At 57.2% G+C, this 140,989-nt stretch overlaps 1 protein-coding gene across 2 annotated transcripts; it reads right to left on the minus strand.

Annotated features, from left to right (window-relative positions):
- Positions 1-6,525: 6,525 nt before the first annotated feature.
- On the minus strand, positions 6,526-76,109 carry Prdm11 (PR/SET domain 11). Of its 2 annotated transcripts, XM_026399149.2 has the most exons (8): positions 76,076-76,109; positions 45,430-45,554; positions 45,045-45,148; positions 44,229-44,491; positions 26,797-26,864; positions 14,107-14,294; positions 9,752-10,378; positions 6,526-8,690 (listed from the first exon to the last, which is right to left on the minus strand). In XM_026399149.2, exons 2-8 carry the CDS (start codon positions 45,546-45,548, stop codon positions 6,526-6,528), a joined length of 3,534 nt encoding a protein of 1,177 aa, XP_026254934.2. In that variant the 5' UTR covers positions 45,549-45,554; positions 76,076-76,109. The 2 variants fall into 2 exon arrangements, with proteins under 2 accessions (XP_026254934.2, XP_077653588.1); XM_077797462.1 differs by lacking the exons at positions 6,526-8,690; positions 9,752-10,378; positions 14,107-14,294 and adding exons at positions 18,519-20,432; positions 22,848-23,269.
- Positions 76,110-140,989: the final 64,880 nt, after the last annotated feature.

A 140,989-nucleotide genomic window follows, 5' to 3' on the forward strand; every position in this document is an offset into this window, starting at 1 on the left:
CCAAAAGGTGCCCAAGAGGCCTCATCTGGCTCCTCCCAACCTGGAGCCGGCAGGTTCCCCACCGACATCTGAGCCCTTGGGATGGGGACCATGTGGAGCCACACAAAGACTGGGGTGGAGGCAGGGAGACAGGGAGGCGACCTTCGCAGGTAAATTTAAATGCTTTTATTAACAATCATCTTACATACAAGGATAATATGACAAAAGGGACGTCTCTGCGCACATCGTATGATAAACCAACATAGCTCTATTCGTATCCAGTGTTCTAGGTCCCGCACACAGGTACTATAAAGCGTAGTCTGCAAAATAATAACATCGAGAGGTTTTTTTTTTTTTAAGAAAGAAAGTATTAACATATTAATATGTATGTGATCATAGACTCCTAGGCCCCCCACTTTACTTTTCCTTTGTGATTGAAATGAAATCCGTTCAGCAGCGTGGGGTGGAGAGAGGGAGAGAGACGGGGCTGAAAAAGACGGAATCAGACTGCTGGTTCTTCCCCAGAAACCAAGTGAAGACCCAGGGGCGCCCGAGGGCAGCCTGGCCTGGGTCTCCTTGTCACCAGTGTTGTAACCGGCTGTCCTCCTCTGTGCCGAGGCTGGTCCCCTGGATGCCCCGGGGCGCTCTCTCTCTCTGAGGTACAGTGCATTGTGGGATTGCTACTGGGGATGCCCATCCCCTGGCCCTGGGCGACCCCCTGGAGAGGGAGGACGGCTGGGGCCAGGCCTGGACTCTCTGAGGCCAGGCACTGGAGTGTTCTGAGACCCAGTTGGCAGCAAGTGTGGCTCAGGGAGGGGGCACTGGCAGAACAGCCCCGGTCCCTGACTGTGGTCCAGGGGCCTGGTGGAGACTGAGGTATGCTGGTAGGATGGTGAGGGAGCGGGCAGGCGGGAAGGAAGTGCCTTTGTGGAGCTGAAAGGCAGAGGCAGGTCTGGTGAGCAGCAGGCAGCTGCCCTGGGTCCCCAAGGGTCCCCAGACTCTCTACCTCGAAGGGAGAGAAACTGGAAGCAAAGGAGTTCTGACTCCTGTCGGGGCTGCCCAGCCCTCCGTCGGCTGCCAGGCGCACCAGGGCCCTTCTGGCTCCCAGATGCCCACCAACTCAAGGTGGGCGCTGGGGACCGGCTGAGAGCAGCACCCTGCCCAAAGAAAGTGCATAGGCTGGGGTCCCCACTCAGCCTCTGCCTTGAGTCACAGAATCAGAACAGTGTATGTGAAGGAAACCTGTCACCATGGGCGGGGGAGGGCGCACCATGTGCAGGAGGAGGGGAACAGCATTGTCCTGAGTACAGCCGGCAGCTGCAGCCGCAGAGGGGACGGGCCAAAGCCCTGCTTCTGAACTAGAGTTGCCATTGCATTTATGAGTGGGTGGATGTGTTTCTCGCGCTGTTCCCTGTTAGCAGATGCCCCCTGCTCTGGCCAAAAAGCCCCTGGGTAGAGGGTGGTGCTACGTGGAGACGCTCGCGCCGCCCACTTCACCTCCCGGTTCCTGGCAGACCCACGAGGCACACGGCTGTTCTTCAGAGGCGTGGCCTCTAGGGGGCAGCAGTGGCGACTATGGGGAGGGGCTATCTCCATCCCTGGGCACCTGTCCTATGGCCACACGCGTTGCCCATTCCCCCTTGAGGGAGGGTAGGGGAAGTTTGTGCAGTGGTCCCTCCAACAGGGTCAGCGACCACACCCTATGCCAAGCATAGGCTTGGGGTGGGGGGAGGTAGGGGCACTTCAGCTGGAGCTCGGGGGTGTCTCCTTCCAACCTCAGACCAAGCCTGTAGAAAAGGAGAGAAAGTGCACCGAGAAGGCGGGGACCCAGCTACCCTCCTCTCCCACCCTCGGGGTCGGAGGCCCCACGGCCAGCAAACTCTGCCCAATGAGCTTACCGGCCACCCTCCTCCAAGGACCTGCCCCTCCCTTGGCACAACACAGCCACAGGCTTCCCTCTGCTCTTCCAGCTCCATAGACTCTATTTTTATATCTATTTAAAACATAGAAATGTATAAATATATAGGATATTATTTATAGATATATAGACGTGATTTAATCTTCTCTGTGTGGAGACCCCGTATATGTCCCTATATACAATGTACAGGTTGTCGCATCAGTATTGTGCACGCACACCCCCGCTTCCACGCAGGCCTCCCGAGGGGACTGGATTGCATAGGTATTCCAGGGCGATGCCACCGAGTGGATGGAGGAGTGTGAGCTGGAAGAGGAGGGCCGTACCATTTTTCTCCCCAAAGGGCACTTTTTCTGGCTAACAGGCAAAGACGACCTCCAAGGCTCCTTGAAGCCACAGCTCCATCCACTCAACTGAGGCGCCCGGACCAACAGCGGGAAAGGAAGGACCTCCCTCCCAGCAGAAAACGGCTTCCCACATCTCTTGACAAACCCTCTGGAACCCAGCAGGGGGTCTGGACTCAACTGCCCCAGGCAGCCTCCTTTCTTGCCTCCAGAGGCCCGCCTGCTGCCTCCCCTGGCCAGGCGTGCTTCCTGAAGGGACCCCAGGGTGTGCCTGAGTGCCAGTGTGGTAGAGCCTTCTGCCAAAGTGGGATGCACGGGCCAAGAAGCACAGGCCACGCACGTGGAAATGAACCCATGAGACCCCAAGCCAAAAGCAGCTCTAGATACAGAGTTCCCGTGCCCAGAGCAGGAGGAGGGAAGTGGAAGAGGGCAGGGGTCTCCAGAAGAGACCCACTGGGCTGCCTCTGGAGCCCCACAGGTGCCAGCCCAAGGCCAGGCTGGGCAAATCTGTGTCCATTTCTGTCTCTCCACGACAGGTTCAGCCTTCCACATGCCCCCCCCCCCAAATAAATGGAATTACAAAGTCCTTTCTCCAAATGAAAGGGGCTCACCCAAGCAAGGCAAGAGGAGGGCCTCAGCAGACAACTGGACTCAGAAACAAGGAGCGGGGCAGAGGGCAGAGACCCCCGGGCCCACCCACCACAGACTCAAGGACCCAGCCCTGAACTTGGCCATTCGGGGTTCCGGAGCTTGGTCCTGTTCTCATTCCCAGGGAGGCTGGAGAAATAAGGATGTGCCCAGCATCACAAGATGTCACAGGCAGTCATTAAAAAAAAAAAAAGAAAAAGAACAAGGAAAAAGACTGCTGTTTCCGGTGGCCTCCCTGTTCCAACAGGCAGGCAGAACTGCCCGGGGTGTCTGACCAGGTGGGAGTTGCAGACGGGGGGTGGGGGGGGGCTCCCCTTTCACAGACATTAGATGGCATTGGGTGTCTCTGAGGAAAAGCAGATTGTTTTAATCATGAGGGCCTGTGGCTCCGGGCTGTGCAGCGCAACTACTTGGCACAACTGGTCACCAACCTGGGCCTCAGTCTTGACCTCACTGCCCACCCACTTCATGAGCCAAAGAAACCTCCAACCAGCCACCCAGTGAGGATAAGCCTCAGCTCTAGACACATTCTCCTTCTCCGTCTGTGGAGGTCCCTCCTAAGCCAGGGCTGAGTTCAGGGCTCTGTCTCATCTGCAGTGACCACACCTGGGAGGCGGGCCACCTGTCCACAGTTTTTATACCTGTTCAAGGTACTGGGCTAGTAAAGCATGTGGTTCCCTGGGTCAGACCTGGAGTGCCCCCTCACCCGGAGCCCATCTCCGGAGGGGAGGAGTGGGACAAGCCCAGGACAGAAGCACGTATCATCCCAAGCAGGGTTCACAGGACGAAACCCTGAACCTCCCAGGAAAAGACCTGGTGCGAATCGCAGTGGCACGTCCCATGTGGCTCCCTGGTTACCCCCATCCCGAGGCGCAGTGGCCTACAGAGAGCCCGCCACAGCCCGGGGCCTAGCTGGGTTGGTGGAAGCTGTGAGCACCTGAGTTTGAGAGGCCCTTGACAGACTGACCGCCACCTACGGGTTCAGCTGCTCAGAGCCTCAAGCCATTGCAAGGGTGTGACCTCCTCCTGCCAGATCCTGCTAGTGGCAGTGAGTTCTTCCAAGCCCTGGGCCAGGTCCCTCAGGGTAGGCACTGACATGGGCTTGAGGGATCCTTCCCCCTAGCTGAAGACTCAGCTCTTTCTGGCTAGGGGCCTTGGGGGAATAGTCACAGCCCTGACTCGGTGCTCAGGAGTGGTCTGACCCTCCTGGCAGAGGGTCCCCGTGCAGTGGGTCAAGGGAATCAGGGGTAAGGCAACTGTTGGCAGAGGAAAGAGCCCCCCCACTGTTTCTGCCCGGCACCTGAGGCCACCTTGCCAACCAGCCCTGGTCTCTGCAATGTGCAGTGACGCTCCCCAGACAGGAGTCTGTGTGTAAGAGGGGACAGGAAGTCCCTGAGCAGGAGCTGGGGAACAAGGGACCTTGTGCTTTGCAACAGAATCCCACTGGACCTTGATGGTGACCCCGGTTAGGCCCAGATGGGAGGAGCCGTGGAGGGAGATTGCGGGCAGGCGAGTGGAACCAGGCTGGGAATTTCAAGCATCTGAGAGGGGTTGGGGGCCTCTCCTGCTCTCCCCTTGCTCAGAGAGGGTGGAGGTGTGCGGCTGGGTGGGGGCCGGGTGAAGGTCACCAGGCAGGTGCATTGATTGTTGAAGAAGGCAGCATATGAGGCCCGGCAGTGGGACAGTGGGAGGAACCCAGTTCTGTTTTCTGTTTTCTGTTTTGTTTTGTTTCAACATGCTACATCACCATTGAAAACAAACAAGAACATTTCAAAAATAATATATAATATAATATAATAATATATATATTTATAATGAAAAGCTATCGACTAGCAGCAATGATTCTAAAGTTATCTTAGCACCAAGACCATGGGGGTGAGAGGAAGGATCTGTGAGGGGCAGGACCGGCGGGGCCAGGAAGGGGCGGTGACGTTCAGTGTTGATGACCTTTCCACTCTGGTTCTCACGGTGGCACCAGGTCGCAGACACAGATAAACCAAGAGTAAGGGAGCCACCACAGCTGCACAGTGTCTGAGCCACGAAGGCCAAGGCCTGATCTCAACACCCTCCACTAATGGGGAGGGACAGCCGAGCGGGGACGCGGGGTCCAGATCCCTGTCCCTCCCCCAATACGACCTGCGTCCACCTTAGGATCTCTGCATATAAAATACGCACAAATCACGTGTGGAAACGTGAAGAGAAGCTTTAACAGCTCACGCACATATCTGAAGACTCCCCTGCGAGGTATACTGTAGTTAAATGACCGGAGGAGCTCAGATCAGACTCCTCGCTTACACCACTGCTTGCCCCAGGGAGTGGGCAAGTGGCCATTTCTAAAGCTTATATTGTGGTTGTGGTGTGTGTGTGTGTGTGTGTGTGTGTATGTGTGTGTCCAAGTTGACGCCTTGAGAATCTGGTCCCGCTTCCTGTTTGCTCCTTTTCTTTGGGACATCTCTACCCTGTTCAAAAAAAGGAAGCTCACAGGCCTAGAAGCACTGCCCAGTCTCCCAGGACCTTCCTGCTGGGCTGCGGAGCGCGGCGCCAGCCCGGACCACCTCCCTGGGGACGCTCTTGGAGTGACACGTAACCCAGGGCACAACTTGCATTGACAGCTCCTGCTCCGTAGCTACCTTGCAGGTGCTTGATTATTAAAGGAAAACAAAAATACCCCCCCAACAGTATATGATTATAAAGACAGAGTATAAATAATCCATGTCAATCCAATAGATACTTTTCATTTTACTTGTTTTTAGCCAAAAATCACCGCCCCGTTGGGGGTCTGGATTTGCTGGCTTTTCGTCTCCCAGCGGCCCTGGGTCTGAGTGGGATTCTGCCATCTTATCCTCCACCGTGGATAACAGGGATGCCCAAAGCCGCCCTCCCCCTTCCCCTGGATTGCAGGCTCGGCTCTAAGGCCCTTCCGCCTTCCAGAGAACGGGTTCTGTCTTTCAATCCAGGGGCCTGGAAGGAGCGAACAGACAACCAGGGACGGGAGGTGACGGGTGGGGGCGGGGTGGGTTCACAGTACGACCGACACCTGTGTTTGTGGGACAGCGAAGGGAATGAGTAAAACAAATCCGTCAGACTGACGTCAGGTGGGGGAGGGGGACACCTCAACCCACCAGGTGGGAGTCGGGGACCCGGTTCAGCGGGACCAGAATGTCAACGAAGAAGCCAAGAGCCACCCCCCCAAACCCCACCATTAAACCCAACAGAAAAAATGGCGAGAACATAAACCCCCAGCCCAACCCACCTCCCTCACCCCCCAGTGGAGACAGGAACAGAGCGAGCTACCTAGAGGCCGTGACAGAGACCCGTCATTTAGCTCATGCTGTCGGTGACTGTCGGGTGGGGACACGCGGGCCCAGCACATGCTTCTGTGAGTGGAAACGGGTCGCCACGTAGGTTCAAGCTGCCAAGTGTCGCAGACAGGCGTCGGTTTCCGACGTCGTTCCTTTCTGAAAGCTCCTAGTAGCTTCCGGTGGACGTGTCACCTTGGTTTTTAAAAATTTTCAGTGTGGGTTTTATATATATATATAATATAATATAATATAATATAGATTTATATAATATATCAAAGCTTATGAGTATAGATTAAAAAAATATTCAACAGCTTCGTGGACTCTGCAGCCGGGCTCCCTACATGTCCGGGTAGAACTCGGACCCGTGGTCCACGGCCTGCAGCGCCGGCTTCTGCTCCAGGGCCGACATCCTGCTGAGGACCTCGGCCGACAGTGCGTAGCTGTTGCCCGACTTCTCCTCGAACCAGCTGTCCAGGGCTCGCTTGGCATCGAAGTTGGCGATGGGCGGTCCGTTGACCGCGACCGTCAGCAGGTCGCTCAGCTGCTCCAGGGTCAGGCGGGAGCGGTGGTTCTTGCGGACCCTCTGGAGGGCGCTGCGGCCCTTCTCGCAGCAGGCGGTGGACGTGGGGAGGACCTTCAGGACCTGGATGATCTTGTTCAGGAGCGGGAACCTCTGCTTGTACTTGCAGACGTGGCTGATGAGGTCTTTGAAGCCGTTTTTGGTATAGTAATCGGCCTTGAGCTCCCGCCACTCCGTCAGCAGGCTGCCCCGCGGGTCCAGCCCCTCCTGGCCGAGGTCCCGGGAGAAGGTGGGGATGGCCTCCAGGTGGTCGAGTATCTGCACCATGTCCTCCTTGCCGTAGCTCACGAGCTCCTCACTGCTCCTGGGCCAGGCGGCCAGGTCGAACACCTGGCAGGCCTTCACGAAGATCCGGCTGCGGGAGTCGAACCTCTGGGCCAGGATGACCTGGGTCTTCTGGCAGATCTTCTCCCTGATGGACTGGAACTTGGCCTCGGCCACCCTGAGGTTCTTCACGGCGATCCCGTTGAAGCTCTCCCGGAAGTTCTCCTCGAACTCCTGGAGGTACTCCCCCGGGGAGTCGGCCAGCCGGCTGATCTCCTGGATGGCCTCCTCGATCTTGTCGTCCACCTGGGACACCAGCAGGTACTCGCCCTGGAAGACGTAGGCCAGGCGCGAGAGGACGGCGATCACGTCCAGCAGGAAGTAGATGAGCTTGACCGACTGATAGTCCATGAGGAACTGCAGCAGGGCCAGGGCGATGGCCGAGGCGTCCGCCCGCTGCGTCTGGCTGCTGACGTCCTTGAGGTGGGCCACCACCTCCAGGTAGTCCTTGATGAGGGCGTTGAGGACGTTCTGCTCCCCGATGACCCAGCGCACGGCCCGGATGTCCCCCAGGAACTCGGTCTCCTCGCAGAGGGTGGCGGCCGTGGAGCGCAGCTCGCACAGGAGCCGGGGCGAGTAGCGGTAGAAGCTCAGCAGCTGCTTCAGGTTGTTCTCCAGCTCCTCCAGGCAGGGCAGCTCCTTCCCGCTGATGGCGTCCAGGATCTCCAGGTGGGGCCGGTGCACCATGAAGGGCAGGCACAGCAGCCAGGGCAGCGTCTTGCGGATGGTCATGAACATGCTGGCCCGCAGGCTGGCCGTGATGTTGGCCCCGTCCACTCCTAAGCCGACCGTGGGCTTCTCGTCCTGCAGCCGGATGCCCAGGGTGGTGAAGGCCCGGTCCAGCGCCTGGAGGTAGCTCTCTGTGCTGGAGAAGCCCAGCTCCTGCAGGGACAGGAACTCCGTGGCCGGGGGCCCGTCGCTGCTGGTGTACTGGACGTACACGGCCACCGTGTCGGCCAGCAGGTCGTCGCTCTGCCCGTCCAAGATGATGCTGAGGCACGGGGACTGGCGGATGCGCTCCACCAGGTCCTCCCGCAGCGCCCGGGCGATGTGGTGGACGAGCACCTGGCAGTCGCCCTCGTTCATGTACTGGTCCACCACCTTGAGCTCACACTTCCTCAGCAGCTCGGCCAGCGGCCGGAAGTCCAGGTAGGGCCTGCCCTCGAGGGCCAGGTGGTAGGCGGTGTTGAAGAGCAAGGTCATGTTGCGGCACATCTCCTCCGTCTTCTCGGGGTGCATGCGGAGCTTATAGAGCTGCAGGCACTTCTTGTGCAGGTTGCTCTGGCTGTGCAGCTTGATGGTGTGGATCTTGAACTGCTTGGAGCCAATGATGAAGGCCGAGGTGCGGGAGGACTGCACCGTGTACTGGCGGCACACATGGCACCACATCTCGTTGAGGGTCGGCGAGTACCGCAGGAACCAGAACTTCTTCAGCCACTCCTGCTTGAAGCGCCGGATCCGGCGTCCGGTGGCGGAGGACATCTTGGACGGCTCGTCGGTCGTGGTCATCATATCGTTGGAGACGGATTCATCGGCCGAGTCGACCTCCTGGTCATCGTCCTCCATGATGGCGGGGCCCGAGACCATGCTCTCGGAGGCTGGAAAACAAATTCGAAAGAAGCACTTACACCCGGTGGCAAGAACGGGTTTCCGCGACAGCAACACGAAACAGCGTCTAAAGGCGAGACCCCACAGCTGCCTGAGAGGGATGGAACCCCAGCCTGGAGTTCACTTCCAAGCACTCTGTTCTCCACAGGTGACTCTCCCTCTTTGGGGATGGTCCAGGTGGCCTTTGGCCACCACCCACCGTGTTCCAGGCTGCCCGCCCTCCGCCCACCCGGGGGTGCTCCGAGACTGCAACGTTCCCCATCAACAGAGAAGACAAACTGGAGGAGCAAACTGTTGGGGCACCCCAAACAGCCCCAGGTCACCCGTGGAGGACAGGGACTTGTGTGCCCTCCACTCATGAGGTCAGAGGAGGCCTGCTGCCCCGGAATGAAGGCCGCGTGGCTCTGGCCCCCTGTGATTTCGGGGTCAGAACGCGCTTGAGCTCAGATGTGAGCTTGAGGACCTGCACCACCTCGTTGTTGGGAACTCGGGGCGTGGCTGAGGGATGAGGCGCCCGTGGGCAGGCCACCCCCGCTGCAGAGGGGCACCGATGACCCGGCCCGGTTCTCAACTAGCTCCACGAGATCGGAGCACCAGCACAGAAGGGGCAAAGCCATGCAGCTGGTCACCCTGGACCCCCGAAGTCCCATCCTCTGAAAACTCCAGGTGGGGAACTGGGACCATGAGGGGAAGAGCAGACCCTGGCAGAGGACAAGGCCACGTTCCAGATAGAGATGGGGGGGGTGGGCTCCCTAGAGGGACTCCCTGCTGGGCCATGGAGGAGAGAAGCTGGGCTTTGGGTGGCACCCTGGTGGGGCCATCAGAGAAAGGCAAAGGTCAAGAACACAGCACACGCCCCTCCTGCAGCGGATGTCTTTTATTGACACAGAGCAGCACGTGAAGCGTCCCACCAGAGCCGCGGCCGGCCTGCCATGGGCACCTGAGGACAGGGCGCCTGGGGTCCCCAGAGGACAGCTCCGACAGAGGCCCACGGCCCCGTCCACAGCCCGTTGCTCCTCCCTCGGCAACAGTGGCGTCCACACCCGCTTACCTGTGGGGTCCGAGAACTCTGGGAGCTCCAGCACCTGGGGTGGTAACACGGGGGGCTCTGGGAGCTTCCCAGACTTGAGCATGTCCAGCTCGGCCTGAAGCTCCCGCACCTTCTTCTTGAGGCGGATACAGTTGGGGCAGAAGGAGGTGGTGGGCAGCTCGTGGGCATCGGATGCCAGGGAGGCCTCGGCGGGGCTGTCTGCCTTGAACGACGAAGGCTCCTCTTCCTCATCCTCCAGGGGGCCTGGCTCCTTGGCCACCCCCGGGGGGGTCTTCCAGTCCCCATCCCCCTGGGTCCGGCTGACGCCCTGCATGCTGTGGGTCATGGCTGTGGCACACCGGCCATAGGCATCGTCCTGGTACTTGGGGACTTTCCTGATGACCAGCGAGGTGCTCAGTGCCAGCTGGTGGGCCTCCACCTTGGCCGATTCCAGGGACGCCTCCAGCACGTCCTTAAAAATGAGGTCGATCTTCTTCTTCTTGGCCTGGGGGTGCCCGTCCCCCTCATCCAAGCCACGCTTGTAGGGACTTTTGCCCTGTCTCAACACGGGGAGCTGAATAGCGCCCCTCAGGTCTTCTGGGGTGTCCAGAGCCTGCTCACACTTCTCCCTCTGCAACCTCTTCTCTCCTAGGAAGGAAAACCAGGGTGTCAGGAAGCGGGGACAGCCCCCCAGCCGAGAAACCAACAGAAACCAAGCAGACCTTCTGCAGGGTCACCTGGCTCGCCCTCTGAAGGCGCCTCCCGGGGCAGGCGCGACAAAAATGAGTCGGTGAACAGTGGGGACTTGTCCTGGGACCCACAGAGCGTAAGAACTCTTTTGAAAAAGCAGTTTCTGAGAAGCCTCAGGTGTGTGGACTCTGACTTACAAGCTGAGGGAGGTCTACGGGGAGGTGACTGCGTCTTCTTTCACAGGGACCTGCCGTCCTGGGGGGAGGAAGTCCCACCCGATCAAAGTGGGTGGGTGGGAGCACAGTCCAGAGCCGAGTGAGTACTCAGCCCCCAACCCCAGGCGCTTCCCCTCCAGCCCTCGCCATGAGAGGACGCTGCTTTGACTTGGTAAAAGGTTCCCAGGCGACGCAGAGCCCTGCTCCTGCCTTCTCCGCGGCTGTCCTGGAGATGGCCCACTTAGGGGACAGTCCACCCCTCACTTCTGTCTCTTGTAACCCTCCGAGCAGTCACAAGACTGGGAACATGTGAGCAAGCGTGACCTGTGGGTCTCACTGATGACGCAGGCTGGAGCGGGGAGGACAGGACACCCACAGTTACTAAAGGCTCCAAGATGGCGGCCTCCGAAAAGATAAAGGACAAGGTCGTCACCATGACTGAAAGCCATCTCAAAACACAGCTGTTTCCTTACCTGACACCAGAGGTCTATTTCTATCCTGCGAATCACTTTACTTCTCTCTTAATTACGTTGGGATACCTGAACCCTTTGATGGGTTTCCCAAGAGTAGGTTGTTGTAGCCTCGTCCTTTACTGCAGCCAGCTGCAGAGCCTACGGACAGAGGGCTGATGACTCCTGAGGGGGAGATGCTCAGGAACAGAGGAGCCTCTTCAGTCCCCAGAATATTCCCACAGCTGTCTGTGGAGCTTAGAAATCTTAAAGGCTTCTTAAGGCAGGGGCCGGGGCAGGGCCCTGGCTGACGTGACGAGGAAATGACTGAAGAGGCACTGGAACCCGGCTTCTCGTGGCGGGGTTGGCGAGAGGCCGGCCGAGGGATCTCCATTCGATGTTCCATGCTGGGGCCGGTGATATGCCCTGCCCCAGGTCCAACGCCAGGTTTCCCACAGTGACCACACAAAAAGGAGGGACCTATCTGGATGCCCTTGTCATTGTCACATGAATGTTTGGGGAACAGCCTGTCTCCAAGGCTCCCGGGACGGGATGGCTCCCCTCAGCCTGCATTTCTCTATCAGCTGGGCTACAGAGCAGAGGAGAAATGGAGAGCACTCACTAAAGCAAGACCCAACACACCTGTCCTGTGGATCAGAAGAAGCACTGGCCCCTTTGGAATAGCCACACGTCCAGGGCTGCCCTTCCCCCTCACCAGGGACCAGACAGCCAACAGCGGGGGCAGTGGGGAGGTCCAGGCTGCAAGCCACCAGGGACTCCTCGGGCCCTGGTGGGAGGACCAAGCCTGTGCGATATGCTAGGGCCAGCGGGAGGCTGCTCTGGACTTCAGGCTTCATGGAAAATAATGTGAGCTTGATTCCAAGATCTCAAGGAAATAGGGGCGGGGGGAACCAACCCAGACCTCAAAGTAGATCAATAACTCAAAATCAATCAAAGAAGAACTTTTCTGAATATGAGCATGAGATCCATCCCGTCCTTCAGTGATAACCACAGGGAACAACCGAGACTCTCTTCAGGTAAGCTGCGGGTTCCAACAGTGTCCCTGCCCGAGCAGGACTCGTGACTCCTGCTCTGGCCTGCCTGGCATATCACCCTCAGTGACAGAGCAAGCTCCCTGCTCAGAAGGGATGTCCTTCAAGAGCAGGACTGGCAGGGCCAACCTAAGCCAGCACTAAAGGGCCAGGATCAGCCAAAGCAAAAGCTACCAAGAGACGTCTAAATGCCACCAAGCTCCGTGACTGGACCCGAGGGCTGGTTCGGGGCCGAGAACACCCACAGCTGTGGTCCTGTCCCACGTGGCTGTCAGCGTCCTCCCCGCTCCCCACCCCTCAGCCTGGCTGGCCGGACGCTGCTCGCTCCTGGAGCTCCACGCGGCTCTGGACGTCCCCCTTCAAGTCTGTCTGCCACGCTTCCTTCAAGCCACCACTCCTGAGTGGACCCTGGTGTCCCAGCTCTCTGAAGATGGATGTTGCAGCTTGAGGTGCTCTGGAGAGGTCACTGGGGGTGGAAGAGGACATCACACGCCCAGAAGAAGGTCCTGGCCAGGGGATGAGACCTGCATCCTCAGCAGGACTTCCCTTGCTCTCCTCTTCTCCGGGTGGCGGGACTCTTTTGGAAACATCTTGATGTCGTCATTCACTTCTTTCGTCCACGCAGCGAAGAGTGACTGAGGACCCACTGAGCTTCAGACACTTTTATAGGAGGCATCTCCGAGGTCAGGTGGATGCCCCCGTAATCTCAGCCTGGGAGCATGCCTTCCCCGTGAGATCAGCAGGGCTTTCCCCCCGGTTCCAAAGAGGACAAGAATGTTCCAAGAGGTAAGAGTGACTACTGATCCCCTCTCACTGCCCATTGGTCACCAGGTACCTTTTACCAAGCCAGGCAGCAGCGGTGCCCTCGGTTTCCAGGATTTGCATTGTTCTGACTTGTCTCTAAAGACAGCTGAACCTCAGGGAGTCACCCACCCCTTCCCATCTGCTCCAACCATCTTCCCGATTGACAGACTTCACATACGCGGCTGGTCAGAAACACGACAGGGTGGGGCTCGGGCACGACCTGGGCTCCTGGCACCAGATGGACTCTGGGCATTTGGATATATGGCTTTGAGGTAAGAAGGTCCCCTGGAGAGAAGGACCAGACTCGCTAGTTACCCTGGCCAGGCTGAGGGTGGAGTGAGAAGGTGCAGGGCAGCGTGGGCCGTGTTTTCAACCACATCCAAATGACTTGTTTACAGGGAGCCCGGACGACCAAGCCGCCCGCCTCCCAGGCCCGCGTCCCCTGCCCAGCCCTCCTGGACTCCCTCCGAAGCAGCTGTCCTTTTACATCCGTTCCCCAGGTCGGCTGATCGTGAGGCCAGCAGGAAGCGGGGACGAGACTGATTTTGTCTGAGAAGCCACCAGGTGGGAACTCAGCACCTGGAGTCACAGTGGTGGGACAGGAACCCAGGCTGCCCTCCCCAGCACCTGACCCAGGGTGAGTCACCGTTGGTGATGGGATAATCGTCCACGTGGGGCTGTCACTGTTAAAGGTCTGCCCTGGGGACTTCACCCTGCTCTACACACGGTCCTCACTGGCTCCCCGAGTTCCCACCCCATGCTGGGGGGAGCTGCCCGATCGTGAGAGTTCCCTGGGAGCATGTGGAGACCCAAGCCGCCCTCGGTGGGCGTTCAGCAGATGTCGTCTGTCCTTGTGACTGCTGAGGTGTCGGCAGTGTGACATCTTTTCATCACTTTGAGCTGGAGACCGGGTCAGGGGATTAAGCCTCGTCCCTTGGCCGTGGGGTCCTCTCTTCCCAGTGCTCTGGGATTTCTGAGACCATCTTGCAGGGGAGGGGACACCCTAGGCGGTCACTGCGTGGCCTGGAGCGCGGCGCGGATCTGGGCCATCTGAGGTCCTGAATGGCCCCGTCTTCCCGGGCTGGGGCTTGAATCTGCGCCTCCTGGGTGTCCTCTGGAAGCCCCGGGGACCCACAGAGGCCAGGGCGTGGCCTCCGCACACTCACCTCTGGCCAGGTTGCGGTGGATGGTCTCCTGGGACATGCTGTGCAGGCGCCTCATGTAGTCCTGGCTGTACCAGACCCGCAGCCGCTCCCCGGGCCGGATGTCCCTGCAGGCGCGGAAGTAGATGCACTCGCCGTGCTGGAAGGCCAGCAGGTTCCTCTCCCTCTCCTCCCGGGAGATGACCACGTACCTGGGGGCGAGGGGAACAGGTGAGAACCGCGGCCGCCGGGGGAGGGCAGGGCAGGGCTGGGCGCAGGCGCGAGGGTTACGAGTCACAAGTTCACGGGCACCGGCGAGGCGGGTGAGGCAGCTGCCCTTCTGGGGAAGGGTCCTGTCCTGCAGGTGCCATTCCTGGGACTTCAAACACATCCCTGGGCCTCTAGGAATCTGTTCCCAGGGACTGTCAACAGCCCTGCTCTGCCTGTGTGTTATGGTGAATGTCAGATGTGGCAGCAGATTAAAGGTGCCTGGAACACATAGGCTCCTCCGCTCCTCACTATTTTTTTCCCCAGGACAGGGATGTCACCCAGTGCAGGGATGTCACCCAGGGCCTGGTGCCTGCGAGGCTGTCATTCTGTCACTGAGCTGCACCCCAGCTCCTTTACTGCAGGGTCCCTGACCCTCACAGGCCACTGATGGGAAGGGTGGGCTCTTGGGGCTGTTTTCAGTATCTCACAAAACCTCGCAGAAAGAACCCACAGGGCAAGGGTGCCCAGGACCGCATTCCATAAATGTTAAAGATCCCAAGTCTTTACAGAGGGTCCCGTGGGGACAGAGGAGGTAGGGGACAATGAAAGGTTGGCAAACACTGCTTAATCTAGTTAAATGACTCGAGGTACAGAGAGTGAGGCTCCGAGAGGCTAAGTAACTTGTCCAAGGACACACAGCCAATCAACGGGAGGTGCAGCTCGGGGAGGCCTGTGCTTTCCCACCATCACTAGGGCTTCCATGTGGGCAGGTAAAGCACCAACGCGGCTTTAAAATCAAATAATAAAACAATAACACGCACATTGATACAGGTAGCAAGGAAGGCATCTCCCAGAGTGGTCACCCGCACAGCCCCCCCCCCCCCCCCCGCTCTGGGAAACAAACTGGCAACACAGACCCAAGGCAATAAGATGCACGGCGGGCGCGCCAACCTCCCAACCCACGACGCACGTGGCTCGCTCTTTACAAAAGTGCAAAAGCCCAAATATCTGAATTTCAAAAACCAGAGTAAATGAGGGTCCATTCCACGGTGGCAGGTTACTCGTCCCCAGAAAAAAAAATGTTTGCAAAGAATCTTTTGTCACATGGCAAAACCGTGCTGACACAACGCAGAGCAAGAATAACAGGAGGAGGCAGGGCTATTTACGTTATGGTTCCAATCATGCTTTGAAAACCGGCCCCTGTAAACGGCTTGCAGGACGCAGAGCCGTGTCCTAACAGTAGGATCCATGGTGATTGGATTTTGTTTGTGATTTTCAGTTCTTTACAGGTTTCCTCAATAATGAGCCTGTTGTTTTTACTATTTATATCTCCCACGTAGAAAGAAAAAATATAGACAGATGCTCATTCCAACAGTGGTGGTAGGCACAGGGGCCAGCAGCACTGAGAGTCTACACTAGAGTGCCCCAGGGACAGGGCCAGCATGTTCACGTCCAACCTGACCTCACCTAAGTCTGCCTTGGAGGCAGGCACGGCCGCCTTAGAAGGGGTCCACTGGGACCCAGGGCACCGTCCACTCTGGCAACGGAACGTAGCACACAACTCAGAGGAACTAAGAACGAGACAGAGGGAAGAGAAGGAAGAGAACCCCGGCTTTGGCAGCTTTCCCCTTCAAAGCAAGTCACAAGCTCCACCCTGGAGCAAGAACTTCATCTTGTCCAGGATCTGGGCCTCAGAGCTGTGAAAACCACGTGGTTATCTCCACGCACCCAACCTTGATGGTGTGAGCCAAGAACTTAGAGCCAAGAGGATCTGGGGCCCCGAGATGTCATCCCTGGTCACAGCTCCCCGTCCGAATTCTCCAACGGCAGAGCTCTCCTTCTCTCCATACGTGCCCACATTTTTTTCCTGAACATATAAAATAATTTCCAGTCCCCAATTTAGTTAGACTCTGCAATTTGACATCCCCAAATCATCAACCCAGTCGTCTGCACAGAACGCAACCGCAGTAGCTCCAAACGTTTCCGTCCCGGCTGCGTGTGGAAGGCGACCCTCCATTCATTCTTGTTCTCAAAAGTCCCTGGGGTCACAGAACACAGGGGGAGGAGACCACCGCCCCTTGTCCCCTCCTGTTGGAGTCTAAACAACTTCAAGCTCGAAAGGATGGACTCATTTCCCCATCACTCGACTTTCCAAGGAAAAGACAACCGAGGAACAGGTAACAGGGATCAGGGATCCGTTGATTCCACAGAGCAACTTCTGGAATCGGTCATAAGGTTTAGGAAGATGCGCGTCCATCTCCCCTTCCATCCCCTGGTGCTTTTCTACCCAAGAACCAATGCTTCGACAGAGCACCCCAGGCCTCTGAGTAGATGGCAAGGCATTTTCAAAGACAGACCCCAGCGTGTTCTGCCTCTTGGGTTTGGTTTTCAACTTGGCATTTGAAATAAGACATAGATGGCAGCTCTCGGTGAGTCACCACAACAAAGTCCCCTGCCAAGATCGCGTTGGTATAATTTTCGAGGTAAAGCGAATCCTCTCATCACGTCTGCCTTTTTAAGCATTCTGGGCTAACACCTAGTGGCCTGGTCCAGTCTCAGAGTCCTGCTGCCCCATCACCAGGGTGCAGGTAAGCAAGAGCTCTCCCGGCAGAGCACGCGGCTTCCAGGGAGTGAAAGGTCTGCGACCCGAGCTGCCAGGTCACCCCCTTGTTGGAGAGGAGGCCTGAGAAGCAGGCGAGAGCCGCCCAGTCAGGGCTGTTGGGCAGGGCAGGGCTTACTGGCCAGCAGTCCAGATCCTACCGGAAGACTCGGCACCTCTGGAGCCGTCTAGGGGCAGGCGGGGGTTCTGGGTGGAATCCTTCATGGGGTTGATGGGTCATTACGTTCCTGCTGGCATTGGGTCCTGGACAGATGAGCACAGAGGCAATCCCCAGCCCTGGCCCACCATGTCTGAGCAGGGCGCCATGTTTTCTAGCTGGGTCAGGAAATGACTGTCGGTTCCAACTTGAGAAAAGTAACCCACCAGGCACCCCCTTCTTCAGAGGGGACCTGCGAAGGCCAGGCTCCGCCCTGCTGCTCCCTCCAGGGGGCAGGCAGACCTGGCCAGGCCTGGGAGTGGGCTGGACTCTGTCTCCTTACATTAGGCCTCGGGCTGGGAGGGACCTTAGGTCCTGCGCCCGCCCTCCAGGTGGTCACCTGGCCTTGGACGGCACCCCTCCCAGCCCACCTCTGGAGGCCACCTTCATGGTTTCCTGTGGGAAGCTGGAGCAGGCCCCAGCTCACGTCCAGCACACACTGTCCACTTGCTCTTCCTGTTCTCACACGCTGGCCTCCCAGGCCGCAGGACGTCAAGAAACGGGTGTGGCCATCTTTTCCATCCCAAACTGTCAAGAGTCCCCCCCCGCCGCCCCACCGTCCCTTTACTCCGACCTCCATTTCAGGTTCACTGCTTCCAACTTGTCCCCTCCTGACCCAGGGCCAGGGAGGAGCCAGCCAGTCACACTGACCGTGGGGGTGAAGGGGGACCCCAGCCCCCTTCCACAGCGTCTCTGCCCCTCCTGGAAGCGGGGAGCCTCGATGTCCACGGCACCCTGCTGAGGAGGGTCGGATTCCACAGCCAGAGGTAGTTAGGGTCATCCAGAAAGGGATTCCGGGTCAAGACCTGGGGACTCCTGCCTGGGGGAAGCTGTGGAGGGGCAGCAAGCCAGGGCAAGGCCCAGGACACTGCCGAGGACACTCCCGGGAGAGCCAGAGGAAGCCACCTGAGCCACTTTGAGAAGCCCTGGATCTGGATGTGCAGGGCCTCACCTGCAACAGACTCACAACAGGACAGCAGGGACATGTCCCCCCGAGGTTCAGGTCTCAGGGTCCTTAAAGTACCCTGACGCTCTGGACTCTCCTGCAGAAAGGAGGGGATCCTCCCTGGGAACCCTAACTGTCAGGAGACACAGGACCAGATCGTTTAGCACCATCGCACTTCAAGGTGCATCCCGGTGAGACATGACCAAAGGTATCCTAGGTGGGTGCTCTGCCTCCCTGACCTGGCTTCTGTCCCTGTCCCTGAAGGCCTCGCATGGGGCTGGGCACCGTCCTGCGTGTGTGGAACCAGGGCGAGCAAGGGCCTCTGGAGCCCTCTCACCAGCAGGCTCTCCCCTGTCCCCTAAGCCCTGCTCTGGGACCTGGAAGTCTCCACGGGAAGCGAAGAAAGAGAACACACAAAGAAAGACCCTGGACCCGGGTGTGTTCAGAGTGTGACATCGATTTCTTTTTATTGCAATCTTGGGGTCCAGCATGGGAGGGCAAGGCAACTCCAGGCAATGACCCAGCCCCTGCACTGTCCCTGTGTGGGAGGAGCTGGGTCTGGGTTCACAAGCAGTGCTCCAGGAGGGCCTGGGCAGGCGCTGGTACAGCAAGCCTCCCAGCCCCCGCGGTGGCTCTGGGGGACAGGGCGAGAGGTGGCGGGTGGGCAGAAAGAGCCGCTGGGAAAGGAGCTCTCCCTCCCAGGCCAGGGAGCAGCGGGAAAGAGACAGAGCTGGGGAGCACCTGTCCCCAGCCACCTGCCCCTTCCCTCCCTAACATGAGAGCCCGGGTGTCCCACCCCAACGGGAAGCACGAAGCCAGAGCTGCGTGGCTGGTGCGAATGCAGCCCGAGCAAGCAGAGGCGAGGCATGCTGGCACGCGGGACGGGCTCAGTCCTGCTGGAACTGGAGGCCGGGCTGCCTTCTGGCTCCCGAGACCTGGGCCTGCCTCTCCCTGGCCCCTGTCGGAGAGCATTAGGGCCAGGGTGTGTGACAGACGTGCCTGACACTGCCACCGCTCTCCCGACCCACCAGAGGAGACAGGCGCAGAGGCCAGGCAAGGAGCAAGCCCCCTGCTCCCCCGACTCCAGATGTGGCCTCTGGACAGGGGAGCTGGACAAATGCACAGTCCCGGCCTCCCACCAACAAGCTGTGTCACTTGTCATCTACGAATGCACATGACAAAGAGAATGATGTCCGACTTAGCTGCCTCTCAGGCTGTCCTGAGCACGCCCTGAGATCACGTATATCTGCAGGTGCAGGAAGAGCACCAAGTGCTCCAAGAACGTAAGATAGTCTCCCTGACATCACCCGGTCTCCACCCGACTCCACAGAAGGCAAGCACAGCAGCTGAGCACGCGCACTGCACGAGAGCAAGCCAGGGCCAAGGCAGGGCGCCCCGGGGCTCAGAGCCCTTGTGAGGTCAGGACAGACTCCCCCACCTGTCCTCTGGCCACGCCCACTAGGAAAGCAGCAGGATCAGGGACCCGGAGGTCAGGAGGTTGAGGCAGAGCCCTGAGGCTGGAAGCAGGGGTTCCCTTGGGATGCCCCCCTACACTCACGCCCGCTCCCCGCCAGGCCGCTGCCACCAGATACCGACCAGGAGGAGGCGCCTCGGGGCCAAGCAAGCAGAAAGCGGGGGCTTTTCTTGGACGTTGAGCCTCTGGCAAAGAGGAGGGAGGGCCGGACACCGGCTCCCAGGGCATGGGGAGCGGCCTGCACTCGGCGACAGGGGACAGCGCCCCGGAGTCCTACAGGGGTCCTGGGTCTCCAGGCCAGACGCCTCCCTCCAGCTCCTCCTCCACCGGCTGCCCGGCTAGAGGCTGTGCTTTCTCTTCCGAGACCTGGTCGTCCGAGTGGGGGCTGCTGCTGGGGGAGCTCGTGGGGGATCCAGCGGGGGCGCCTGGGCCGGGAGCGCAGAGCCCGTGGGGGCCGCCCCTTCTGGCCCTTGCCGTGATGCCTGGACCCCGTCCCGGATCTCCGCCAGCGTCTGGCACATCTGACCGACGCGGCCGCTCAGCTCGGCCATGGCCCGGCCGATGACGTGCATGCTGTTAGCCATGTCCTGGTGCGCGGCCACCAGCTCCTGGCAGAGCTGCCGGAACACCTCGGTCTGCTGGGCGTGGACGTGGAGGAGCTGCCAGTCGAGGCCCGGGGTGGGCGAGCCTGGGTGTGGCCGCGGGGTCCTGCAGGTGGCCTGTGCCTGGGGCAGGGTGCGGGGCAGGGCCTCCGGCTTGGGGCCCAGAGTCTCGGACTGGTCTGAGGAGGAGGAGGAGCGCAGCAGGGTGGGCCTGGCCAGGGGGGCCTCTTCCTCCGGAGACCGCTGCAGAGGCAGCCGGAGAGGCTGGCGCGAGGGCCCAGGCAACTCCTCATCTTCATCGTCTTGGGGACAGAAGCAGAGAAGGACAAATGGTTACCACAGGGAGAAAGGGGCGGCGCTGGGTGTGGACTCACCGTGAAAACCCCCAGGCACCCCACCCGGCACTCCCCAGCCTAAACACCCACCCGCGGGAAGGGCCTGGTTCCCAAGCCGCTGAGCCAAGGCCAGGCACCCAGGGAAGGATGCCACTGCTGCCCGTGACAATAGCCGCATTCCAGGGAAAGAGTCCAGTCCTGGTGACAGCAGTCAGCCCAGTGGCTGGGGACCTCGGCCCTGTCACTTCACCTCTCTGAGATTCGCTGGCTGCAAAGTATTGCTGATGACCTCTCTGCCCACCTCCTAGCCCCTGGGCCACCCGCTGGCTCCTTGAAGATGCAGGCGCTGCGTAGAGCTGAGCGTGACCTGCCAAGGGCACCATTGTGCTCCGAGGGGAGAGCCAGCCTCCTTGGGGCCACCTGGTGGCCTTGCTGAAATCTGCAGCCTTGATCAGGGCAGGGCGCCCGGGCCCAGAGGGAGGTAGGGGTGGTAGGGGTGGGCAGAGCAAGCCGCCGCCCTGACACCCCTTCCCCCAGGGTGGCAGCCAGGTCAGGCCCACGGCGGCCCCACCCAAGATGCCTGATCATGCAGGGACCCTCAGACAGACGGCTCCCCACGGCCAGACACAGGGAGGGGACCAGCCCCTGTACATGCAGGTCTCCGCTTTCAGGTGACAAGGGCTGACTCCATGACAGAATGAAAACATGACAGGCCGACCCTACTGTCCCCCAAACCCTCCCTGCCTGTGCCCAGGGGGCTCCATCCAGAACCAGCCCTGGAAACAGCAGGAAGGACGGGTGGTCCGGCTGGTCCTGAGGTTGGTCCTGCTCCCAGAGGTCCCAGGGTCTCACTGGAGCCACCACAGTAAGAGCCCAGTGCCTCGCAGTCCCATTAGGGGGGACAGCAGTCACCCCTGGAACCCTAGATGGGGCCAGAGGGCGTGAGGCCACTGCGGCTGTTTCCTCCCTGGGGGGCCTCAGGCCACGGAGCCCCTGGCCACGGAGGACCTGCTGGTCATGGCAGGGGTGGGGGTCCTGCCCGACCAGGTTACTCTAGGCCTCCGGAGGGGTGAGCAGGGCAGGATTTGGGACTGGGATTTACTGAATGTTGGGCCCCCATTTTGTCATAATTGGGTGGGATCACGTAGGACTGGGGAAGCCTGGTTCAGGGCTCTGGCAGACCCAGGTTCCAGTCCTGGGTGATGACACCTCGGGCCATCTCCATTTCCCTGTCCGGGTGACAGGGAGGTGAGACCGTCTCCACAGGCCTCTCCAGTCCCGAGAATCTGACTCTGTGAACGGCCACCTGTCAGGAGCCCCAGCCAAACAGGAAATGAGCAGATCCCCGTGACCAGGGGCCTGGGGAGGGAGGCGGGACTCTTGGGGACCCACCTTCCCACTGGCCTCTGGGGCCGCCTGTTCCCGGCCTCCGAGGGACTGAGTGGGGGCAGGGCGGACGGTGCAGAGGCAGGGGGACGGGTGTGCACGGAGGGGCCCCAACTAGAAAGAGCCCCAGGGTCCTGGCCTTGGGGTCCACCAGACGCAGGAAGCAGAGGGGAAAGGCAGGGGGCAGAGGGAGAAGGGGGCGGGGTGGGCGCAGAGGACTGTGCCTGGGGTGGGTGCAGGAGCGAGGGCGGGAGGGGACCCTGGGCAGCAGGACACAGAGCCAGAGAGAAGTGGACGAAGGCCGCTGGGCACAGGAGACAGGAGGGGACAGAAACAGTGCAGCTGGCCCAGGCGACAGGAGCTGCCCCTCCAGGCCTGGGCCTGCCTGCGGCCGCCCAAGCCCCCACCCCGCCCCTCGCCTGCGACGCTGGGGCCCCCCTGGCTCCTCCGTGTCCGGGACGGACGTGCCAGGAGCCTTCCTGATGTGGCCTCGTACATGCTGTTCCCGCCCGGCTCTCCGCCCCCGCCCTCACCCAGCCGGGGCTTCTTAACTCTTACGTGCCCCTCGCTGCTCAGTCCCACTTCACTTCCTTAGGGGGCCTTCCAGCCCTATGGAGCCAAGTGCCACCGCTCCTCACCCCCAGAAGGGCCCATTCATCATTTCAGGGACAGACACACAATCCAAGGCAGGGCTGGGGGGAGGGGTAAGAGCCCAACCTCAGGGACCTGGAGCCGGGCAGCCCCTGTGCCTGCAGGCCTTGAGGTCCCCCTGTGCTCAGGGTCTACTGGACACGACAGCCTTCGTCCCTTCCTTCCAGTCACTCCTGCACTGGTTTAACTCAAGCTGCTGAGTCCCCCATGTCCAGGAGCTGCCCGGGGGCAGGGCTCGTCCTCCCGGCTGCCAGCACCGTCCAGGCACAGAGGCGGATGCCCAGAGGGAGAGGAGGCGGGCGGAAGTGGACATGGGAAGAGTGGGCAGAGGGGACAGATACTCACAGCTGGTCGAGGGGCTGTCGGTGCCGTCCAGTTCCGCCCTGGGGAAGCCGTGCCCGGAGCGGGCGGTGCGCAGCGCCGACTCGATGGCCCTCTCGTGGGCAGTGAGCATGAAGGCAGGGGCCCGGCCCCCAGCCCCAGGGCCCGACAGGGACTGCTGCATGAAGGCCAGCTTGTCCTTGGTCCTCCGTTTCATGTCATCCCATCTGTGCTTAAGGTCCTTGACGGAGCGGGGGACCTGGCTGACGGAGGTGATTTTCCGAGCTATGCCTTCCCAAATCTTGTCCCTGTCGGCATGGGACAGCCGCATGGTCTCCCTCCCAAAGAGAACTGCTTCGTGGTGGGTCACCTCCGTGACCAGAATGTCCAGCTCCTCCTTGGAGAACTTGGGTTTCCTCTTACGCTCGGCCAGGGGCGCCACGGTCCTTGGGTTGAATATCCCACAAAGCACAATAGGGTAAATGACCGTCAAGGCAGGTGGGCCTCCTCCTTCCTAATGCCGGCCCCAGCTGGGGAGCCAGGAGGACCTGGGACCACCCGGCCCCACGCCCTCCTCCTACTGAGAAGTCCCTTCTACTCCTCCTCGGAGGGGGCGGTAGGAGGCAAAGGCGCAGGTCAGGCGGTGGGAGCCCTGGGCAGGTCCGCGGAGCAGGCCCGACCTTGCCTTTGGCTAGCAGCGAGTGCCGGGCGGTGCAAGTTCATGTACCCTTTCCCGCCTCCCTGTCCCCATCCAGAAGGGCAGTACCAACACACCAACTCCTCAGGCTGGCTCTAAGGGGGGAGGGTATAGTGATATAAACGCATAAAATCCTATAAAAGGAATAAAGAGTCCTCAGTGGGGTCGGGGCTGCACCACTGACCCTGCAAAGTCAAGTTTAAACGGGGCCCTGCAGGGGCGTGAGTGGCTTGGAGGCCACTGTCCACATGGGCTGCCGTGGCCGGGCCTCAGCTGGTGCTGCCCATCAAAGGGAGTCATCACAGAAAGCTGATTCCATCCCGTGTGGCTCACCACCCCTCCGCCATCTGCCCCCTCCCGTCCCCACTTCTGTGTGTGCAGGGACAGAGCCACCTCCCACAGCTGCACCGCCAGCTGTGTCTCCTGGGTGGCTGCTGTGGCTTTCTGGTTGGATTTGAGGAGCTCATGAGCATCCACTGGGAGAAGAACTGCACTCTGATGGACACCAGGGGTGACCTCAGCCTCCGTCTGCACAGGGCAGCCAGGGGCACCAGGAGGGGCTCCGCGGTGCTCTGCCGTTGGCCTAGCACCTGCTCTGCTCTTGAAACGCAGCTTCTCCATGTGGCTCTGCCCCCCGCTTTACCTGCTGCTACAAGGTTGGAAAGGTCCACCCGAGAGGACCCAGGGCACAGAGGGAAACCTGGGGCCCGAGTCACTCCTCCGCCTGCAGCATCAGCTGAGGCCGAGGGCAGCAGCCTCACCCCCACCCTGCAGCACACCAGGGCCTGCAAGCTGCGGAGGGGCAGGCTGTGGTCCCCAGGTCAGGACAATGGCAGGGCACAGGCTCGCACTGCGCAGACCTGAGACGAGAGGCGGAGTCTCCTTGTGGCCACAGGCCTCTGTACAACTAGGAGGACCATCCCAGGCCACTTCCCAGGGCTGGCGGGAAGCTGTGACGTGGCTTCTTGGTCACACCACTACAGGCCTCTGGGGCTCCGGATATTCTTTGTTGGGGGAGGGGCTGCAAACGTAGAGTGTTACCGCCACCTTTGCCACCTTCGGCTTCTACCAGATGCAACCAGTGGCACCCACCCAGGACGCTGCGCCTGCCAGAATGACTCAGGCACTGCCCAGCGCTCCCAGAGGGGCACGCAGCCCTTGCTGAGGACTCTGCACACAGCCCCTGGCACGGGGCCATGGGGTCAGTGCTCCCAACCTGGACACCGGTTCCCTTCCTGTCCCACCACTCACTTCGTAGACGCCCTGCGTTCCCTCAGTCCCATGCCCCAGGCCACGAGAGAGCAGTCCAGAGCACCCGCCGACGGAGGAGCTGCCCAACGAGGCTGACGCACAACCAACCCCAACTTGCCCTTGAGCTGAGGGCCCTCCAGGGGGACCGCCAGGCACCGTCTTGGTCAGCACAGGGCACAACCCATGCAGAGCCCACCCGGCCAGGGCCCACACGGCCCAGCGAACTGGCTCAGCCTGGCTCCTTGTGTCCAGAGCCAGAGCTCCAGTCCCTCTGCTAGTGACCAGTTCTGGGCCCCGGTTTGGCCATTGTGGCGTGAAGACCGATGCAGAGCCGTGCTGCCCACCCGCGCCCTCAGAGTCACTGTGGAGAGCCTCACCGAGGCCCGGCCAGCGTGGCCGACAAGCTCCGAGCGCCAGGAATCCCCAGGCCCAGCTGGGGGTGCAGGGGAGGCAGCAGGGCTCGGCTCCGGAGGCCGGAGCTCCTGGAACCCAGACAGCGGAGGCAGCCTCCTGCCTGGGACACCTGGGCCGAGCCACGCCCTCGCTTCCCTATTGCCTGGGGTCACTCCAGTGACCGGGCAAAGAGCCCTTGGAGGCAGGCCCTGCTGTCCATGGACAGCCTGTTAGAATGGCTCATGCCACTTGCTCACAGAGTCCCCAAAGTCCTGGCCACTTTGGAGGCCCCTGTCAGAGGCCCCCTTCTCCCACCTGGGCCCTAGCAGCACGGTGAGAGTCCATGCGATGACCAGGCGTGGCACCAGGTGTGGGCCCTGGGAGGGCCATGGGACAGGCCAGGCTGGGCCACCCCAGGTGCCCAGCGCAGGGACCGAGGGGAAGCGGGTGTTCCGCACGCGGCGGGTGAAGCCCGTGGGTGTCCTGACCTGGACCCAGGGTGGGGGAAGGCGGCAGTTAGGGCTGCAGACCTCCTTCTCGGGCCATTTCGGGGCATTGGCTGACCAGGTCTGGGGAGGAGGGGGAGGAGAGAGCTTGTCCCCACACACAGCCCTCCAGGGCTGCTTGTCTACAGCGACCCTGCTTCTGCACCTGGTGATGGCAGTAGGAGCAGCTTCCCCCAGGAGAGGGTGAGCCCTGGGTGCTCGGGGGGAGGACAGTGGCTCTGCTGCCTGGGAGTCTCTGACGGGAGGACAGGGTCAGTCAGGCCGTCTGGAGGACACCAGGCCCCAGCGTGACTCCCCAGCCCCAGCAGTCACCTGCTTGTTGACTGCCTCAGTTTAAATACAGCACCCCCCATGTTGGTCCCTAATGCACCGTCCTCCTCCACCCACCCACCAGCCTCCAGCACCCCTGGGTCACCAGGCCACACAGACACAAGAGGGCGTCACATCCAGGTGTAGTGGGTCCCGGGGCCCAGCCACAGAGGGCCCCTGGTTCGCCCTACCCAGACCCACATTCCTGTTCACTGTCCTGGGATCCCAGAGAGAAGCCCCCACGGAAGCGAGAGGCCAGCCTGCTCCCCTGCCCACCACCACAGCAAGGCCACCAAGGCCAGCAATGAGCCCAGGTCCCACACTTGGCTGGGATGGCCTGGGCAGTCTCCTGCTCTCCCTGGCCAGCCCTTAGGACCTTTCTGAGTCACACACTGGCACAGGGTGAAAGCACTCAAGCCCAGCAGCAAGCATGGTGGACATCAGGCCCAGCCCCTGCCAGGGCCCTCCTCGGCCAGGAACACCATGGGAACAACCACTGGGCACCCCTGCAGCAGCAGCCTGCCCTGAGAGACAGCGTCACAGTCCCAAGGGGGACATTCTCGCCCCCTCCCCAGGAATGCTCCCAGGAACCTGGGGCCCTGGGAGTCCCTGCAGCCTGCTGGCCTGGCCACAGTCCACCTCGGGGCCCCCTCATGGAAGCCGGGGACCAGGAAGGTCACGGAGGCTGGACGTCTCCCATGCTCTGCACACACAGTCCTGGAGGCCTTGGCCTCTAGAGACCCCCTGGTCCCAACACGCCACCCCCACTTCCTCTCCGGAGGCCAGCCGGCCTCCCGAACACAGCGAGAGGACTCACCTCATCCAGTTGGCCTTGGTCTCGTCCGACCCATCTATGGACTTGTAGCGGCTGTTCTTGTCCACAATCTGCAAGACAGAGGGACAGTCTAGAAGGGCTTCTCGAGTCCCTGGGCTCCTTCCCAGCCCAGGGCCCGGGGTCACCTCCCTCTGTCTGCCATCCCCCCACAATGTCCCCAAAGCCACAGGACTGAAACCAAGCTAGAGTCCAGGATTCCTGCCACCTACCTACCCTCTGCCCATCCCATCCCCCTAGAGGATGGAGGACACACACACACACACACACACATACATGCACACTCACAAGTACACACACATGTTCACACACACATAAACACACACACTCACACACATACATGCACACAAAGAAGTACACACTCGTGCACTCAAAAGTACACACACCCACACACTCACACACATACATGCACACTCACAAGTACACACACGTTCACACACACACAGACACACATACTCACACACATACATGCACACAAAGAAGTACACACTCATGCACTCACAAGTACACACACATGTACACACACATACATGCACACTCACAAGTACACACACACAAAAACACACACACATACATGCACACTCACAAGTACACACACATGTGCGCGCCCACACACTCACACACATACATGCACACTCACAAGTACACACACATGTTCACACACACATAAACACACATACTCACACACACATACATGCACACAAAGAAGTACACACTCGTGCACTCACAAATACACACACATGTACACACACATACATGCACACTCATAAGTACACACACATGTGCACGCCCCCCCACACATACATGCACACTCACAAGTACACACACATGTTCACACACACATAAACACACACACACACATACATGCACAGAAAGAAGTACACACTCATGCACTCACAAGTACACACACATGTACAAACACATACATGCACACTCACAAGTACACACACACAAACACACACACACATGCATACTCACAAGTACACACTCGTGCACTCACAAGTACACACACATGTACACACATACATGCACACTCAGAAGTACACATACATGTTCACACACACATGGCCACACACACACACACACACATACACACACACACACACTTTCAAGGTGCTGTGGATTCTGGGAAGAGACAGATGAGCCGTCCCTGTTCTCTGTCTTGATGGATACCATGAAGCACTTCCCGTAGCCTCGTGTTACAACACAACAGCTGGGTCTGGCCCGTCTCTCTCCCCAGCTTCTGTGGGAGATGGAAGCCACCGTCGCACGACGGAGCGTCTGTAATCTGAGGGGCTCCTGCTCCCCAACCTCCAAAGACTCAGGAGCCTGGAGGTCAGAGCGGGACCCCTTGTCTTCAGAAACTTCACCATGGATCCTGAGCATCAGAGTCGGGGTGTGGAGTTCTAGGCTGATTGGGCTTTATCTTCTCATCCAGGAAGATGAACAGAAGACTGCCCTGTGGTCACCTGCAACCTTCTGTTCCCTGCTGTGGTCCTCTGTGGATGATCTGTCCATGGTAAATGTAAAGACTCTCCCTTTATTTGTGATTTTACGCCATTTTGCTCTGTGGGTTATTTTACAAAATCTTCAACTTGAGGAGCACTTTCAAACAAAGACTGGATATCTCTTGATTTCGGAAAATTCTCAGCCATTAAACTTTTGAGAACTCAACTTCTCAGTCATTTTCCCAGGCCCTTCTGGTAGAATTTCTACCAAACACACATGGGAGCAGCTCGTTCTGTGCTCCGTGCCTTTTAACTTCCTTTTCGTATTATTTTTCCTCTTTTTCTTTCAGGGAAAATCCCTGAGAACTCTCTTCCCATCCACTGATTCTCTCTTTGGCCGTGTCCAGTCCCAGGTTCCTCCGGTCTCCTAGGTCCCCCTCCTCCCCGGGCTTCTCTTTTTAATGGGGGCCTTTCAGTCCATGGATATTTCCCATTCGCAGGTTTTGTCATGGTTCTTGTTCAAATCCATCTTTCTCTTTCATCCTGCCTGTTTGGGTTTCCTAAGGACCTGCTCCTTCCTCTTCCTCTCCCCACAGCCTGACTGAGCTGCAACCTGAGGGTGTGGCACAGGAGCCACAGCCAGGCTGTCCCCAGGGCCTCGAGAAGCGGGGCTCACCGCAGGCCCCAACCAAGCCCGAAGCCGTTCCCTGCCCCCTGCGGATTCTCCCCAGAGCCAAGGGACTCGTGGTCATCGTAAACCAGCTCATGGTTTTATTCACATGTGTCACAGCCTTCGAAGCCCGGATCCCTGCCCAGCCGTCTGAATGACCTGGGGATCCCTCTGCCCTTCACTGCGGCCAACTTTTCTGGGGTGAACTTTAACAGGGGTCACTCCCACACCTAGAACCTCTTTTCCATACTCTTAAAAAACATCCATCAAAACATTTCCGTCATTCAGAAATGGTCAAGAATCATGCAACCGGTGTCCATCGGTGAGGGCCAACCAGAGTCACAACAACTGTATCACCTCAGATCTTTCTCTCCTTGGGATCCACGACAATCCCGAGACGCAGCTGAAGACGTTCTCTGCCTCCCTCCAAATCACCCTTCTTCCCTCCCGGCTCCAAGGGTGGCCACCAGTCCTGAAGCTGGTGGGAGCCTTCCCATCTCTAGTTCACAAGGATGTTTCTAAGAATAATGGATAGCACTGTTTTGCGTGTTTGGGGATTTTACAGAAATGGCACCAAAGTGGACACACCCTTGGATAAACTTTCTCCCACCAAGCCATCCAAAGCTTGGATAAAAAGATACCAAGTCCCTTTTTATCTCTTGGGTCTCAAATTGTGTCACCTCCACAGAATAAGCCTTTCCTGATCTGACCCTGATGTAGGTTTTCCCTGCACACCACCCCCCACCCCAGCTCTAGTTGCATGGCATCTCGCTCCTTTTTTTAAAGCCCTAATGACAGCACTTTCACGGATGGTAAAGTTTATCTATCTGTTGATTTGGTAAAGGACCGTCTCCTTCACCAGACCCAAGCCAAAGAGACAAAGCTCATGGTTCTCCCACTCACATGGTGACCCAGCTGGAATGGAGGGGAATGAATAAATGAAGAGCCTTTTAAATAAAAAGCAAGTCAAAGAAAAAAATTATATACTATTAACATTTTAGTAAGAAAGAAAAGAGCCAGGCGCAGTGGCACACACCTGTCAACCCATCGGCCCGGGAGGCTGAGGCAGGAGGATCATGACTTCAAAGCCAGCCTCAGCAATTTACAAGGCACTAAGCAACTCAGTGGGACCCCATCTCTAAATGAAGTACAAAATAGGACTGGGGATGGGGCTCAGTGGTCCAGTGCCCCTGAGTTCAATCTCTGGTACCAAAAAAAAAAAACAAAAATAAAAAAAGAAAGAAAAGAAAAGAAGAGAGGCCTGTGAGGTCAGTCGCACGGACCAGTAAGGGTGGACACTGGGAATTCTGTGAGCCACTTGTGACACGCAGCCATTATTAAAGGCTGAGTGATATAAAGTTACAGTTCAATAAGTTACAAAGTCTTTAAAGGTGATATTCAGATCTCAGCACTTGCCTGTTGTGTTGTACATTTCCCTCTTTTCCCTATCACTAGTGCTTCTTTCTGGGGTGCTCCAGTCTTGGTCCCCAGCTTGGTACTGTTGGTGGAACTCTTAAGAGGCGGCACCTTGTGGGACCTCTTCAGTCCCCTGGGGTGCACCCGGAGGGGGAATGTGGGACCCTGGTCTCTTCCTCTCTTTGCCTCTGGCCACCAAGAGGGCAGCAGCTTGCTCCACCACGGGCTCCACGTCCTGAGGTGCTTCCTCACCACAAGACCAATGACCACAGACCCAAACCTCCAAAACCTCCAAACTCCTCTGGCAGAACAAGCCCTTCCTTCCTACAGCGCTAGCTCGCCAGTGTCCTCTCCCTTCCTTTAAAGCTCTAACTCCAGTGAGCATTTCAAATGATGATGGTGTTTATCATCTATCAGTTGATTTGGAAACAGACTGTTTCCCTCACCAGATAAGTTGATGATCTCAGGTGGTTTGTTACAGTCACAGAAAGCTGACTGACACATATGCTCCTCAGAAGGGCACGAATACCGTCTCTGTACCTGGGGAATACGGTCTGCTAGTTCTGCTGCACATTCCTTCCTGACTCCATGTTCAGCAAGTTCATGTTGCGTAGCTGGAAATTCACCACACTGGGAGCATGCACACCACGAAAATAGACACCTGTGTCCCCACCATCACCAGCAGGTTGTCAGACATTTACCAGCACACCATAATGCACACATATACGCGTGCACGACACACACACACACACGCATCTGTTTGCAGTGCAGAGGATCAAACCCAGGGCCTCACGCATGCTCTCAGCAAGTGCTCTACCACTGAGCCGCACCCCAGCCCAGATCCCTGTGTTTGCACGAGCACCAACAGGAGGAGGGGGGCAGGAGGGTGTTGCTCTGTTTGCCTGTGACACTGAACTGCCTTGTGATATAAAAATCTCAGACAGAGGGGCAAGACGTGGAGCCTGGCTCCCCTCCTCCACAATCTCCCCAGACACATGCTAGTCTGCAGGACCCTCCTGAGGGTCCCACGGAACCCTGTCCTTGGCCCTCACGTTGACCACCCTACGTTGTCATTTCCGGGTCACCTCTCTCGTCTGGGGGAAGAGAAGCATCTCTATTTGTCACAGCCTGCAGGGGGAGCAGCTGGCGTAGCAAGAGCCTGGAGCCTGAGGCAGCAGCTAGAACCTCAGCCTCAGCACTCAGGAGCCCAGGGGCCTTGTCCAGAGGCTTCCCGGGCCCTGGGTCTCCTCACCTGCATCGTGGGGTAAAGGCCATCCCTGCAGCATTACCGTCACCACTGACGGGGAAGGCACCCTCGAGTCCCCATGCCAGTACTGATGCAGGGATGGCACTGGACACTGTTGATTCTGGGTGGGGGAGGCCTGGGAGTCTGTGACCACTGAGGTGGAACCTGCCTCCGCAGCTCTGCCCGGGGAGAGGCTGAGGGACACGGCGGCTGCCTCGGGCCTGTCCCTGGTTTGGGTTGAGGCTTCCCGAAGCTGTTTCTTGGCTCATCTTTGTCACCAATCAGGGGTTCCTCTAACACCAGGTCCTGTCACTCCACAGAGACCTCTGGGACAGCAGCTTCAGGCTCTGGGGATAAATGGTCTCCAGGAAGACAGTGTCCCTGCCTCCACAGTCCATAGTCCAGTGGGACACCAAGGAGAGGCCACCGAGGCACTGCATGGCCACGAATCTCGAGGAGGGAGGATGTGGGTTGAGAACCCCGGGGGAGCCCTGGCCTGAGGGTCAGCCAGGACCCTCCTGAGGGGCACGGAGTTGCCATGAGACCCTGGAGAAGGGGGTGATGGGGTGCCGAGTAGAGGGCCACATGGACGCTCAGGGACAAGTCCAGGCCCCACTGAGTCAGGAGTGGGCTGTGGGTCTCCAGCCCAGGGACAAAGCCAGGACCAGCAAGGGCCTGGCTCCCAGGACCCTTCTGCCTAAAGGACCTCAGGATGCCACCTAAAGCTAAGATGGGTGACTCCAGGTGCCCAGATGAGCAGAAAGGCAAGGACTGTGGCCTCCTGGGCCAAAACGGGTCCACGAGGGTCCGAAAGCCACTTCTCACCACAGCGACAGCTATCAACCACGACCACGATGAAGGTCCCTGCAGCAGCCCCTCCCGAGCCCCCTCTGTGTCCAGTGCTCCACACTTCGCCTCACCTGACTCAAGTGGCCACAGGCTGTCCTCATGCTGCAGATCAGGAGGCCGTCAGGGAACCTGCCCCAGGTCACAGAGGAAAGACACAGGGACGCTGGGACCGAAAACCAGGTTCCCAATGACCCGGGGCCACAGCGCTGATGCACTGTGTGGGGTGCTGGGCGTGCGGGGTGCTGGGCGAGGCCCCCACGGATCTCCTAACACCAGGGCTCTGGAGCCCCGTCTGAACTTCCAGCGTGGCCTCTGGTTTGGGTGACCTTGGGAGCAGGGGTTGACACACTGCCGTGGAGGAGAGCCTGCTCTGCGGACGGTGTCTCCTCGGTCAGGGGGTCGCCGTCCGGCTCCCCCGAGTGGTGCCTGGACCAGATGGTGCAGCGGTGGATTTTCAGAACCCGATTCCTGCAACTTTCCAGGAGCCGCGGAGTCCACAGAGCGAATCCACAAAGCATTCTGCGCTCGGCCCCGCACCTCCTCACAGAGCAAGGCGGTCACAAAAGTGATTTGTGAAGCCACTCGCAACTGGCAACGTGCTCTGGCGGACCTCAGAGCTTCTCCCAGGATCCCCAGGAGGCGGGCGGCCTCCCCTCTCTTCTCCAGCCACTCCCCAGCTGGGCAGACCCAAGACGGGGAGAGGAAGAGCTGCCCTGGACTTGAACTTGAGCTCTGGCTTCTTCTATGCCCAGAAACACGGAGGGAAGAACAAACAGGCTGGACAGAGAGACTCTCCAGACCCTAGGCGTCTGCGCCGGGCGCAGCATTTTGTGAATATCAGCGTTTTGTGCGTATGTGACTTTTTGAGTCACCTAAGAAACTAAGGTCCTGTGAACCAGAATCTAACCGGCCACCCTAATGGAATGATAAGGAGATCATCGCTTCTTTGTATTGATCTAAATGAACTTTTATCAGATTTCTTTTTTTAAAAACCACTGTATTGAGGTGTGACGGAAACACTCAACGCTGCTAATGTCCACACTGAGGGGTTGGAGAGACGTCTACACCCTGGAGCCCTCAGCGGCGTGTCCCTCACCTCCAGGAGCTGCCTTCCTGCTTTTTAAATGCATTGATTATTGCTGTTGTCATGGTGATCACGAGATCTCCGCTCCCGGGGAGGGCTCAGGTGTACCTCACAGGATGGCTCACTGTAGGCTCCAAGCACAGCTCTGGGACTTACTTTCATTCTGGAACTTTCTACCCTTTGACGGACACCTCACTTCCCCCTTCCCCATCCCCGGCACCACCGTCCGACTCTTCATTCTGTGAGTTTGACTATTTGGGATTCTTCCTGTAAGGGTGTGCCTGTTTGGGCAAGTGTCCCCCAGAGGCCGTGTGTGACTGGCTTGGTCCACAGCCCCTGGCCCTGTTGGAGGCGGTGAACCTTTAGGGCTGGGACCTGGAGGGAGGTCCTTAAGTCACTGGCGGTGTGCCCTCGAAGGAGACTCTGGGACACTGGCTCCTTCTTCACTCTCTTGCTTCTGGCCACCAGGTACGGTTTGCTCCACCAGATGCCCCTGGGCAGTACTGTCCACCACGCCCACCAGGGGCCTCAACCCAGGGTTCTTCCTGATCCTGGACTGGAACTCACAAATCTGTAAGCCAAAATAACCTTTCCCCCTTATAAGTTCATCGTCTCAGGCTTTTTGTTACAGGGAGGGAGAGCTGACTAATAGAAGTGGCCTCAGGGAGTGTCCGGCCTGCGCATGGTGCACTTCACTCAGCATGATGTTCTCCAGGTCTGCCCAGGTTTCATAAATGGCTGGACTGCCTTCTTTTCTAATGCTTAAAAAAGGCCCTGGAGTCCTGGTAAATGCAGCCAGTTTGCACACATCCCAAATTCCATGCGTGGGTTTCCCCTGTTCACGCCTCACCCCGCCCAGCCTTCCCTGAAGCCTAGGGGAAGGTTCCTAGAGATGATCCTGGCCCGACCTGCTCATCACGGCCAGGAGCCGATGCACAGTACCCCAGCACCTCCCAGAGGCGTGTCCCCTAAGACCACGCTCCCTGTTTTATGGACAAAACCCAGGGCTCAGAGAGAACAGGAGACAACCCAAAGACACTTCCAGCCGATGGGGAGCCGGGAGCAGAGCCCAGGGACCTGTGAGTCCAGAGCCTGTGGCCGACTCAGGGGACCTCCCCTTCACAAGTCTCTGGGCTCTGCCTGTAAAAAGTGCCCAGCTCTGGGAACTGGCCTCAGGACCAGCCAGCCCCAACCACCTGCACGCGGCCCCAGTGTTCTTGGCAAGGAATGTCTCCCGGTGAAGGTCAAGGGCATCCTTAGGTCCTGAAGGGGAACCACAGGGAGCAGCCAGCATGGAGACTGGCCTGAGGCCCGCCTCCTCCTTGCTATGCCTAGCAGCAGGGGTCTGGACAGGGTGGGAAAAACAAACTTCAGATTTCATTCTGGAATTTTCTACCCTTTGACCAAGTAGGAATGGAAGAGGGCAGCCACTGTTGTTCAGTACACAACTTGAACATCTACCAGGTGCAGCTCTTCCTCAATAAACAGTGCGATTCCTAAAATGCCTAACCATGGAGCTGCCATGTGGCCCAGCACATCCCCGCTGCAACAAAGGAAGACCTCAATGCACAGGCGTGGTCATGGCTGCCACTGGTAGGAGCAGCCCCCGTCCACAGTGGATGACAGATGAACAAATACGGTCGATCCACGCCATGGAATGTGGTCCAGCTGTGAAGGGGATGACCAGGCTGTGACACGGAGAACCCTGGGAACACCACGTGATGGCATGTGCCGTACCATCTCATTCATGAAATCTACCACCAGAAAGTCGGTCGGTGGTCACTAAGGGCCGTGGGGAGGGCAGAGGGGGATGGCAGCCGAAGGGCACGGGACTTTTCAAAGTCACAAAAGTCACCTGGAGCCACAGCCACACTTACCTGTGACGTACTGAGAACCACTCAAGAGTGCACCTTAGGGAAGTCACATGGCTTTAAATCATATCTGATCAAGTCCCTTTAAAACTAGTATCTGCCAAAGACGCAGCAGCTGTGGTCAGACACTGAGAAACCACCTTGTCCCCTGTGCTGGGGCAGGAGTCCCCAGAGGTACGAGGCTTCGCTGAGGGCCAAGACGGTCTTGGATATTCACACTGGGGCTGGGGCTTTGAACTTGAGCTTTGGTTGCAGTCCTGGCCCCGACAGGAGCAGCACAGCCCCCTACGCCAGGACTCCCGGTCTGCACAAAGGGGCCGAGTCCCACCCACAGGCCTGTGGTGAGAGTCAGAGGCCCAGACCCAGAACCAGACATCACTCAGCGGCTGCCCCTGAGGCCGCGGTCACCGGGCCCCGCTGCACACCGTCCCAAGCAGCGTCTGCTGGGGGCCCGGGGGCCCGGGTGCTGAATTAGCTCAGGGGACGTGGGTCAGACCTCTCCGTGTCCCCCACCGTCAACGTCAGGAAGTCGCCCAGGAGTTGATGCTTCTCAAACCCGAGTCTTTGGACATGATCTCAGGATCCAAACATCCTCCAAGAGTTTTTAATTCCATGTTTTCATTTTTTTAAAAAAAATCAATAGACAGGAATCACCAGGAGAGGTCCACACCCACAGGAAGTGCCGGGCTTAGGGCTGGGCGGCCCCAGGTCCTCACCCGCCCGGTGGCTCCACCTTGTGACCCTGCCCTAGACTGAGTACAGGTGGCCTGTGCTTCTCTGGCCCTGCCCTGGGGTTCAGCCGTGTCTGAATGTGTGGTCACATCAACCAGCAAGTGGCAAGTGGGCTTGGGAGGTAGAAGGACTCCCGGGCAGTGTCCGCAGGCCACGGGCCCTGAGCAGCAGGGCACAGGGGACGCTCCCCCTGCAGGCCGTGTAGCCCAACAAGACGGCTGAGCTGCGGGGGACCACCAGGCGCAGGACACAGAGGAGGCACCGCAGCCCAGCGGCAGGGACCCCAGCAAGAAGGTTCTTTGCCAGGTGTCAGCAGTGACGTCCTCCTGACGTCCTCCTGCTTCTGCGTGGCCTGACGACCAGAGCGGCTCCTATTTTTTTAACTGTTTGGAGAGGAACCGGGGCAGAGGGCAGAGCTCAGTGGACAGCACTTGCCTCCCATGCATGAGGCCCTGGGGTCCGCCAACCCCTAGCACCGCAAAAAAAAATTAAAAGTCATCATAATTTAATCAAAAGAAGAGCAATATCTCACGGAACAAGAATTATCTGGAATTCACTCCGATTTCAGTACCAGTGAGTTTGTCTTTTTCTGTAGCTGCCTCTGTGCCACGTGACAGAATGGAGGACAGATGGCTCCGGACTTATGATTTTTCTACTTTGTAATGCTTTGAAAGCTATATTCATTCCGTAGAAACCGTACTTTGGATATTGATCTTTTCCCAGGCCACTCTTCTGCGGGAGGAGCCTCTCTGCGGTGCCAGGCAGCACCATGGTGCCCAGGCAGCCCAGAAACCACGGGAGTCGGGGCACCACCATCGCTGGACCACGTACAGTGTGGCTAAGGCAGGACATGTGGTAGGACAGGAGGAGAGGGTGCCGCTTTGACCTACGAGGCTTCAGCACACCATGAATGCCATGGGACCAGCCCATCGTAAGTGGAGGAACACCTGTACTTGCCACAGACAGCGTGGAGTCCACAGGGCCCAGACCACCTGACCCTTGACAGGAGGATGCCCCTGAATGCCGAGATGGCTTGCTTCACAGTGAGAGTCGGCTCTGCGACACCAGTTATCACCACGAGCCGAGAAAAAAGAGCAGCTACAAACGCCACATGCAAACACTGCATTTGGCAAAAAGCAGGTCAAAGCGCAGGACCTTGGGCCATCAGAAGATTTCCCGAGTTTCAAACAGAGTCAAACCATGGGAAAATGACCGCACTCCCCAGCTTGCAGGATTGCAGACGTTCTAGACACCCAAGAACCTGTGAGGAGCCCCACGACGTGCTCCCCTTACAGACAGCCGTGAAGGATGACGCAAAATAACAGCATCCATCATGTTGAAGCGCTGCCGTTACTGTGAGTGACGTTGGGATTTGGGGAGTTCTGGACATTTTACATTTCTGAACTTTTGATAGTTGTTTAATAAGTATAAAAAGATTTGTGTTCACCCAGCTTCACGATCAGACTTTTCTAAGTAGCATTAAAATAGAATCAACGTGACGTTGGGACTCCATGAACCTCGAGTCCCCTATCACACAGGAGACACATCACTATGTCACACCTGTCACACACTCTACTTGTGTTCCCAGGTCAGATTCTGAGAGTCCCAGACCCTGCTGGCTCACAGGTGTGTGTCGGGGGAGGGGCGGGGGTCCTGTGGTTCGGTGTGTGACAGCCCAGTGACCAGCCTTGGTGGCACAGCTGCACCAGCTGGCCCTGCAGTGCTTCTGATGTTAAGAGGACCCTAAGGTTGAGGGGCGCACCTACTCCTGGGGGTGCCCAGATGGTTCACAGCACCCGAGACCCGGGGGTCTTTCTCCCAGCCTCACCCCCACGGTCCTCCCAGGTGCAGCCTGCACTTCAGCTCCCCCGAGCTCCACCCCACCTCGGCACCACCCAGTGCTCCTGGGCCTCGGGGCTGCGGCCACTGCTGTGACCCCGTCTCCCTCAACTCTGACCTAAGGCCACTTCCACCTGCCCCTCAAATGCCCTGTGGCCTAGAAGCGAAGGTACCACGGCAACTGCTCCCCTGGTCCCTGGGACCGTGGCTTCTCCACACCGTCCCCTGCTAAGAAACCAGGACTCCTTGGAGCCAGGGCCCGGACCTTTGGTGGCAGGAGGTGCTAAAGCAGCGATGAGGCTGTGTCAAAAGAGCAAAGAGCCGTCTCAAGGGGCTCCCAGGGGCCAGCCGAGGGCAATGTACACCTCAGAACAGGGGTGCCCTGTGGAAGGACAGGAGGGACCCCAGACCTCAGATGCCAAAAATAGTCTCTAAGGCGAAGATGGGGGCGGGAGAGAAGGAGGAAGTTTTTTCTTTTTAAACAAAAGGAATGTCAAGTATTAAATGCAGAAGGAATGGGAGAAAAAGAAGTCATCTGACACCAGGAATGATAACTGGTGCAGACGAGAGTCCCGGACAATCCCCAAAACTAGTGACTGAGAGACAAAACTCACGGAGATCACGTGTCTCCAAGAGCTGACAGGGGACAGACTCAGGACTGCCAGGCCAGAGGGGTGACCTGAGGCGAGCGTGAGGAAACCATCGTAGATCTCCATGTGGAGCATCGGGCAAATGACCTGCCGGAACCTCCCACACTGTGGCCACACGTGAAGGAGAAAGGCACGCAGCCAGCGCAGGCTGATGAACACACGCTGGGGTCCCGAGTGGGCTCTGGGTGGGGGCCCAGTGCACCTGGGAAGCCGCGTGCGGAAGGCCGTCCTGTAGCTGGCTGCGAGTCCTGGCGGTAGTGGTGACGTCGCGGCTCTGTAAGACAGGCACCAGCCCGCCCCCCGGGTTGGTCAGCCCCAGCACCCCCAGCCCCAAATACACAGCCTGTGGGCTGTGCGGCTCCTTGCTTCTCCGAGGCCCCCTGAACTTGGCAAACCAGCCTGCTCCTGCACAGCTCGCGGCACGGCGGGGGACACTGTGCTTCTGTCAGCCCCGCACTCGGCCCCTCTCTGCTGGGAGGTGCGTCAAGAGCTTTCCCACGTCAAGTTCAAGTCTTAACAGATTTCCCCATTTTACGAAGGCAGCTGAGATGGAAGCGCCCACTTCACACCTGCAGCCCCCCGAGGGCAGGCGCTCGGCAGGCGGGACCCAGGGGGCGACCCCCTCCCTCCTGTCCTGCTCAGGAGGGCAGCCGGCTGATCCATCCAGCACCAGTGCCTGAAGGGCGGACAGGACGCGCTGTGGACTCCCCTTGGCCCGTGGCCACCCGATGTGGACCCCAGACACCAGCAGAACACACGCAGGGCCATCGGGTGGGCACTTTCAGCCTCAGGGCTGGCTCCGTGCAGGGCTCCCCCTTTTCCTTCCTTCTCTCTTCCTCCCTCTTAAAATCTGCCGTCCTCGTGTCCTGTCCGCATCCTGCCCGGCTGCGCAGATCCCTTGGGGAACAGGTGGGAACCTGTTCAACAGGAACCCTGAGCTGCTTGCTTGCTTGCATTTATTTATTTATTTATTTATTTATTTATTTATTTATTTATTTATTTATTTGGTGTGGGAGTGAATCCAGGGGCACCCGACCACCGAGCCCCATCCCCAGCCCTATTTTGTACTTTATTTAGAGACGGGGTCTCACTGAGTTGCTCAGCACCTCGTCATTGCTGAGGCTGGCTTTGAACCTCTGATCCTCCTGCCTCAGCCTCCCGAGCCTCTGGGATTACAGACGTGTGCTCCGTGCCGGCTGCCTCCTCCGTCCCCGGCCTCGTTAGCAGACCACCTGGCTGTGTGGCAACCCCAGCGCCTCACCCTGTAGCCTGTCCTGGGCGTGCGGTGTTGGCGGGGGAGGTGGCCCGGGCAACCTTGGCGACGACTTATGGTGTTTCTAAATTCCAGGGGGACGAGGAAGCACAGGAAGGAGGATTCCTTTCCTAAATGGTCAGAAGTGATCCCAGAACTCCTGGCCCAGGTCAGGCCACCAAGGAGACAGGCGGAGTGGAAATGGCTGTGGGTCCGGGGGAGCCCAGGCCCCTCCTGGGCACTCTGCGCACAGTGGGACCAGCTCGTACAGGTGGATGGAGCCAGGGAGGCCCTTGTGCTGTGCAAGAAGAAGAAGCAGAGTCCACAAGAGCAGCAGGTGGGAAGAGGCGGCTGAGGAAGACGAGAGACAGCCCAGGGAGGCCCGGGGCCCAGCGCGGCTACTCCCCAGCTGGTCACCATGTCCCATGGCCGCCAGGCCTCAGTTCCCTCTCCCGTGCATAGGATAGAGTAATCGGTGCTGCAGGAGCCTGCAGGATCACGTGTGATGGTGGCAGACCCAGATGCGTAGCAAGTGCTCAATACACATCAGCACCAGGGCTCCCCATGGTCACCGTCCCTGCTCCCACCACAGGCATGGGTCTATGCATGGCGCCAGGGCTTGTGAAGCCAAGCAGAAGGTCAAGACAAGATAACGCAAGGAGGGCTGGGGACAGGGTGTGACCCGTGAGTGCAGTTTCTGTGGGACGTGCAGTTCCCAGATCCCAGCCCCAGTCAGGCCACGGCTTAGCTCTTGCTCCTTCCTCCGCGGCCCATCACCCGAGCAGGCAGAGCTGTTCCTGAGGCCCGCAGTCCCCAGCGGGGCCTGGACGCCGGCTCCAGCAACAGACGTGACACACACTCGCACGGTCCCAGCCTCTGCCTCCTCGGGTCATTTGAGCATCTGTTCTCTGCAGGCCTCCAGTGTCCCTTGCCTCTCAGGTCACAGAGGTCAAAGCCTCCTTATGCTCCTGCCTGCCCCCCCCCACCTCCCATGAGTTTGCTGTACCCCATCTCTGCTGTTACTGTCACAAAATGCCACACACAATGCCCGAAAGCAACACAACATTATTCTCCCACAGCTCTGGAGGCCGGGGGTCTCAAAGAAGGTGTGGGCGGCTGGACCCTTCCGAGAGGCTCCAGGAGAGAAGCTGCCTGGCTCCATTCCTTCTCCAGCCTCTACAGGCCCTGCCTCCCCTGCCCCTGGCTCCCTCCTCCACCTTCGAGGCCAGCAGGACCATCTTCTAATCTCTCTCTGCCCCCGATCTCCTTGTGATACTACTGCCACCCCCCAGACAGGCCAGGAGACACCCGTCTCAAGATGTCACTCAGTCACACCTGCCAACTCCCTTTTGCCGTATAAGTTGACGTCTCACAGGCTCCGGGTGAGGCGTGGACTCTTGGCGGGGTCATTATCTGGCCTCCTCCACCTCCCTCCCTCCCCTGCTCCCATCCTCTGCGCTGTCCCTCCAGTGGCAGGGAGATCTGACCCCCCCTCCCCTGTCCAGCACGTCCACTGTAAAAGCCCAGGGAGCGGCTTCCCCCTGTGTCGCCCTTTTCATGCAGAGCTCCCGCTGGCTTCTGAGGGACAGCGGTGCCACCTCTCCCAGCTCACGCCCCCTGGCCCCAGCCTGGCTCTCCTATCTCTGTCCCCCAGCTCTGATCTCCTCTCCCCCAGGCTTCTGAGAAGAGATGATCCTGGTCACCTCCACACTAACCAGGGTCCACCCACGGCTCCCCTGCTGGTCCTGCAGATAACTCCACTGGAGAGGAGGGGACTGTCCCCGCGGCCAACTGTTTGCCACGGAGGCCCACCTTCTAGGAGGGTGCCCGGGTGGACGTCCCTGCGGCTCTCGCTAAATGCACCGCTGACCGCGCTGCGCAGACCCAGAGGACGCTTCTCAGCCCTTCTCACTGTGCTTCCAGCAGAATTCGACGCCGTCGGCCACTGTGGTCCTCATGACCCCTCGCTTCCCTCTGGACTTCTGGGACACCTGCCCTCCTGGCCCCCTCCTCCCTCTCAGGCCACTCTTAGTCCGTCTTCTCAGACTCCAGCTCCCCGGAGTGGGGTCCCAGGCCCCTCCACCTCTGTCAGGCCCTCGGGGCTGCCCTCGTGCCCCGCACGCCACAGACCACCTGTGCACAGGGGACTCGCGGGTGACACCACAACCTCCTCTCCATATGCCTACTGGACATCAGCAGGTGGACATCTTGGCAAGACTCCAAACCCAAGTCCAAACCCGAACCACCATCTTGCAGCCCCTCCTCCTCCAGCACCCTCATTTTGCACCTGCAGTGACCTGTTGGAGGGGGACCCCCTTGACTCTCCCGCTCCCCACAGAGCTCGGCTGGGGACAGAGTTCCCAGCCCTTTCCCTTGTCTTCACATCTCCGCCCACAGAGAGGAGCCGGTCCAGGGTGCCCCGCGCCACGTCCCAGTCCTTTTGATATTTACTTTGAAACAGGGTCTCGCTGAGTTGGTTAGGGACTTGCCAAGTTGCTGAGGCTGGCCTTGAACTTGCAATCTTCCTGCCTCAGCCTCCCTGGGAGACCTCATTCTTGACCACTGCTCCACCCTCTGCACCCAATCAGTTCTCCAGGCTGCAGCCACAGTTGCCTTTTCAAACATAAATGTGCTCAGGTCACTCTTCTTACCCCCAACTTCAAACAAAATGAAAGCTTCTCACTGTCTTTAAAGAGCAAGCAGACTCATTTGGCCCACTGGGCCCCACTTGGTCAATATCCCTCCCTCCTCTAGGTCTCTGTGTTTGTCGCTCTCCAGGAACCACTAACCAGTTGCTTGAATATACTGCCTTCTCCTCCTGCCCCGGGGCCTTTGCACATGTCACTCCAGCCATCTGATGCCCCTCTCCAGCCCTCACCTGGAAGCCATTCTCTTCCTTCAGTCACAGCTCAGTGCCAGGAAGCCTTTGCTGATCTCCGGCCGTAATAATTCCCCAGGCTGTTCACTTTCTCTGGGCCTCACTATCTCGCCATTAGCTATCAGATTTGGAATTTTATGCATATTTATCTTGTTCTTCAATTAATTCCATCTCCTGCACAGTGAGCTCCATGAGAACAAGGCTATGCCTGACCTGGCCCACCACTGTGTTCACAGGGCCAGCCAGGCCGGGCATGGAGAAGTCGCTCAGAAGAGAAGCGTTCAAATGGTGAGCCGGCTTGCTTCTCCCGTAGCTGCTCTCCCGTAGCTGTTCAGTGGCTCAGGTTTGACTCAGTCTTGGAAACTCCTCTTCCTCCTTTCACATCCCCCCACCAACAAATCCCAGGGACTCTCCCTCCCAAATCTCTTTCAAATAAGCCCACCTCTAGCACCCAAGCTCAAGGGGCCACCTAGTTTTTACAGAAACCCTGCCCCAGTCTCCTAGCGGGAGCCTGGAGTTCGCAGCCCAGGGCACCTCTCTGCCTGGCCACACAGTGGAGCCCTGGCCGGGGATGCAGGTGGCCCCCTGGCTCAGGCACACTGGCCCGGCCGCCCTGCCTGCTGACTTTCTGCCACTCTGAGCCTCAGCCATCGCTGCCGCTGCTCAGGCTGCTCTCGCGGCCTCATGAGCGTCCTGCTCATGCGGAGCTCTTTCCCACCCCCTCCAAGACGGACCGCCACGCGTTCTTCCAGTTCCTACCGCATCTAGGTCAAGAACAACAATAACAGCAGCCGGTATCGGGCCAGCGTGACCTAAGGCGCTGCACCACGACCCGTTCTTCTTCAGCCAGGCTGTTATCAACCTCAGACTGAAACGGGCTCAGAGAAGCCCATGACTCGTCCAAGGTCACACTGGAGGGTAAACAGCGAAGCTGGCTGACATGACGCACTGGGGCTCCAGGCCCCAAGGTCTTGGGGACTATGAGCATGCATGGCCCTCTGTGCTGTGTTCCCAGAGGGCCCTGCGTTCCCCTTTAGGTCACAGTGGTCACACGTACACAGTGCATCGACTCCACGCACGCCTCCAGCACTGGCCCTGCCCTCACGTGACTGCCTTCTAAGATGAACATCCTGCTCTGCCTCCCCTCAGTCCCCACGTCCCTGTGGAAGAGGGGTGGCTGGGCCTTTTGTAAATGCCACCGAATGCCCTGACAGGCACGCACGCGAGGACTTGTAGGAACACTGCCCTCTGCTCTGGCCGACGACTTCCTGCTCTGCTTATGACCGCCAGGTGGGCTCTCTCAGGATGGCCCTTGGAAAGCGAGGAACACAGCCACTGGGTTGGGGATGGGGACAGCATCCATCATCTGCATGTCCAATGGCACATGCAGAAAAGCCCTTGGGCCAGCATATGGCGCCCCCTGCTGGTTTCCTTCCATGTCCTCGACAACCTCTCCCGCTGAACAGCCCAGGGGACACTCACCAGCCATGAGAAGAAGCCCGCCGATTTGTCCTGAGTGGAGATCTGCCCCTCATAGGGGCCAAAGATGTGGCCCTTGGGTATGACCTCACTTATGCACCGCACGTCGCTCTCTCCGCTGGCTTCCTTGACCACCTCCATGCCCTGCGGGATGGTGAGGGCAGCCCGGTCCGGGATGCCCACGGGCACCGGTGTGTCCGACACAAACACGGGGGGACCATGGTTGGGGCACTCGTCCACAAAGTACTCCTGGCAGGACTCGCAGACTGCAGGGATGGAAAGAAGAGGAAGGGTCTCAGTGGTGGCGGGGAGATAGGACCCCTAGGGAGGAGGCCAAGGGCTGAGAGGAGGCCACCCAAGGACAGTGCAGGCAGCAGAGAGCACAATGCATTGACACCCAGCCGCAGGCCCCTGGGTCATCAGGATAGTCACCCAGTGCCATACCTGGTTACCCTCCCCAGGCCTCCAAGAGGAAGCCGCCAACTCAAGGGAGCCACCAGTTCCTTTTGTCTCAAGTTTGAAAAAGGAGGAGAGAGCATGGCTTCAGAGCCTTATGGCTCTGAACTGCGACTGTCCATCTGTGAGCCGTGGGACCTGGCACTGGGCACTGAGCTCTCAGCAAGCCGCGGGGTCCTCACCTGGAAGATGGGGCCAACCACAGCCCCCTCTGCAGCTCTAGATGAGGACCACCGGAGCATGGACCGGTGCCTGGTCCACCGGGCACAGGTGGACCTCACTAGTACTCCTGCTGCACGTCCCCAGCCCAGGAGAGGGGGTGGGGGGAGGGAGGTGCAGGCCGGAGCCTCGAGCCCCACTTACACCAGAAGTCAACTTGCTGGAAGCTCTTGGGCACCATGAGGTCTCGCTTCCCCTTCAGTTTCTTGGGCTCGACTTCCATGGCCGAAGGCTCGGGTCTCCTAGAGCTGCCCAGGACAAGGGTCAGCAAAGAAAGCAAAGCAGCCGTCAGAGTGAGAGTCTGACAGGGAGAGGCTGGGGACCCGGCCGAGAGGCCCAGGGGACACGGGTGTGCATAGAAGCCCCAGGTGGCCTGCTGTTCCTGGGCCACTGCTCCAGCTCTTCTAGGGCCTGCGCTCACCCCTGACCCCAGAAGCTGCCCAAGAAGGTTAAGGAAGGTGGGCAGGGTCCCCAGCCCCCCCAGTCCAGCCACCCTCCTGCCCGCTCTGGGTCCCCACACAGGCCTCACCAGGGCTGGCCATACTCCTGGTCGCGGAGGGGCGAGCAGACCTCTGTCTTCACCACTGTCACCATGTCCCCCACAGCCGCCTTGGTCTGGGCCAAGCACTCCTTCATGTTCTCAGTCATTCTGTCCTGGGATGCAGGAGCAGGCCAGGAAGAGGATCAAAGAAAGGGGGAAGAGGGGTGAGTGTCGCAGAGGGCACGCAGGGGTCCCGCGGAGTCTGGTTACCCGCCTGCCATCCCAGAGGAAGCTCAGAACACAGACAACAAAAACAGCTGCGGCCCGGCCAAGAGGAAATGCCATTTCTATCCCGGGCTGGTCCTGGGGACGACTGGAGCCACCAGCCCCATGGGGTCAGGCACCAGGGGCAGCTCAGGCCAGGGCAGGCCTGGGAAGCACAGCCGGGCCCCAAGACCAACGGGGAAAGGACACGAGGAACCCACATGGGCTTGGGGACAACTCTGCGCAGGGGCTCAAGGAGGGAACAACTCAAGTCCAACTGTGGCCAATGGGGTGGGCGGGACGAAACGGGCCCTCAGTGCCTGGCGCGTGAGGGGCTGCCCGAGCGGCCAGGCCCGGTGCTAGCTCCGGCAGGTACCGCGGGCGGCGGCCACTCAAGCCCCACCCCCAGGGGCGTCCTCCGCCGCTTACCGCCCTGCACCAGCGCCGGGCTTCGGCCGTCCCTCGGCACCCCGGGGTCCTCATGCCAGGCCTGGGGACACTCTTCGGGCCGGGACAGCGCGGCTGGGGCTGGGGCGGCGCGGGGCCCGGGCTGGGCGAGCGGCGTGTGACTCACCACCCGGGGCCCCGCTGGCCACTCCCCTGCTCCTCGCTCACCAGCCCGCTCCCCACCGGGGCCCCAGAGCCGCGGGCGGGAGGGTGTGGGGAACGCGGCCGGCCCCCTCCTCCAGCCGGCGGGGCCGGGGGCGCGCGGCGGGGACCTGGCTGGGGCCGCCCCGCCCCCGGCCCGGGCACCCGCCCCCGGCGCCCGCGGGAGCAGCGGGGCCCGAGTGGGCGCGGGCCGGGCGGCGGGCAGCGGGCGGCTCACCCACCTTCCCCGCGGGGCGCTCCCGGCCAGCCCGGCCCTGCCCAGCGCCGCCCCGCCGCCCTGCGCCCGGCATTCCTTGCGGGGGCATGTGGCTTCTTGCCGGCCCCGGGGGCACGCAGTTGGCTGGCGGCCGGCGGGGAGGGGGGCGGCGGGGAGGGATCCTGCGCCTCCCGGCCTCGGCCCCACTCGAGCCGGGGCGCTGGGGCTCGGGCGGGCGTCTAGTGGGTGGCAGCGCCCCAGAGGCCGGGCGAGGGCGCAGGGCCCTGAAAGGCGCCCCGCAGCCTCCGAGCCCACCTCGGCCTGCGCCGCCCCGGGGTGGGGGGAGCCCCGCGCCCACCCCACAGCCCTTGGATCTCCGGTGAGAGGGCAGGGTCACAGGTCAGCGGGGCAGGAGCCGGGGCTGCAAGATGGCAAGAGATTTGCCCAAGGTCACGCAGACCAGTCCTGATGAAGTCTGCCCCGGAGGCTGGGGCGCAGCTCAGAACAGGAGAAGGGGAACTCCTCTCCGTCCATGGTCATGTTCAGGCCCTGGGTGTGTCCGGGCCGTGTCCTCCGCCTGGTCCTCTTGTGGAATGATCACTGGGATCAGCCGGTGGTGGGTTTGAGCCTCAGCTCATGGGCCAGCCCCACGTGGGGGCAAGGTGCTGTGGATTTGCAAAGCCCAGGAGCAGGTCTCCCTTGGAGGAGCAATGGTCACACACAGGCCATCAAAGGCAGTGGATCCTGGTAATTAGCCACCCAGGCTCTGGAGAGGAGCAGCCCGAGTTCCCCACCGACCTACAGAGTGACTGTGCGCCCTGGGCAGGTGTCAGAGATGGAATGTTTGAGCCCCACCCCACTCCACCACCCATTCCTATGTTGAAACCATAAGCCCCACTGTGACTGTATTTGGAATAGCACTGTGGGGAGGTGACAAGATGAAGTGAGGTCTTGAGGGTCAGGTGTCATAGAGGAAGAGGTCCGGAGCTGTGTCCATGGTGTGACACATAGCCTAAGCCGGCCCTCTGCTGGGTGGAGAGCATCACCTGGAGCTGGGTGGCCTGGCCTTGACTTTGGACTTCCCAGCTCCAGAACTGTGAGAAATCAGTGTGTCATTTAAGCCCCTCGTCTGTGACATTCTGCTGTGGCAGCCTGAGCTGACGGACACAGCGAGATGTCTAAACTCTCTGTGCTCCCATTTCTTCATCTGGAAAATGTGGCTAATAATAGATTCCATCACAGAAGCTCTGTCTGACATGGACAGAGTTTGGGGGGTGGGCACAGTCCTTACGTCCCGCACAGAAAGGCAATAAGGAGGAGGAGAGGAGCAGCCTCACGAAGGGTGGGCTTGGAATCCTCTCCACTGGACTGTAGGTCCACCGCCTGCAAACTTGGGCACTTTATTAGAACCGCGTCTCAGGACTAATTTGCATGGGGGTCCCCTGCCCTGGCCCTGGTGCCTCCACCAGGACCACCTGCACGCCATGCTCCATCCCGCCACAAGGCCTGTGACCTGGCTGGGTCCCCACCTGTCCTTCAGCCCTCCCCTCATGATACCCTCTACTGGCCCCAAGTCACACTTCATGGCACTTGCCACATTTACAAAGGTCCTCTACCAGCACATCATGTTTCCTCTTCGCTGACCACTGGCTTCTCGGCACCTGTTACAGGGCCTGGAGCCTGGGAGGCTGGGAAAGGGGAGCAGGTGCCAGGGCCCCGACAGCAAGGAGCACTCACTCTCGGGACCACACACTTGCAGGACCGACCCGTGACAATGAAGGCCTCCCTAAATAAATGTGCAGCCAAGTGCCTTAACCAGCACAGAGCCCTTTTCTCAATCAATATTTGCCCAATGAATAAACGATCTGATACTCTAAGTCAGAAGACTGTCCCTATCTAATGTGTCCCATGGGTACAGTAGAGAATCTCAACTCCATAGAGACCTGGGAAGGAGAGAAGGCGGGTGGTTATGGTTTTGGTGCTGGGGACTGAACCAGGTCTTAACCACCTCACCATCCCAGTTGGTTTTGTCTTTTCCCTTTCCAGGACAGGTTCTAGCTCATTGTCCCAGTCTAGCCTTGAACTTTTGATCCTCCTGCCTCAGCCTCCCAAGTCACTGGGATTACAGATGGACAAACTCGTGCCACCAAAAGCAGCTGGGTCAGGGCTTTGAATCCTCCTCCCCCTGCACTCCCTCCTGGTGATCTCCACCTGGCGAGGCGGGCCCCGGGGCGAGGTGTGCTGGAGGCACAGTGGGCTGGGGAGGCCGGGGCTTGATTCTGATAACCTGGTGTGCTGGGTGGGGATGGGACACACCCTGGGTGGAGTCCTCAGTGGTGAATAGAAGGACGTACCTGCCAGGTTTCCCCAGGAGGGACAAAGGAGACAGAAGCCGGGGCAGGGTTTATGGGGAATATTAATGTCACAGTGGCTGCCCAGAGGAAAGGGTGTAGGGGAGGGGACAGGAGAGGAGGGAGGGCAGAAGGACCGGGAGCAGCGAAGGAGGAAATGGGCAGTAGTAAGAGAATAAAGGATGGAGAGGAAGAGAGGAGAGAAAAGACGGAGGAAAGAAAATAGAGAAAGTGGGGCAGGGGACTGAGGGAAAGAGGCATACAAATGTGAGTCTCCAACGGTCCCTGGACACAGTCCCCTTGATGAAAGCATTGGTCTGTCTCCAAGCAGAGACCCCGGGTCTTCCTCCTCTTCCACACCCCGGCCCTCACCGCCCTCTTTCCTGTAATGAGGTGAGGACCAAGCCCTGCTTCTGTGACGGATGGATGTGCAGCCCTTTGTCACACAAGCACGGGCAGGTGGAGTGTCCCCTGTCCAGAGTGCTTCAGAACAGAAGGCTTCAGATTGGGGACTTCTCCAGATTTTGGAATAGCTGTGTAGCCTTTACCGGTGGAGCATCCCAAACGTAAAATCCAAAATGCTCCAGAATTTGAAAGTTCTGACCTCGGTATCAGTGCTCAAAAAGGTTCAGAATTTGAAGCATTTGGGATTTGGGATTTGGGGATTAGGGATGCTTGGGCTGTACTAACTACGATGGTTAAGAAACAGCTGGAGAGCAGGAGGGGAGGGAAGGGGAAGACACGAGGGAATGAGATTGATCAAATGATGTTACTCCCAGCAGCTTGGGAGGCTGAGGCAGGAGGATCACGGGTTCAAAGCCAGCCTCAGCAATGGCAAGGCACTAAGCCATTCAGTGAGACCCTGTCTCTAAATAAAAGACAAAATAGGGCTGGGGATGTGGCTCAGGGGTCAAGTGTCCCCGAGTTCAATCCCCAGTACCAAAAAAAAAAAATGTTACAACGCAAAATGAATCCCACTATTATGTATGATTATAAGCACCAACAAATTAAAAAAAAAAAAAAACAGAAACAACCATAGGGTGTCAGAGGCCTCACAGAGAAAGAATGGAACCAATTATACAAAGAATCCATTACAAGACTGAACTTTCCAGTCAGTTCTGGGCCTCCTGACAGCCAAGGCAAAAAGAGAAATATGATGAGTTATAGCACTCTCATTATTCAACACTGATTTATTGACTGCATGCACCATTAAGTTCTCTCCATTCTTGGAAGAATCCAGCCACCTGGAGTACAAGGACCAATCCTCACTTTTGTGACAGGTGTGCCGGACCCTGGAGTGTACCACCAGCTCAGACACCTCTACCTGGAAACAGAGACGGACCTTCTGTGTGTGCATGGGAGGCTGCAGAGCCAGGGAAGGGGAGGTTGAGACAGGGTGTCAAATGCACTCCCACTGGGGTGACAGTCACCCAGGCAACCTGGCCCGGGGAAGCACCGCAGCCTTTTCTGCACACAGCTCTGGCCCCACTTGCCCAGCAAGGGCCCTGGGAGGGGCGATCGGCCTCCTGCAGGAGCCGGGCTGCTGGCAGTGCTCCCTCCCAGCTGGCTCCGCGGAGTCTGCACAGGCAGAGATTAAGCCCGCTGCAAACCCAGCCAGGAGACGCAAGCCCAGGAGGAGGGGCAGAGGGCCCGGCCGCTGTTCACCCTCGGCAGGGCGCCAGGACCCTGGGGTGCCCAGCAGCCGTGCCCCCCCCCCCAGGCCCTCAGGTCTCTGTCCACTGGTTTCCCTGGAGCTTAGCACCATGAGAACCTGGAGCCTCCGCCCCGGTACCCACACAGCATCCATTATCATCCATTCTAATGCCAAAGCGACATAAAGATGGGGGTTGGCCCATGTCCCACACAGACCCGGGCTGGGTACTTGACCCTGGGTCTCAGTCCTGCTTGTGACATAAATAAACCACCTGCAAAAGTTCCTGCCTGGCGTTAAGCCTTAGTTTCCCCTTCCTGAAAAATTAAAGACTCAGCTAACAGTCCTTAACGGTAACCACGGCTGAGGGGACGGGCAGGGCTTGGAACTGTGAAAGGGGGCAGTTGGGTTCATCGACTCGGCCAACACTGCCTTGGAGAGAATGAAGTCCGTGCCTCCTCTGTGAGACAGATTTGCGATGCACGTAGACACCTTTGTGATTTGCAAAAGATAAATTTATCCAAAGACGCTACTGAATGCGTGGAACCCCATGTCTCTTATTTTTATTTAGCTGACGCTCTTTTCCCACGGGTAGGGTTGTGTACACAGCATCATGCCTGGCCTGTAAGAAGCACTCTAGAGATACTCGTTATCATTATCACTCACTTTATTAGTATTTTAAAGTATAATAGATATTAGGTGTGGTCGGTGAAAATTCGTTGATTTGAAAAGATGGGACCCAGCCAGGGGCAAAGAACTTGCCTAGCCTGGAAGAGACTCGGTGTTCCATCCTCAGCACCATATTAAAAAAGAAAAGAGGTGTGTGTGGGGGGTCTTACCAAGCACTTATGACCCCAATAGATAACACGTTTTATCAGCAGGGCGCAGCGGTGCTCACCATTAATCCCAGCAGCTCAGAGGCCGAGGCAGGAGGAGCGCAAGTCCAAAGCCAGCCTCAGCAACTGAGGGAGGCCCTAAGTCACTTAGTGAGACCCCGTCCCAAAATAAAAGGGGCTGGGATGTGGCTCGGTGTTTAAATGTTCCTCGGTTCAATCCCCGGTACCAAACAAACAAACAAAACCCCAAAAGAGTTTTTATGATTGTATACAACCCCACCCCAAAGAAACAAACAACGGAAAATACAAACCAGCATCACAAAGAGCGTCAAGCGTCAGTATGTTTTATAGAAAACCAGGAAACCCTACGAAGACTCAGATAAATGAAATTAAATAAGCATCCTGCCTTCTCTACTGAATTGGCAAAATCTTAAACCTCAATGGTCCAGGGTTGGCAAGAGCGTGGAGAAGCCCCCTCCGTCAGACCCTCCCTTGCATCTGGAATCCCCCGCACCCTCGCTGGAGGGCCACGGGCAACTACTACCCAAGGCCCAGCCCTTTGCAGGAGCAATCGCACATCCGGGAATTCACCCCGCGGATGCCAGGAGGTGACCTGCACAGCCGTCCTCCCCAGGTGATCGGCAGCAAAAAGTGGAAACAATTCAAACCTCCCAAGTGGGAGAGAGGTTGACATGTTGCCTACGATGAAACATCAGGCAGCCATCCACAAAGCTGCAGATTATTAAATGCCGGGCGTATTATTGAGTGAAAATGGAAGTCACGGCTGAGTGAAAGAAACTGATCTGAGAAGGCTACATACTGTCCCATTGCAACTGTGTGACACCCGAGGGAAAGGAAACCAGGGAGACAACAGAAAGACCAGCCGGGCAAGAGGGACAAAGAGGCAGGACAGAGGGTTTGGAGGAGAGTGAAAGTGCTCTGTGAGATGCTGGGTGGTAAACACGTGTCACCATGCATGTGCCAAAGCCTTAGACCTTCCATACTAATGTGGAGACCTAAGACGGACTTTGGTTGTAACAATGTGTCACTAAAGGTTGGCCAAGTGTAACAAGTAGTGCCTCACTGGTGGGCGGGAGGAAGGGGAACTCGCTTACTTTGAGTCTAAAAGGACTCTTAAAAAAAAAAAAATGAAGTCTAGCTGGTCCTGGTGGTGCAGGCCAATAATCCCAGGGGCTCAGGAGGCTGAGGCAGGAGGATCACGAGTTCAAAGCCAGCCTCAGCAAAAGCGAGGCACTAAGCAACTCAGTGAGGCCCTGTCTCTAAATTTAAAAATACAAAATAGGGCTGGGGATGGGGCTCAGTGGTTAAGTGTCCTGGATGAGATTCCCGATACAACGGGGGAAAAAAAAAAAGGATCTATTTTCTAAAAGTGAAAACTATAGAAAGAGAGATGCAAACTAATCCCACTTGAAATCTATACAGAATGATATGGATCTGCACGCACAGGTCTGGGAGCATAGAGCCGCGAGTGCTTAGCAGTTAGCTTGGGGTCGGGGGTTGTGTGTTTCTGACTTCTTTTTGCTTATGAGGAAGAAGTGTCACCAAAAAATACTGGGTATAGCTCAGTGGCAGAGCACTTGCCTATCATGTGGGGGTCCCTGGGTTCATCCTTGGCACTGAAGAAAGAACTCTTGAAAGGAGCTCTTCGCACTCATTAGGGTTAGAAATTGCTGGAGAAAATAACTGCAAAGGTCCTTCCACCTTTACCCATTTGTCACGAGATGAGACCCAACAACTGGATGGAGGAAGGAGGAGTCCAAATTAGAGATGGGGGGGGGCGGGTGAGTGGCACTCCACACGCACTAGTAAGTGAATCCAGGGGCAGTGAGGCCCCCATATTTCTACCACGAAGCAGCGATGGTGGAACTCAGGGGGGGGCACTTGACCACTGAGCCCCACCCCAGCCCTATTTTGCATTTTATTTAGAGACAGAGTCTCACTCAGTTGCTCAGTGCCTTGCTTTTGCTGAGGCTGGCCTTGAACTCGCCATCCTCCTGCCTCAGCCTCCTGAGCCACTGGGACGACAGGCGTGGGCCATGAGGACTGGCTGCATCTCTGTTTTTACTTGTCTTCATCATTCTGTTTGGGGCATGCGTGAGGCGATAGTTTACTGGCCTCCCTGGGCCTCCGTCCTCAGAACACACAGGCTCTGTGACTGTAGGGTCAACACAGTGGTTAGCCGCTGTCATCTGAAGTCAAGGCAAAGAAACTGTCATGTCCTGCGCGATCAGGGCACCATGCCACAGTCACTAAGCTCCTTTATGTTTAAAATCGGCTTGGCAGGTGGAATACCATGTGGGAATGAGAATGAACAAACGCGACTCCATGTTCCAGTTCACATAAAGTTAAAAAGACGCGACAATCAGACAATCAGGCACGCGATGGCGTTAGAGGTCAAGTTCAGGGTTATCCTTGGGATTAAACAGAAAGGGGCAGGAAAGAGAGTCCTGGGGTGCTGGCCGTGTTCTGTTTCTCCCTCTGGGTGCTGGCCCAGGGTGTGCTGGGTTGGGAGGGTCTCCTGGGCCTTGCTCTCTCCTGTAGGCACTTATACTGTTAGGAAACACGCCCGAAAACACGTGCAAGCACCCTGAGGGCCAGGGGCGCCTCCATCCTGCCCCGACTCTGCAGCTCAAGGACTGGGCCAGCCAGCAGCGCCTCCTGCCAGAGTCAAGGCAGATGGGGTCCGGGTCTTCCTCCACCGAGCGGTTCCACCGGGCCTCAGCAGGGTGCTGGGCGGGGCAGGGGACAGTCTCCCATGCGGGTCCTCCTGCAGGGCTCTTAACACACCATCTGTGGACTCCACCGTTGACAAGGCTGATACCAGGGGGCCAGAGGATGCCAGGTAAAGGTCAGTGAGCTGTGAAGCTCTGCTCTCCAGTGGGCCCTGCCCGGGGCCTCTCTGCTCTCAGGACAGCCTGGGGTCCAGGAGCAGCAGGGCCTCCCCCAGTTCAGAATAAACCACCTCCCTCTCCAGTGGCTGGATCAGGAACGTGGCCTTCAACCAGTCGGCACAGGGACCCCTCCAAGGGCAGGCACGAGACCTGCTTTGACCCAGCAGAGGGAGGTGAGGGCTTGTGTGACGTCACTGAGACAGCGCAGGCGGCCACCCCACAGAGGCCTCGGCAGCAGGCACCCTTAAGATGGCCTCAGAGCAGGGGGCTTGGGAGGGGCAAAGAGAGGAATCATATTTGGTCTTCCTGGTCTTGAAACAGGGCTCCCCACGCCCTTGGAGTTACCTAGCGACCGGCGTGTGTTGCCATCGGGAGCCTCTGGGACACACCTGAGTTTATGCTAATGCGGTGACTGAGGCTGGGACTCCAGGTAGCTCCAGGGTGGGACTGGTCACCAGCCCCACCCACTGACCTCTGGGTAGGTGAGGAGGGGCCGAGATGAAGCTCCATAAAATCTCACGAATAGCTTCAGACCCCACTGGATAGTGCTGGGTAGGGCGCTGGCGGGCAGCACCCCTCCTGGCCTGTGACCTCTCCCCTTTGGCTGCCCCCGAGTGTGTCTTTTATGTAGTCAAGAAGAGTAAGTAGAGCATCGCCCTCGTTCTGCGGGAGGGGTGGTGGGAACCCCGATGTGTATCAGCGAGAAGTACCGGTGACCGTGATTTGAGACTGGCATCTGAGGGGGGACGGTCTTGCACCATGGAGCCCTGAACCTGCGGGCTCTGTGCTGACTCTGGTGGGTCCGAGTCAGAGTCAAACTGAATTTGCTGGACACGACTGGGGCCTGAGGATCAGAGAATCGGTGGGTTCTGGGAACATCTCTGAGGCCAGACTCACCCCCAGGTTCTAAGGTTGCCCTGCCTCTGCGCCCCCCGAGCCTCTTCCCGAGCCTGGCACAGGCCTGCAGTGACGGCAGCCACAAGCCACAGGCTCCAGTTCCACCAAAGGCCCCTCCAGCTGGCCCAGCGTCAGCCCCGTGGTACCCTGGCCTCTGAGGGGGCAGGCTGGGGTGGCAGCAGCCTCCAGACCAGCCACCCACCACCAAGGCCCCGCCAGAGCGAGGCTCTCCGCACTCTCTGAGCGAAACCTGCGAACTCGACGGACAGCAGTTGGGCACGGGGCCTTTCTAACAACCGCTCCTAAGCTTCAATCCTGCCATTTTGCTTGTAGAACTTTCTCCACTCTGTGCAAGAGTGGTCATTGCGACATCGACTGGGATGGCCGGAGGGGAAGCAACCAATGTGTCCATCGGGGTGTGGGGGCGGCTGTGTCCAAGCAGGAAGCCCTGGAACAAACCCAAGCCCCTTCCCCACCCTGGCCCCAGCTGCCATGGCCTCTCTCTTGCTCAAGGGCGACTGACCCACTCCACTGTCCACTCCTTGCCCCTCCCCCACCAGGGTGAACCTGAACCTGTTACAGCATAAGACAGATCAGGGCGCCCCCCACCTGCTCGAAACCCCCAGAGTGCATCGTCCACACAGCAAACGTCTACACTGCAGTGCACGGCCAGCAGGGCCAGCTCCACGGCCTCTGCGCCCTCGTCTCTTCCTGCCCCCACCCTGCACCACTCCCCCAAGCCACAGGGGCTGCCCAGCCCCATCTCCAGCAAGAGCCTTGCCCTGCCTGTTCCCTCCACCCAGCCCGTCTCTCCAGAACGGGCACGGCCGGCAGCCTCCCACAGCATTCATTTCCCTCATTAGCTGCCTGGGTCCCAGTTAGGATGTCCACTCCGGGGAGGCGACGAGGCCCTTTCACTTCCTTCACTGCTGCACCCTGGCGACCAGAGCAGCAACTGCTGCGAAGCAGACACACAAGAATGGTGGTCGCGTGGACGACGCTAGTGGTGGCAAAAACAAAATCCAAGTCAAGAATGGACGCCTAATTTGAGAGGCAGCAGACCCTGGTGCCGAAGGACATGGATTCTGGAGCTGGGCTGCCTGGTCCAACTTCCAGCTGTGTCATTTACCATCTGTGTGATGCTGGGGGAGCTGCTTGACCTCTCTGTGCCTGGGGGCATTAATAGCACCTACAAGCAAGATCAGGTTATGAGAAATAAAAGAGATATCTGTAATATACTTAGAGCTGTGTCTAGCACAGAGCAAGTTATAGAAAAAGAAAATCAACACATCCTGGCTGCATCAAATAGGAAAGGACAGGGCAGGGGGTGTGGCGTGGTGGCAGAGTGCTTGGTCTAGCAAGAATGTGCCCCTGGGCTCTGTCCCCAGCACCACAAAAATAAAAGGCATGCACATTTCTAGGGATTCGTATATGCTCCAAGTAGCTCTAGGCAGTGACATTGTCTGCTCATGCCAGGGAAGGAGAGTAGCTTCCCATCAGACACTTCTGACTTAAAAAGTACACGAGTGATGCCCAGGAGTGATTAATGATTGAGGATGGGTGACATACGGGGAAGTTGACTGTCTCTTCTATCTTTTTTACATAATAAAAAACTTATTAGTACTACCAGTTTTAAAAACAAGTCCCAACTGGGCGTGGTGGCTAATCCCAACGGCTCCGGCTCCGGGAGGCTGAGACAGGAGGATTGCAAGTTCAAAGCCAGCCTCAGCATCAGGGAGGCGCTAAGCAACTCAGTGAACAGTGAGACCTTGTCCCTAAATAGGGATGGGGATGTGGCTCAGTGGTCCAGTGCCCCTGAGTTCAATCCCTGTTACCAAAAAAAAAAACCAAGTCCCAGGCTCCCTGCCCCTGACGGTGTCATGCCAGCAGTGTGTGTGTGTGTGTGTGTGGGGGGGGGGGGGGGGTCTTTCAACTACTTGCTATTCCTGTGAGGGGACCCTGATGTCCAAACAAATTCCCTGATGACCACCTGACCCCAGAATCCTAAGCACCAGATTAGCCACAACCAACTCAGAATCGGGAGCAGGGAGTGTGGCCTGTGGAGGGTCAGAGGCAGGCTACAGGGTGGAGGGCGTCTGGGCTGAGGCTGCCTGGGGAGGTCACATTTGCAGAGGACAAAGCAGGAGGACAGGAGGGTCACAATTGATCCAGGTCTGGACACATGGGTTCGTTGGAGGATCATCCCAACTATCTCCTGGCCACTCCTGGGCTTGCGCAGGCAGGTGCTGGAGCCCAGCATGTCCTCCGGGGGATCCAGCTCCTTACCCAGTATTGCTAAGGAGGAAGGAGAGTCTCAGCCATCTCCAGGCTCCCAGTCACTCCTGGGCTCCCAGGGGACAAGGAGGGCTTGGGGCTGGAGGAAATGTGTGCTCTGACCCCTTGCTTCTCAAAGTGTGGTCCCTGGACCCGCAGTGCTGGCACTGCAGGAGCGTGTGGGAACACAGCATCCTGAGCTGCGCCCAGTGAGTCAGGGATCCACAGGCACATACAAGTCTGAGAAGCTGGCCTAAATCACAAGCTGCTGGAGGCCACATGCCCAAGGACATCAACACCTGTCAGGCAGGCAGTCCACCACCATCTTCAGTCAAGCCACGCACATGCAGGCGTGTGGGGTGGGAGAGATCAGACTGCAAGCCCTCTCCATCTTCTGAGCCACTTCTGCTGCTAGTTACCTCGTAACTAAGCAGGCAAGGTGGCTGCAGTGTGACCATCACAACTGCAAGCTCCTGGAGAAGGGGCGTCGGTCTGTTCACTGCTTGCTACAAAAGGTGTGGAGCCCTCTGCCATGAGTGCTCCCGGGGCCTCGCAACCCACTGCATGCAGAGCACTGATGGGTCCCCTCAAGTCCTCCCCTGAGACTTGGGGATGGGGCAACCTTTGAATGTTAACCACGTTGGCACCCACCCAGGGATCCCTTGGTGACTCCTACGTGCACGCACAGGATCATTCATTAAGCATTCATTAGGCACCGTCCCCGTATGCATGGCCAGGCGCGGCGGTGCAACCAACCCAGACCTTGACTGGAACCTGCACGCCCCTCTGTGCTCTTCTCTCCCCTGCGACCCTTTCTACAGCTGAGGGAACGAGTCTCAAGAGAACGAGCAGCAGCCTGACCGGCGGGCCCCAAGCTCTGGAGGAGGAAACCGTGAGGGAGGCTGTCGGAGGAGGAGTCCTGTGAACACGGGGCATGTGATCCTAATGGTTATAACCCCCTAAGCCACATCTGGGAACACAGTTCTGGGGCTTCTTAAGCCGAGGTGACAACCCCAACATGGAGGAGGCTCTGCAGAGTGCCCACACGGCCCAGGAGGTGACCTCCCAAGACCTGATCAGGTCTGTGCTCTAGGAAGGAGGTGGGCGTGGCTGGGGTGGTGGGTGTGGCTGGGGTGGGCGGGGTTTGAGGGAGATGAGCATGGCTGGGTGGGTGTGGCTGGGAGGGTGGGCGGGGTTTGAGGGAGATGGGCATGGCTGGGGTAGGTGGGGCTGGGTGGGCGTGGTTGGGAATGGTGGGCAGGGCTTGAAGGAGGGGCGTGGTTGTGAGGGTGGGCGTGGCCAGGATGGGCATGGCTGGGAGGGTGGGCGTGGCTCGAAAGAGGGGGCGGGCCAAGGCCACACCAGGCTGTGTGTGGCATCCAAGCACGACACCACGTGTCCCAGTTCTATGAGTGCCAACCTCAGTGCTGGGCACCCTGGTGACCAAGGTCCCTGCTCTCCTGGGTCTTGCAGTCATGGTAGAAGGTCTCTGGGTTTGTCGGCTGGCACCCATTGCCCCTTCTGGCACCAAGGCCCCTGTTGTCCCTGGGGAGCCCGCATGCTCCCCCCCAGGGGTGGGCGCCGGACTGCGGCCAACCCATCACAGCTTGTACCTGCAGACACCATAGCGACTGGTGCGGGGGAGGGTGGGAGGGAGGCCTACTCAACTGGCGGGGGAATCTACTGGGAGAAAAATCCCCTTCTACAGGGACCGCTGAAAGAACAGGACATAGGATGGATCTGCTTGCAGTCGGCCATGTGCCACCACCCTCGACAGCCTGCCAAGGAAGGGGCCATACAGAGGAACGCAGAGTAGGACGGACAGACTGAGTTCTGATGAGGGGGTACGAGCCTCTGGATCCAACTGTGCCTGAAACTCTCAAGAGCCTCCTGGACTTGTGCTGAATCCATAAATTCTTTTTTTTTTTTTTTGGCCTAATTCTGCTTGACCTGAGTTTCTGTCAAACTGTATTTCATCCTGTCAACAACCTGGCAAGTACAGTTTTTGCTTTGTTTTTTCAGATAGGAAATGGAGGCTCAGAGAGGCTAAGTGAGTTTAACAAGGCTACACAGCAGCTATCTGGAACCTGTCCAGCTCAAGAGCCTCCACTCTTGCCATTACTGGCAGTCTGGTGTGGTGGGTGGCAAACTGAACAGGAAGAAAGAGTTCCTCAGGGCAGGGAGTGTGGGGTTCCTGTGCAGGGACCCTGAGGGCTAATCACAATGAGACCTGGTTTGGCTGGGACACCCGTGAGAGGCGCAGAGCAGGGAAGCGCGGGTGGCAGGGCGGCTGTTCTTTTCTCCAGTTTTTATTTTTGCCAATTTTGAAGAAACAGAAGATTTCATGTGAAAATGTGGCTGTTTGGCTTTTCCGGAAAACTGCAAGGGGTGGGGGTTCCCTGCAGGCACCAGAGAGAGGGACAGTTTGCTGGGTGGTGGCCCGCTCAGGCGGCGAGGCACCCACTCTGCAGGTCTCCGGGAGCTGTCATTCCTGTGTGTCCCCTGCCCGGGCTGGCCATTGGCGCTGGTGACCCGAGTGGCAGTGCTGCACAGGTGCTGTCCCCTGAGAGGCTGGCCGCAGGTGACATGCTGGTGCCATCTTGGGTCACCGTGCCTCCTGGACTGTCCCTACTCTGCTGCTCCCCAGCCCCCAGGACCTGGCAGGGCTCAGGACAGAAGGGTGAGTTGGCGTCTTCAGGTGCGGCTCAGTGGCAGCCTGGAGAGTCCCTCCCCGAGGGAATGGGGCAGGTGAGGGCAGGAGCCAGGCAGCCCAGGCATCCACAGCAAGACACAGCTCCGCATAGAGGTCGGGAAATCCAGGTGCGGGGCTCCTGGGCGCAAACCCAGGTCTACCACTTCTGACTGGAATACAGGGAAGTTTTCACTTCCTGTGCCTTCAGTTGCCCCTCCATAAAAAGGAGATAATGTGTCAGGTTGGGTTATCAGAAGTAAAGAGTAAGCCATCAGCAAATGAATATCGGTCTGACCTCTTCCACTGATGCACTAACCTTGTAAATCCTTTTCCCTCCAAGCCTCAGTTTACCCATCTGTCCAGTGGGGTGTCAGGCTTGGGTTTCCATTAGGCCCCGCTGGCCCTGGTGTTCTGTGACTACAAACTATAATCTTCATGTTATCTCTTGGGGCTGGGCCAGAGGGGCCCGGGCCTTCTCTGCCAACCCTTCCACCCTGGGGTCTACACAGACCCTAAGGACCACCAGGGTGGAGCCATTGATTCCCACTTCCTTAGACTCAGCCCAGGCGCCACCCCCAGGATCTGGGGTGGCTCATTATGCCAAGTCACGCCAACCTGGAGGCAGCTGTCGGGCTGGAAGGGGCCAGCCCTTGGGGCCTGTGGCCCTCGGTGCCCTGCTCTGCCGAGGGCCCTGCAGAAGGCCCTCGAGCAGGCCGGGCGCAGGCGATCCACTGCAGCGGGCGCCGGGCACCAGCTGGCAGAGCCGTCTCCCTGCTCCCACTCGCCCCTGGATGGGAAATGATGCATGAAAACCAAGGAGGTAAAATTAGCCCCAAGGCCACCGAGTGATTGATGCCGACAGGATCCCGGAGGGAGGGCTGCGCGGCCAGCTCGCGGCCCGGGGCTGCAGGGCAGCCTGGCCATCTGGGGCCTCCGACTCTGGCCTTCTATTTCTGGACTCGGCTTCCAGGCTGTGGCCGCCTGCGGGAGCTTCCCAGGCTCCCGAGCAGCCCTGGGACCTGCCACCAGCCTGGCCCCCCTCCCCGACCCTGGGAGGAAGGCTCCACTCGCCTTTTCCCAGGTGGGAAACTGAGGCCCAAGAGGCCAGGGCACAGCCACAGGAGGCAGCACCGGGTTCAGACCCAGCTTCCTGGCCCCAGAGCCGCTCCCCACGTGCGGCTGCCGCTCCACTCAGGGCCCAGACGGCACCAGGGGCGGACCCCGCAGCCACACGCCCCGTGTGTTCCCCAGTCTCAGGACCCTTAGCAGCAGAGCCTGCTCTTGACTCCAAGCCCAAGCACCCCGACAGGCGGGCGGAGGTGCCCAGCATCCAGGTATCTTCAAAAGGTGCCGAGAAAGTGTCTGTCTGGCCCCGAGACCTCATTCCAACCCTGTGCAGGGGTGCAGAACGGCGGGGACCACCAAGCCCCCGGGGCCTCCTATGACAGGGTGGTACACCAAGACCAGAGAGGGAGAGAGACTCACTCAAAGCCACACAGCGACCCCGCGGCTGAGCCTAGGCTGGGACCGTCCCATTGCAGAGTGCCTGCTGTCAGGGCCGTTTATAAAGAGCCAACCTGGGTGGGGACCGGGGTCCCCTGCATGGAGGGGCAGCTGAGGTAGGTCGCTCCCTGAGACCAACAGGCCCCCCTCATCTGATGCTGTCCCCGACACCTGCCCCCATTTTGGAATCTGCAGGAGACATGGGGCCACTGTGGAGGGGACAAGGCCCCCATTAAAGATGAGCTCCATTTCACGAGCAGACTCGTGTGTCCCTGCGAGGGCCCCTGCCTGCCCTCGGCGCCCTGCCTCCCTGGCTTCCCCCAGAGGGAGCCCGAGACTGGCCAGCACAGGGGCTGCCCGCCACCCACACAGAAACACCTCGCCTCGCCCCAGGGCTCGGTCAGCGCAGTTCAGGGGCACTGTCTCCACAGTGATCTCAGCCGCCGTCGCCATGTCCCAAGCAGAGCATCTTCAGACAGCATCAGGCTCAACCCTCCATCCAGATCCACCTCCCAAGGTCCAGGGAGATGTCGGGGGCCAGAGTCCCCCCCAGCAGCTCCCCTCTGTTGACCACTTATTAACAGGTCAACAGAGCACTGTCATGGGCGGACGGCAGGAGCCAGAGGGGCACGCCACCCTCCCGGCCTCCAGCTCCACGCAAGCTCAGCCACCACGTTGCCATGACTAGTGTCCCTGCTCCATCCTGCATGACCTCAGGAGGCCACTTAGCCTTCCTGGGACTTCGTTTCTGCAGCTCTAAGCTGAACAGTGATAATGGCATCTGCCTCACCAGGTTACTGTGAGGACTGAGCGAAGCGCCCAGGACGGGAATGGCACGTAGTAAGTGCTCAGGAAACACCAACGGTTGTTATGGAGCCAGACGGAGCGCACAGCCTCTGACAGCTGCTCAGGCCCAGGTCTTCCCCACAGGCCAGCAGCAGGTGGGCGAGGCCCTCAGGACAGTTGGGTGGCCCCTGCCGCCCACCAGCACGGACAGCTCCTGGCCTTGTGCGACCCACTTTCTCAGTTTAAAATGGGCCCTGGGATGGCTGCTGTCCTGCCCTGGAGTCCCCGGGGGTGCGGCCTCTCCCCACACCAGAGCCTGGGCTCGGCAGCCAGGGCCTCCCAGCAGGGCCGATGGGCCTGGGCCCAGGCAGCTGCTCTCTGCCGGCCGCCCAGAGGGCCTGTGGCTGGTGCTGGGCAGGGGCTGGCCTGGCCAGCAGGCACTTCTCGCCTCTCAGGAACTCACCCCGCCCTCGTGCTCCCTGACCACACGCCACAGCCAGAGGCCAGCAGGGCTGCCCGGCCGCTGCCTCTGCCAAGACCAGCACTCGGGGAGCCAGATGGCAGGGGCCTTCCCAGCCTGCCAGCGGCTACCTGTGTGGCCTGGGGAGTCTGTCCACCTCCTGGGCCTCAGGCTCTGCCCCTGCCTGTCTCACGGGGGCGGCGAGGCGCTCCTTGACCGAGGCGGACAGTGTCCTGGGACCCGGGGGGACGAGTGGGGTGGACTGGGTACGCAGTGTCCCCCGAAAGCTCCTGGGCTGGCAGGGGTGCGTCCAGAGGTGGACATCTGGAGTGGCAGAGCTGTCCCTGCGAGCCAGCCGGGACCCACCAGCCCGGGGGGATGCAGGGAGGCGGGCGGGCGGAGGTGGGTCACCAGGGCGGGGGTGCGTCTTCCCGTGGCCCCCTCTGAACCCGTTTCCTTTCCTGTTGGCTTCCTCCCCTGGGCCCGTCTGCCTCACCTGGGGCTCCAGCCACGGACTGGCCATCTAGGGACCGAGACCTCTGACACCTGACCCCAAATAACCTTGCCTGCTCTGAGTCGCTCGGCCGGGTATTGTGGCCACGAAAACAAAAAGGCTCCTGAAGCAGGTGGAAGGCAGCAGCCGAAGGGCTCTCCCTGCAGCTTTAGGTAAGTAACCGGCTGCAGCCTTGGCCCCGGGGAGCCGCAGACCCACAGCTGGGCCACCCGAGTGGCCCGGGGACACGCCGGCTCCGGGAGAGTGACCCCAGGCTGCTGTCTTCCCCTGCCCACCTGCAGGCCAAGGGAGACCAGATCCACAGCCACAAGGGCCCATTAGAGCCGGTCCACCTTCCCGGGTGTGGGGTTCGTGACCAGGCTCCTGGCCACCTCCCTGAGCAAAGGGTTACGATGACCTCCTTCCCTCCGAGTGGGCCCCGGGCCAGACCCGTCAGGGCCAAGAGGGTGGAAATCCGATCGCCCACCGCATTCTGGGCAGCAGCCTCCTGTGGGATGCCAAGGGACAGCGGGACGAGGCTGTCACAAAGCCCTGGGCCAAGAGGCGGCCCACGGACTGTCCCAGTGAGGCAGGGACAGGATGGTGCAGAGAAGAGAGCCTGGAGGGGGCCCGGCACCGGGTGCTGTGTGGGTGCTGCCTCCCACGGCCACCCTGGGACAGGGCTCCACGCCACAGAGAGGTCGTGTCACTTTCCCAGACACACAGTCAGGGAGCAGCTGAGCCAGGACTGGACCAAGGCCTTCTGATTCCAGGGTCCCCCTCCCCCACTGACCTGGAACAGAGGCCTTAAGCAAGGACAGAAAACCCCGGGGTGGGGGAGAGAGGGCTCCAGGGCCACTGCTTCCCACCCCGTAGGGAGGGGCGGGGGAGGGGCAAACAGCGGGGACAGCAGAGCTTCTTGGGCTCTAAAGGGGCCTCCAGGAGTCACGGGGACCCACGGAAGGCATTTGGCTCTGGGGGAACTCTCAGCTGACAAATTTCAAATATTGCACAGGATTTTAAAAACTGTAACTGGCTCCTGAAACCAAGCAGCAGCAACTCCAGACATGTCCAAGGAGGCGCTCGGAAAAAATCAGAACTAACCTACATGTCCAGCAGGAGGGGAACGGCTGAATGATGAGTCACTCCAAAACCAGCTTGTATCAGTAAGGAAACTAATTATGGTTGCTCTTTATGCAAAACCCTAGTTAGATTCTCTTGCCATGGAAAGGGAACGCTAAGTAAGAAAAGCAATCTTCAGAATAGTCTGGATGACATGGAACCATTTGTACACACACACACACACACAGTGGAACATTACTCCTATAGGTCATGCGTATCAGGGCACAGAAAAAGATCTCGAGGATACACCCAAGTAATGACGATGAGGTTTCACTCCATGAGGTCATCTCAGTGTCGTGGTGGCCAAGGAAGGCTTTGTTAAAATTTGATTTTTTTATGTGTGGCAAAAACATACTTGTGTAGGGCTGGGGATGCGGCTCAGTAAGCAGAGTGCTGGCCTCGCATGCAGTAGGCCCGGGTCCCCTTCCTGGCACAGCAGTAATAATGGTAAATACACATACACGCACACGTACGTGTCCATACACACACACGTGCGTGCACTCGTTTCTTCTTGGGATAACTAACACTTAGTGCAACGAGATTAAAGAGACCAGAGCTGCTGGGAAAGCCGATCTATATTGGAGTTGGGGATCAGAGAAATTCAGTCACTTCGGGGACAGGGACTCCAGGCCCTGCTGAGCCTCAGAAGTGTTGCTGGGGAGACAAGGGCGACCCTCATTCCAACCTACGGACAGGGGAGAAGGGGAGGCAGCACGAGGTCCCCCACACCCGTGACTCAGAGGCAGTGTCCTGGGCCATCAGAGGTGCCCTCCCCAGGGACCCCAGCACCCCCCCCCCGGTCCCTGGATGAATGCCCAGCTCCAGGGGTGCTCCTGGGCCTGGGCTGCGTCTCCAGGAGGACTCTGCACAGAGGCAGGAACCAGGGAGGAGACGGAAGAAAGGGGACAGGGACAGGGACAGGAAGTGCTCCCGGGCTGCCTCCCCGCAGTGGCCCAGCTGTGACAAGCCCAGACCCCAACTCAGGCAGAACCCGTGAGTCCCACAGACCTGACCCCAGTCGGGAACTGGCCCTGACCACGTCACGGGCATGGGTCAGCGATGTCACTGCATCCCACAGCTGCAGGGGCAGGAGTGAGCCCAGCCCGCCCTGACTCCCCGAGACCTTGCCAAGGCCACTGTGCTCACTGCCCACGGGCCTGGGGAGGCCCCTGCCCGCCCGTGAGGACACGGCGAGCAACACCTGCGTCGCCTCCTGTGGACCGTGCCCCTGTCCCCCACGACAGGCCCTGCCATTCTTGGCACCCGGGGCACTGAGGCGAGGAGGCGGCAAGGGAGGAGCCCCAGGCTGGCCGCAGGTCCAGGGCCCAGGGAAGACCTGCTTCTGGCCGAGGCCGCAGGCCAAGGAGCTCTCAGGCGGAGGAAGGGCCAGGGAGACGGGCGAGCCCAAGGGCAGTGCGACTTTCTTGGCCGCTGGCCTGGACCCCGGGCGGGCACTCAGGGAGGGCAAGGGAACCGCTGGCAGGTGCCACCAAAGAGTCTGATTTCTACCTGAAACTGGAGGAGGGGACTCTGGAAGCCAGCCAGCGGGGATCTGGGGCAGGACAGGGCACAGAACTGGGAAGGCGCGGAGGAGAGGAAGGACTCAGTCGCCAGGAGCAGCAGAGACAGGCTGTGACAACAGCAAACGGTGGGGCGGCCGGTGCCCTTGAACTCTGGACACAGCCTCAGGGATTCAATCAGATGTGTCCCTAAGAAGGGAGCCTGGGCCACACCAAGAGGCTCATGGTGTCCTCTGGGCAGAGGGGCCACCAAGAAGCAAGCAGGTCCCCTGGCACACGCGAGGAAAGTGCCAGCCTGGGGACCTGAGACGGGCTCGGAGCCGGCCTGACCACAGCCAGCTCTGAGTCCTGAGTGGACCCGCGGGCACAGAGGGTGGAGGGCTCAAGCCGCCAGTCGCCACGCATCACTGGGCGCAGTCAAAGCCCTGGCTTCTGGGCGACTCCTACCCTGCTGGCCATGAAGCCAGGGCCAGGACCGGCAAGGAATGGCTGTCAGTCCTGTGTGCAGAGCCTCGCCCCAGAGCCCTGCCGAACAGCAGCCGCCTGCCAGAGCTGCAGGGGACGAGGCTGGGCCACCCGGACGGGCCCCAGGGGAGGTGGCACAGGTGGGGCCGCAGAGCGCTCCCCGGCTCCCTGCGGGCCCCACTCTCTGTGGACTTGTGGCCACACGCAGGCCCAGCCACGCCTTGGTCTGTCCCCAGGAGCCTGGGAACAGGGCGCCCAGAGGCTGCCCTGCTGCTCCATGGCTGGCCCAGGCTGGACGAGAACCGTCCTCGCGGCCCCACCAGGGGCTGGCTGACCTCTGAGGCCACTCACACAGATCCAGCCCTGGCCCCTGGAGGGACCTTGAAGGAAGCCGACTCAGGCCACCAGCCACCACTCACCTCCCACACAGACCCCCTGCCACTGGAGAGCAGTGCTCGGCCAAGCCCCTGACCTTAGGCCCTGACCACAGCCCTCCCTCCGCCTGCCACACCAGCATGGCTCCGGATGTGCCCAGACTGCAACGGGACACCTGCTGGCAGCACCCAGTCCACGCTCCTGCAGCCCTGGCGGGATGGGACAGTGGGGACAGATGGGCTGCTGTGGCCAGCTCACCACCCAGGTGTCAACCCGTGGCTGGGACAGCCTGGAAGCTGCCTGGCCCACCCCAGAGGCCGCCTGCCTGTCCAGCCAGCACTGACTCACCAGACAGGAAGGGACCTCTCACCAGCAATCATCAGAAGCAGCCCTCTGACGGCGCTCTGAGGGACACCAACCTGGCCCCTTTGCTCCTTTAGATCACCATGTTTCCCACCCTGAGCCTGATGCTATCCGGACAGAATTCCCAAACCTCGCCGTCTCCCTCCCCTGCTTAGGAAGCATCCATGGCTTCCCAGGGCCTCCAAGGCAGAGTCCCCTCCTCACCTAGTGGCATCCAAGGCCCTCCCAGTGTGGCTAAGCCGCCTTTCCTGGACCCGCGGCACCTGCTCTCCTCCAAACTCCCGCCATTCCCGAGGCCATTCCCGAGCCGCGGTCCCAGCTGCCTGCCTTTGCACACACTGTCCCCAGATCCCCAGATGCCCTTCCCTCCTCCCCAGCCACCTCTCCTCCTCCTCCGGCTCCTCTGGGAGGGCACCACGCCCTCCCACCCCCCAAAACCTCCGTGCCCTGGTAGGTGCCCTGCTCCCTGTCCCCCCTCCATGGCCAGCAGCATCGGGGCAAGGGCTGCTCGAACTGTTCGTGGTGGAGACTGTTTTAAGTTTCCCGATCTGTTGCCCACAGACGCCTTTATTAAACACAATAAAACTGACGGCTGACGTCAAGTTGCCTGGGAGCTCCTGGAGCTCGCTCCCTCTCCTGTCCACACCTGTCTGGGCACAGCTCGCGGGGGGCGTGGAGCAAGCTCTCTGCTCTCCTGGGCGCTGAAGGCCCCGTGCTCCTGGCACCCAGAGGAGCCTGAGTGTGGGCACACGCCCCGGGGACGCTCCACTAACACCTTCACCCCCACACTGGGCAGGAAGGTCCCTACCAGCCCGCAGCACAGCCTGTGCTGGCGCCCATTCTCAGGCGTGCACACCTAGAGACAGAGGGCCACCCGCTGGAGGCATGCGGGCCCACATCCTGCACTTCCTCTGAATGGCCCAGCACCCCAGGGGCAGAAGTCGGGGTGCTGCAACTTCTCCAGTCCACACTCCAGCAGCACGGGCGCCGCGAGGCACTTCTCACTGTTAGTGGTAAGAGGCAGCAACCTGGCTCGGTCCTCCAGGGCTGTGCAACCTTGGGAAAGTCACTTCACTTCTCTGGGCCTCGATTTCGCCTCTGTAGGTGGGGTCATGGGCAGCTGTGAAAGGTCACCAGATGCGGTCTGGCAGGGTCATGGCACCTAGGAGCCTCCTTGAGGCTGGGGTGTCACTGACATCTCTTAGAGGCCGGGGAGCCCGTGCCGGGACTCCTCCTGGGCCCCCTCCCTCACGCCTTCTCCCCAAGACCCTGCTCTTGTCTTGGGTGGATCTGGGCTTCCTCTGAGGACTTGGCCTCCTCGCGCAGGGTACGGGCTTTCTCCTTCCTTTCCCTGTCCCCTCCCTGGGACACCTTGAGCCTCCACAAATGCCAGCCCCGATGGCTGCCTTTCCCTCTGCAACCAGCTGGCCTGAGGGGCGCCTTGCTTGTGCACGGGAGTACACGCACGCGCGCACACACGGGTCTACACACACACTCACACACACGTGCACATGCGCACACGCTCAACGCCGCCTGCTGGGTTGGTGGGAGCAGTGAGGGGCAGCGTAGGTCAGGAGGCCCACGCCCCCCGCAGTCCTCGCTCTGTACCTTGGGTGGTGACAATGCGGAGTCCAGCCTGCGGGGTCCCAGGTCCTGGCCCCATGAAAGGGTCTCTCCCTGCCGGGGCCGGGGGTCTGGCGGGCTGCTCCTCCGCCCCTCCGTCCTGGCCCCTCCGTCCCGGCCTCCCCCTCCCCGGGCAGCAGGCGGCCGATCCTCCGGGCTCACTCCTTCCCTTGGGGAAAGTGAGATGGTGGAGAAGTCACCCGGGAGAGCTGGCACTGTGGGGGCGGCTCCATATTTACTGCTCAGTGACGTCCACAGCAGCCCAGCTTGATGACCCAGGCAGTCTGCCGCTCCTGCCGCCCTGGCCTCCACCCGCCAGTGTGGGAAGTGTGGGACCGCGGCCTCCTGGTGGCCACCCCAGCTCCTCCCCAGCTCCTTCCAGCCCCACGGCGGGGCTGCTGCCATCCCTCCACAGGGTGAGCGCCAGCCAGATAACTGGAGACGGGACAGACACAAAGCCAAACGCCCTGTAGGTCCCCACGAGGCTCTGCTTCCAGGAGGAGCTGGACTCGGGAACAGAGGAAGGGACGCTAGACACGGGCCGGGACTCTGGCTCGTGCACGCTCTGCACATATGGCCCCCAGCAAGTCCCCTCTCTCCAGCCTCAATTTTCTCAGCTGTGCAATGGGGTCATGGAGGGGCTGCCTGCCGGACTCCAGGCTCAGGATGCAGGTTCTGGCAGAAGCTGGGGACTGTCCTGAAGTGCCCTTATGGGTCAGCTGGGGCGGGAGGGAAAGGCGGGAAGGAGAGGCCCCAGGAGACTCGGCAGGTCTAGAGGCCCAGGTGTGCCCCAGGCCTCGGCAGCCAGCCCTGCTCAGAGGCTGGCGCTGGGCAACAAGTGGCCAGCAGCCTCTGCCCCACCGCCACTCCCCTCCCCTGGTACCATCCCCTGGAGGCTCCTGGTCTGTCCAAACGTGCCGCCAAGTTTTGACCCCCCACCTTCCGGTGTGGAGAGGATCTTGAAATCCTCTGTGTAAATCAAGACCCAATAAATCACAGGCCACTTTCAAACACCTAGAAACCTGTGGGAACTCGGGAACACAGGAAGGTGTACCCCAGGGCTGCTTTACAAATGTGGCTTTCTTAAGTGACCACAAAGATTAGAATACGGCTGTGTGACCTTGAAGGTCACCTAACCTCTCTGAGCCCCGAGTTTCCTTTTCCCTAAAATAATGCAGAAGCCATGTGTGGGGCTGTTGTCAAGGACCTGGTCCTGATTCCTGCTCCTCCGGCTTTTCACCACCCAGAGACAGCAGTGACTGAAACGGGGTCCTAAAACCCTTCCCAGACTGCGGGCAGGACGGACAGACTGTCTCCATTTACGGAAGAGGAAACTGAGGCCCAGGGAGGCTGAATGGTTGGCTTTGATCTCAGGCCAGTGGAGAGGGAGGAGGTGTGGCCAGGTCACCTTTAAGCAGGGCTGGGGGTCTCTGGGGGCCGCCGTGCAGCCCTGAGCTGGCACTGTCTTCAGGGGCAGCCACCAGGAGGGCACCTGTCATCCGGGCACCCAGGGGCCAAGAGCAGAAGCAGGGTGGAGCCTCAGGCCCACGCCCTCTGCAAGGCACAGCGCTGACCCCTCCAGACCGTGCCCTGGCCCCTTCTCTGTCCCACATCCCCCCAGAGGACCAGCCCAGGGCACTCTGCCAGACCTTACTTGGGGTTCCCCAGCCCCTGGGAAACAGAAGCCAGGTACACTTGGGGAAATTTGTGGCCCCCCGACGGAGCCCCACCTCATTCATTCTGTCCCTCAGAGTGGAGAGCCAAGTCCCCTGCACATTGCTCCACTCCCAGATTCTCATTCTCCTATTCTACCCCTACTATTGCATTAGCCTCCTAACCAACCTCCCTGCCTCCAGCCTCACTCCTAGGCTGCTGGGCAGCTTTCTGGAATGTGAATCTGCTTCTACATCTGCTTCCTCCTTATAAAACCCTCTGAGGCTCAAGTGGGTTATTTGGCTAGAGAGTGTGTGTGAAGGGATTCAGAGGGAGAGGAGCCTGGAAAGACTACAGTGGAGTAAAACATGAGCAGCACGTTCATCCTGGTCCTACCCCAGGGCCTTTGCACTGGTTGCTCCCTCTCCCTGGGACACTCATCGGGTTACCTGCATGACCTTTCTCATGGGCCCTCCCCTTGCTTCCCACCTCCTCCTCCTCCTTGGTATGGCGCATATGTAACGTGCCTGCGCTTTACTTGTTTTGAATTTTCTCTGCCTCCCTTTGTTATAACGTAAGTTCCCAGAGTGCTAGGCTGTTTGTCAGTTTTGTCACTTTCATGTGAACAGTGCACAGGACCCAGCAGGCGGAGCCCCCAGCGCGTGTGCAAAAGGGGAACAACGCCTTCAGGGTGCTCACCTTTCACCTGCGCAGCAGCGCCACGTGGGGACCACATGGCCTCCTTCTCCACTTAGGCCACCGAGGCTCAGGAGGTGGGACGACTGGACTTGGAATCTCCCTGCACCCCCTGCGTGACCCGGACCTGCCTGGACAAGGTCTTGCCGTGGCCTATCGTGGGGGCCCGTGAGCAAGGACTGGGCTGCAGGGGCCTGGCACAGGTGCATGGCCGCCTGGGGAAGGTGTGAGGGACAGGATGACAGGGGCCCAGCCCCAGGCCCCTCCTGCAGGGCCTCTGCCGGGGTGCTGCGCCCCTCTCCACCAGGTGCATCTGCAAGAGGGAGGAGGCTGCAAAACTGACAGCAGTTTCCTTTTTCTTTATGGCTGGCTCTCTCTCTCTCTCTCTCTCTCTCTCTCTCTCCCTCTCTCGCTCTCTCCCCCCCCCCTTCTTTCTGCACAGCTTGTTTTCCCGTGTGGCCCTGGGCCAACCCCGGAAGCCCCTCCCAGGCCCACTCTGAGCACAGGGCCCCCTGCCGACTCCTGCAGGGAGGGGGTGCACCCTTGGCTTTGGACCAGCCCTGTCCCCAGGGCCCCGAGCCTCGGAGCCCGGAGCCCCTCTGCTGGGAGCCCAGTGTCCGGTTGACCACAGAGGACTTCCAGCCCCACACCGTCCCAAAGGGCCTCTCCCCAGGGGCTCTGGGTGCTCTGCCTCCCTGCAGGAGGGCGTCCTCAGGAGGCCACATCAGAGAGCCAAGGTTCCAGCGCTGACTGTGCCGCTGGCCCTGGGCCCTCACCTCACCTCTTGGAGCCTCCGTTCCCACATCTGCCTCCTCGCACACTGGTGTGCACAGAGGGCGTGTGCCGGGGGGCTCTGGTTTGAACATGCCCCCCCCCACGGGCCCATTTGTTGAAAGCCTGGTCCTCCATGGGGCAGTGACCTGAAGAGGTAGCGGTCACTGGGGCACTGAGGGCACTGTCCCTGGAAGGAACTGATGTGATTCTCGTGGGACCTGGTTAGTTATTTCGAGAGATAAGAGTTCTAATTGTGACAAGAGCAAGCCTGGCCCTTCACACTCGGGCTCCCTGTCTTGCTGTGTGGCCTCCTGCTCTCCCACGCCCTTGCCACGTTGCCGTCTGCCATGGGATGATGCAGCCAAGGAAGCCCTCACCACAGGGCCATGCCAGGCTCCAAAACTACGAACCTCTTTTCTCTACAAAGCACCCAGCCTCTGGTATTTTGTTATTAAATGACTAATATGGTCCATGACATGCTTAGTACCGGATCTAACCACAAAAGCCCTCTATAAACAGGATCTGCCACCACCATTGTCTTCAACCAGGGTCTCCTGCTCCGCAGACCTTCCACTGAATTCTAGAGTCTCCAAATCAGCAGAGACTGTAAGGGCCATTAGATCTCACCCTGTCACCCTCCTGGAACTTCCACACCTGTAAGGAGGGGGAGCTGATCATCGTTACTCTGCAAGCTAATGACCTGGTCTGCCTCGTCGGACACAGCCCCAGAGGGAAGTGGCTGCCACTCTTCCATCCCAAATGCCAGCACAGGGGGAGTCCCCCGTCCACGGGGGTATTCACAGAGGTGCCGTCAGATCAGAACTCTGCCTGGCTCGAGCCAACTGTCACAGAGCTAGGACCTGATGAGGAACAGGACTGCAACCAAACAGCCTCACCAAGAAAGGGAGGATTCCCAGAGACGGGAGTTCAAAGGAGAGGGGGTGAGCCCCGTAGAGGGGGAACTGGGGGCCAGCCATCGGGGGCTTCCCTGGAGTGAGTGGAGAGGGAAGGGGAGGGCTCATCAGGACAGTGGTGGAATGTGACAGGGCAGAGGGGACAGCAAGGAATGTCAGCTGAGCATGGCAAAGGGGAGGTCGCAAGGCAGCGTCCCCACAGGGACTGGAGGGCACAGCAAGGACTCTGTCTTCCTCCTCGTGGCAGCCGCGAGTCCTTAAGGGTCTTTGGGCAGGAATCCATAGGCTCAGTTTCGCACATGACAAAGGTCCCACGGCCGCTTCCCAGTCACTGTCCTTCCTTCTATTCATGAACAGCACGGGCACTACCTGTCACTCTGCCTAGACTGCTAGCTAGTCCCCGTAGAAGTCAGGAGAGGACAGGTTGTGCTCCAATAACAAAACCCCCAGATCTCAGCGGTTCAAAACAACAAAGGTCTATTGCCACTCACACTGTGGGCCACCCTGGGCCATCAGGACTCACTCAGGGACAAGGCAAGGACCCAGCCTGGCAGAAGCAGACACATCCCGCCCACTACCAGTTGCCACGCCCAGGGAAAGAGCACCCCAGAGGTTCTCCCACCAGCAGTACACACTTTAGCCTAAGTCCCACGTATCACTGTAGCTCATGGCCCCACGAGCCAGCCGTCTGCCGTGAGATGATGCCACTTGGTCCTGCGAGCTAGGGGAACCCTGCCCCACCCCTGCTGTGAATCTGGAAAGTCTGGAAATATCCAGAGGAGAGCATGAAGGGCCTCCGGCCCCAGTTCGCCCTTCCCTGGTCCCCAATCATTCACAGGTGGCAGCTGAGCCAGGATTCCAGGAGGTGGGGCCAGCGGGGGCAGGAGCAATCTTGGTAGGATCCGAGGGGTCCAGGAAGGGTAGGAGATGGGGCGGGGAAAGGTGGGGGCCATTCAGCTCAGAGGCTTTAAGTCACGGTGACATGTACTGAGGAGGCTTCAGCTGTTTTAACAGAAACCGGGAGGCCCCTCGGATCCTACTTGGAACACGCTGCTGGCTGCAGTGCCGAGGGGCCGGCCGGAGGGGGAGGGTGCAGGTGGCCTCAGCAGGCTCTTGCTGTTGTCCTGCAGAGAGACAGCTGTGGCTCTGGAGAGGTGGATGATTTGCAGAGGGCATGGACTGGGGTGAGGGGGAGACGCTGGGGTTTCTGTTGGAAGGACCAGCAGGGTGACCTGGCCTGGGTCAAGACCAGCACCCCAGGGGAGGTCAGGAAGGAAGATCAAAGACAGCTCGGAAACTGACGTGTTTGACACCACCCTGAAACAGCTTAGAGGGAGGCCAGGTAGGTGGCTCAGGGACAGGTGACCCCTGGGCTGGGCTATAGCTCAGTTGGTAGAGGGCTGGCCTTGCATGCACAAGGCCCTGGGTTCGACCCCCAGCACCACAAAAAGAAAAGAAACAGGTGACTCCCGACCCCTTGCCCAGTGCCCCAACCAACGACCCAGAACCAGGGAAGTGCAGGAGAAGAAAGTTCTAGAGGATAGAATCTTGCTGGACACCAAGGAGAGCAAATTTCAAAAACTTCTCCAACTGTAACTGTCCAGTAACTCAGGTCCAAATCACACGTAAGCAGAGGTGACAGCTGTGGTGGCTGATTAGGGCTCGGGGGACAAGTGATAAAAGACCCTCATCTTTGAGAATGTCACCAGAGAAGGGAACCAGCCGCTGCCACCAGCTGCTCCTTGAGGGTCCTGTCAGTGAGGAACTGGATGGAGCAGGGTGGGGCAGTTCGGGTGTTCGGCTATGCCCAGGGCAGCACTCTGCAATGACCAGGCTCAGAGAGCGACTCTTGTTCACCCTGAACCAGGGCCTGGGCTACCTCAGGGACTCCATCTCTGCTCTCTCATTTCATCTCCCCGCTGGCTTGCTGGTCAAATTTTGGTGGCCCCACTTTAGGGAAAGAGAAAGAGGTTCAGAGAGGTCAAAAGGAACATAACAAAGCCCTAAGTCACACAGCTGTTGAGAAAGGGCTCTGATGGAGAAACCCTTTCCACCCAGCTAAATAAAGCAGGGGGCCTGGGCTGTGTTCCCAGAAGGGAAACTTTGTAGACACAGCCCACCTTTTGGAGGCCATGCCCCACTCCCAAGGGAAGGAGGCCACAGCTCCTTACTTTGGGCCCACACACCCCACACCCCCAGCCACCACCCCAGGAAAGTCCCCAGCTTCCTTCCTCTGGAGGGGACATGTGGGCAAAGGCCACAGGCATCATGCTCCAGCTCAAAAGAATGGAAAATTCTTTTGCTCGGGCACAGACAAACCCCCAAAGTTTGCAGGCTTTGCAGGCATTAAGAGCACTCTGGCCTCGCTGCCTCCTGTCCCCCCACACAGAGGACTGGGCGTGTTTCCTGGCAGCCACCCTAAATTATATACCGCGGCTTTTCTCCCCATGAAGGAACCGGCCATGAAGGAACCCCATGAAGGGACTTCCCAAGTCCCAGCCCATTCTGGGCGTCTGACCCCGCTCTCCCACCCGGGTCCGGACTCCAGCAACTTTCCGCCAGCCTGGCCCATCCATCGCCCACGACCGCTCGGGTCTCCCTGCAGCCACCCGCCTAGGGCACGCTGGCCTTGACGGAGGAAGGTCATTGGCCACCAAGTTTCTGCAGTTTCTGCAGCTCAGAGTGCCTCGGGGACTGCGAGCAGAGGGGGGGTGGAGGCTGCCGCCGCGGAGTCCCCACCGCAACTCTGCTTCACAATGCCCTCCACCCACGCCCTGCGGCGCGGCCACACGTCGCGGGAACCCGAGCGCCGCGCTGCGGGACACCCCCTCCCGGGGCCCGGCACCTCGCGGCCGAGCCGCCCCCGAGAACTAGGCCAGCGGCCGCGGCGAGCCCCCGGGCGCCCCGCCCCCCGTGTCACCGCGTTCTCATTCCGAACGCTCGCGCGGGCGGCCGCTCCCATTGGTCGGCGGCCACGTCCGTCAGCGGCGGAACGAACGCCGAGAGAAAAGGCTACATTGTAACAAGGCGAGCGCGCCGCGAGCCGGGGAGGGCGGCCGGGGCGGCCCGCGTCCCGCGGCGGCGGCGGCTACCTGCCGAGGGTGACCCCACCTCGGGGCCGCGCGGCCGCCCTCCGCCCTCCGCCCGCCCGCGCCCCGCCGCCGCCCGCCCGCCGCCCCGGCCCGGCGCCCGCACTCGCTGGCGAACTGCCGAGCGCTCTCCGAAGCCATTTTCAATGGCCACCGTGGCTACCGGGCTGACTCACCTTCCCGGGAACGCTGCGGCGGCCGCGGGGCCGGGCGGGCGGGCGGCCCGGAGGGCGGCTCGGCGGAGGCGGCGCGGCCCGGGCGGGCGGCCCCGCGGCGGGAGCGGCCGCGCTGCGGGCGCGCGGGTCCCCGCGAGGCAAAGTTTCAGCGCCAGCCTCGGCGCGGCGGCGGCGGCGACTCGCTGCTGCTCTCCTCCCCTGCTTTGACCACCATCTTATTAGTACAGGAAATGACATGGAAAACGGAAGAAAGCGGCGTTTGGGGCAGACGCGGACCCCCCAATTCAGGGGCCGGAGCCGGGACTCGGCCGCTGCGTCCCAGCCCGGCCCCGGCCAGGACTCCCGGGGCCCCTCGGCCCCCGCCCCGCGCCCGGGGGCGACGCGGCCGCTCGGACCCGCGAGGAGAGGGCGAGGGTTATAATGCCGCCCGCGGAGGAAGGGAGGAAAAAATAGAAACAAACGAAAAGGAGCAGGTCCAGCCAACTTTCCAGCCGGGACACTCTGGGGGGTCGGAATGGAAAGTTGGAGGATTGGGAGGCCCCGGCCCGAGGGGGCCCGGCCTCGCCCCGGCCCCGGGCAGCCCCGGGGAGGCCGAGAGTCGGGGGGCGACAAAGGCGCTTAGATTTTTAACCCTTTCGGGGCTCCGGAGCCCGTCTGCGCCCGTCCCCCCGTAACCCTTGGGATGCCCGGCGGCTCAGAGGTGCACGCTCAAGGTGTGACACCTGGGCGTCCCGTGGAAGGCTGAGGGCGACGCCGGGGGCTCCTTCCAAATAGTCACTGTTGGGGACGCGCTGGATTCCAGGTCCCCAGCCGCACGTGTTCAGCTCCAAACGCGTGCGAGATCGAGACGCGGAAATTGGACGCGCTGGCGGTTGGCTGCCTGGGAAGAGACGGCTAAGCCACGCTCCCTCGCTCGGCCCCTCAGTTTCTCCGTCTGTGAAATGGGACTCAGCATCACCGCGAGGGAAGATGGCGAGGAATTTTCACAAAGACAATGTGTCCGAAAGGCTGAAATGCCACCCTTGGCGCCTGGAAAGCCCCATGGTTGTGACCAGGCTGGGACCTTTGGAGGAGGCCCTTCCACCAGGGGTGGCGTCACCAGGACAACCCTTCTCCACACAAACCCCTTTTCCTAGCCTTGCCTGCGAGGCGTGCGGCTGGAAGGGTCGCCAGGTCTGACCTTCCAGGAGGTGTGCTGCTGGCCCCAAGACCCTGCTAAAACCCAGCAGGAGGTTGTCCGAGGGATTCCACCCCCGGCAAGGCCCTTCCCCCAGATGTCCACAGAAGCCTGCAAGAACTGGCCCAGGAGCTCCCTGTCCTGCTGCTGGCCACCCAGGGCACACTCGTGGCTCCTGGAGTCTAGGGTGGGGCTGGGGGGGAGGGAGGCACCCTGTGTCCCACCTCGTTCTTCCCTTGACTTCTCAGAATCCCATGCCTCTTACGGTCTGTGTGATCTGGAGTAAGTGAGCACCTCTCTGAGCCTCAGTTTCCTCCTCTGCAAAGTAGGGCACAGTCGTCCCTTCATTGGCGGCTCCGAGAGGAGCAATGAGGCTGTTTCAAGAGCTCAGCACTCAGCTCACAGTCAATGCCGAAGACACAGCGGCAGCGCCATCATTATTGGAGTAGAATGACAGGTTCCCTGAGAGTGACTCTGCTGAGTGCCGGGCAGAGCATCGGGCCCAGGAAAGATCGTGATGAGTGTCCTCAAGGGGGCCTCGGTCTGGCCTGGAGACAGGCCCTCAGGGCCACCTCAGGTTCACAGAGTAGCTGCACATCCATGACACCGAGCAGAGCATCACACTGGGGCTTTGGGCAGGGGAAGGGGCGCTGAGGATCAGCCCCATGTGCCTTTGGAGGGGAAGAGTTCACCAAGGAGGGGCCATCAGGCAGGGATGGAGGTCACCTTGGGAAAGGTGGCATTCCAGGAAGGCAAACAGCAGGAGCAAAGACATAGAGGTGTCAGAGTGGCCAGGGCGGCTGTGGCTGCAGGGACTGGGGCGAGGGGGGCAGGGCAGAGCAATGAGATGAAGCCAGAAAGAGGAGGAGGTCAGAAAGGGTGCCGGGCGGCAGGAGATGGGCAGGTGGCGGGCTCTGCTCCAGCGGGGCTCTGGCCAGACCTCCAGCCACATGGCCCTGGGGATTTCCCTCTGCCAGGAACATCAGCTGGGTGGTATGACATGGAGCATGTAGCTCTTCCCCTAGGCACCTGGTTCGTCCTGCATGGCTCAGGGCATTGCCACCAGGGGGTCCTACCCTGCCCTCAAGGCGCTGTCCCTTTAGCCCCAGAGTCTGGTGCCAGGTCTGGAGGGCCTCTGGAACTCGGCTGCGAGGTTGCTAGGCCATCGGGAAAGGTTGTGTGGCCTCCTGTGGGTTGTGTGGGTGGAAGGCAGCCCCCCGGGCGGAATGCAGAGCAGCCACAGCAGACTGGGTGACTCTCCCAGGAGCCAAGAAGGGAACTGAAGTGACATTCCCTTCAAGGGCATCTACCCTTTGACCTCTTAAGGATCCAAGGCAGATGTCATCATCATCACTTTTACAGACAGGCAACATGCTCAGAGAGGCTGAGACAGATTTGCCAGAGGTCACACAGCCAGTTAGAGGTGGGATGCGGTTCAAACCCAGGACTGCCGGACATCATTGCTCGACGTCCTCCACTCTCTGTCATTTCTGAATCATCGCCCTAGTCCAAAATGCGGACAAGTGGTTGGTGAGTGTTTCTCTAATTTTCTTCTCCAGGCATCACACAGAGGGAGCTGATCAGAACCTTGTGATGTGGAGTCAGGGATTTTATGATCTGCCCTTGCAAAAAAAAAAAAAAAATGTACTGGTGATCCCACTTTGGGTTCCTGTGAGAACGTTGCAAGGGTCTCAGCGAATGGAGCCTGGCTCTTTGGGAGGAAAAGTCATCCTGCAGCCTCCTCCCCACCCCCCATTGCTAATGATAATACCCAAGCAATACCCAAGTTGAGTGCCCCCGGGGCTCTGGAAGGAACAGTCACAGGAGAGTCACTTCCACATTTCCACACAGCAGAGACTTTTATTCCATCAATTAATAATCCCTCCTAAAGCCTCAAGGGACAAGTCTCCTTCAGGATTTACGTACTGCCTGGGAAAAACTCTAAAACTGAAATAAACTACATCTCCCCGGAGAAAGCGGCAAGCATCTTTCTGGCTAATAAGAGGAGCTCTGTAGCTGACCAGGCTTCCCTCTTTGCACGGGCTGCCAGGAAGCTCAGAGCCAAATTCCACCCTGGTTTCCAACAACTTTGGCAGTTGCTTCCTTCTCATTCCTGCTGTCCCGCTTCTAATCCTACTGGCTCAGCCTTGGTTTTGCTGCCTTTTATTAATGACGTCCCCCCTTTTAATGGCAAGAAATAAATCCTTCAAATAAATCCACATTTAAAAGAGTCATTGAGGGGACCTGGATTCCAGTGGCCTCGAGTTAAGCCAGGCGTGGTTCCGCTCTAGTCTTGTCCACTTGCCCAACAGCTGAGGGATCCCTCTCTTGGAAGGAAGGAGGGACTGGCCTAGGACCAAGCGGTTGCTCACCCAGCTGTCAGCAATGGCTAAGATCAAAATGCCCTGGGGCCAGCTCACAGTGGCTGTTTTTTTGCTTTGCTGACAATCATCCCACCTCTCTCTCACCATCTCCTACCCTCCCCCGGCTACCCTTCCTCTCCCGGAAAAAATATCCCCGTTAGTCCCTCCGGTGGGGCATGGCAGGGAACTGGACGGTCCTCCCTAAGGAGCCATGGCCTGTGGGAGACAAGGTGAGGTCCTGGGCGGGGCAGGGGAGGCAAGGACACCTGGAAGCGTGGCCAGGGCAAGTCCTTCCTGGGGAGTGCCGCCTGGCAGTGAACCCTCAGGGGCATTGATGGAGGTTGGTCCCACAGAGTTGGGGGTCATGGAGCAGGGCTGGGTGCTGGGGGGCCTGCTGGCCAGAGCTGGGAGCAGCGTCCTCACTGCCCTGTTCTCAGGTACGATCCTGCCTGGGTGCCCCCAGCACCTGCCTCTCCAGCCTTCCACAAAGGAGCCCGGCACTTCACAGTGAAGGCAAGAAACATCTGTTATCTCACCATCTGTGAGGGTCCAAGATTTGTTTATAAACTCATCTCAGAAGTGACACGCCTTCAGTTCCCCAATTGGGTCATACTGACCAACCCTGCACAGTATAGCAAGGGACAGAACAAGGCACGATACCAGGAGGCGGGATCATGACTGGTGGTCCCCTTGGAGGCTCTTCCTGTTGCTTGCAAGGTTGAAACCTCGGAACTGCACCAGAGGCCTTATGTGCGCATCTCCAGGGGGCACCACAGAAAGCCCTGACCTCAGCTGGACAGCCTGCCCTGCTCGCTGCCCTCTGTGGCAGACAGGGCGGTGGCAGATCGGTGGTCGGAGAAGTGGCCCACATCAGCCTGAGCGCTGAGGTACAACACGGCTTCTGAACTGGGCCCTGGGCGTCTGGTGGCACTGAAATCCATGGCTTCTCCGGCACCTTTTCCAGGTCTCAGTCTCCTCCCCTGTACACTGGCTGGCAAGGCTGGATTCGGTTGTCACTCAAAGATGAAGTGATTCTGAGCGTTGCTCAGCCCCTCTTGACCCTGCAGGACGAGGAAAGGGGGGGGGACTGTCTCCTAGTCCCAGGAGCCTCCAGGATTGCCCCTGAATGCCCCTCGGCCCCAACCCCAAGGAGCCTCACACCCATCGGGGAGCACACTTAGGACCTCGGGGGGAGCCACACGGAGACAGAACTGCCGAAGAAACGGGGCCCTGACCGCAGAAGGGACTTGCGCTGTAAGTGCTGAGCCTCTGGGTCCTGGGGTGCCATCGGGGCTTGGGGCTCTTCCAGAGACCATCTGCGCCCAGGGAGGGTGTTGGTCCAGGGCAGCCAGCGCAGCCGGAGGCAGGGAGCACTGTCGGGAGGACCAGCGCTCTGGTCCGAGCCCCGCCATGTGGCCCCCGGGGTGCAGCAGGTCCTCCCTGCGCGGGGGCTTCAGTCTCTTCCTTCAGAAAGTGAGGGGCCAGCCCCGCCTGCCACCCGCACAGCCCCCGGTTGGAAAGGAGGTTGGATGTGGTTGTCACCTTGGGAAGGTGCGATCCTGAAGCAATGGAGCCTCGGGGTTCTCCTTTTCTCCTTCCCTTCCCTCCTGCCTCTCTTCCTCTTGGCCCTCAGATCGGGGGTGCAGCGGGCTGCATGCAGCGCTCTGCCCCTGGTGGCCGCCCCAGGCTGCCGTTCCTGTCACAGAGCTGTCTGCTCCTGTCCCTTTCATTCCGCGGGAGGTCTCCTCGCTCTTCAGGGGGTCGCGCCTTCCGAGTGGGTGGGCTTCCAGGGACCTGGCAAAATGAACAGTGGTCAAGCCCATGGCCGGTCCCCGTTATTCTGTCATCTATATGAGTACAAGAAACTAAGAAATCCGGGGATCCCTGGACCAAACAAGCCCGAATAATCTCCGGCTGCGTTTCTCCTTCTTCACCCCACTCACCGGTCACCCCTGCAGCATCTACAGAAAACACGGCGCTCGGGAGTCACTGAGCCGGGGCTACCCTGCAGGCCCTTCCTGTGTGAGACCAGCAGGGGCCAGGGAGGACCCTCGAGGGGTCACCTCAACAGGCTGGGGCTTTGTCTCCATCACAAAATGCTCCAGTAGAGGACCTTGCACCTATCTTTTGTGTGTTCATTATTTATTATTATTATTATTATTATTATTATTTATTATATTATTATTTTATTATTATGTGCTTATTATTTTTGTGTGCTTATTATTCCCTTAGGATAAATTCTAACAGTGAAATTACAGGGTCACAAGATATGTCCAGCTTTATATCCCAAAACTTTTTACCCAATTACCCTGCAAAATAGTCTCCACGTCGGTTCTCGTTGACTTTGTATGAGGATGTGTGTCTCTGCACACTCTTACACTGAGCACCACCCATCACTCTGCTTAACCTTCAACACTGATATACACATATCTCAGCGTTGTTTTGAATTATACGATGCCATTAGCAAGATGAGCACATTTTCATATGTGTACCCATCTTTTGTACTTCTTTTGCAAATTGCTTGATTACACGTTTTTGCTCATTTCAAAGTGGAGGCTTTGTGTTTTTCTTATTGATTTGTAAATGTAGTTTACATATTAAGGATACCAAAAGGCTTTGTTTGAAATACAAAATGCAGTTTCTCCACGTAGCAGTTTTTGTGACTTTATTTATGATGTCTATCACTCTATGAAATTTAGATGTCTTCTCTTTCTCCCTAGGGCTTGTAATCCTAAGTAGAAAGGCCTCCTTTGTAAAATTGTGAAAACATTCTCTCAGATTTTCTTCTACTTTTCCTTTTTAATTCAATTTTTTGTTAAACAGTCAATCCATCTGGAATTTATTTGGGTGCAGAACGTAGCAAAGCAATCTGTTTTCTTCCTTAGTGATAGTTGTCCCAACACCAATTCTAGAATGATCCATGTCTTTGATATGGCAAGATCCCTCATTTTCCGTAGGTCTGTTTCCGCAGTCGGATGGCTTCCTCTTACCGTCTTAGGGTAACTCAGTCGGTCTGCTTCCTGAGGCAGCAGTTCTAACTCTTTGCTGCCTGGCTTCCATATTTAAATCGGAAGCTCACGCTGCAGCTCCTCACTCACCAGCCTGCTGCCACCTGACCATCCCCACGGGGCAAATGGGTGTCAACCCCGGGGCTCTCTCTTCCCAGGCCCTCCTTTCACCCAACCCAGAGTGCTCCCTGACAATGACCATGTCAATGTTGTGAGCTACTGAGCCAAAGTTGCCCTGTCCCTCAAGTTCCTTTAAGTGACACCTTGTTTTGTTTTGTTTTCCTAGAGGTAGTAATAGGTGCATTCTTCACATTTGCTTAGCTGTTTGGTTTTTGTTTATTTAACACCAAACATTTTATATTTCCTAAAACCCTGTGAAACGCCCTTTACCACCATTTCAGCACCCACCAGCCTCTTGGTTCTAGACCAGAATCGCTTCTCCCCCTGGACCTTTTCCTACAGCAGAGACCTGCAAACTCTCAGAGAAGAGCCAGAGAGTAAATCACACCCCAGGCTCTCTCCCTCCCCTCCCCCTCCCTCCCCACCCCTCCCCCTCTCCCTCCCCCTTACCATCTCCCTCCCCTCCCCTCCCCTCCCCTTCTCCCTCCCCCTTCCCATGTCCCTCCCCCTCCCCCTCCCCCTTCCCATCTCCCTCCCCTCCCCCTCCCCCTCTCCCTCCCCTCCCCCTCCCCCTCTCCCTCCCCCTTACCATCTCCCTCCCCTCCCCTCTCCTCCCCTTCTCCCTCCCCCTTCCCATGTCCCTCCCCCTCCCCCTCCCCCTTCCCATCTCCCTCCCCTCCCCCTCCTCCTCCTGTGGTCATTGCTATTTTGTCTTTTTTTTTAACAGTGTTTTTTGCTCAGCATGTTTTTGAGATTCATTCATGTTGTCACTTGAACCAACAGTCTGTTCATTTTTAGCACCGGGTGGCATTCCTTTCTGTGGATGAACATCATTTCTGCCTTTTTTAGACTTCATGGGAGATTTCTGTGACCTTATCTTTTAATATTTAAATGTTTCAACATTCAAAAGTATTTTTTTTATTTCTCATACTTGAAGTTCCATTAAGACACAAGATTCTCATTTTCTTCCCTCTCTCTGCTCCCCCCCTTTCTCTTTCTTTCTCTTTCTCTGAGGTTGGTCTCTCTATGTTCCTGGGCTAGTCTCAAACTCCTGTGGCTCAAGGGACTGTCCTGCCTCAGCGTCCAGGGTAGCTGGGAATGCAGACAGGTGCCACCACGCCGCCCCACTTTTCACTCTCAACCCCTGGGCCCCATCCTCAGCCCTATTCTGTATTTTATTTAGAGACAGGGTCTCACTGAGTTGCTTAGCGCCTCACTGTTGCTGAGGCTGGCTTTGAACTCATGATCCTCCTGCCTCCGCCTCCTGAGCCACTGGGATTACAGGCGTGCGCCACGGTGCCTGGCTTCACTGCTTCTTTCTCTTTTTCAGTGGATGCACTGTTTTCCCTAGAGTGTCTCCCCGTTCTGTCCTCGGTCTGGCTGTCCCCATTCATTGGGATCCTCCAGGTGGACGCTCTTCAGCGCTGTGCGGAGCAGCCCTGATCATGCTGAGGCTGGGGGACGCTGCAGGCTGGGGACAGGTGTGAGGTGCAGCTGCACCTCCCTGGGTGTGAGAGTCCAGAGAGGGTCCAGGCTCCTTCTTTGGCCCTCTCCTGGCTGGTGGGGTGGGGGTCGGGAGCTGGGAATGAGGGTCTAGTTGGTCTGATGTCACAGTGACTCCAGGTCAGAAGGGACCTTGGGCTTGGACCCGCAGAGAGGCCGTGGGGTTCAGCGGCTCCTCCCAGCTCAGCTCCTGCTCACTCTCCTCAGGACTGAGGTGAACCAACTCAGAACATGCTCATGTCCGTTTCTCCAGGAAGGCTTCTCTGGTGTCCTGCAGGGACAGAGGTGCCTGCTCCATGCTGGGGGTGGAGGCAGTTTGGGGCCTCTTATTTTCAGCCCCAGGCCTCACACCAACCTCCCAGGCCTTGGTCACTTCTGTCCCTGGACCTTCCCTGTGGTTCCTGGGGGACGTGACTTTCCCTTTTCCCATGGCCTCCTGGGATGCTCAAGTTTCATCCTCCAGCGGCCTCCCAGCTCTTAGCCTGGAACCTGGTGTTAGAGTCGCCTCCTCATTTTGTCCAAGGTGGGTATCCTAAGGTGTTTTTTGATCTTGTCTGAGGACAATTTTTCCAGAGAAAGGGATGTGGGAACCTCTTGCTTCACCTTAACCTAGCAGGTACCATAAATGGTCAAATGAAAATTTTCATCATGATCCAGTATTCTTCAGAGTAAAATTTAAAATACTGTCTAAAAGATTCCCCTTCTTCTCTCACTTTCCACCATAAGAAAAAAATTTACAATGAGATTTTAAAAATAATTTAAAAAAAGACTTCTTTGTTTTAAACCATTTCTTAATGACTTGACAGAAAACTGGTGAACAAGCTTGTCTTCACATTTGACGTTAGTGTGGTTCCTCTGCTACAATTAACAAGCCAGCATTGCTGCATGATTATCAACCAAAGTTCGTAGTTCATTCATATTTCCTTAGTTTTGACCCAAAGTCCCTTTTCTGGTCTGGGACTCCGCATCCCACTCAGTCCCCGTCCCTCCTTGGGCTCCCTCGGGGTGGCGATTTCTGTGACTTCCCTCGTTCCTCCCTCACCCTGGAGGAGAGGGGACCAGGTGTTTTGCAAAATGTCCTTCTGAGGTCTCCTCAGGTTAGATGGGGTGTGGGCTTCGTGGAAGGAGTCCTGGGGATTTTGATGGGAAAGCCGTTAAACCGATAGGATCACTGGAGGAAAAGTGAGATTCCCACACCATCAAGTTCTGGGACTTGGCACAGCTCCCTGTGGACTCAGCCTTCCGTGGTCTACATAAATGTGGTTTGCTTCTCGTAGACTCACAGCTTCACTTCTGGGTCTCGTAGTCCTGCTGTGGTAGGATCTTCCTCGGTTACACTCATGTTCTGAATTGTCCTTGCTGTTATATGGGAAAACTGTCTTTATCAAGATCAAAATCTTTACTGACCGAGATCCTGACCATCTTTCTTACTCAGTTCACACATTGTTTCCATTGGCTCTGAGTGGACTCCTTGAGCTTTTTGGGGTAGATGAGAGTGTCTCATGCGGATAATGATGGTGTCCCTTCCTTCTGAATGCGGGTGAATCTCAGTTAATTTTCTTTTATGATTGCATTAAATCAGAGCAACGGTGACGAAAGTAGAGACAGCCACCATTCTTGTGAATTTCTAGCTCAGCTTCCCCCTGTTTTTATAACAATTGCCACTGGGTTCTGATAATCGTCTTATTATGTTTCAGAAATGTCCTTCTAGTTCTATTTCAGTGGGAGTTTGTAGATTTAGGAATGAAGATCGGATTTTATTAATGCTGGTTTTGGTCTCCATTAACACCAGCACCTCTTTTTCCACATTAAGCTTTAAATGCAATAATTACTGTTCTGCCATCATTTGCAAAATGTGGTGCATTGAGAATCATTCAGCCATCTTTGAATTCCTAGAAGACAACATGTCCAGGCGAGTCCTGTCTTTACTGTGTGGCTGCCTTCGGATTGCTGAGGCAATGGCCGCTTCACGTCAGTCTCAGTCACTTTGCGGTTCCATTTGTAACAGTCTGAGGTTGTCTGTCCCTGCAGGACACTCTGCTGTCCAGGAGCAGGGCAGCCGGGAGAGTTGCACTTTTCTTCTGTTTCCTGCATTAGCTCTATTTCAGCGAGGGCTATTTGGTCTGATTATTAGGCAACGGGTGGCCCTCACGGGTCCAGAGAGTTTTCACAGCCGCTCCACGTCTTAACAGGGACCTCAGTAGCCGAGGTGAGCTTTCTCAGCCATTTTGCAAGGTGAGTCTGTGCTTGCTTCCCCCATGTGTGCCTGACCTTCGAGGGGTGGACAGAGAGGTGGGTCGACTTAGGTGACCTGTACCCTCACTGCCGAGGTCAAAGGCTGACCGCTCTCCTTCTCTACAGCGTGCCCCTCCGGGAAAGCAGACTGGCAGGTAGGAGCCCACTGTAAACAGGGCTGGTGGTTGTAGCGGGGCCAGAGGGCACAGATCTCTCTGGCTTAGCAACCTGTTCATGCAAACTGAGACCCACGAGTTGGGGTGTGCTGAGGCCAGCTGCTCGGTGGATTTGTCCACTGCTGTCCCCATCTCTTAGTTTTTACATAGCTGATTTTTATACACTGGATTTTACCCAAACAAAGAGAAATTTCAGTGATACATGGGGGAGGACAGCAGATTGGAATAAGTCAGGGGAAAATGGGAGAAGAGGAATTAGAAAAAGCGGTCTAGCTGGTTTTTTGTTTTTGTTTTGTTCTTGTTTTTATTTTTCACTGTTTAGGTGACGAGATGGAGAAAGAAGGCAGAGTTAAAGGTTTTTAATTGTTTAAGGGATGAGAGGAAATTGGGCACATTTCCAGCCCATGAGGATGGAGCCGGAGAAGGAGCAAGGTCAGAGAGAGGTGGCGGGAGAGTCGGGACTTCTGCTTTAGTCTGGAGCTGGGGGGGTCAGGGTATGTGACATTCCTGCCCTGGTTGCTCCTGTGCTGTGGTCTAAACATTTGTGACATCTCTATCCCCCAGATTTACGGATTGAGACCTAAACAGTGTGACAGTGTTGGAGATGGGCTTCTGTTGAGAGCCACAGCCGAAGGGGCCCCAGCAAACTTCCAGCTGACAGCAAACTTCCAGCTGCCGGCTGATGATTGGCTCACAGCGCCCCAGCAACATCTAGCTGATTGGCTCCTCTGCGGTGATGCTCATTGGGGGACTTTTTTGGCTCCGCCCACGTGACCCAGCCAATCGGCCTCAAGAGCAGGAGGATTGTGGGAGTGGTGAGGTTGGTGTGGGTGAGAGGCTTGTGGAAGCCGGTGGTGGCAGTTGGGCTCTGAGGGTTTTTCCTGAGGAGCTGTTTTGTTTGGCGTTTGTAGTTCTAAAAATAAAGTTAGTTTCTTTTGACAGGTGGCTCCTGAATCGTGCCCAGCCAGACTGCGGCAGGCTTCTGGGAGGCGATTAGATCCTGCTGGTGGCGCCCTCGTGAACGGGATAGGACCCTTACGAGAGAGGCCCGGGATCTTGTGTGCCCCCAGCCGCCCTGTGAGGACTCAGTGACAATACACGTGTGATGAACCAGGGAGTGACTCCTCCCCTGACGTCTGGGACTTCTCAGCCTCTGGACTGTAAGGAGTCAATTGTTGTGGACATAAGCCACCCGGTGCACCGCGTTCTGTCCCAGTGGACCAAACAGGCGAAAGAATCTTGTCTCCCCAGCGACACCCCCAGGCCGCGGGTATCTCCTGGCCCCTGCCCAGCCGGGGTGGCCTCTGGTTGGCTGCAGAACCACACAGGAGGGCATTTCTCGGAGGTTCCCAAAGCACCCATCCATCCTGGATCCAGGTGCTTGTCCCTAATTAGTGGAGTGGCCTCGAGTCAGATGCTGGCCTGGGCTTTAGGGGAGTCTTAGAAGACTCACGTTCTTAGACGTCTCCGACTTCCGAGTCCAACTTTGAGCAGCCCAGGGACAGAGGGGAGGACCCTGGGACACAACAGAAATACCAGGAGGAGGAAGGAGAAGCCTGGCTGCCGGACGTCATTCTGCCTTTTAGGAACACGTCCTTTCAGTCTGCGAGTTGTAGGGATGCACTTGGCCTCCAAGTCCCCTTCATTTATAAACCACCAAAGTGGCACTGAGACCTTTTTTATTACAAAAATAAAAGAACAAAATACTAAGATAAAAAGACGATAGTTTTACCACCCAAAGGCTCATGCCGAGCCGAGGCTCGCTGCTCCATGCTGTCTCTCCCCTCCCCTTCCTTCCTGACGGGCAGATGGCTGGTTTGGGGTCAGCGTTCGACCTCCATGTGGCCAAGGCGAGACCTCCAGGTGCCACTCCTGCAAGGCAGCTCCAGGGGATCCAGTTGTCATGGGTCAAAGATAGGACAGGTCCTGCTTCCCTCTTCTGCGATTGGTTCAGACACTGACCCGGGACACAGTGAGGTGCAGGGGCCCTCGGGGGACGTTTTCCTCGCTGGCTCCTGGAGACCTGGGGAGCTCGGGGCCTCTTTCTGGCGCTCAGCCTGGCTGCGTGGTGGGGGATCAGGCAAGTGCTCGGCCACCCACCAGCGAGGACGGATGGGGCTGAAATGAGAGCCAACACCGAGGAGGGAGAGCAGGTCCTGGGTGACACCGTGGAGCCACCCCCCTGAGCCACCACCACTGCCCTGCCCGGGTGGGAGGTGATAAGCGGCCTGCGCTGGACCTGCCTTAGCGGGAGGTCTGTGGTGGCGGCTGGAGTCATTCCACCTGTGGCAGCAGGATCCTGTGAGTCTGCCCTTTCCTGTCCAGTGTCCCCGAGGTGGTTTACAAGGACTTTTTAAGGCTTCATAGGGTTTTTAATGGTGGCATTGTTTACAGCACGTTATGAGACATCTACGTGTTGCCAGTCCAAAGGCCCGGTGGCCTGGTGACAGCCCTGTGCACACACATCTTGGCTCATTCGCCCACGTCTAGGGGTGACTTTCTGAGAACACAGTGTGATGTTCCGGACTTTTCCTTAACTCGATCTGGGAGGCTTCACGGTAATTTGTCATTTTGTCGGCAGAGTCTGTATATGTCCTTTTCCTCCTGTCCTTGTCACCTGCCGCAGTCTGGCTGGGCACAAATAACCGGGAGGTCACACGCCACTTGTAGGTTCAAACAGCAACTTCTTTATTGCCCGAACCCAATGGGAACTCAAGTGGAACTCAACGGAAACTCCCGAGACCAGCGGGAACTCCGAGAGAACTCAAAAGTAGCGGGCACCCGAGGTACCAGGAGCCGCCTTATTGCCAGACAGCAGAGGTTTATATACACAACTGAATACACAGCTTGTTTCAATTTAGCATCATCCAGTTACAGCAATCAGTCATTATCTGAATAATTATTCACAGCTTAACTTAATCATCATCATCTTAATGGCTCGCTGGCGTGACTTCTCAACCACTCCTTCTGGCAAAATGCCAGGCACCATCTTGACTTGGCTGTGGCTCTCAACAGTCACCAACTTTCTTTAGGAGCACTCTAGTTTTCAAATTTTCACCGAGGTGTGACACACACACAGAAATCGCACACAGTGTGCCTCCTCCTCCTGAACTGAACAGCCCTGTCTCACCCACACGGGAGTCAGGCCACAGAAGTCCCCGAAGGACCCCTGCCTCCTCCCTAGGGGGCTCCCAGAGGAACCTCCACACAGATGCCGCAGCCGTGGGTCCCCTGCGCCCCTCCTGGAACTCCATACCTGGGAGCGCTGCTGGGCAGGGTTTTCTGTTTCCTCCTCTGGCTCACGGCCACATCGATGTGATCCCACCATGTTATGGAGACTGCGAAGCGTGTCCCCTGACTGTCACGTGGTGTTCCCCTGTACACCAGTGTCCCCGTCGGTCACGTCTATACCGTCATCTCTTGGGGAGTTACCTGGACTCGGGTCGTTTGTGGGGAAGGCAGGTGAATGATCACCTTCATACAGAATTCCTGAACCATTTTTTTGCAAATAGCTGTATTGATTTCTGCTCTCAGAAACAATGGGTGAGAAAGTTCCAGGTGTTCCGTATCCTTGGCAACTCTTCCTATTCTCAGCCTTTTCGTTTATTTATTTTTGCTTTTTTAAATCGGGTCATGGGGATCCAACCTGGAAGTGCTTTACCACTGAGCTTCATCAGAAGCTCTTTGATGTTTTATTTCGAGACAGGGTCTCCCTAAGTTGCCCAGGCTGGCCTTGAATTTGTGATCCTCCTGTCTCAGCCTCCCAAGTCACTGGAATTATGAGCATGTGTGACCAAGCCTAGCTCGCTCAATTTATTTATTTATTTATATGTATTCTTCCTGGAGAACTTGCAGGGAGATCTTACTGTGGCTTCAACTAGCTTTCTCCTGCTAAGTGCTGATGAGCACCTTCCTGTATGTTGATCAGACATTTGAACTCCCTCTCCTATGACACACTGAAGGTTTTTGCCCAGTGTTTAATTGAGTTGTTTCATTGATTCATTAGATAGATAGATTGCTGAGACCATCTCCCAGTATGTGGCTTGTCATTTCATCCCCTGAAGTTCAAGTGAACAGAAGTTCTTAATTTTAATGACATCGATCTTATGGGGAGTGGTTTGGGTATTCTAACAAGTTGTTGCCTAGCCCAAGATGTTTCAGTAGGTTTTCTGTTGCTATAACAAATATCTGGCAGTGAGTAACTTACAAAGTAAAAAGGTTTGATTTGCTCACAATTCTGGTGGCTTGAGAGTCCAGACCGCACGGTGCCATACTGGTGAGGGGACACTGGCTGCATCCCAACAAGAAAGTAAGACCCTAGGGAGGGGCCAGGCTGGCCCTTTCTCTAGCACCCTCTCTCCAAGGACCTGCTCCATCCCAACCAGACCTGGCCCATTCACAGAGGGACAGAATCATTCCATTCTGGAGGGTGGGCCCCATGGCCTGATTGTCCTCCCCTAGGCCCCTCCCCTCGAATGGCCCATGGCTCAGCACCGTCACACTCTGGGTCGAGCTTCCAGCCCACACTCAAGCCCTATCCCGGCCATACAACGAGGTCATGATGATGTCAGCACAGTAGGCGCGTGCCTGTTCCCTCCTGCCTTGTCACCGTCTTGCTTGGTTAGCACGGCATTGGTAAATATTCTATTTTAAAACGTCGGCTTCCAGAAGTTTCACTGTTTTGTCTGCCACACTCAGATCCATGATCCGTGTAAATCATTTCTGTGTATGGCGTGAGGCAGGGATCCAGGAGCACTTCCCCATACCAACAGGTGGGGGTCTGGGACACCGGAGTATTTATTTGAAAGACGACCTTTCCCCTGGATTGAGTGGTCCCACTGTCCCTCAAGTGGGGTGTCCCCAAAGGCCATGACTGCCTCCTTCTGTGTGTGTACCCTGCCCCCCACAGTCTCCCTACCACTTCGCTGGAGATTGACAACTAATACCTCTGTCCACATCATTTGGCCATTCGGATTTCTCTGCGTTTCTGTGGATATTTTCAGAGTCAGCTTTTCAATTTAGTTCTGGTGTTTGGGTTGAAATAGCACGAAATGAGCCAAACAGACTTGAGTTTTCTAATCAATAAACATGGAATGTCAATCCATTTATTTTCATCTCATTTAATTTCTCAGCAATGTTTTCTAGCTTTCAGTGTGGATACTTTCAGTTTTTCACAATCTGAACCATTGGACTTAAAATTCAATCGTAAACGGAGATTTTTAAATTTCTACTTTCAATTGGTTTATTTTTAATATTTATTTTTTTGTTTCAGGTGGACACAATATCTTTATTTATTTTTATGTGGTGCTGAGGATCAGACCCAGTGCCTCGAGCCTGCCAGGCGAGCATGCTACCACTTGAGCCACATCCCCAGCCCCAACTGGTTTTATAGTATGTAGAAATACAATTAATTTCTTTCTTCTTCTTCTTCTTCTTCTTCTTTTTTTTTTTTTCTGGCAGTACTGGGGATTGAACGCAGCAGTGCTTGACTGAGCCACCAGGCTGGGACTTCACCCCATCCCTTTTTATTTTTCATTTTGAATCAGGGTCTTGCCAAGTTACCCAGGCTGGCCTCACACTGGTGATCCTCCAGCCTCAGCCTCCTGAGTCACAGGTGTGCATCACCATGCATGGCTACAACAGATTTTTGTAAAGTGACCTTATTTAAATGACCTTTCCAAACTTGCTTATGAATTGTAATGGTTTGCTCAGAGGTCGTTTTGAAATTTCTCCGTATCCTGCCGTGTGTGAACAGTTTTACTCTTCTCTTTACAATCTTACACATTTTAGACCTTCTCTTGTCCCATCGCTCTGGCAAGAAGTCTCAGCACCAGGCTGAATAGAAAGGATGACATAGCCCGGTCTTTCCCTAACCCCAGGGGAAAGCATTCACTACTCACCATTAGAATATGTTACCTACATTTTTTTTTGTGTGTAGATTCCTTGTATTAGATTCTGGATGCTCCTTTCTGTTCCTGTTTGCTGATAGTTCATCATGAAAAGTGTGGCATTTTGTTGCACCGATCAACATGATGATAGATTTTTCTCCTTTACTCAGCTAATATGGGGAATGGCTCTGAAAGAATGTTCAAGTCACCCCATGTTCTTGGAATAAACATAATTAGCTCCTGATATATTACCCTTTTTATGTGTCAGCAGATGTGAATTGCTCATATTTTACTTAGCGTTTTTATATTTATGTTAATGAGAGGCATTGGCCTATAATTTTCCTTTCCTTTCCTGAGAAATATGGTAATGAAAATGTCAGGTCTTTTATAAGCATTGTGTTGACCTTATAACAACAAGTTGGAAAGTGGTTTCCTTTTTTCTATTTTCTCCAAGAATCTATAGAAGACCAACTCTGTGTCTCCCTGAATATGTGTAAAACTCACCCGTGGAGCTCTGCGGTTCTCAAAGCTTCTTTCCAGAAGGAGTTTAAGTGACAGATTCAATTTTCAAATTAATGTCAAACTACAATGTTTTTACTTCCTCTCAAATGGGAAGTTGGATTTTCAAGTAATTTCTTCATTTAACATTTTTTTTTTTTGCAAATTAAACTAGATAACATACGTAAAAGCTCCCAGCACAATTCCTGAAAAATAATAATTGCTCAATAAACACAAACTGGTCTTGATTACCTGGCTCTTAGGTGCAGTAAGTCCGTGTGTCGAGCTAGGGAATCGGTACAGCTGAATGTTGACTCTTAATTACTCAAACATTAAACATTCAAATCTCACTCTGCCCTAAGAAACATTCCACCATTTTCATTACCCTTTAATTCAAATGTTCTCTAGTTGCAATTGTGATTTCTTGTCTGGCTCATGGACTATTTAGCAGTGTGTTGCTTGATTTACAAGCATTTAGAGATTTTTTTTCTCATTTCCTTTTTGTGTAGATTTCTAATTTAATTCTGTTCCAATTAGAGAGTATATTTGGTATGATTTTCGGGGCTTTGACGTTTTCATTAATTGCTCTGAGGCTCACACAGTCGATATTAGCTGCTAACATTGTCTTATAAACCTTCCGCAGGAATCTCGAAAGAGCATTCATTCCCTGGTTAACCCATATGAGGTTGTACGTGGTGACTGAGTGAAATTAGGTTCCCATGTTAAATCCTCAGCCTTTCAGTGTTTGCAGTAAGACTGGGGTGACCATTATCGAGTGCCACCTTTGCCACGTATTACCTAGGACATGTGTCATCAGCATCGTTCACGGCCGTCGGTGCTGTCCTTGGGCACCGGCTGGGCCGGGTGTGTCAGAGTCTCTGTTGTGAAGCTACTGTCCCCCTTTCTGTGCTGACGCAGTCGGGGGAAGCCCTGGGCCTAGCTCCCCACCCGCCACTCCGGGGGTGGGGAGCCGTGCTTCTCCTTGAGGGCAGAGTGTCCATCCACCAATGACGGGTCGAATCCTCTGCATGGAGGTCTGTCTGTTTCCCCCACGTGTTAATTTACTGCATTGTTGATTTAGATCAGTGTTTACTCTATGCATTTGTTATCACCCAATAGCACTTTATTAATTTTATTGCTCAAATTATTCCAGAGTTGGCCATCAGGACATCAGGATCTCTGTTAAGTGGTCTCTATTCTCCTTTGACATACTTCATCAATGTGTGAGTGTGTGTGTGTGTGTGAGTGTGTGTGTGAGTGTGAATGTGTGTGAGTGTGTGTGTGAGTGTGAATGTGTGTGAGTGTGAGAGTGTGTGAATGTGTGTGTGTGTGAGTGTGTGTGTGTGAGTGTGTGTGAGTGTGTGTGTGTGAATGTGTGTGAGTGTGTGTGAGTGTGTGTGTGAATGTGTGTGTGAGTGTGTGAGAGTGTGTGAATGTGTGTGTGAGTGTGTGTGAGTGTGAGTGAGTGTGAGTGAGTGTGAGTGTGTGTGAGTGTGTGAGTGTGTGTGAGAGTGTGTGTGTGAGTGTGTTTGTGAGTGTGTGAGTGTGTGTATGTGTGAGATTGCCTTTTGAGTGTTTCTTAACTTTCTAGGACTACAGAATGTTCCAGGCTCATCTCATATATTTCCTCCCTCATCCTAGAATCAGGAGCCCTGATTCCCTTATTGGAATATGTCACATTGTGCACCTGCTTCTCACCTTAAGATGGGGTCAGGTACCGGTGAGCCCATCAAAGTTGAAAGTGTTGTGAGTCCAAAGTCATTTAACATCTCCTCTCCACTGAACGTCACAGCTCAGCCTGGGCTACCTCAGAGGTGCTCAGAACACATGCACCAAGAGTGGGCAAACCACCTAACACAAAGTCTATTTTATGGTAAAACATATTGTGCGATTCACTGAATGCCTACAGGTACAGGATGCTGGCAGCATGACACACCGCAGCTCACGGTCACATGGCCCACGGGGAGCTGCCGCTACTGCGTGTGGCTAGTTCCGGAGAAGATCCCAGTTCCAGATTCAAACCATGATTTCTACCGAATGCCTAGTACTTTTGCACCTTTGTAAAGTTAAAAAATAAAAACAAAAAACCATAAGTCCAATCGCCCTGGGTTGGAGAGGTCTGGATGCTGGATGATGTTGCCGTCACACAGGGCCACACAGGGCCACAGGCCAGGTGGCTGAAGCCACAGAAATGAACTTCCCTCCGTCCTAGGTATGAACTTCTAAGCTCAGCGTCAGCGGCATTTCGCACATTTTAACTGTCGTACTGTCTGGATATTCTGTCCACACTATTTTGTAGTTTTCCCTGATTTCTTCTTCAACCGATAGACTATTTAAAGATGGGTTGGGGGACTTTCTAGACATCTTATTGTTCCTGACACCTCATGTCATGTCTCTGTTGACAGAGACAATACTCGGCCAGGTTTCCACACACACTTGCAAAGGACATGTGGCATTCTACAGACGACTACTAGATCAAAGTCCTGTCTAGTGTCACTCACGACCTCCATGTCTTCACGGGGCATTTGATCTGCTCATTCCGTCAACTTCTGAGGAAGGGGCGCCATTTCTCCAGAGAGACTCAGCTCTTATCTTCTCCTCCTTTTAGTTTTGACAAGTTTTTTTTTCCATGTAAATTGAACCTCTTTTTAAAGGCACCTACACATGTGTAACTGTCCTCTCCTTCTGATAAAATTGGCCTTTTTAACATGGCAAAATGTTCTTCTTTATCTCAGCTGATACTTCTGGCTTCAAAATATATAAAATCCGATGCTGACCCCACTGCTCCAGCCTTTAATATTTGCAGGGACATCTTGTTCTCACCTTTGACTTCAACCCAGTTGTCCTTAGATTTAAAGAGAGCCTCTTGCAGATGGGCCACACTTGATTCTTGTTCTTTCATCCAGTCTGATCAGCTCTGTTGTTACCTGGAGTGTTCGATCGATCCATTTACATCGAGGATGACTACTGATACAGTTGAACGTGGGTCCGTCCACTTTGCTGTTTTTTTCTGGTTTTCCCCATGCATCTTATGGGCCTTCTGTAGAGTGAATTAAACATTTTTAAATGGTCCTTTCTCTGCAGACTTTTTGGCTGACCTCTCTGCTTTAGTTTGTATTGCTTGCTACTGTGTGCATCCTGAGCTTGTCACAACTATTTCTGACTTCACATCAAAGGTAACAACCTTGCAGAAATTCTCCCTCTTCTTGATTTTATATCGTGTGTATTACAACCTCATAATTATAAACTCCATTAAGTTTTCCTTCAACCTGAAGAATTTCTTTTTGCATTTTTTTTTGTTGTTGTTGTTGAACTGATCTACTGGCAATGAATTCTCTTGGTTTTTGTTTACTTGAAAAAAATATATAAAATTATTCACCCCCTGCCCTGCTTTTAACACACTAAAGATGTTCCTCCATTTGTCTTGGCCTCTATTGTATCTGATGTAAATTCACTGGTAGATGTTAGATGTTAGATGTTCTCTGAGTAGAATATGGGTTTGGAGTATATTTTGTTGTTGTTGTTTTTTGTTTGTTTGTTTGTTTTCCTGGTTGCTTTCATGATTTTCTTCTTGTCTTTGGTCTTTAAACCATGATGTGCATTAACATGGAATCTCGTACTTTTTTCTTTAGATTACAATGTGCCTAGGTATGGCCTCCTTTTGCATTAACATGCCCTGGGATTCAAGAACTTCATGAAGGTATGCAGATTGTCTTTTCTACCAAGTTTGGGACATTTGAAGATTTTTCAAATGTTTTTTCTGTCGAGACTCAAATGACACATGATGCCAACTGATGTCACCCCACAGAGATTTTGAGGCCTGGGTAGTTTGTTTCAAACCTTTCCCTTCAGATGGCAGTGTTCCTGTCTATCCAGCTTCAAGTTCATGACCTTCTGCCGCCTCCTATCTGCTTTTGTGCACATTCAGTGTATTTTTTACTTCATACCTTGCACTTTTCAATTCTAGAATTTCTGTTTGGTTCTTCTTTAGAGTTTCCATTTCTCTGATATGATTTTTTTTCATCTGTTCATTCAGCATTTTTGCTTTAGGTCCTCTGGCCTATGCACAATATTTGCTTTAACTTTCTTGTGCTAATTCTAACATTGCCTACAGGCGTTGCTTACTCTTTCATTATGTTTTCCCTGTGGGTAACATTTTCCTTCCTCCGCATACATGTACGGTAATTTTTAATAGTATGCTGGACATTGTGAGCAGTACATTCAGAGAAAGTAGAATATGTCCTTCTTAGGAAAAGTGTTGATATTTGCTCTAGCAATCACTTAGTTTGGACTCAGATTATCAACTGTCTTCTCTCTCTCTCTCTCTCTCTCTCTCTCTCTCTCTCTCTTTCTCTAATGGGCAGCAGCTGAAATCACTCATTGAGTCTTTCTTTTCTCCTATTCTTTCTTGCATTTTGCTAGTGACCCTGAAACTCTGAGATCACCCAAGGAATCTGTGGAGTTTAGACCCAGTTTGTGGGTTCCTTTATATGGCTCATCCTTTCTGGGATTTCCTGTCACCTTCTGTTTGCTCTTGCAGCTCAAATTCTGTCATTTGACACCTTAAGCCAATAGGACTGCAGTCTTCTTCTCTGGGGTCAGCCACCTACACTGCACAGACCAGGGAGCACTCACAAGTAAAAAACAAATCAACGTGGTTCTTAAGCAGGACTTTGATTCTTTGATGACCCATACCTCTTTAGTTTCTGACTTGTATCTACTATTACTCTGGTTCTTAAAATAGTAGTTTAAAATAGTTTGTTCAGAGTGTATAATGGTTATTTGGAAGAATGTTTAATTCAATTATATCCATTTTGCCATTCCTGGACCTAGAACCAAACCACACTATTTTAATTGGTGTATTTTTGTAATGCATTTTAGTCATTATCATGTAGGTTTCCCATGTTTTCAGCATTTTATTGCCTGTTGGTGATTTATTTCTAAAAGTTAGGCTCATCGGGATGTGCTTTATTAAAAAATACCAGAGGGATATTGAATGAAATACCATTTTATTTATAAATTAATATGTTTGGTTTGGATATGAAGTGTCCCCCAAAAGCCCCTGTGTTAAGGAAGGAGGTGGAAGTGATTAGATTATGAGACTTATAACCTAATCAGTGTATTGATCCATTGTTGGATTAATAATTAAAATGAACCAACTGGGTGGTAACTGTAGGATTATGGTGTATGACTGGAGATAGTGGGCCTCTGGGGGGTGTCCTGGAGATGATATTTTTATCCTCACAGTCCCCCCCGCCAGCTGCTATGAGGTGAGCAACTTTCCTCCACCATCTCCTTCTGTCATTTGTTCTGCCTCACCTCAGGCACAGAGCATAGAATTGGTTCGTCATGGACTGGACCTCTGATACTATGAGCCAAAACAAACCTTTGTTTTATTTAAATTGTTCTTGTCGGGTATTTTGGTCACAGGGATAGAAAAGCTAACTAACAAAAATCGGTACTGAGAAGTGGGTTTGTTACTGTTATTAATTTGATCATATGGTTCAGAAGCCTTTGGAACTGGTTTGGAGAAGGAGTTTGGGGAAAGTTTGGAGATACAGGCCTTAGAATATTTTAAGCAGAGCTGAATGGTTGGTTCTGGTAGGAGCTGAGAAGACCAGAAAGTGGATAGGAATGCAGACAGTAAAGACTGTGCTCATGAGGTTTCAGAGATTTCTCTGAATGGGGAATTCCCCGAACAGGGACTCTATTGGAAACTGGACTAGAGGTCATTCATGTTACATCCTGGCAGAGAATTCGTCCATGTTTCTGTGGGTTGAATTTAAAGGTGATTGGCTAACTAATCTGGCAAAGGAAATTTCAAGGCAGCACAGCATTCAGGTGGTGGCATGGGTGTTGCTGGCAGCTCTTAACCAGGATTACTATGAGAATCAGGAGAAAAAGCAGAGAGAAAAGATTTGAAAAACTTGCAGTCTGTCAAAAAAAAAGCAGGACACATAATATTGGGGCCAAAGAAGGTGTAGTTTCTGAAGAGATCACCACCACTAAAGAGAAGCTAAGTACTTTGCACAGAGACATTAAAAAAGATTTGTTGAGGGCATCTCAGGCAACAGCAAGACCACACCCATGGCAGGCTCATGGGGGTAGGAATTTCAGAGATCACGAGGGCACCATGCTTGCACAAAAATGCCTCCAGGGCCGGTATTGTGGCTCAGCGGTGGAGCTCTTGCCTGGCGCGGGCGGGACCCAGGTTCCTTCCTCAGCACCACATAGAAATGAAGGCATTGTGTTATGTCCATCTACACCTAGAAAATGAATATTTTTAAAAAATGCCTAGAAGCCACATCCCCAGGATTTGTTGCACCATGCTCAGGTGCCCAGGCACTCATAGGCCACTGCAGCCCGATGGGGAAGGGAGAATCAGCTACTGCCTGAGCTGGCAGCAGATCTTGGCCCCATCCACATGACGGTGGCTCTACAGGAAGGCAGGCATCAAGGCTTCCACTAAGATTTCAAAGAAAGGCCTGGGGGTTAGGCAGAGTATAAGCAGGGTTGGAGTCTCTGCAGGCAGCACCTGAGAGGGCATTTCATGAGGCTTTGAGAAGGAAGTCAAAGCTGCAGTGGAGACTCCCAAAATTAAGAGATACCAGTAACATGGAAAGTCAGCTAGGGAAGGCTGCTGGCTGCAGACAGAGCCAAACATGGGCTACGACTAGTCTCTACTGTCTGCATTCCTATCCCCATGGGCTACCACCAGCAAGGCCATCGGGGTGGGCTTTCCAAGCTCTTTGGAGATCACAGCTCTCCTCCACTGTGCCCTTCCCCCAGGATGTTTGGCCTCATCCCATGGCCAGAGCAATGGAGCCAGCTGACTCTGGGCTGAGCCTCTGATACTGGGAGCCAAAATAGGCTTTTCCTCTTCTGAGTTGTTCTTGCAAGTATTTTGGTCACAGCCATGAAAGGTTGACTATCACAATATAGTAGAGAATTGGTGTATCAGTGATATGACCTTCTCCCTATAACAGAGTCTCTCCACTGGTTCCAGTTATGTGTTACATTGATCACCAATATTTTGTAGTTTCCTTCACTTGGAGCCTAATCACTTTTGATCCTTTCATCACAAAATATTTGGTAATCTAAGTTTTTTATGAAATGTTGAGAATAATCTTTTCCCCTCTCTTTCAAGTATTAGATTTTGAATTTTTCATATTTATCCACCCATGGTTATATCCACTGAGGTCCAGTCATGAAGACACACACCACACGAGTTTATCACAGAAAGAGAAAAAGGGAGAAAGTGGGTTAATCAGGTACTGGAGAGCGGAAGGGGCGGAGAGGAACTCTGAGGAGTCAGCCAAGTGGAGACACCTACCAGCCCCAGGGCTGGGGGAGGAGGCAGAGAGTCTGGGGGGAAGAGATGTTCCACAGAGCTGGGGTTCAGACCTCCTGAGAGGTGCTGGCATCTCCAGACCTCAAAGGCGGGGCTCTGCACAGTTGTCACTCTGACCTCTGGGAGTTCCTCTGTAGGTGACTGTAACATTTCCCCCAAAGTGCTACTGAATCAAAGTCCTGCCTGTCTGTTCTGTGACCTAAGACTGAATGGCAAAACCAACCACCACCAGCGATCCTTAAGGAGGAGATTAAGGACCGTCCGACTTCTATAGAAACACACACACACACACACACACACACACACACACACGAGCAAGGGCAGGATACGCAGAGCTATAGTCGGTGCCTCTCTTACTGGCTGCCAGGCCACAGGTGGTCCTCAGTGACCCCCTCCACCACACCCGTGCTGTGTCCCATCTCCTTCCGCCCAAACCTGGGCTGGTCGTGGTAACCCAAGACTCGATTCCTGAGCAGTCCCAACTCTCCTCCCGGACTTCTTTAGCTTGCTGGAGTTTCCCACTGAGTTTTGTTCCTGGACATGGAGGAGTTTGGACACGCCCTCAGAAGCCATCCAGGATTTAGACAGTCCCTCCATCATACGGCCACTTGATAGCATCAGTCACAGGGACAGGAGGGTGACTTACACGGTGCCTGTTGGTTTGGTGAAAGGAGCCCCCAGAGTTTCCAGTCAACGGAATGGTCCCCTCGTGGTCTCGCTGGGAGCAAAGATGGCAAATGGGCGGAGTCCATGTGGTTCAAGAGTAACAGAGAGGGAAGCCATTGCGGCCAGGCTCCCTTGCCACCAAGCCACGGCCCGCTGAGAAGCAGCGGCGGAGCCCGGAGCTGCAGAGCGGTGGAGTGGCAGAGGGGTGGCCTCGTGGGACAGCGGCTTCTGCTACACAGCCTGCGGCCTCCAGGGGCCCCGTACAGGCCAGCCATGGCTCCAGAGGTTCAGCTAGCCAGCGGCCAGGCACGTGGACCTGTCGTCCTCCCTCGGCCAGGCCTGGGCACCGCATGGACCCAGCTGCAGAAGCAGTTCCCCCCAGCACCCCATCCAGTGACCTCAACCTCCGGCTCCCTGACCTGTCGTGAGAAAATGGAAGCCGGCAGACACGAAGGAAATTGGGACTCAGGAACTGACCAATAGCTGTAATACAGTTCCTTAATTAGCATGAATTTGGATCCGTGCTGTTCCTAGGTCTCCAAACCCTAATTAGCATAAGTTTGGACCCATAGCAATGGACCAAGCGGCAAGTAGACCCCTGGTAGCACCCTCCGGTGGAGGAAATCTTCGATGTGTCCCCAGGTTCTGTTCCTGTTCTTTAATAAAGAACCCACCCATCCTGGTCTGTGGAATCCATTCTTCCAGTTCAGGAGACAAGAATCCTGAAAGACCTCTACAATGAAAGCTACAGAACACTAAAGAAAGAAATCGAAGAAAACCTCAGAGGATGGAAAGATCTCCCATGCTCCCGGATAGGCAGAATCAATATTGTCAAAATGGCCCTACTACCCAAGACGCTATAGAGATTTAATGCAAGTTCTATTGAAATCCCAATGACATTCTTCATAGAAATAGAAAAGGCAATCACGAAATTTATAAAAATAAGAGACCCAGAGTAGCTAAAGCAATGCTTAGCAAGAAAAGTGAAGGAGGAGGCATCACAATACCAGACCTTAAACTATACTACAGAGCTGTAGTAACAAAAATGGCAAAATAGACTTGTAGATCAATGGTACAGAACAGAGGACCACAGAGACTAACCCATACAAATATGGCTATGTCATACTAGACAAAGGTGCCAAAAACAGTCACTGGAGAAAAGACAGCCTATTCAACAAATGGTGCTGGCAAAACTGGAAATTCATATGTAGCAAAATGAAATTAAACCTCCTTTTCTCACCCTGCACAAAAATCAACTCAAAGTGGATCAAAGACTTAGGCACTAGAACAGAGACCCTGTGCCTAATAGAAGAAAAAATAGGCCCAAATCTGCACCATGTTGGCCTATGATCTGATTTCCTTAACAATATGCCTTAAGCTCAAGAAGTAAAATCAAGAATCAATAAATGGGATGGATTCAAATTAAAAAGCTTCTTCTCAGCAAAAGAAACAATATTGTAAGGAGAGAGCCTACAGACTGGGAGAAAATCTTCATCACATACACCCCCAATAAATCTTTAATCTCCAGGATATATAAAGAACTTAAAAAATCTAACACCAAAAAAACAAACAACCCAATCAATAACTGGGCTAAGGAACTGAACAGACACTTCACCGAAGATGAAATACAATCGATCAATAAATATGTAAAAAAGTGTTCAACCTCTCTAGCAATTGGAGAAATGCAAATCAAAACTACTCAAAGATTTCATCTCACTCCTGTCAGAATGGCAATCAAGAAAACAGGAAACAATAAATGTTGGCAAGGATGTGGGGGGAAAAGGCACACTCACACATTGCTGGTGGGACTGCAAATTGGTGCAACCACTACGGAAAGCAGTGTGGAGATTCCTCAGAAAACTTGGAATGGAACCACCATTTGACCCAGCTATCCCACTCCTTGGTTTATACCCAAAGGACTTAAAATCAGCACACTACAGTGATGCAGCCACGTCAATGTTTATAGCAGCTCAATTCCCAATAGCTAAACTATGGAACCAACCTAGGTGTTCCTCAATAGAGAAATGGATGAAGGAAATGTGGTATATATACTCAATGGAATATTACTCAGCTTTAAAGAACAGTGAAATTATGGCATTTCCCAGTAAATAGTTGGAGTTGGAGAATATCATGCTAATTGAAACAAGCCAATCCCACAAAACCAAAGGACGAATGTTTTCTCTAATATGCCAATGCTAACCCACAATAAGGCAGGGGGCACTAGGGAAGAATAGCATTACCTTAGATTAGGTAGAGGGAAGTGAAGGGAGGGAAAGGGAGGGGAGGTGGAGATAGAAAAGATAGTAGAATGAAACAGACATCATCACTGTATGTATACATGTGACTACATGAGCAATGTGATTCTGCAACATGCACACTCAGAAGGATGAGAAATCACATCCCATCTATGTATGATATATCAAAGTGAACGAATGCATCCTACTGTCAGGTATAACCGATTAGAACGAATTTAAAAAGAGTCCTGAAAGAAGAAATTGAAGATGAGCTGCGGGGTCCGCTGCAGCCCTGGTGGTGAGGGCCTGAGAGCGTCAACACTTCTGGGCCGCAGAGGCCTACAGCCCGTGCAGACCCACCTCCAGCAGAAGCAGTGGGTCAGCTTCCTCTGAAAATTCCAATGTCACTGCCACTCCTGCTCCCTGTCCCCACCCCTGCTCCCTGGCCCCACCCCTGCTCCCTGGCCCTATTCCTGTTCCCTGGCCCCACCCCTGCTCCCTGGCCCCACCCCTGCTCCCTGGCCCCACCCCTGTTCCCTGGCCCCACCCCTGTCCCTGGCCCCTCTCCTGCTCCCTGGCCCCACCCCTGCTCCCTGGCCCCACCCCTGTTCCCTGGCCCCACCCCTGCTCCCTGGCCCCACCCCTGCTCCCTGGCCCCACCCCTGCTCCCTGGCCCCACCCCTGCTCCCTGGCCCCACCCCTGCTCCCTGGCCCCACCCCTGTTCCCTGGCCCCTCTCCTGTGCAGGTGGGAGGGAAACCTGCACTGATCCTAGAATCCGAGCGCTCTCTGTGTCCTGTTAGAGAGCCTCGCCTGCCAGGACGTCGTGCCGGGACGTCGTGCCCTGGGTGGACGCTTCTCTGAGACTTCAGAGGGCAGTGCCACCTTCACACCAGGCCAGCTGCTCCTGCGTGAGGGCTGATGGTAAGGCCAGACATAGACCCTTGTCACCCATTTGCCATGAAATGAGTCCCCTGGTCAGAAGCAAGGCTGGAAGGACACCACGGTGACAAATTGGCTTCCCATAAATCCAGAGGTGGCAGGAACGTTGTAGAAAAAAACCAAAAGGCAGATAAGCATCCAGAACAGTGGTTTGACCAGGAGCTCATTTAGATCAGGAGGCAGCGGGGAGGGGGAGTGGAAGCTGATCTTCTATCAAAGCCAAAGACGGCCTGGAATATGCAGAAATCAAGGACCAGGACTGTGAGAGGGCTACTTAGAATTTAGGAGGCTGAGGCAGGAGGGTTGCACGTTCAAAGCCAGCCTCAGCCACTTAGCGGGTCCTAAGCAACTTATTGAGACCCTGTCTCCCCCCCACCAAAAGAAAAAGGACGGGATTGTGGCTCCATGGTTAAATGCCTCTGGGTTCAATTTCCAGTAACAAAACAAAACAAAAAAAAACAGAAGAGACACTGCTATGCTTGAAATTGTCCCCAAATTTCATGTGTGAGAAACCTGGCTTCCAAAGCATCAGTGTTAAGAGGGGGGCTTTGAGGGGTGAGCAGGCCCTGGGGCTCCGCTCAGTGGATGGATGGATGCTGTTATCCCCCGAGTGGGTTCATCATGGTGAACCATGTTCCTGATCATGGCAGGGATGGGGGGTTGCCCCTCCCCCAACCCTCCTGCCTTCCCCCTGGGACAGTAGCACAAAGGCCCTAGTGAGACGGTGGAGCCGTGGTCTTGGACTTCTGGCCTCCCCCAAACTGAGAAATGAGCTGCTTTTCTTTCTAAAAGGCTGAGCGTGTAGCACTCCGTCCTAGCAGCTTGAGATGGCGGAGGGAGCCTGCAGGAGGTGCAGGGGATGGGGTCAAGAGGGGTGTCCGGGTTTTGTTCTGTCTTGAAGAAACATTTAACACCCGCAAATGTGTCACTTTGCTGAGATAAAGCTATGACAATAGGAAAAGTGAAACTTAACCGTAGACTGGAGCCTGGAGATGACGGTCTTTTGCAGGATCGCTGCTGCCAAATTGGGGGCAGAAGCTGTGATCTGTGCAGATTAGAAAAGGTGCCTCTTGTTTGGCGCACTTTGCTGCCATCTTGTGGACAACTGGAGTAATACCTCTACGAGTGTGACGCTGCTGAACAGCCGCTGTGTGATGAGGATCTGTGCCCAGGTGGCCAGAGCTGCACCACCTGTCCTGGTCACTGCTGCCCACAGATCAGGGAAGACCCCCTGGATCTGACCAGCCCACCCGATGCTGGGGCAGCTGCACATGGCATTTGGGATCTTTCTCCAACTTGGTCCCACGATGACGATGATGTGTCTAGAAGAAATTCCTCGCCACCCGGCTGGGTTCCTTTATTTGATTGCTACAGGAACACCCCCCCCCCAACAGTCCGTTTCACACCTTCTTGGCAACTCCAGGAGGTGCTGGTGACGTGGCCAAGTCAGACCTGCAAGGGGACATTTTATTCGGGTCTCACATTTCCTACGCCAACACGGAGCCACTTCTGGGGTCTGGCTGCCAGAGCACTCATCTCCCCTGGAACAAAACGAAAGGTGCATCTCTCCAAAGCCCCCCGGCCCTGTGCACCACCCCTCGGGGTGTGTGTGCCTGCAAAGGGTGAAAATGACAGAATAAATCAGGGGTGTGACACAGGTCACCGTGGGTCGCGGGTTTTCCTGGTCTCTGGGATCCTGGCTCTCGGGGGGCTCACCATACCTATGCCAAGGGCAGGTCTCACGGGGTGAGGCAGCCACCTGCCGGGCCCCGTACCCCACGGGAGAGCAGGCCTGCTCAGGAAGGGCTTCCTCCGCCATCTGCTGCTGCTGTCTACTCACTTCTCGGTCTCGCAACCACCCGGGAGGTCTGCTTCTTCCTGCCCCTTCTAGAAAGATCAGATCCCCCTCCAGGGGGCCTCTTCTCTAGGGAGGGGTGACTCCCTAGGGCTCTTTGGGGTGTCAGTGATAGAGCCCAAGAGGATTTTGTGGGCACCACCCCTGATGTCCAAGGTGCTGGGGCATGAACGACTTCAGCAGCTGGTCTCCCTGGGCGTCCTTTCCCTGGACTCGTGATTTTGGTTCCCAGGCAGGGTGGGGACGGGGTCACGGCCTTGCCAGGCCTGCATCCTGCCTGTCGGGGCAAGACCCTCTTTCCTCCTGGCCCCGGGCACCGGTCAGAGTTCGCTGTGGATCCGGAAGGACACAAAGTGAAGGTGGCTCAGAGAGGTGTCTAGGCATGGGTCAGAGGTCAAAGGTCAGACCTGCCTGGTCTTGAGAGGTGGGGGGTCAACCTTCCCAAATTCCGGCCTGGAGTGTCCAGGGGTTCGTGTCAGGGAGCCAGGAGTCGGGGAAGTCACAGGATGAGCCCGTCGTCCCTCACCTGGAGCACTGGTTTGGGATTTGCCCCAGAGTGGGACATTATTGATCAGGAGGCAGACTCTGCATGCATTTGGGGGACAGAACCCCAGACTTCAAAGAAAGCCCACACTTGTGACAGCTGATTCAGGCCGGCTGCCTGCGGGGGGCCTCCGTTCCTGCTTGGCCTGAGCAGCTGCCCTGGGGGCAAGACGACATGCTGGGGAGGGTCCCTGTACCCACAGCCCCTGGGGCGCTGCGCTAGGCCCCCACAGGCAGGCCCAGGCGGGTCCAAGGGCCTCCAGGACGGCTGCCCTCCAGGGGCCCTTGCTACACCAGGCAAGCTGGGTCCTGCAGGCGGCACCCTCACGTGGGTGTGGGGGACCCCCTGCAGGGCCCACGGCCCAGAATCCAGCCTAGGCCCCCAGCAGAGCTCCTGGCCCCAACAGGAAGTGCCCCTCGAGGCTCAGGAAGCACCTGCTGCGTGTTGGTCAGCTTATCCTCGCTGCCACCAAAGGCGACAGGACCTCCTAGAGGAGGCAGGGTGGGTTTCGGTTGGGGTTTTGAGGTTTCAGCCCACGGCCGGCAGCTCCACTCCTCTGGGCCTGAGGGGGCAGAGCGTCAGGGCGGAAGGGGGTGGTGGAGGGAGGCTGCCCAGTGCCAGGCAGCTGGGACGGAGAGAGCAGGAGGAGGAGGAGAGACAGACAGACAGACACCTGGGTCAAGGCACCGTCCCCAGGGGCACACCACCAAGGACCCGCTCCCTTCCACAGGGTGCACCGGCCTCCCGCAGCCCGTTCTGGTCATGGACTCACTAAGGAGGCGAGAGCCTCAAGATCCGGTCACTTCCCCAAAGCCCAGCCTCTGAGCCCGCTGCTTGGGGACTGAGAGTGTAACAGGGACGTTCTGGGTCTGAACCACCCTGCTGTCCCCTCCTTGGAGCTTTTCAAGGTCAGCAGGCGTGGGGACAGGAGTGCCCGGTGCCTCCACGCAGCACCCCCTCCTGAGCCGGCCGGTGGCCCTTCCCGAGCGCTCCGTCGGGGGTCTGGGACGGCAGGCTGAGGGGCAGGGTCTCCTCTCTGGGTGCCACGTGGGTGGGGACAGTGTTTCAAACATGGCCACCGCAGTATCTCCTGTCCCTATGTTTTCCTCATGGTGTGACCCTGCCACCGCTGCCTTCAAGTGGTGGGTCCCTTGTCCCTTCCCTTGACCCGGGCAGGCCTTTGGCACCCTCCCCCCTGGTAGGTGTGACGCTCTGTGTGTTGGCCGACTTCTGTGGCTGTGACAAAATTCTGGAGACGACTGGTAGGAAGAAGGGCTTATTAGGCTCGGGGCTCGGGGTTCCGGTCCATGGCTGGTTGGTGCCTCTACCCTGGGCCTGGGAGGAGGCAGCACATCACGGTAGGGGGCACGGCTGGTCACTTATGGGGGACAGGAAGTGTCAGAGAAATGGGCGGGGGCAATGTCCCCTTATGGCCCCGCCCCCGCGACCCAAACTTCCACTCCCTCCTGACGTCTCCACCCTTCCCAATAGTGCCACCGACCGGAGGCCAGGCCTTCAGGACATGGTCTTTGGGGGACATTTCCGATCCAGACCAGGGCACCCTGTGACTTCCCAGCCTGGATCTGAACAGTGCCTGGACTTCTGCCTGGCCCTCTGGGGGACCTCCCCTGGGAAGCCAGGAGCCACACTGTGAGGTGGGCTCCCCTCCAGACACAGTGGCCCCGAGGACTGGCCTGCCCAGGCAGCTGTGCGGCCCTGGACCCTGTTGGGCCCACTCTGGCTGGACGGCAGGGCTCAGGTGGAAGAGTCTGGGACGTGGAACGAAGGGAGTGGTATTTTTCCACTGAGCCTCAGTCCCTCAGCTGTCGGAGCGAGTCGGTTTACAGATCTGTTGCAAAGCTGAACGCGCAGCGGAATTTGAAGGTGCTTGGTGACCACGGGGGACATCATCACCCTGTCTGTGCCAGAACTTGATGTGGTCTCATTTAGTCCTCACAAAACCAACGAGACAGGTAGATAATATTGATTCCTTTTTTTTCCTTTTAATCCTCGGCAAAAAGCCACAGAGGGGGATGGGGGCTATCTTCCAGGAACCCCCAGAGATATCAAAATCTGGGGGTGCTCACATCCCTTCTGTAAAATGGCACAGACACAAGGTAATCTACACACCTTTCCACGACTTTAAATCGTCCCCAGACCACCCACACACCTAATAGAATGTGAATGCCATGCAAATTGTTGCACTGCACAGTTTAGAGAATATGACAGGAGCAAAGGTCTGGAAGTTCACCACAGGGCCAGTTTTTTCTGAGTCCTTCTGCCCACTGTCGCTTGAATCCATGGGTGCAGAACCCTGGACAAGGAGAGTCTCTGTATGTACAGGGAAGGGCACAGGCCGAGGTGTACCGGGTAATGGTGTTTAAGATCCATGACCACCACCAACACAGAGGGCATTCCCAGCACCTAGAAGGCCTTCTCACACCTCACCAGGGGGAACATTTTACAGTTGGGGTTTTTAATTTCCATTGAACAGATGAGGAAACAGAGGTTCTAGGAGGACCTGTGAACAGTCCAAAGTCCCATTTTCATAGTTGCTAAGGGGCAGGACCAAGATGGTCTGTCCCTGGCAAAATACATGGTGATCCCTATAGGCCATGAAGTGGTCAACCCATCTTCCTCTCTCCCTCCTCCGCCTCCGGTCCACACCACTCCCTCCTACCCCCACCTTGAAGGGCCACCTCTTGTCATTTTGTATATGGACCACCAGATGGCGCCAAATGACCACCTGCAGAATCCAGCCTGTGCTCCAAGGCCCTGGAGGCCAAGTTAGGCCTGGACCTTGCTGAGGGAGGCAGGGGGTAGTTGCTGAAGGCCACCTGGGTCCTGACTGGCAGACGTGGCAGTGATTACCCCGTCCATGCCAGACTGTGTCCAGTGATGACCGGACAGATAAGAGGATACAGGTGCCAGCTGGGGCTCAGACTTAGATGAAGCCGGGCTGGGAGTGAAGGAACCAGTGCTCACCTGACCCGTCACACACTTCCTGCCCACCCTCAGGGGTGGTCTTGTCCCCCACACAGGACACAGGCTGACCCCCTTCCCTGGCCTGCCCTCCCCTCCAGGCGTGGCGGCCACACCACCAACCCGGCAAGCTGGCCTCAACTTCCACGGGCTCCAGGCAGCCTCCCCTGACTGCCTGGCACAAGCCATCACCAGGGCGGCCTCCAGGGGTGAACCAGGCAGCGGCTTCCAGGGGCGGAGGCCACCTCGTGTGTCAGCCTCTGCAAGGTCCTGGTGCAGGCGGCTGGGTGAGCACACTGCTCGCTGGCTGGACCTGGTGGACTGGGCTGGGCGCAAGGAAGGAGGCCCTGGCTTAGTGAGGAGGACCCCCCCCCCAGGGGGCCCTGTGCTCCTCTGTCCCCTGAAGTGGCAGGGTGGCAGAGGAGTGGGCCCGTGCCAGGCCAGGGAGCATGCCGAGGCTGGGCTGCCGTCCTCCTCGTGCCCATCAGCTGGCAGGGGCCACTCCACCCAGGAAAGTGAGCCTCACAGAAGCCAGGAGCAGAAGACCCTCAGGGATCGTGGAACACAATGGCCAGGCCCCCACGGCAACGAGATCACCGCTGGCCTGAGCCCAGGGCTCCCCAGAGGCCCCACAGAGGCCCAGGTCTGAGGACAGGGCCGTCTCCAAGCTGTGGCCTGGCCACACCCTGGCTGGCTCTAAGTTCTGCCCACCTCTCCACAATGGAGGAGGCCCCAGGGCACCCTCTGGGCCCAGCAAATCGGGGTGGCTTGGGGAGAGGGACCACAGGTAAAGGGGGCTAGAGGAGCTATCCTCCCGGCTCACGTCCTGTTCAGGAGCCACAGGCCTGAGCCAAGGCACACTCGTGTCCCTGCAGGAAGTCAGAAGAACCCAGCCCTAGAGTCGGGCATTCCTGGGCTCAGACTCCATCGCTGTCACTTACTGTGTGTGTGACCGCGGGCAAATGCTTAGATTCTGGAAGTTTCTTCACTTGAGAACTGAAAAAAAAAAAAAAAAATCAAAACCAGCTCCTACCTCAGCCTACTCGGGCGCACGGGTGAGAGAGCAGGCCACCCGTGCGCTGCAGGCCTGGCCCCTGAGCGCCCAGGACAGGCGGCTTCCAAGGAGCCGGTCCTCAGGGAAAGGCCCGCCCCATCTGAGCGCTGTCTGGTTGACGGCCAGAAGCTGCTGATTGGCGGATGGGCATGCAAATGACCTCTGAGGTCACCACACCATGGACCTATGGAGGAGAGGGCTGCTGCTCAGGGCTCTCACCAGCCAATCAGCAGCCGCAGGTGAGGAGCACGTGCGGGCGGTGGGTGTGGCCTGTGTGGGGAGGAGGTTGGAGAGCTCCGCGGCCGCTAGTTGGGACACCCCGCTCCAAGCTGACTCTGAAACTGAAGCGTTTCCTTCATCTGAGTTTCTTCATCGGTGACTTGGGGTGACCCTCCTGTCTGCTGTCCTCAAGGGGTGATGGTGAGCATCGGGACAGCTGACGGGGTTGGCTCAGTTGTAAAAGTCCAAAAAGCTCTTAGTCGCCCAGGTCTTTGGTGCACGTGGCCAGTCTATGTAGCTGAAGGTTCGCGCTGTCCGTGACTTAAACTTGGAGGCTGTTACACTAAGTGAAACAAGCCAGTCCCCAAAACTGAAGGCCAAATGTCCTTTCCGAATGTGGATGCTGACCCACAGTAGGGCAGGTGCACATCACGGACAGCCACAGGTGGAGAGTCACACTCCATATACTCCACGGGCGTATGAAGTGTCCAGACACTAAGTGATCTAAAGAAAAAAGACGACCAGTTGTTTCCTTGCTTTGTTAAATTGGTGATTCGTGTAAACTGCACTGATGTTTCCATAATTCATCCAGTGATGCCATTGTGCGTGTGTGTGTGTGTGTGTGTGTGTGTGTGTGAAGCTCTGGTTCTTAATGTCCCCTATCCCTGTCAGGTGTCACTGCTGCCTTACACCAGCCTCGGAGCCCTTCTCCCGTCCTGTTCGACTTCCTGTACCCACTCTGCTGTGCTTTGGGACTGAGGCCCTGGACTCTGTGGGGTCCATGGGTAAAGGAAAGGCCACTGGTCTTGGGCAAAGTGCGCAGGTGTAGGAGACTGGGTCTTGGAGCCGCTCCCTCACTCCTGCCCTCGGCTGGGATCCCAGGAGGGGCGGGTGAGGTCATGCTGTCCTCGTGTCGTGTCACCCTCTCCCCTCTGTTGCCCCCCCAGCCCAGCCTCGCCTCCCTTTCTGCAGCACCCCTGGCTGGACATCCCACCCACCCAGGGCCCCTGTCCCGTCCACCCCACAAGAGTCGACCTCTTTCCAGAAGGTCAGTTTGATCACCTTCTGGAGACCTGGAAACTGCAGGGTCCAGTTCAAACTCCTCAGCTCAGCACAGCACCCCTCAGGTCTGGCCCTTGGGTTTCCCCTTTCACCACCCCGTGTTTTCAAGCCTGAGATGGGGGCTGCCTTTCCCAGGCTTCCCACCAAGCTGTTCTCTGCCTTTCCCCCACTTCCTCGCCTGGAAGACCCCAGAGTCCTCCCTGAGCCCCTTAGGCTTGATCAAATGCTCCCCACCTCAGAATTGTGGTAAGGGGCTATAACCAGGGATTCTGCAGCCCTGGGTGCCAAGCCCAGCTCTACCTCTCTGCGGCCGCCTGACCTTGGACCAGTCACCTGACCTGGTGTCCTCGCCTGTACCCTGGGACGTAAAGCAGTGGCTGTCTTCTCGCCACCCTCCTGCGCGGGGTCCTCGCACCCTGCCTGGGCACAGGTGAAGCCCCAGGGTGTGTGCGCTCTTGCTGTCTGTTCTGTGGGTGACTGTTTCTTCCCACCAACCCTGGACTTTCTAGGGAGGCAGAGCCTTGGCCCATCTGTGTTCTTCCTCCCGTGGGTCTGGCGCAGAGCCGCAGGCTGCAGTCAAGGGCATGAATGAGGACAGGTTCGCCATGGGCTCAGCGGCTCCTCCCACGGCACCCATGAGCACCGGGCACCGGGTGAGCTTCCTCCCGTGCCAGTCCCCTCCCTGGACCCGATGGTGGCTCCTGGAGGCAAGGGGGCAACGCAGGCTCTCGGTTGGCGGGAGAGCCCTTCACGGGGCCTGGGTGGGCCCCTGAAAGACGGGGCGGGTGCTGTCCGCGGTGCTGAAGCAGCTGACAAGTGACTAATTCCCCCGCCAGAGACGCAGGTTGGGAAGTGAAGGATCTGCTTGGGGCAGCGAAGATGCGTCCTTGTCGCCATCCCCTGCCGGCACACCGCGTTCTGACATTTCCCTGGCACCGCGATCGATGACGTGATGTTGCCTGTGCGGCTCTTTCCCCTGCCTTCCGCATTCGGTGCATGGCTGTCACATCCCCGCGTCCCTCCCACCACTGCACACATCTCCAGACTTGAAGGCGCCACCCGGAGGTGTGCACCCGAGAGTCTGGAGTGGAAGCTGTGGCCCAGATGCCAGCCCGCCTGCGCCCGCCCTGCAGCCTGCCATCTCGGCCACAGGTGGCCCTTCCTCCAGGACGAGCCAAGCAGAAGGGGGCCGAGAGGTGGAGGGGGATAGATCCAGGTCCTGAGCACCCCGTGGAGGTCAACGACTCGAGAGCGTTTGGAGGGGCCTCGCCCTGTGTGGCCCGGGGTGATTTCTTCCATCCCCGAGCCTCAGTTTTCTCACCTCGAATGGGAATGACAGTGGCTTTCTTGAGGGAGGACAAAATGGGGCGATCTCAGTGAGGGCAGGCACCAGGCTGCCGGCCATGATAAAGGCTCCCCAGAGGGCAGGACTGGTCCCCGGGGCTTTTCTGTGATGAAGAAGCCTTAGAATCTCAGAGCTCACAAGAACCTAGTCCAACTTCCTCCGCTGGCAGAGAGGGCAACGGGCCAGCCAGGTGGAGGGACTCATGTAGGGTCAGCTGGCCAGCAGGTGGGAGGACTTGGAAGAGAGCAGGCCCTTCACATTTGTGGAGCACTGAAGAGTTGAGGGGCAGGAGGCTGTCCTTGGAGGTCTGGGGCCTCCCGGGATGAGGGAAGGGCGTTTTCTATCAGGCTCAGGAGCTGCTCCTGATTTACCCCGAGTCCCGCCAGCCTGACTTCACCCCCCGACCTCGAAACCACACACCCCGGCGAGGACCGTCATTGTCCCCATCTTTCAGAAGAGAAAGCAAAAGCTCAGAAGCCCAAGGAGCTGGGTGCGTGCCCACAGCAGCCTCCCTGCCAGCGGAAGCCTGCAGGAGTGGCGCAGGCAGGATCCGGAAGCAGGCCTGGCAGAGGACGCGCTGGGAAGTGGCAGCGTCCCCATTTCCCTCCGGGAGGAGACGGTCTTCCTTCCCGAGTGGGAGAGACACCTCGAGGTCCCAGCAGGAGGCCAGCAGGAGGCTGTGATCAAAGCCAGCGGAGGCACAGGGAGGGGTGGCTTGGACAGGGTGGGGGATGGCTGAACAGTGGCCCTGGGATGTCCAAGGATGCCTGCCACCTCGAGAGCCAGGGTGTGCCCGTTCCAGCCAAAGGCACAGAGGTCCAGCGCACCTTGGTTGAGCCCCTCCCCGCTGCCGCGAGCGCTGGTTCTGAAGGTGCAGCACCTGGATCTTAGGACCTCGGATCCAGATTTGAGAACGGGGATGACATCTTCTACCTGAGAGTGGCCAGAGGAGAGAGCCAGCTGACTCACCTAAGCACACTCAGTCCCCGTCAACCTCCATGCCCTCCCGGCCCCCCCGCCTGGGCTGACCCTTTATGGAGACTCAGCACTCGCCAGGTGCTGTCAATCCAGGTGCTCCCTTAACACACAGGTGCCTGCTCTCGTGCAGTTTGCATTCTATTGGGGAAACCAGAAAAACACGAGCAGATAATGAGAATTCGTGCTCTCAGCGAGTGCTGTGAAGAACTCGCACCTCTATGGTGATGGGGTGGAGGGTGCGATGCCTGATAGGAGGGGGAGGCGGGATTTTTCTTTCTTTTTTTTAAGAGCTGACAGTGAGCAGAGGCCTGAGTTCCAGTGGGAGAGCATTTTAGGGGAGGGAATGGCAAGTGCAAAGGCCCTGTGGTGGACAGGAGCCTGGGGCCCAGGAAAGTGGCCAGTGTGGCTGGAGGGAGGGAATCACAGGAGATAAGGGGGAGAGGTGGGCCGGCCCCCATCAGGCAGGTGTCCAAAGGCCTCAGTGAGACACTTTTTTGTTACCTTCTCTCAGTCTTGATAGACATTTGGCTCCAGTGACTTTACCTTCTAGTCTCTGGTTAGTCGTGAACTCAGTCCCCTAGGTGCCCCTTTAACTCCAGCAGTGAACCTCTGCCCTGGGTACTGACCTTAAATGTCAGAGCAGGGAGGTCCTCAGATGCTCTAAAAGTGCAAAACTTTCGTTGTTCAACTAAGACCCAGAGATGAAAGTGACTTGTCCAAGGTCACACTGCAAATTACAGACCCTGCCAGTTAAGATGACAAACTTCTGCAAGTGACAGAGAGCCCCAAAGCCAGTGGTTTAAGCAAGTAAATTTCTCTCTCTGTTAAACAAACAGAGAAAAGCATCCTGGGCTGGATGCCAGCTCGATGGTCATCTGAGACCGCGGCTCCTGATTTGCTCTCCCATCTTTTTTTTTTTTTTTTTTTTTAAAGAGAGAGGAGAGAGAGAGAGAGAGAGAATTTTTAATATTTATTTTTCAGTTCTCGGCGGACACAACATCTTTGTTGGTATGTGGTGCTAAGGATCGAACCCGGGCCGCACGCATGACAGGCGAGCGCGCTACCGCTTGAGCCACATCCCCAGCCCCCTGCTCTCCCATCTTTGATATGCGACTCTGCCTCATGAGCCAACGTGGCTGTCCCTGCTGCAGCCATCATGACTGCATTCCAAAGAGGAAAAGTAAGAAGGTTGAACACAGTTGGAAAATGTGCCCTGGGTTGCAGATTTATTTCATTGGTCAGAACTTGGTCACATGATCACATGGAGCAAAGGAGCCTGGGGAATGTATTTTTTTTATTACTCCAAACAGCCACATGCCTCCCCAAAAGTCGGGAGTGCCACTCATCAGGGTGAAGGGGAGAACAGGTAACAGGGGACAGCTGGCCCTCTCCACCAGGTGACAAAACCCACACACCCCGGCTTCCTGGTGCCCTGGTTCCTGCTCTTTCCCTCAATGGCAGCTGGGAGCAGGGCAGGACGTGGAGGCCCCTGGGGACGGTCCCTGAGTGAGCTGAGGCTGGGGAACAGAGTGAGGGGTGGGCGGGGGGACACCAAGGGCACAGGTCTGACAGCGGGAAGCCCAGCAGCTGGTCCCTGGCCACGGCCTCTGTGAGGTTGGCAGCTGGCCCTGAGGTCCAGGGCAGGGAGGCATCATGTCACCGATCTCCTTGGGGACAGATGGCAGTGGATCCAGCTCTATACAGGTCCCCTGACTCCCAATGGGCCGAGTGCAGGGTGGTGGTCACTCTGTGGGGCCGTGGGGGTTACTGCAAGGTCAGCATGCCCAGCCCCCACCCCTGGGCATGGCAGGCTGGCCCCTGGTCCTCCACTTGTCCATTCTGCTTTCCCCCCTGCATCACGCTGAGCAGCAGGCAGGTGCAGGGTGGCAGCTCCCTCCTGGCCACTGTCCTCCGCTATGTCCCCTCCTCTGTTCCCTGCCCCCCACGGTGCTCCCCTCATTCCTTACCCCTAACGCCTCTCCCCTCCTCCTCTCGTCCTCCTGCCCTGTCACACTGGGGTCCGTCCCTGTCCCCCTGCCCCGCCCCCCGCAGCAGCCCTGAGTATGACAGACCCCTGGGCAGCCTGGGAGGGCCGCACCTGTTCTGTCTCCACCCAGCCTCCAGCTCCCTGTCCAGCGTCAGGGCCAGCCCAGGTCAGGGCACACCCTTGGGTCTCCCCTTTGCTCTCTGCCACCTGCTAACGGTGGCTTCAGGCCTTCCCAGGGAGACAGGGGACCGACATCCATTGAGCTCCAGCTGCGTGCCAGCAGCTTGGCGGAGTTTAAACCAAGTCCTCACTGCAGGCCACCGAGGCCGGTCACAACTGTCCCAGTTCACAGGAGAGGAAGCCACGGCTGAAGGAGCCTTGGTTGAAGTCCCTCGCGGGAGGGACGGGAGCTGCTGGGAGGACGCTGTTCCCCACCAGGACAGGGTGGCTCCGCCCCGTGGTCATGCCCCTGCAGCCGAGTCCCGCTACCTCTGGCTCTGGTCCCTGCTGGCCTGGGCGCTGGCCACTCCCTTGGGGGCTGTGAGGGCAGGGGCCGCAGGGCCCAGGGGTCTCGGTCGCCCCTTCTTGCCCCTCAGGGCTGCTGACCCACACCCCACACGCGAGCAGAGGCGGCTGCCTGGGGTGGGGACGGACACGGTGGCGATGGTGGCGGTGGGGCTGCTGTCGGAGGTCTACCTCACAGGGTCTGCACACAAACACGCGACCCCCACGCTCCGCACGCCAACTGGGAACCATGAGCTGCTCCCACAGGCCCAGCCACTGGGGGTCCCCGCAAATGGCGAGGCTCCCTGTCCCCTGTGCGGTGTCTCGGGACAGATGCAGCTGACTTACCAGCGCACCTCCAGCCACCTGGGACCCTCTGACCCCGACAGCAGCCTGGGCTCCTGCCCTGGCCCTCCAGAGCCCTCCCCACGCCCCGGAGCCTGCCTGCTCCAGCCCCCTGGCGCCTGCTGGCAGAGCCCAGCGACTTCTTTCTGCGGGAGTGGGTGGGCCTGGTCTTGCCAACCCAGTGGGTGACCAGGGCAGGAGGAGCCACAGCGCCACGGGAGGCATCCGGAGTGTGCCTTAGGCTGGGTGGCAACCGTGCAAGCCTTGGTTTTATTATTATTATTATTTTACAAATAGACCTAGTCTCTAAAATGTGCCAGGAGGGTCCATGCTTTCCTGCGTGTGCTCATAATCAATGTAAAAATTGAAAATGTCATGCAAAGTCAGAAGCCACCGCTCCACAGAGCCCGAGGTGGTCTGGCCTTCCTGCTGGCACCGTTGGTGGCACCGTTGGTGGCACCGGAAGGCAGCCGGGCCCGGGTCTGGCTGGGTCTCAGGGACGGGGAACAGACCCCCTGGGGAGAGCAGGCCTGGGTAAGACTCGCTGTCTGCCTCCTTGGGGCCCTGCTCACCTAAAGGGAATCTCTACCCCCAGCGCTACCACCGCCTCCCTTGGGGACAAAGGGGGCCGTCTTGAGTGTTCACTGAGAGACATGATTTCCTTAAATGGCCGGGTTTTCAAAAATGCACGCGGCTGCCGCTGACTCCATGTTCCCAGCCTCCAGGACAGCCGCAGCCAGAGGGCAGGCGGGCCAGGAGGGGCGGGAGGACAGACAGTCCTGGACAGCCTGGACCCCTCACCTGGCACTGCAGGAAGGAGAACTGAGGTACAGAGGGGGACATGAAGAGCCAGGGCCCCATCAGGCCCCTGGAGGAAGGAGGCCACCTGCTGTAGCAGAGAGCTGTCGCCCCCATGGGGGGAGCCCCCTGCCCCGAGAGCTTTTCTCTTTTCTGGTACTTTTCTAGCTGCACCAGAAAATCAAATGCTCACTTTAAAATCGTGTTTGCCTAAGCTCTTGGCTGTGGTCCTCGATGAGCGTGGGAACCATCCTGCCTTCAGCGGGTTCCTGAGAGCTACCGTGAACGCCTGTCTACGCCAGAAAACGGGTCGTTTAACCAAAAGAACAAGCTTTGACATTCTGGTTATTTTTCTTCGGCGAAACACAGTATTATCTTAAAGGACGGGAGTTTTCATTTCTGAACTCTTAACCTTTTGGCTTAAAAATACGAAATGGAGTCATTTTTAGACTAAACTGAAACAGGAAAAAAAAAAAAAATAGACCCGCTTGGTCAACGAGGAACTTTCATCTGGGGTAGGAGGCTGCGCCGGTTTGTTTTTTTAGCTTTTCAACCCAAGGAAAGCAGGGCAAGCCTCCCTGCTTTTTAATTTCCCCGATGATTTATAGATTTAGCACAGCGTTATTTATGGGGAAACATCAGAAGAAATAATCCCTGTGCACAAACAGAAAACATTTCAGTAGACTTTTTTAAAAACTTCAAATCTTCCTGAGTTGGTGGTCAGATTGCTCCCTGCCCAGAACCTGTTGAGGGTCCCCTGTTCCTGGCCGGAGCCTGGTCTATGGAGGGGCCACAGCGGTAAAGGACCCGGCTCCTGTCTTCCCGCCCCAGCACTTGCTGATCCAGCAAAGGGACCTCTCTAGTTTCCAAAATGAAATCTGCCGCGCTGTCACCCTCCGGGGACTTTGCACACGCTGTGCCCCTGCCTGTCTCGCTTCCCTCCCCTCCCCTCCCCCCTACTCACCCGTTCTCCCTGGCACAACTGCAGTGTCTTTCAGAAAGCTTCCCAAACCTTCCCGAAGGGTGTCTCCCTGCTCAGCAGCCTCCTGCCTGTTCCCCATCCCCATGCTCATCCCACTCCATTATCTTGGTGATTCCTGATTCCTGTCTCTCTCCTTCACTAGAGGCTAAGCTCTAGGAGGGCAGGGACCCTGTGGTCATTCACTGCAGGATCCCTAGGGTCTACGATGCTGCCTCATCCATGACAGGTGCTCTGTTAGTGTCCCGTGGATGAATTGGAACATGGCCAGAATTTGATTGAGCTCCACCAAATCTGGGATCACATTATTTATAGTCTATCCTTCATGCTTCTTGGAAAGTTTCCTCTTAGCCATTAATTGGGTCAATCACTCCATCTATCCATCAATTATTCATCCATCCATCCATCCATTTATCCATCTACCCACCCACCCACCCACCCATCCATCCACCATTCATCCATCCATCCACCCATTCATGCATCCATTCATTCATCCATCCCCATCCATCCACCCATCCATTCACCCACCCATCCATCCATTCACCCACCCATCCATCCATTCACCCACCCATCCACCCATTCACCCACCCATCCATCCATTCACCCACCCATCCATCCATTCACCCACCCATCCACCCATTCACCCATCCACCCATCCATTCACCCACCCATCCATCCATTCACCCACCCATCCATCCATTCACCCACCCATCCACCCATTCACCCACCCATCCATCCATTCACCCACCCATCCACCCATTCACCCATCCACCCATCCATTCACCCACCCATCCACCCATTCACCCACCCATCCATCCATTCACCCACCCATCCATCCATTCACCCACCCATCCATCCATTCACCATTCACCCACCCATCCATCCATTCACCACTCATCCATCCATTCACCCACCCATCCATCCATTCACCCACCCACCCATCCATTCACCATTCACCCACCCACCCATCCATTCACCCACCCATCCACCCATTCACCCATCCACCCATCCATTCACCCACCCATCCACCCATTCACCCACCCATCCATCCATTCACCCACCCATCCACCCATTCACCCATCCACCCATCCATTCACCCACCCATCCATCCATTCACCCACCCATCCATCCATTCACCACTCATCCATCCATTCACCCACCCATCCATCCATTCACCATTCACCCACCCATCCATCCATTCACCCACCCATCCATCCATTCACCCACCCATCCATCCATTCACCATTCACCCACCCATCCATCCATTCACCCACCCATCCATCCATTCACCCACCCATCCATCCATTCACCATTCACCCACCCATCCATTCACCCACCCATCCATCCATTCACCCACCCACCCATCCATTCACCCACCCACCCATCCATTCACCCACCCATCCATCCATTCACCATTCACCCACCCATCCATTCACCCACCCATCCATCCATTCACCATTCACCCACCCACCCATCCATTCACCCACCCATCCATCCATTCACCCACCCACCCATCCATTCACCCACCCACCCATCCATTCACCATTCACCCACCCACCCATCCATTCACCCACCCATCCATCCATTCACCCACCCACCCATCCATTCACCCACCCACCCATCCATTCACCACTCACCCACCCACCCACCCAATTCTGTGGCTGGGAGGAAACAGGTTGGAGCTGCAGCAAGTCTCAGTGAGAGAAGAAAGTCAGGGTGTCTGGCGTTCACGTCAGATGGGGTGTGAGGAGAAGGGCAGAACCAGCTGCAGGCAGCCCTGAGCACGGAGCTGAGGCAGGGAAGAAGGGAGGTCTGGCGGGATCCAGAGCGACTCAAGCCTCAGGGGCTTCTGATGGCCTCCCCACGTCCACGGTCTCCTCTCACTTCCCCTCTGCCCTTCCTCCTCCCTCCCCCCAGTCCTCGAAGGGGCCTGGCACCCTCCAGAGAGCTATGGAGTCAGACACAGGTTTCTGCCCTAACGAGGCTGAGTTTGGAGGGGGCTGCCAGGGTAGCGCAACAGTGCCCGGTGGCCCGTGGTCGAGAGGCCCCGATAATGTGTTCTGAGCGCCGGGGGAGGGGGAGGGGAAGCCGGTGCAGGAGGCAGTGTTTGAACTGGGCTGATGGATGGGTAAGGTCTGGGTACCTTAGGGACAGACAGGTGTGAACGGTTGCGAACATGAGGACCCACTGTGCTGACCCCACCGGCTTCTCTTCCAAGAAGTCATGTCCCTGTGCCCTGCCTGGTCTAAAGGGACAGGATATGGTACATTCCTCAGGAAACTACCCATTAAATGCAGGAGAAATGCAGGCCCCAGATAATGTCACTAAGAGAAACCCAAGTTACCTTGAGGGGGACACTTTCACGACCCTTTTCATAGACCAGATCTCAAAACTCAGGGAGATCAGAATCTGTAAGAATTTATGGTTAAGAATCCAACTAGAACTCTTCAGCCAGGGACAAGGTGACAGAGTTGTCAGGGCAGTAAGGATCTGAAAGTCAAATGAAGAGGTGGACCTGGGTGAGCCCCCTGGAAACTTCTCTGGGATCCACAATACACTGAGTGCCCGAGAGGCGCCTCGGCTCCCTCCTCTCTGGGAGGACCCACTCTGTCCCTTAAGAGTGTCCCCTTTCCCTTCTGTTCCCTTCAATACACTCCTGCCTGTTACTCTGGGCGGGGTGTCTGAAATATTTCTGACTTGATTGCAAGAATCAGGGTTGGAGGAGGGGGTCTTGCCCTGCCTCAGTTTCTCAGAAGATCCTGTAACAGGGAGACCGTTCTAGAAGGAAAGCCATCAAAGGCGCACAGTGATAGGAATCCAGGCTGGGGGAGGGAATCCCGCCAGCTGGAGGACCAGAGCAGGAAGCCAGGCCTCCGCCCAGCCTCCGGGGGACACCAGCCAAGGACGTGCCTTGAGGAACTGCTCACCCAGCAAATAGTTTTAGCACCTAATGCGTCCCAGGCTGAAGAGGCCAAGGATTAGGGACAAAAGGATGGGAGCTGCCTAGGGAGCCATTTGGGGGTTTGACAGAGGAGGGCTCCCAGGGCCCTGGACCTGAATCCCGAGCTCCTTGTTCTGGATGATGAGCAGCTCCCCCTGTTTTCTCGCCCTCCACCTCTTCTCTAAGGACTAATTTTCATTTTCTTTCATTTTCTTGAATGGTCCCTCTGTGCCCCCTGCTCCAGGCAGCCGCAGTCCCCGCCCACTCTGAGCAGACTCCCTTTGTAGACGGCATGTTGGGAGCTGGCTCCCAGGAGCCCTTTCCTGGTGGGTCCCCGTCTGAGTTAGGAGGCCCTCCTGGTGGCTACAGCTGTCCGGCTGGCGTCCCCCCTGGACTCGGAGCTCCTTGGAGAAGGGATGGTGCCGGGCTCACCAGCTTACTGCCCCTCTGTCCCCCGCTCAGGAGAGCCTGTAAGGGGCAGGCCCTGGGCTGGGGATGGACGGCAGAAGAAACCTGGCCTTAGATTTGGGGGGGGGGGGGTGCCTGTCCCCGCCTCTCCTAGCTCTCAGCTCCCAGCAGGCCTGCAGGAGACACAGACACATCTGGCAGCTGCCACCTCAGCCCAAGGATGTGAGGAGGGACCGAGAGGCAGGAGGAAGCCCAGGACTCCCCTGAGGCCTGGCAGCCCCCGGGCTACCTCCAGGGAAGAGGAGAGAAGCAGGCAGGGACAGAAGATGAGGCGGGGACACTCCACTCAAAGAAGCAGGCAGCCACCCCCCAGAGGTCTGGGAGGAGGGAAACCACCCCCTCCAGGCCAGGCCGTGACCTTGGACCCGCAGTCAGTCTGTTCCTGTTTCCAGCTGCACTCACCGGGGGCTATTTCTGCTTTCTTCTTGTGGGGTTTCTTGAGCGCCTTCTTTAATTGGCCCAATTTCTGCAGGCTACAAAGAGGCTCCCTCCTGTCCTGCCCCGCCTCCCGCGGCCCCTTCCTGGAGACCCAGGGTGTGAGAGCTACGACCCAGGCTAATTATGGGGAGACAGGCAGAACAGACCGGCTGGGGCAGAGGCAGAGGTGGGGAGAGGCGCACAGAGCCAGCAGGAGCCCCAGGGATAAAGACAGACAGACATTATTGAAGGATGAGAAAGAGAAACACAGGAAAACAAAGACGCGCAGAGAGGAACAGCTTGGATTCCCACTCCTATTGAGTGACAAGAGGAGGCAGAGAGCCCAGGGCCCGCAGGTGGAGGGGAGCGTCTCTGGGGAGGGGGTCCTGCCAGCTCCCCTGCTGAGCCTGCAGCCTGCCTGGGCCCCAGCAGGCCTCCTCTGCACCCCGGGACGATGGAAGGCAGACGCAGGCCAGCAGGATGGAGGAGCTCTGTGAAGGAGGACCACCTTTATTCTAAGCTGGGGCTTCCTGGCCTCCGCCTTCCTGCCTCTTGGGTTTCAAATGAGTTTTGACCTTGGGCCCCAAGCTCCCAGTTGTTTTTTGTTTTTTGTTTTTCCTACAACAAACACTTGCTGACACCTGCTAACTCTGTCCCCAGGCTTTTCCAGGTGACTAAGACGGGTGCTGCCCCCTGCTGGCGCCCGGGCCCCTGCCCTGGACTGGGAAGGCCCTTGAAGGCCAGGTGAGGTCCTGGGGTGGGGAAATGGCGGAGTCTGCCCCTGGGCATCAGGAGTGTGAGGCTTCTGACTTAACCTCTCCCCGTGTTTCACACGGAAGCAGTGGAGTCCCCGAGTTGGCAGAGAGCTCCTGGTACCCATAACTCTCTGGGTGCGCATCGCCCTCCCCACACCAGTGAGGAACCTGAGGCTCCCAGAGGTGAGTGGTCGCCCTGAGATCACACAGCTAGTCGGGGGTGGCGCCAGGGCTCCTCTGACAAAGCTCCTTTTAGGAAAGTGACTCAGCCCCTGCACCACCAGGGACCAGGGAAGGAGAAATTCAGAGGAGGAGGAAACGCTAATTGCCTGATGAGAGATAATTGGCAGTGGGAGGGGAGGGTGGCTTCATGAGAGGATGGCTGGGGGTGGGCCATGGTGGTAAGAACCAGAAAGGGAGAGGGGCCGTCCCCAAGGGGCTTCTGGACACAGCCTGGCGGCCAGCCACTGCGCAGGGGACCCAGGCAGAGCGGGGGAGGGGCGGTAGCTGGAAAGGGGGCCACTCAGCCTCAGAGGCCCAAATGCCCCCGCAGGGGCCTGCTGAGCTGCTGATTACCCAGGCAGAGCCCTGCCAAGCCAACTTCAGGACTAATCATCGCTCCCAGCAGTGACACCTTACAGCTGTCTGAGCTTTACTCATGTGGCCACTAGCAAGCCGCCTGGCGCTCAGAGGGCAGGGGCAGCAGGCTCCGGCAGACACGAGTCAAAGAGCCACTGGAGCCTCTGCTCTCTCCCTCTGTCCGTCCTTCCAGCGTCCTCTATGGCAGACCCCAGCCCAGCACAACCGTCACTACAGGCCCAGACTGGGCGCCAGTAGGTGAGGCTGCTGCTCCTGTTGCATACGAATGCCACCCTTATTGAACTCCTCGCCATCACACAAGCCCCAGACTACCTCCCCCACTCCAGCCTGGAGCGCCCGCGGTGGGCGGAGCCCTCTGTGGTGGGTGGAGCCCTCGCGGTGGGTGGAGCCCTCTGCCGTGGGCGGAGCGCTCCCTGGTGGTCTGAGTGCTCTCCATCCTGTGGCTCCTGAAATCTATTCCCCACTGCCATAATTTTTAAAGGTGGCAGTTTAGGTTATGAGGAATCCACCCTCAAGGATAAGGCCCACTGAGGACACATAGAAGACACCATCTATGAGGAACAGGCCCTCAGGAGACACCCAGTCTGCAGGTGTCTTGATTTTGGACTTCCCAGCTTGTATAAGGAATTCTGCCCAGTATAAGGAATTCTGTTACAGCGGCAGGCGCAGACTGATGTGCTCCCTGATTCTCTCCCAGAGGCGTTCATCACCCCTTTCTGGGCTACCACTGCCCCGTGTGCATCAGGACAAAGTATTATGTCTTTGCCTGTCTCTCCCCTCCTTAGTCTGCAAGTTCCTTGAGACCAGGAGGATAGGACCTTACTTCCCCCTGCCTTTCCAAAGCCCAACGCAGGTCCAGCACAAAATGCATGCTCAAGAAACAGTTTCCCAGTTGTATGATCCCAAGAGGTTTTGATTGTCACTTTCTCTCGTTTCCTGCACTGGAGTAGGAGCCTCGCCGAGCAGGATGAGTCCTAGGCATCTTCGTGTGTTTTACCTAGTGCAGAGTTCGCCCTCTAAAAGGTCAGGCAGGGAACCAACAGGAAAGCACTTTGTAAAGTAATGGGAAAGAGCAGAAGCAGGCCTACACGGAGAGAGGTAGGACACGGAGACTGGAAATGTGTGTCCCTGAAGTGGCCACACATCTGCTCACATGTCCGTGAATGTATGTCCGCCTCTGTGTGTATGAGGCCGCTTGTGAGGTCCCATGTGTGCGTGGGAAGATGTGCATATGTAAGGACACAGGTGTGTGTGTATGTGTGTGTGTGTGTGTGTGTAGTGCACAGGTGTCATTGTGTCATGGAGCGTGCCATTTGCCTATGGTGGCTCTGTGTGTCTGCGGTCTGTATGTAGGTGTGTGCTGTCTGTGTGAGTATATGTGGGTGTTGCGTCACGTCAGGGGTTGGAAGATGAAGTAGGAGGAGAAGAAATAAGACACAATTTGTGATTGTCAAATGTCAAGTGCAAAAACAGAAACCCACAGATATTCCCAGCGGAGACTCACCTGCCCTGCACTTCTCGCCTCCAGCTTCATCCCCATCCATCTGTCCATCCGTCCGTCTGTCCATCCATCTATCCATCCATCTGTCTTTCCATTCATCTGCCCATCCATCCATCCATCTTTCTGTTCATCTGCCCATCCATTCATCTGTTTATCCATCCATCTGTCTACCCATCCATCTGTCCAACTGTCCATCCATCCGTCTGCCCATCCATCCATCCATCCATCCATCCATCCATCCATCCATCCATCCATCCGTCTGTCTGTCTTTCCATTCATCTGCCCATCCATTCGTCCGTCTGTTCATTCGTCCATCCATCTGTCCATTCGTCCATCCATCCGTCCCTCCATCCATCCCTCCCACCCTCCCTCCCCTCACTGAAGTGCCGATGCTGATTCTGGAGGCCCCAGAGGTTGGGCTGGGACACCCTGTCCCTGGGGAGGCCTTCCTGGGTGGTGAAGGCACCTGAGGCTGCCAAAGGCTCCACCCAGGGCCCCACCTTGAAAGGTGCCTCTCCTGGGTCCTGGCTTGGCCTGCTGCCCCGATCCCCACCTCTCCTGGTCCCGCGGCCCCCTCTTCTGTCCCCCTTCCCCATCAAGGCCCTTCAGAGCAGAGGACTCACGGAGGAGACTGAGAAGAAACCCACTCGGGAGCAGCGAATCCCCCTGGTGGCTTGGCGGGGTCACCTGGACACCTCCTCCCTGCAGGGCCTGGCCATGCGCCCTCCGGGGGGAAAGCCGGTGCACACGGGGATGTGGGGCTTGTTTGTGCAAGCCCAGCTGTCTGTGGGTCGGGAAGGTTTTTAGTGGTTTCTTCCCCACTCACCCTGGGGCTGGGGCAGCCAGGGGTTCAGCTGGGGACTGACGCGTGCTGTCTCCTCATCTGTAAAGCAGAGGTAACAGGAATATCTACTATATGTTGTGGGGATCGTCAGGGCTGGTTTTAATATTCATTTATGTGTTTTCTTTCTGAGTTTTAGGTGGACACATTATTTTGTTCTTATGTGGTGCTGAGGATGGAACCCAGTGCCTCATGCCTGCCAGGCGAGCGCTCTACCGCTGGGCCACAACCCGGCCCCTGTGAGGGCTTTTACTGCAGTCAATTTTACAGACATAAGATCATCTCTCAGTATCCCCCACAGGTAACGATGACTGCGGATTCGCCAGTCCCTCAGATAAAGGGGCCTGAGGTCACAGTGGCCTCCTCTGGCAGCTGTCCTTTGGGGAGTTGTTCCCACCCCCTTTTTGCCCAGCATTTGAAATTCTAAAGGACAGTTGCCCCTCAGTGGTGAACGTGCTGGTTGCTAAATGGCCACCTTCCAGGAACAAGGGGTAAAGCCGCCCCAGTCTCCAGTCCCGCGCAGCCGCGTGTGAACCGCCATGAGGTCTAACGTGCAGAAAAGTCATGTTTGTCTAAAGAGTCGTAGGAACTAACCAGGTGCAGGGGCCCCAGGGACTTGGGAGGCTGAGGCAGGAGGATGGCAAGTTCAAAGCCAGCCCCAGCAACTTAGCAAGGCTCTAAGCAGCTTAGCAAGACCCTGTCTCAGAATAAAAAAATAAGAAGAGCTGGGGATGTGGCTCTGTCCTTGAGCACCCCTAGGTTCAAACCCTGGTACCGAAAAGAAAAGGTAAAAGGACACGGGGCCTATCCAGGAAGTCAGCATCAAGGTCAGTGGCAATGTCACGGCCAGAAAAAAAGGACAGCCCTCCCTGAGCGACGGTGCCCTGCCTGGCTGCTCTCTCCCTGTCCCTTGTCCCCTGCTCTTCCTTCCTTCCTTGTGTAATCGCCGGGGTAGACCAAGTTCCCCGAGATGGTCTTTTGGGGGTAATAACTCCCTGTCTCCTTCCCAGGTGCTGGCCCTGGAGTAAACCCGATTTCCCCTCCAATTCTCACCTCCCAGGTGTTGGCTTGCGAGCGGCCAGCAGATGGACTCGGTGCCCATCTGCAGTTGATGGACTCCGTGGAGCGGGAGGGCGGAGGACTGACCGTAGGTGGGAAATGCTAGGATGGTGCCAGATGCAGGCTCTGGAAGTGTCTGCGCCATGCCCCGAGGCTGCACACGACCCGTGGTGGCACCTCAGGACGGTGATGCTCAGGCAGCCGCAACCATCAGCTGTGGCCGCAGCCGATTTGACCCCGTGTCCTGCCCCTAGGTGGGAGAGAGCCCAGGTCCTGCGGAGTCCTTCCCAGGGTCTCTGCTGCTGGAGCTCACTGTTCCTGGGAGGGAGCTCCTGGCGTCGCAGTGAGTGGGGACCTCACTGGACCCCGGGCTCCTGTCAGCAGAGGAGGCCCATCCGAGCCCTCCCACAGGCTGCCCGGGGAGACGGCCAGCCCCCTCTCCAGCCCGGCCCCCTCTTCTGCGCTATAGCCACAGCCTGGGTCATGGCACTGAGCTAGCTCTTGAAGGGACAGGCCAGGTGCCAGCCCACATCTAGCCTTTGCCTCTGGAGCCGCAGGTCCTGCCGGGGGTCTCTGCAAGGAGATGGCGGCTCCAGCTCTGCCCTGGAACCTCCTCTAGATAAGCAGAGGGGCTTCCAGCCCCGGGGAGGGGCTTGCTGTGCGAACACAGGCCCCCAGGCCTCCCCCAAGGCCCGGGAGCTCTGTGCTGGACAGGAATCTGCAGGGCAGCACCCGCCCCCCCGTAGAGCCTGCAGAGGGGTGTTGGGGAACCTGGGGGCTCACGGGGACACAGAAATCAGGAAGTCTTTTTACGCCCAAGGGGGGCGATGCTTGGCACCCCCAAGCCCCGTGGGGACTCCCTGGGGACACCAGGCCCTCTCAGTTTGTCCCCAGGAGCAAGCCCAGGCCTGAGTCTCCTTTCCCAGAAGCCCACGCTGCTCACGGTCCAGTGTGGCTGTCCAGGCCGTGTGGGGCTCCTTTCTGGGGGGCCCAGGCCCTGAAGCCTGCCTGCTGGGGAGGTCTGGGCCCTCAGCTGAGCAGGACAGTCCCTGAGTGCCACAGGATGAGGCAGGGACCTGGGGGCCTGCCACAGGCCAGGGCCGGCTCTGGGGCACAGCGGCCAGGGACGGCTTCCTCAGGCAGCCAGTCCTCTCCGTCCACCCAGCGGGCGCCAGTCTGGGTGCCCTCGGGCTCTCTGCACCCGCCTGCTCAGCCCGGGTGGCACAGGGTGGGGGTGGGCCCCTGCAGATGGCGGCGCCTCACTCCTTTGCTGGCTGTCGAACACCTGCTGAGGGTGCTGGGTGCTGGGGGCTGGGGGCCCGCTGGGGGCGCAGAAAGAAACAGAAGACGGGGGAGTGGAGGAGCCCACACACGGGCTGAGAACCATCACTAAGCAGCATGCCAGGCAGAGCCAGACACATCCAAATCTGTCTGCAGAGGCTTTCTCAGCAGGCCAGGCGGGTGTCTCCGAGGATCAGGGTGTGCACCAGGTGGGGGGCCTGGGAAAAGGGCAGGGGCACGGGGATGGGTGTTCCACTCTCCAGGATACCATGGATGTGCTGTGTGGCCTTGGGTAAATCACTTACCCTCTCTGAGCCTCAGCCTTTTTCTTTTTTTGTTCTCCCTCTTATATGCAACCTGGCAAACGGCTGGCTTCAACCAAACGTTACTGATACTAAGCAGGGGATGGCTTTCTGGTCATCTGAGTAGACTGTTAGCTAGAGGCTGACATCCCCAACAGTCAGCAAAAAGCTGGGATTTGAATTTCTGTGGTTTGGAGGTGACAGTCCCCCATGGAGAGCCAACTCTGTCACTTCCGGGTCAGCGTCCCCATCTCTAGAATGGGCAGACCTCAGAGCATCCTGAGAGATGGAGTCAGTGGGCTGGTCCTGGCTGGGAGGGGGCTGCGGGGGCCTCTCGGGGATGCGGTGGGGTGCAGCTCCCAGACCAAGTGCCGATTTCTTCCTCTGCTTCTATTCGTTGTTTGCAATATTTGCTTTTAGGGGATTGTAAAGACTATGGAGGTGGAGACAGTTCCACGTTTTTCAAAGACTGAGTTCTGAGGTCTGGGGAATGCAGGACCAAGGGTGGCCAGGGCCCTGGGGCAGCCTGGAAGGCAGGCCGTCTGTCCTGACTGTCAGCAGCCTCTTTCCCCATGGACTCCTCTCTTGGAGGTTTATCTCTGACCCTTTTCTCTTCAGCTTTCTCCATCTCTGCCAAGTTTGCTCCTTGGGTACAACTGGATGGCCCCTCCCTCCCATTTTACCCTGTGGCTTGCTGGCTAGGCCCTGGGCTCAGCCTGAGGCCTCCCCTCATTGGACAGCATAGAGTTGAGGAGTCACAGACAGCATTTACAATGAGAGACCTGGGTGCCAACCTCATCACTGGCTGTGTGATCTTGGGAAAATCACTTAGCCTCTCTGTGCTTCAGCTTCCTCTTCCAGAGCTCTCATGACGAAAGGATCAAGCACATGTAAAACACTTAGCACATACTAAGCGCTCAGTGTTGCTGCTGCTACTCGTGTTGAAGCCCCGCTGACTACCAGCCGCCTCCTGTCCCCAGGGTAGAGTCTTGCTGGAAACCGGGGGAGTAAAAAACAAGAGGAGCCATGTGAGTGCGTGGTCAGGAGAGAAGTCTCTGTGGAGAGGGAGAGCGGGGGCTGCAGGGAGAGCCTCTCTGGATGTCGTCAGCTGTGAAGGGCCCACAGGTTGTCACGGACTTGGCCACCAGCCAGCACTGAAGGCGCAGGCTGCAGGAGTCCGCTGGGATGAGTGTTGAGGGGCGCTGCTGGGGGGCAGGCTCCCTGAGGCCGGCCGCAGGCTCCACCCAGAGTGTGGCAGTGGGCTGGGCTCTGGCAGTGGAGAGGAGGGGCGGTCAGCACCTGCTCCAAACTCCGGGAGGCCCAGAGTCTCCTGCTTCCCTCTGCATCCCGGGAAGCGGTCCAAGCTGACCTGCAGCCAAGGAGGTAGAATTCCATCGGGTGGCGCCCAGCACAAGACTCACCTCCTCACATTCCTCAGAGTTCAAAGGGCAAAAACCTGAGTTCATGGTCAAGTTGAGACAGGCAAGCGCAAGCCCAGGTGGCCTCCAGCCGGCGGGAGCAGGAGCAGGTGACTCCAACAGTGATCCATCCCCAGGGTCCAGAGGCGGAGCTGGGGAGACACCTTCCCCCACGAAATGGAACCTGGAAACGGGATCCAAGGGGGCTCCGGGAACACCAGGTGACCCAACCAGCCGCCCGGGAGAAGGTCCTCATCCCTGCGCCCCCAAATGGAGCTTGTCCCTGCTCCCCGGGAGCTGGGCAGCCCCAGTTAACAGGCGCCTGGGGTCCCTTGGCAGGTGTGGATCTTTTCCTCCAGAAGGATCTGGCCTTGGGTGTGGGTGGACTTGGGGGAACTTAAGTCTGCTACCCTATTTTCCGTTGTGTGCTCACTTGTAATGCTGAGCTGAGTTAGCCTATTAAAGCGAGGATCTAATCATTCTGACTTGAAAAGCAATGGGATAATTAACTTAGATGTGTGAGCTCAAGTTGAAATCTTACGAAGCTTATGCTGGTAATAGGATATTTAAGAGAATTCCGGGCTCACGGTATTTGTACATTTCATCTAATAGATATATGAAAGCTAATGAGGTATCTGGGGAGATTTTGTTAAAACAGGCAAATGAGTTTAACGGAAATAACTTGAAAAAAATTGTGCTGAGGTGTACCTCACACTCCGAAGAGTTCCGAGCACCCATGGAGCCTGATCAAGAAAGCGAACAGTACCGGGACCCGGGACACCCCTCCAGGGATCCCCTGCACACAGCGGAAACATTAAATTTATAAATTCAGTATAAATTGTCTGAGCTGTGTTTGATTCATTATGTTGTAACCAGAACCAAATACCCTTCAAAGAGCTCTTGGACGTGCTTGCTAAATCGGCTCGATATAAACAGAAAAAGATGTGTAATGGAACTTGAAGGCTTATGAGAGAACTAGGTTGGGATTTCGATACCTTCAACTCCAGTTGTTTAAGCTCAAAGTCAATTTCTGAGTAATCTTTTTGGGCACAACAACTACTGGTAAAGAGTCTCCAAAACTCAAATGAGCATGCAAAGTCCGGTTCAGTGTCACGCTCCAAAGTCCTGAAGGTTTTTTCTTTAAATGACACGGTGCCTGAGCTTCTGCTCCAGCGGAAGGCCCCAGTCCCAGCTCCAAGGCCACTTTCAAGTCCTGGGCTTTGTGGAGCTTGCTCTTTTCTTTAAATGGCGTGAAATTGCCTGTGACTCACTTGAGAAGACTTCAGAGAGACAGTGTGACATATCCTGTGAATTACTTTTAATCTACACTGTCGGATGGTAGGAGATGGCAGGAGATTGAAGAACACAGACCCCAGGCTGCGTGATTAGCATTTGAGAGACTGACCAGAAGCCCACAATGCACAGGGGCAACTCTGAGGTTTTGAGGGCTCCTCTCCAATCAGCACCCAAGAGGGCTTGCTCATTTGCATAATAGGTGTAGGGTGAAGTTTCATTGGTGAATCGAGTGGTACAGGCAACGTGCGGATTGGCTGGAAATACAATATAGGAGCTGTCACTCCTGCCTGAATGGGGTTGGCATCCAGTGGTCCAAGAGCCCCAAGATGTGTTAGGAATGTCTGGCTGTCCCTGTGCACGGCCTCCTCCTGGAGAACATGGTTGCCTGGCTCTCTCCAGAGCTCAGCTGAACTTCACACTAGAGTGGCCTTGGCCTTGGGTACATCCCCCATGTGAGGAACATATAAAAGATTGAGATACCCTTTGGGACGGTATAGAGTTAGTGTGTGTGTGTGTGTGTGTGTGTGTGTGTCCACATTGTTGTGAGACTCGCTCTCATTGTCACCCGCCAGTGGTAGACAGGTAATGCACCCAGGAGAAGCCATTGGTGTGGATGGACGTGACTCTGCTGCTGCTGACCGACTCCGTTGCTGCAGGCCTGACAATAACCAGAGAAGCCTGATGGTGAGAGGGGCCACCTGCCGCAGAACCCAGCAAGGAGGAAGGCACACTGGGGTGGGGACATTCCTGGGATGCCCTCCCCCACTGGCTGTCATCGGCTCCAGTTCTGGGCATGTCCTGGACCCTGGGACTCAACTCCCTCAGAGCCTGTGACGCATGCAGGGGCTCTTGGCCTCGCCCTGGCAGGTCCCCTACCTGTGCCACCTGCGCTGGGAGACGGGGCACTTCAGGTGTGGCCTCGGGCCTTCTCTCTCTGCGTGATGTCCAGTGGTTGTTGGCCAGCCGTTTTGACGGCGTCCCCCGGGCCTCGCACAGCTGAGTGGCCGAGCACAGTGGGCTTGTAGGATCCCTGCGGAGCTCATTTGAAGAATGAGCTTTTCAGAAACGGCTCATTTGAGAACTCTGCCCCGAGACCATCTTTTCATCCTTCCCTCCTCCCGTCCCCATCTTCCTTTCTCTTTCATCCTGAGGGTGAAGAGCCGTCTAGGCCGAGCTGAGCACAGGCCAAGGCCGGCTCCGGTCTCCTGGACCCGCGCTGGGCTTTGCTGGGCCTCATGGCCATCTGCAGTTTGGCAGGTGCTGCCCCGTGGTCAGGATCGCTGACCACCACGTCCACGCTTCCTGGTATCCGGTTGGGGACTGGGCCATTCCACGGACCTGGAGGAGGCTCCAACTCTTCACCTGTTTCCTCCCGGTGCATCCTTTCCCCTCGAGGATGTCGCACATCCCAGACTCTGAAACAAAACCTGACTTGGAGTGAGAGGGGCCTGGATTTGAATCGGGTTTCTTAAACTTATTAGCTGTGTGACTTTGGAAATGACACTTAGCTTCTCTGAACCTCCATTTCCTCATCTGCAGTGTGGAGATTTGTAGTTACCAGGCGTAATGAAGTGCTCAAGACGCGGCCGTCTGTCCTCCCCTCCCCTGCCTGGCTGTGGAAAGGAGGGAGGCCCCGGGCTGCGAGGTGAGGCCGAGCCCTGGCTGGGTCTGTTCTTGGGCCGCGGGTGGACATGGCTGGGGCTGTGTTCCGGGCCTTGGGTCTCTGCCAGCTGTGCGCTGTCGGCGGCTTGTTTCTCCAGCTGCACAGGCCCTGGCCCCAGGCCGGAGGAGGCCTCCCAGCCTCTTGCCCCCCGGTGGGGAGCAGCTGGCCCCGGGAGCCCTGAGGTGGGGGTGAGAACGGGGATCAGGGCCCTGCCAGGGGCTGTCATCAGTTGTTCTGCTCATAATTGGGCTGCAGGCGCCCTCTGGCCCGAGGCGGGTTCTGCTCGGTGATTATCTGTGATTAGCCTCTCGGGCCTCAGACTGCTGACTCCACAGGCCTCCTCCAGCACCCAGCTCTGCCTCCTGCCCTGTCCAGGCAGCCGCAGGCGGACAGGAAACAGACCCAGCCCCGGCCTGGTCCTCCCGCGGGGACCCAGGCCCCCAGCACGCACCACAGCCTGGCTGTCCAGCGCTGGGCAGCTCCGGGCCTTCTGGGCTTTTCCCACCTGTGCAGCAGGAGCCTGTCTGGGCCAGGTCAATAGCCAGTGCTCCAGCTGGCCACCCCAGCCTCCTCCCTAAGCACCAGGGTCCTGTGTCCCCAAGGCTGTGAAGGATAGGCACAGAGGCCCCCTCCTAGGGACGCAGAAGTGGACCAGGCTGAGGAGGCCAGGAGGGAGCAGCGTGAGATAGAGGGGGCAGGGTGGCCGCCCGGAGCTGGAGGAGGCTGGAGGAGGCTGGCCTGGCTGGCAGGAGTCCAGAGGCCCGTGGAGCACAGGGCCCTGCTCAGAGAGCCACAGTCCAGCGCCTCACCCACCGAGCCATTCAGTGACTTAACAAGGTGATGATTCAATAGGGTTCCCTAAACCGGGCTTTGAGAGCACAAGAGGGGACAATTCTACCTGAGGGAGTCCAAGAAAGAGGCGCTCCGCTTCCAAGACAGGATCCGTGCCCCCTGCCGCTCCAGGCTCTGGCCTCCTTCAGTCCTGTGTTCTGCCTCAGGGCCTTTGCTCATGCATTCCCGTTGCCTGGAAAGTTCTTCCCTCACCTCTGCCCCGTTCACTCCCAACCATCAGCTGAAATGTCGCCTCCTGTGGACCACTGTCCCCAGCACCTGCAGGCCAGGTCTGCCAACTCCACCTCCCCAGCTCCCTGGCGCCTGTGTCCACAGCAGGGTTCCGATCCCACGCCGCACTGTGATGGCCTCGGCCGGCCTCCCCGCTACACTGCAAGCCCCAGAGGTAGGATCTGGGCCAGTTATCAACACCACTGAAGCCAGAGAACTAGCATTAATTGGGTACTTACTGTATACCATGTGCAGCTGAAAGCACGGTGGAGAATCCAACTCCTTTAATCCAAGAAATGACCCCATGAGGAAACAGGTGACAGTCACCCTCTTACAGGTGTGGACTTGGGCCACAGAAAACAGTGCCTGCCCAAGGTCACAGGGTAGCAAGGACCCGAACAGGAACCAACACAAAACCCAGGGCGTTGAGGAAAGCAGGGCCTGACGTGGACAGACGGGCCGACCCTAACCAGGAGAGACGCCCGCGAGTCGTTATTCACAGTGAGACACGCCAGGGGTTCAGAGAGGAGCTTCTGAGGAAAACAGGACAGGAGGGGGACATGGGTGTCTGGTGCCTGGCAGGTCACGCCCGTCTCCGGCGGCTGAGCTGAGGCAGGGCCTCGGGCTCTGGGCTTTCTGGAACCAGGGATCTCACTCGGGGCTTCCCAGAGAAGCAGCTTTCCTGCCTCGGAGGCTCAGACAGACCCCAGGCAGCGCCCACACCCACCCCTCACCGCCCCCCATTTGTCTGAGACAGGGTCTCACCGAGAGTGGCTGAGGTTGGCCTTCGACTTGTGGTCCTCCTGCCTCAGCCTCCCTAGCCACTGGGATTCCAGGTGTGCACCACCAGGCCGGGCCCCCAGGGTGGCTCTCGGTGTGTTCCTTGGACAGATGATGACCACCTTAGTGGCGGAGAACCGCTCTTCAGCTGGAACCTGACGCGAGACTCAAGACCTCGGATGGTGGCCTCTGCTGAGGAGCAGGCCCCGTGCCAGGCCTGGGTGCCCCGGGTGGGTGTGTCCAGGGCCCAAGCATAAGACCCCCTCCCTGAGAGAGGAGCACAGACGTCCCAGGTGCCCACTGCTGTGTGACATCGGCTTCAGCTTGATGGGCAGGCTCCACAGGGACCCCCAGTGACATCCCACCTCCTGGGCTCCAGGCTGTGACGAGGACCTGCAGGGGCTTCTGACCAGGGACACGGCGGAGGGAGGACGCGGCTCCCCGGTGTTCCCTGAGATGAGGCCGCGTCTTAGCCCCCAGGGGGGCGGGGAGACTCCCGCGGGCTTTGAAGAGTCCACAAGCTGCCCGTCCTGGGAATCTTACGGAGGGAGGCATTGGTGGGTGACTGCAGGGCGCCCAGAGCAGCCTGACTGGCGGACAGCAGAGGAACCGTGATTCCAGCCCTGGGCCGCGGAGAAGCCACTCCATCCACCTGGACAAGCCAGGCTGCTCTGCCCCAGGCGAGCCTCTGCTGAGACCGCAGCCCACCCCTCTCGGACGACAGCCTGGCGAGGCCCCAGAGCTGACCCAGCCGAGCCATCTACGTCCAGGCTTACCACCTGCAGAGACCGAGAGAACCGTGTCCAGGGTTCAACCTCAAGATCTGTAGTAACTCTCTGTGCAGCAGTAGAAAACTTAATTAACCTCTCTGTGTGAGCCCCACTTAGGGTGAAGCAGAGAGAGTCAGAGAAGCCCGCTTCCTTCTTTCCCCTCCATGACTCCCACCTCTCACAGAGGTGCAGCGGGATGGACCAGGTACGTATCTAGAAATTATTCTAACACCCCGGAGACAAGGGCCTTGAGGACTGTGGTGACTAGATCATCAAAGAGGCTTTTGATTCATCCCCAAAGCAAGTCTGATGAACTGGATGAACAGAGCTTTGGGGGAGGGTTTGCAAATGTCAAGTGCTTGCAGGATAGTGGGAAATGGGAGGTGCTTGGTCCCCAGGATGGGTAATTAGGGAGGCAGAGGAGATCTGACGGTAGCACCTTCCTGGGTCCTAATAATAGGCAGAGAGGGATGAAGCTGATCACAGTCGATGAGGAAGAGAGCAGAGCTCACACCTCAAAGACTCATTGTCACCCCGAGGACAGCACAGGCTGCTTATTAACGTTTGATCCTGAGACCAGAAGTTCAGATGCCGTGCCTCTTGAAGGTGGCTTAGCACGGGGCAGCCAATCTTACTGCTGTTAGGAAAATGATCATACTGACCTCATTAGGCTGGCTCTCTCCATCTCACCCCAAAGCTCTGGGTGTGGTGATTCAGATCTTCAGTTTTGGAATCCAATACGAGAGATCCAGGTTCGAATCTCATCTGTATCAGCATGACCGTATTGGTTAACGCTTGCTGCATAACAACAGCCCCCAGACTAATAATGCAACAAGGACTGATTTAGCTCACAAGTCTGAAGGTTGATGGAGCAGTTCAGATGTTCTGGACTCGGCGTGACTGATCTTGGCTGGACTTGATCATCAATCTGCAGTCAGTGCACCAGCTGGCTGCGGCTGGTCTCGGACAGCTTTATGGAGAAGAATTGGGCTGACTTGGCTCTGCTCTTCATGGTCTTTCCTGCAGCGATGATGTGGCTCAAGTTTACTCACACGGCCGCTGGCAGAAAGCAAAGGCTCAGAACAGGCACAGCTCCTTCGACTGCATCGGCTGATCTTATTAAATATCCAAGTCAGCCCAGGTTCAGGGATGGGGAATCACTGCACCTCTCGATGGGAGGAACTTCAAGATCACACGCAGAGTGAGTGGGAACAGGAAGGCAACGAGTGGGGTCATCGGGGCTTTTTCCCAAGGCACAGACTTCCTGCTGCAGCTACCATAAGGAGGTTCCAGCTCACAAGCACTTTTCAAGCCCTTGCTTGAGTCACATTCACTAATGTCCATTGTCCAAAGCAGGTGGCCCTGCCGACCCAGAGTCATAGGGTGCAGAGACAGACTCCACTTGGTTTTTTCCCTTAATACTAGGAATTGAACCCACCACTTGCATACTGAGCTTATTCCCAGCCTTTTCATATTTTGAGACTGGGTCTCACTAAGTTGCTGAGGCTGGCCTCAAACTTTTGATCCTCCCTCCTCAGCCTCCCGAGGAGCTGGGATTCCAGGTGTGCAGCACCACCCTGCCTGGATACACTTCCTTTCCTGATGGGAGGGAAAGAATTCCTGGCTAGTTTTGCAATCCTCCATGCTCTTCTTCCGAGGGTCCTCTGTGGAAATCCTAACCATCCTTAAATCAGTAAATCCCAAATGTGATGAACACAACTACGTGTTCCTCAATGACAGCGGTCGGTTCTGCGAACTTGTCCTTAGGCGATTCTGTCACCCTGTGAACATGGCGGAGTGCTCCTCCGCAAACCCAGATGGCACCACCTGCAGCTCAGAGGCTGGGCCCCTAGGACCACCACAGATAGACGGCAGGAGGCTCAGTCAAGCACAAGAGAAAGCCGGGCAGGGGAGGGTCAGGGGCGCGAGGTGGACGAGGCCACGCCGTTCGGCAGTGCGCTGTTCTAAGGGACGCTTTTTATTTTTTTTTAAGTAGATGAAATACATTTCAAAAAATAGCTATGAAAAGTACGGTGAGTGCATAACCAGCAGCCAGCCACTCATTACCCAATACCGTGCGCTGCTGGTAATTGTATGTTTGGTGCTTCCCGCCGTCTGGCAGGGCGGTGGGTTGGTTTGCACCGCAAGCTCGTGAATAAGACGCTGTGCTGTGTGACAGTCACCCGGCAAGATGGCGATGGCGTGACCCGGCAAGAGGGAGTTTTTTGGCTTTTGTCATCCTGCGAGGCCTGTCTGTACACTCAGTTCTTTGTCAATCAAACGTCATGCAACCGCTCAGTGACCCGAGTCTGGGAGGACGGCGGTCAGCAGGTTGGTGGCCACCAGGGCCTGGTCTACGGTGGCTGTGTCTGCGCCCCTTGTTCCACCGTCCATCCGTCCGTCCGTCCTTCTCTGGCTCTGGGACAGGTGGCATGGGAACCACCCTGAGGCCTGCAAACCTGAGGCTTTGAAAGCAGACTCCAATAGAATCCGAAATTCAGTGGGAGGGGCAGCGTCCACTCTCAAGTCGCCCTTTCATAAAGGTACAGAGACACGGTGGGGTGGACTTTAATCACATTCCATGTTGACTGTGTCCCAAGTGGACATTTAAACAGCCACCACCGTCATACTATTCCTGAGAGGTAATGTTTTCCAGCTGGGGTCTCTACAGGCCGGGCGGGTCCTAGGCCCAGGCTCCACCCCACGTGGGCAGCCGCGGCTGGAGGCTCGGGGTCCCCATATTGGATGGTGCCGTTTCGACGGATCCTTCCCCTTCTCCTCCAGCAGCTTCCCGGTGTGGAGTGAGGAGCCCCGGGACCAAAGCACGTGCCCCCCTGGAGCCCCACGTCCCTTTTCTAAGCCAGATTCTGGAGACTAGGATCCCAGGAGCCCCGTCGGGTGCCTGTGAGGCTGGCCAGAGCCTGGCCACCCGTGTGCGTGGGGCTTTGCTTGCGTCTGTTTCCGTCTGACGACACCCAGCTCGGTGCCCAGGGATGACCCACTGGTGTTGGGGCTTTGGCTGAAGGCACTGTCACTAAGGTCCTCCGCAGCCTCGCGAGTGCGTGTCCTTAGCACCACGTGGCCCTTGAGCGTCGAGGGGAGCAGCTGCTTCCAGCCGCAGAAGCCCAACAGAAAGAGCGAGAAACAGGGCGCTAGGTCTGCTCAGGGGAGCCCGCTGCAGGGAGGGAGCTGAAGGGACAGGGAGGCCACTCTGTCACAGTGCTCACGGCCGGCGCAAGGATGATGGCTGCTATGTGGCCGGCTCTGGCCGCGGGCTGTGACCTCCTGGAGGGGCAGCTGACACCGGCCGTTCACCTGTGGGCCTCGCATCTGGAAGGCAGCAGGGGCCCACAGGGGTGGCCTGCTGGACTGCTGCCCCTTGGGAGAGGAGTCTGCGTGGGCCCAGATGGGGAGGACCAGCAGCTCAGGGCTGCCCGTGCACCATGCAGGACCCCTCCTTCAATGCCACCTCCTCTGCTTACGCCACACACATCCCCGGGGACGTGGTGCGCGTGGGGCCTGGGGGTGCCCACCCCGTCTTCCGCAGGCCCCTCGAGGTGCCTCTGGTCAGAAAGTCTTGCAGTCCAAGGCTTTGCCACTACCCTACGGCGCTCCTGACCTCGCACAAGATGTCAGCCCCCTCCCTGGGGGACACGTGGCATTCTTTAGTTTAGAAACCGCAGGCCCTCGTGACCCCAAGAGCACACCCTGTAATCTGGAAGTCCCAGGACCTCAGCTCCGCCCAGGGAACTGGCTGCCCTCCGTCCCCCGAAGCTCGGCTGCGGTCAACACCACGTGGGCTGTGTGCCCAGGAAGCCGCGGGATCTCACCGTCACCGAGGATCCAGCCTCACCTGGAAGACGCTTGTGACCATGAGGCCACAGGCCACAGGGGCCCTGGCCTGGAGCTGGTCCCCGGGCTGCACTTTGGGTCAACACCACGCTCCGGCATGATGGGGCCGTGGAGCCGCAGAAACAGATGCCTTTGGTATTTTCATGGAATTTAAAATACAAACACGAGGCGAGGCCACCCCCTCCCCTTGCGGTCCCCGGGGCTGTAACCACAGGAGGCTCGGCCTGTCCCCGCCAAACATGCAGAAATGAAATCCACGGGGCACAGCGGGCGGAGGCCTCGTTCTCTACACCTTCGACTCTTGGCAGTGTCACCGCCTGCAGGAGAGAAATTGTGACCAATTAAAAATAACAGACACAGAGCTTGGTCCCCGGCAGAGCAAGAGGCTGATCCCTCAGTTCACGTCCCCGTCCCTCCCCCCCAGGGTCTGCTCACCTCCCGGTGCTGACTATCATCATGGGCCGGGTCCTCACGTGGCACGTGTGTCCTCCGCACAGGGACGGACGAGGGCCGCCGTGGTGCTGGGGCTGAGGTCCATCCCACCGCAGGGGACCATGTGAGCCAGGGCGGGCTCCTCCTGCCCCTGGGGACCGGAAGTGGGCAGAGGGCCAGCCCTGCCCCAAGAGGACGGGAGGACACCAAGCCCGGGGCCAGGGAGGGAGGCGCAGGCCAGTGAGTCCCCACTGAGGGCTGTTTTGCCTCCGCTGGATGGACATTTTGTCATTCCCGGAGACGTTTTTGGGGACAGGGATGCTACCGGCGTCCAGCAGGCAGAGGTCGAGGACGCTGCTCACTGCCTGCAGAGCCCAGGACGGTCCCTCGCGGCTGGCCATCACGCCGCAGGACCCGGGGGGGAGCCCTGCCCTAAGCCACGGAGGGCTCTGCTGCAGAGCTCGGGCCTCGGCGGCCACCATCAGGGACCTGCACAGGGGCCGCTCTGCGGTGACAGTGGACACTGAGCCGGGAGGTGGCTCCTCCAAGCCCATTCTAGTTAGGTCTCCAGGACCCCGGTGCGTCAGGGCCTCCCCCACCCCTGCCCACCCAGGGGGCTGCCTGCTGGCCTCCAGCCCGTCCCACGCTCCTGTCCTCTGGGATT

The sequence above is a fragment of the Urocitellus parryii genome, chromosome 4 (genome assembly GCF_045843805.1).
Source record: "Urocitellus parryii isolate mUroPar1 chromosome 4, mUroPar1.hap1, whole genome shotgun sequence".
NCBI classification, from domain to species: Eukaryota; Metazoa; Chordata; class Mammalia; order Rodentia; family Sciuridae; genus Urocitellus; species Urocitellus parryii.

Bases quoted from the DNA above. Each gene is read 5' to 3' on its own strand.
- Prdm11 (XM_026399149.2), bottom strand. From the start codon at position 45,548: ATGACTGAGAACATGAAGGAGTGCTTGGCCCAGACCAAGGCGGCTGTG. The intron at 44,492-45,044 runs GTAAGTGGGGCT...CCATCCCTGCAG, and splicing joins CCAGCAAGTTGACTTCTGGT to TCTGCGAGTCCTGCCAGGAG. The intron at 8,691-9,751 runs GTAAGCGGGTGT...TTTGTTTTCCAG, and splicing joins AGAGTTCTCGGACCCCACAG to CCTCCGAGAGCATGGTCTCG.